Source organism: Trematomus bernacchii, unplaced genomic scaffold (genome assembly GCF_902827165.1).
Source record: "Trematomus bernacchii unplaced genomic scaffold, fTreBer1.1, whole genome shotgun sequence".
Taxonomy (NCBI): domain Eukaryota; kingdom Metazoa; phylum Chordata; class Actinopteri; order Perciformes; family Nototheniidae; genus Trematomus; species Trematomus bernacchii.
Window position 1 is genome coordinate 420,516 of NW_022987589.1, and position 126,985 is coordinate 547,500.

At 40.8% G+C, this 126,985-nt stretch overlaps 4 protein-coding genes, 1 long non-coding RNA gene, 1 pseudogene and 3 gene segments (V, D, J or C); 5 read left to right on the forward strand and 4 right to left on the reverse strand.

The window, feature by feature from the left end:
* Nucleotides 1-2,549: 2,549 nt before the first annotated feature.
* Nucleotides 2,550-93,560, reverse strand: LOC117481379. The segment is given in 6 exon segments: nt 2,550-3,102; nt 4,295-4,332; nt 63,953-63,961; nt 83,806-84,016; nt 93,069-93,158; nt 93,251-93,560. Coding segments are annotated over 6 exon segments (723 nt in total).
* On the forward strand, nt 4,933-87,217 carry LOC117481380. The segment is given in 6 exon segments: nt 4,933-5,045; nt 5,138-5,431; nt 55,580-55,591; nt 68,434-68,440; nt 84,909-84,946; nt 86,628-87,217. Coding segments are annotated over 6 exon segments (726 nt in total).
* LOC117481381 lies at nt 14,904-100,871 on the reverse strand. The segment is given in 4 exon segments: nt 14,904-15,494; nt 16,953-16,990; nt 100,129-100,447; nt 100,540-100,871. Coding segments are annotated over 4 exon segments (732 nt in total).
* On the forward strand, nt 27,600-42,819 carry slc1a8b (solute carrier family 1 member 8b). Its single transcript, XM_034129034.1, has 11 exons — nt 27,600-27,767; nt 29,618-29,697; nt 32,990-33,205; nt 35,138-35,180; nt 35,272-35,485; nt 36,960-37,059; nt 38,284-38,517; nt 40,724-40,918; nt 41,545-41,679; nt 42,090-42,243; nt 42,631-42,819. Exons 1-11 carry the CDS (start codon nt 27,600-27,602, stop codon nt 42,775-42,777), a joined length of 1,686 nt encoding a protein of 561 aa, XP_033984925.1. The 3' UTR covers nt 42,778-42,819.
* elavl1a (ELAV like RNA binding protein 1a) lies at nt 44,979-54,185 on the reverse strand. Of its 2 annotated transcripts, none has more exons than XM_034129046.1 (7): nt 54,025-54,185; nt 52,633-52,692; nt 51,129-51,321; nt 50,542-50,645; nt 49,863-50,016; nt 49,524-49,749; nt 44,979-46,484 (listed from the first exon to the last, which is right to left on the reverse strand). In XM_034129046.1, exons 2-7 carry the CDS (start codon nt 52,666-52,668, stop codon nt 46,160-46,162), a joined length of 1,038 nt encoding a protein of 345 aa, XP_033984937.1. In that variant the 5' UTR covers nt 52,669-52,692; nt 54,025-54,185; the 3' UTR covers nt 44,979-46,159. The 2 variants fall into 2 exon arrangements, with proteins under 2 accessions (XP_033984937.1, XP_033984936.1); XM_034129045.1 differs by having other exon boundaries at nt 49,854-50,016.
* On the reverse strand, nt 56,539-62,685 carry tspan37 (tetraspanin 37). The gene is made up of 7 exons (XM_034129050.1): nt 62,408-62,685; nt 60,235-60,426; nt 58,832-58,906; nt 58,620-58,718; nt 58,046-58,198; nt 57,866-57,949; nt 56,539-57,223 (listed from the first exon to the last, which is right to left on the reverse strand). Exons 1-7 carry the CDS (start codon nt 62,468-62,470, stop codon nt 57,146-57,148), a joined length of 744 nt encoding a protein of 247 aa, XP_033984941.1. The 5' UTR covers nt 62,471-62,685; the 3' UTR covers nt 56,539-57,145.
* A 148-nt stretch (nt 100,872-101,019) lies between the features above and the next one.
* LOC117481383 lies at nt 101,020-119,113 on the forward strand (annotated as a pseudogene).
* A 230-nt stretch (nt 119,114-119,343) lies between these two features.
* Nucleotides 119,344-120,841, forward strand: LOC117481391. 4 transcript variants are annotated; one of them, XR_004555773.1, is made up of 5 exons: nt 119,344-119,444; nt 119,491-119,547; nt 119,660-119,727; nt 119,910-120,011; nt 120,809-120,841. It is a non-coding gene; the product is annotated as an uncharacterized LOC117481391 (long non-coding RNA). The 4 variants fall into 4 exon arrangements; XR_004555772.1 differs by having other exon boundaries at nt 119,344-119,547; XR_004555770.1 differs by having other exon boundaries at nt 119,344-119,515; nt 119,571-119,727.
* A 4,187-nt stretch (nt 120,842-125,028) lies between these two features.
* The window catches only part of diras1b (DIRAS family, GTP-binding RAS-like 1b), a 20,667-nt gene continuing 18,710 nt past the window's right edge, over nt 125,029-126,985 (forward strand). Inside the window, exon 1 of the mRNA XM_034129052.1 lies at nt 125,029-125,236. The gene's annotated coding sequence lies outside the window, so the exon portion shown is untranslated. The remainder of the gene's footprint in view (nt 125,237-126,985) is intronic.

Genomic DNA, 126,985 nt, shown 5'->3' on the forward strand with positions numbered 1-126,985 from the left:
TCACATTTCTGATCAGTAACAACTGAACAAAAGGTTGACCTGGCAGTTCAATTTGGATACATCTCAAAACTTAAGAGTTTCTCATGTGAAGTTATTGACTTCAGTCTTCAACGCATGCTATTCCAAAAGTATTCATTTCAACCTGACTTGTTTTGGCTGCTTTCTGTAATCAGACCTTAAACCTTACTTGGGAGGATTTTATACATTTTCTTTTTGTGGAATATGTGCAATAATATGATCAGGGCAATGATGCATTTCAGATAGCAAGTATAACAATACAAATTAAGCATCACTGTCATTAGTCTTTTTCTAAAAGTTTAAATTAAGTAAATGTAGCAATACTTACGTTTTTAAAATAAAATGACCACCTTAACAAGTAAAGGTCCTTCAGTATTAGTATTGAAATACAGGGCTAAAATAGCCCATTTAAGAATCCATGTTGGCCTACTAAATTAAAAACATATTTAATGATTTATTCATTTAAATGTATTTAAGGCTGCAATAAAAGTACTAACTGAAGCTGTCACATAAATATAAAGAAGTATAAGTGTAATGATGGAAAATACATAAATACTCAAGTAAAATAGAATTACTGCAAAGCTGTACCCAAGTACGTCAAATGTTTTCATTTACATTCCACAAACTGAATGTTTGACCTAAATATCGCTCCATATCTTTAAACAGTGGTCTTAAGTTAGTGGAAGAAGTGGAAGAAGTATAACTACAAGATCTGAGTACTTCTTCCACCTCTGCTGCATGTTAGCCTACTAAATTAAAACATAAAATGTTTTATGATTGATTGATTTATATGTTGTATTTATCCAAGTCTGCAATACAAGTAACTAGTAACTTAAGCTGTCATATAAATATAATGAAGTAGAAGTATAACGTTGGGAAATTTATAAACTCAAGTACAATTTCGCAGTAATTCTATTTTACTTGTTTTTGAGCTGTATTCTGTAACCTTAATATTCCTCCATAGTCCATACATTTTTAACAATTATAAATATATATATTTTTGTGCAACTGTCTGACTCCGTAACCCTGCGTCTGTTGAACGCACCCCTGCGGTTTACGACGTGCTGACGTCAGACGTGTGAACAACAAACAGTTGTTGGACTTCAACAAGCTAGCGAATCAGATTCTGTGCATGATGTGAAAGATTCAAATGTCTTTACATACTCCTATTTCGACACAAGAGGGCAGCATTGTTGTTTTTTTATGCAGATGTAACACAGACAACTCTCAGAGAAGATTTGTTGGGCTTGATGCACAATTATCCAGTTTTTAAATAAGGTTATTGCTGTTTTTACAGCTGGTACTGGTAGTCTACATCCAGGGTGAGATACTGATTTGAGTCTACAGAGAGTGCATTAACCAGCCTTTACATACATAGGGTTAGTTTAGTTTAATGTTCAAACTATTCTTTATATAAAATAGTTTAAGTAGCTATATTTTATTTCTCTGTCTCTGAGCTGTAGTGGATTTGAAATAAATTCACTCTGAAGATGAGCTGGAGATGCATGAAGTGACTGCTGTATGGGAGCTAATGTGGGCCTCATATAGTCATACAAGAACCTCCCTCGTATGAAACAGCGTACAGAGTGCTGAGCTGTGACCTGACCTGAGATTCTGATACGCACCACCGGCACAAACGTACAGAAACTACATGAGCCCCAGTCAGAGGGGAAGTGAAACTCCAATGTTCCCCTTTCCTAATCCAGATGTTCAATTATATACATAGTCACTAAGAAAAAAATTGCTTAAATTAATTTATGAGGCAAAATACCTCAAATCTAGTGAGTGGCCCAGCCCTTTGTATGTTTTTCTCTATGTTCAAGGTTCAAGGTCAAGGTTCAAGGTTTTTATTTTGTCATACGAACATAGCTACAGTGTAGTTATGACGATGAAAATCTTAGGTCACAGGCTTCAGTCTGAAGTAAAGCGTCTTGCTGCAGCTGCAGAGGTGAAGAGACTGAGAGGAGGGAAACTGGTCCAGTGAACACAAGAGTCATCAAGCAGAACCACCATGAATCCAAATAAAGCTGACACTCTTCAGTTCTTGATGACTAAACTGAAGGTTATATTATTGTTCGGCATTGATATCAAAATACATTTAAACGTATCTCTACTAAAACCTGCATAACATACAGTAATCTCTGACACAGACCACTGCACGCTGAGTAGAGAGGAACTTCACCAAACACTAACTATTCACACTAATATGTTGAATTAAACAATGCTTGGAAATAAAGGACTCTACTCTTAGCCTGCAGAAAAATCTATGCCTGATATTATATTTGAGCCATCCTCTCAGCCTCACTAAAAATTAAGTTCACATTAGCATCAAATACGTAATCACAATAAAACTGTTTCATATAATTGTCTTCACTACCAAGTCACTTTCATTGACAATGTTATAGATAAGAAACTTAAATAATGTTCTAAACTAATCCAAAGATTTATATTGTTCTGCAGATAGAAGTGCAGTATGTTATAAAACCTTTTAATGTCTTACTACTTTAAATAAAACACCAAACACTTCATCATGTTATTTATCAGAGAAAGCTTTATTAGGAACATCCTGAATCATCAACATGACAGTTACTAAGCACACTCTCATCTCTGCTGAGCTTCACACATCACTCTCTGACTTGTTGCTGTCCAACACTTTACAGCAGTGTTGTTCTCGGCCACACAAAGCTTCACTTTCCTCTACAAACATTAAAACTCCTGATGATCAGAGCAGCATGTGTTCTCCTGGGCTCCAGCGGCCCCTCTAGCCCTCACACCGGCTCCTGCGGAGGGACTGGGTCTGGCCGTGGCCATGATGGAGGACCCTGCAGGAGTACAGCTCTCCTGACATCCAGCGCTCCTGGCTCAGGCTCAGGCTGCTGCTGCTGCTGTAGCGTCCGCTCTTCTCCTCCTCCGAGCTGCTCAGGACCCCCTCTGTCACCTCTGTGCCGTCCACCTCCCAGCTCACCACGGCTCCCTGAGGAGAGTAGCCGGTCAGCAGGCAGGCCAGTGTGAGCGAGCCCCCAGAGAGCTGCTCAGAGGAGTAGGGGGCCAGCAGAGAGACGGAGGGCCTGAGCATGGCGCCCGCTGCAGGGGAGAGAGACACAAGGAGCAGATTCACTTCCACTGAGGGACAGACGCTGTGAGACAGAGTCCATACAGGACACATTCAAACATTCAAAGGCTTTATTGTCATATGCACAGTAGCTGCAGTGAATCAGAACCAGAGTCAGAATACCTTCAGTGGTCCCACAGAGGGGACATTCACGCTGTTACAGCAGAAAAGAGCCAAAGACAGCTTCATGTTACGTAGAAGCATGCATACACAAGTATTCAAGTTAAACAAATATTTCATAAAAAAGTTACACAATTTACAAAATACACATCCTGTAACAGTTCTGAGGATTCAGCAGCCAGGTGTATAATGCACAGTTATTAACGGCATATATATATATATACATATTGCACATATTGCACATATTGCACATATTGCACATATTGCACATAGGCTATGTAGATAAGGCAATGAAAAGCCCAAGGCTCCTCCAACAATGCAACATACAAAGATGTAGGACATAAAACAATAAAACATAATTCTGGCATTTAAAATAATGAATGTTCTTCTTTGGCACTCATCAAAACTCCTTAAGAGTCACATGAAAGTATGCAACGTAATGAAGGTGTTAATGTAATGATCATTATATGAAAAGCTTTATCTCTGCTTTACAATGTTTCAGAATGAATAACTAATCTCTGCAATAATTGACTGTTAAGAAAAACAAAATGTAACATCTCATACAGTTGAAGACTTTGTCATCTGTTTGTTTCACTTCCTTTGAACTCTTTGAAACTAACGGACTGTGAACGCACCCTGCAGCGACTCTGAATGTACACAAATACACTTTCATTTCTTTTAACGGATCCTCAGCAGATTTGATAAGAAACACTTGTTAAATGTTCAAATATATTACAATTTGAAAGTAAATCACACTTAGATGTGATGACATCTGTTCTTTGGTCAATTGTGAGCTAAAAATGTGTTTATATCTTATTAAAAAAGAAAAGTAAAACGTACATATAATTCACCGTAACATCTTCTTCAATATTTAAATAAAACTAACCTCGCTTAATGTTTTTCAATTCTTCAGCCAAGCTTTATAGATGTAAAAAAACATCAACAAAATGTATAATATCCCAAATAATGTCTTGATTTATCATATTCTGATGCAAAAGTAAATGTAATGTTTTGTGTTAGAAAATACAAATCTCTGGTACTTACAGTCAACGATGAGTTTGGTTCCTCCACCAAAAGTGTACCACAGTGATACAAACTCATTAAGTGGCCGTACAAAAACCTCCTGCACTGTCAACAAGCATGTATCACTGAGAAAGCTCCCTGATCTCACTGATAACAGAGACAAATATACAGTTTTTAAATTAACAAAGCTTTTCTAAAGATATGGATTACATCTCTGGAAGAATAAATATGATTTATGTCATCTTTCACCACTTTTCTACACCTGGCAGAGAAACCATTACAGTCTTCTACACAACTAACTTTGTCAGTTTTATATTAGTTTCTACACGGTTAAATGAACATGAGGCTTTTAAATAATAGTTATTAACAAATGTATTTGAAACAGAACTGAAACATGTTATTTATCTACAGTGAATCTCTGTATGTATGTTAATGTCAGACAAACAGACATATCATACCAACCACAGTGGACACAAACTCAAATCCTCATCTCCACTCCTGATATAAATATGTTCTTCCATTCAGATGATAGACGGTGTAAATCCAGACAGCTTTCCTCCTGGTTTCGTGTCCCACGTTGCCTTCAGTGTGCTGAGAGCAGAGACATCATTTCCATAGAGAGGAGGCTTTGCATGGTCAGCTGATCCTCCAGTGAGAAGGTTTATAGTCCTGTGAGTTCAACACTGCAGGACTCACATCTGTCAGTCAGCAGAAAGCACCATGACTCTCATCACCATCCTCATCTGGACGCTGGCCTGCTGCTGTTTCACAGGTTCATTCACTCAGCAACATTTCAAACATCATGTGCTGCCTTTCCTCTCCTTTCTTTCTGCTGAGAAATCAATGATCTGTTTTTGTGTGCAGGATGCAGCGGTCAGGTGACTGTGACTCAGCCTGCAGTCCAGACGTCTGCTCCAGGATCCACCGTCACTCTCACCTGTAAAACAAGCACAGATGTTTTCACATGGAGTGATGGCAATCAGGGTATGTCCTGGTATCAACAGAAATCTGGACAGCCTCCAAAGCTCCTGATAAAACGTGTGAGCACACTTGAATCAGGAACAGAACCTCGGTTTAGTGGCAGTGGAAGCGGCTCTGACTTCTATATGACCATCACTGGACTGAAGGCTGAAGATGCAGCAGTTTATTACTGTCAGAGTGCCCACCTCATAAACAGTGCTTGGGTGTTCACACAGTGATTTGTAGTGGAACAAAAACCTCCCTCAGTCAGACTGCAGAGACTCTGAGCTGTTACAGCAGGAACCACCTGCAGCTGCTGAAGAGGAAGAGACTGACACAGCCCACTGAACTCAGAGCTGACAGGAACCCACCCAGCACTATTCACTTCTTATTCTTAAATATACATATGTTAATGGATTAATGAGATTAAACCCAGTCCAAAACACATTATATGTAAAAGCAGCATTATACACAAACCTTATTGTGATCTCTGCTTCCCCGAATTAAAACAACAAACGCTCTTTATCTTTTCCCCACATGTCTCCACTCGGTGTGCTTCACAGCAGGAGCATCTCTGGCCTCTCTGGAGTTATTATTTCATCATTATTATAAAGATCCTGGTTCAAAATGACAAAGATCAATCTAATGAAGTCTTTAAAATGTTAAACGGTGGCTGATTAAAACCCTCTTATTCACATCAATCAATGAACTTATCCATCAGTTAACCTCAAATTCACATCTTAGTTAAAAGCTTCAGGTTTTCTAACAACCAGTTTCATTGAAGTTTCCTGAAATGTTTTTTTGTTCCATTATTGAAACCCAAGACAGCAGGAACATCCAAGAGACGTTTAGTTTGAACATGATTTGACCCCTGACCCCCCCTGAGACCACCAGTGCAAAGCAGAGGCTTTAGGAATAGCAGACGTACATCACAATCAGAATCAAGTTTATTACCAGATACTTTGACACATACAAGGAATTAGCTTTGGTGTCTGGTGGTACGAACACAAACAATCTAAGAAAATAAGTTGCCATAGTAGGTACAAAATATAAAGATAATTAAAAGAAGTATTTACACCAAATATACATTTAAAAGACCTTAAAAGCTAATACACTAAAACACTTAGGACAATTAATATGTGACAATATATGGCAAACTACAGTGAATTGTATTTAAAGTGGAGGGCTGTGCAGACATGTGAGCAAACATGTGTGTAAAAGGCAGTCAGAGTTGAGCATGAACATGGCTCACAGAATTAAGAAAGGAAAAAGAACAAGGTGTTGTTCACATGATGTGCAATAATGTAACTCTGTGTGACTGGCGAAGCCACACACAGTCTACTATTCGACATACTTATTAGTGCGAATGCTGTTCAACTATTGTTCTTCAAATCTTTATTCTTCCACATCTTATTATTGTGCTTTCTTCCTGTAGTTCCTGCCTGTGTACATGACACAAGCTGCTCACAACCAATTGCCCCTTGGGGGATCAATACAGTTGTTGATTGATTGATTATTTCAACCAGATTTCACCGTCTAACTACTTCAGCATACTTTCAGCTACAGAGACCATTCACATATTAAAATGTCCAGCTCCTTCAGGACATGTGTGCTATGACTTTTCTTGTTTTCGACATTTATACTTTTAAAAATATATCGCTTTTAAACTTTTATTTTTACAATGTAACCCAATGGGAGTATCCTTCAAATCCTCTTTTACCTACACCGTGTTTAAAATGCTGCTCCTTCAGAATACTTTCAGCTACAGACTTCATTCCAACTTTGAAACGGTCACAAAACATTCAGCTATTACATTTGTATTCAGCTTTTTGATATCTTTTAGAGTTTCTCACTCATCAACGTTTAAGTGTTGGTAAATGTTCAGGCCGTTGTAGATGATATAATGGTTGTCTATGGGATGGACTCTTCAGGGCTAGAGAGTGTGACATCATCATTTAGAGTGTAGAGGGTGTGCAGCTGCCTGGTTTGGCACCCCCACTATAACTTTGTCAAGGGTGGTCGTACTCCCACCAAAATCACACTGGTGTTTGCTGACCCCCTCTAGTTTGTGCACACAAAAGCATTTTACTCTGGGCTCAGCATGTGAGAAACTAAAGAGGGGCTTCCACATGTGGCAGACCAGGTGTTGGTGCTGCCGGAGTTGGCGACCCCCACTATAACTTTGTCCTAGATAGTTGTACTGTCACCAAAATCACACCGGTGTTGGTTCTTTCCATCTTATCTGAGAAGGTTTTCCATCTTCTGTCTAATGTTATGTTGGTGTCTCGTTTCGGTCATAACGCCATTTGCTGGTTTCAGAGTTATCTAACCGACCGTACTCAATGCGTCAGGTTGGGTAGTACTGTCTCTGACCCTGTCACCTTGGAGAAGGGAGTTCCACAGGGCTCTATTTTGGGGCCCTTGCTATTTTTATTATATGTAAACAATATTTGTAATCAGATGCAATTTTCTACCTATCATATGTGTGCTGATGACACTATTTTATATTCATGTGCTCCTTCTCTGGATATGGCCGTTTCCAATTTAAAATCTGATTTTATAACGCTGCAGCATGCGCTTCTTGATTCTAAACTGCTATTGAACGGTAAGAAAATCAAAGCAATGCTTTTTGCTCCCAAGTCAGCGTCCTCTTGCCTCTCCATTGACACCCTTGCTGGCGTCTCTGTTGAGTTTGTCGATACATACAAATATCTGGGCTTTTGGTTGGACAGAAATCTAAACTTTAAACACCATATTGAAGTTTTAACTAAGAAATTGAAATTCACTCTTGGCTTCCTTTACAGACTTAAACGTTGTTTTTCAACTTCTTCCCGTAAAAGGTTGGACTCTGGCTTATTCCTGTCCCAGCTTGACTACGGTGATACAATCTATAGATTTGCCTGTCACACTGTTTTGGCCAAACTTGACCCACTCTACCATGCTGCACTGCGATACATATCAAATGCACTCTATAGGACTCATCATTGCAAACTGTATAGCCTAACTGGATGGTCCTCACTTAGTATGCGTAGGATGCAGCAATGTTTTTTATTATTGTATAAAGCCATTTTAGGTAAGCTTCCACTGTATATATGTGCCAGATTTGCTCCAGTTTGTGACTCTTATAACCTCAGATCCAGTGCCTGGATGCGGCAGGTTCCTGCCGTACGGACTGAGGCTGGAAAAAGGAGTCTTTTTTATTATGGTCCTTGGTCTTGGAATGACCTTCAATCAAGCCTCAAACTGATGGCACTTGTCCCTATAGCCTGTTTTAAATTGAAGTTGTCTGAGGTCCTTACCACCAGCTGCTCTTGCAGTAATAAGTAGTGTACCTTTCTTACTGTCCCAAATGTGCACAATGTAGTGACTGCTTCTTGTCTTTTGTTTACTTAGTTGTGTTCTCTGTATTTTATATGTCTGTGTTATGTGTAAGAACGTGTAACATTGCTGCCTTCTTGGTCAGGTCAGCATTGTAAATTAGATTCTGTCTCAATGTTTTCATCTGGTTGAATACAAATATGTTTTTTGCAAAACCATGGAAAGAGATGCACAATGCTACTTAGAGACACAATTACCAGAGAGAAAGGAGAAAATAGACGCAACAAGTCAAATCAAATCAAATCAAATCAAATCAAATCAAGTTTTATTTATAAAGCACATTTAAAGCGATTTTTGGTCGAGCCAAAGTGCTGTACATGTAATAAAAACACATTACTACAATCACAATAAAAGACAATAAATTACAACAGACATATAAAAAACACAGGGAAAAGTCATGAGTCGTGCTCCGCTCTGACTAGAAGGCCAGGGAGAAGAAGTGTGTCTTAAGAGTAGATTTAAAAACCCCTAGGGTCTGGGCCGACCTCACATGGAGGGGCAGAGTGTTCCAGAGCCTAGGGCCAGCTGCTGCGAAGGCTCGGTGCCCTCGGGTTTTGAGCCTGGTCTTGGGCACTATCAGCAGCAGCTGGTCAGCAGACCTTAAAGCTCTGGCTGGGGTGTAGCGCTGGAGGAGTTCAGCTATATAGGCCGGAGCCAGCCCATTTAGTGCTTTAAAAACAAATAAAAGGATTTAAAAATCAATTCGGAACCGAATTGGAAGCCAGTGTAGTGAGGCCAGAATTGGGGTGATGTGGTCACGCTTTTTGTGGCCAGTCAGAAGACGTGCAGCTGCGTTTTGGACTAGCTGCAGGCGTCTAATTGAGGCCTGGTCCATACCCACATACAGAGCGTTGCAGTAATCCAGTCTCGAGGTAACAAAGGCGTTAATAACCCTTTCTAAGTCATTAAAAGATAAAAACAACTTAGTCTTATTTAAAAAAAGCAGGATTTGACTACGGTGCTGACCTGCTTATCAAATTTAAAAGCGCTAGTGAAGGTCACTCCAAGGTTCATGACAGAGGGGAGGATATTTTTATTGAGAGAGACCAGAATATCAACCGGAGAGGCTGGGGGTTGGGGTCCAAAAAAGATGACCTCAGTCTTGCTCTCGTTGAGGTTGAGAAAGTTTTTGCTCAGCCAGGATTTTATCTCTGTTAAGCAGTCCATCAACTGCTGTAGTGAGTGTTTGACATTTGTTTTGAGAGGCAGATAGATCTGTACATCGTCGGCGTAGCAGTGGAAGGGAATATTGTGTTTTGTGAGAATTGAACCTAGGCAGTATGTACAGTAAAAAGAGGATGGGGCCCAGAATAGAGCCTTGGGGAACCCCACAGGTAAGAGGGGCTTTGGCAGAGGAGAACTGTCCACAAACAACTGCAAAATGATGAGAAAGAGGCATGACGCCACAAAGAAGTGCTAAATTACTTCATAAAGAGGCAAAACAACTACAAAGAGACACAGAAAGACTCTAGATTGTTATACAGGGCGACTGCAAAGCGATAAAGACTCACAAGAGAACTTTGCTCGGATAAAGAAGGGACTTTTATGTCACTGTATCTCAGATTCTGTGCATGATGTGAAAGATTCAAATGTCTCTACATACTCCTATTTCGACACAAGAGGGCAGAATTGTTGTTTTTCATGCAGATGTAACACAGACAACTCTCAGAGAAGATTTGTTGGGCTTGATGCACAATTATCCAGTTTTCAAATAAGGTTATTGCTGTTTTTACTGCTGGTACTGGTAGTCTACATCCAGGGTGAGATACTGATTTGAGCCTACAGAGAGTGCATTAACCAGCCTTTACATACATAGGGTTAGTTTAGTTTAATGTTCAAACTGTTCTTCATATAAAATAGTTTGCATTCAGTAGCTATGTTTTATTTCTCTGTCTCGGAGCTGTAGTTGATTTTAAATGAAAGTCACTCCCACCACCAAGAGCTGAAGATGCATGAAGTGACTGCTGTATGGGAGCTAATGTGGGCCTCATATAGTCATACAAGAACCTCCCTCGTATGAAACAGCGTACAGCAGTGTTGTAGTCAAGTCACCAATTCACGAGTCCAAGTCACTCTCGAGTCACCACTCTTCGAGTCCGAGTCCAAGTCCGAGTCACCAAGGGAGAGTCGTAGTCGAGTCCGAGTCCAAGTCCGAGTCACCCAAGGAGTGTCCGAGTCGAGTCCGAGTCCGAGTCATCATTACCTGTGTTCGAGTCCGAGTCCAAGTCCGAGTCGCCCAAGGAGTGTCCGAGTCGAGTCCGAGTCCGAGTCCAAGTCCGAGTCACCTAAGAAGAGTCCAAGTCAAGTCCGAGTCACAAGTCTTCATGTATTAATCTTCGTGGATATATGTGTTGAAATGTAGCTGCTCCTCTACATTGCTTTTATCCTGTCATGTTCAGTGTTGTAGTCAAGTCACCAATTTACGAGTCCAAGTCACTCTCGAGTCACCACTCTTCGAGTCCGAGTCCAAGTCCGAGTCACCAAGGGAGAGTCGTAGTCGAGTCCGAGTCCAAGTCCGAGTCACCCAAGGAATGTCCGAGTCGAGTCCGAGTCCGAGTCATCATTACCTGTGTTCGAGTCCGAGTCCAAGTCCGAGTCACCCAAGGAGTGTCCGAGTCAAGTCCGAGTCCGAGTCATCATTACCTGTGTTCGAGTCCGAGTCCAAGTCCGAGTCACCTAAGAAGAGTCCAAGTCAAGTCCGAGTCACAAGTCTTCATGTATTAATCTTCATGGATATATGTGTTGAAATGTAGCTGCTCCTCTACATTGCTTTTATCCTGTCATGTTATACTAATCTGTCTATTGAACTGCTGTGAAGCCAGTTTGGCTACAATTCTTGTAATAGGTGCTATACAAATATAAAGCTTATTACTAATATTAATATTATTATTATATATAAACTATGTTTAAAATGAGTTACCTTTTAGAGAAGTGATTATATTTGTATGCCAATATTTTCCTATGGTAAAGTTTTCGTTTTGCACTTTTATTTTGATAGTAATAAGATCGGGACTCTTATTTTGAAGGAACTTTTACCGGTTAAATCGGTTTACTGATAAAGATTTAGTCCCAGAAAGCACATGGCTACTTAGCATGCAAAATGACGTCATTCTGCATGTTAAGTAGCCATATGCTTTCGTGTTATCGGCTGAATCTTTATGTATTGATTAGATGACGTTACTCTGATGATAGTGTTCAAGACAGCCTATATGTCTGAACTCGATGTTTAGAGTAATGTGTTACGAAGCCTTCTCTTCAATATTGTTTCCACATAGAGCATTTTGCGCTGCTCTTTTCCAATGTGGAAGCAGAATGTGTGAAAGCATACAGCACGATGCGCGGTGTGTCTCTAGACATCTTTAGACTGGAATAGCGGGGCCCAGTACGTGAACTCGCCTCGCAGCCGGTGCACACGCCAGGATAGAGGACATCAGACTCCATAGAAAACTTGCTCGAGTCCGAGTCCGAGTCCAAGTCGGAGCGTCAATGTACAAGTAGAGTCCGAGTCATCATGGGGGGAAAAATTCACGAGTCCGAGTCCGAGTCCAAGTCAGCGTACGCGATAATTCACGAGTCCGAGTCCGAGTCCAAGTCATCGTGCGCGAGAATTCACGAGTCCGAGTCCGAGTCCAAGTCATCGTGCGCGAGAATTCACGAGTCCAAGTCCGAGTCGCGTCAATCAGTGCGGGAGTCCGAGTCGAGTCACGAGTCCCGAAAATCGGCACTCGAGTCCGACTCGAGTCCGAGTCCAGGACTCGAGTACTCCATCTCTGGTCATGTTATACTAATCTGTCTATTGAACTGCTGTGAAGCCAGTTTGGCTACAATTCTTGTAATAGGTGCTATACAAATATAAAGCTTATTACTAATATTAATATTATTATTATTATATATAAATAAACTATGTTTAAAATGAGTTACCTTTTAGAGAAGTGATTATATTTGTATGCCAATATTTTCCTATGGTAAAGTTTTCGTTTTGCACTTTTATTTTGATAGTAATAAGATCGGGACTCTTATTTTGAAGGAACTTTTACCGGTTAAATCGGTTTACTGATGAAGATTTAGCCCCAGAAAGCACATGGCTACTTAGCATGCAAAATGACGTCATTCTGCATGTTAAGTAGCCGTGTGCTTTCGTGTTATCGGCTGAATCTTTATTTATTGATTAGATCACGTTACTCTGATGATAGTGTTCAAGACAGCCTATATGTCTTAACTCGATGTTTAGAGTAATGTGTTACGGAGCCTTCTCTTCAATATTGTTTCCACATAGAGCATTTTGCGCTGCTCTTTTCCAATGTGGAAGCAGAATGTGTGAAAGCATACAGCAAGATGCGGGGTGTGTCTCTAGACATCTTTAGACTGGAATAGCGGGGCCCAGTACGTGAACTCGCCTCGCAGCCGGTGCACACGCCAGGATAGAGGACATCAGACTCCATAGAAAACTTGCTCGAGTCCGAGTCCGAGTCCAAGTCAGAGCGTCAATGTACAAGTCGAGTCCGAGTCATCGTGGGGGGAAAAATTCACGAGTCCGAGTCCGAGTCCAAGTCAGAGTACGCGATAATTCACGAGTCCGAGTCCGAGTCCAAGTCATCGTGTGCGAGAATTCACGAGTCCAAGTCCGAGTCGCGTCAATCAGTGCGCGAGTCCGAGTCGAGTCACGAGTCCCGAAAATCGGCACTCGAGTCCGACTCGAGTCCGAGTCCAGGACTCGAGTACTCCATCTCTGGCGTACAGAGTGCTGAGCTGTGACCTGACCTGAGGTTCTGATACGCACCACCGGCACAAACGTACAGAAACTACATGAGCCCCAGTCAGAGGGGAAGTGAAACTCTAATGTTCCCCTTTCCTAATCCAGATGTTCAATTATATACATAGTCACTAAGAACAAAAATTGCTTAAATTAATTTATGAGACAAAATACCTGAAATCTATTGAGTGGCCCAGCCCTTTGTATGTTTTTCTCTATGTTCAAGGTTCAAGGTCAAGGTTCAAGGTTTTTATTTTGTCATACGAACATAGCTACAGTGTAGTTATGACGATGACAATCTTAGGTCACAGGCTTCAGTCTGAAGTAAAGCGTCCTGCTGCAGCTGCAGAGGTGAAGAGACTGAGAGGAGGGAAACTGGTCCAGTGAACACAAGAGTCATCAAGCAGAACCTCCATGAATCCAAATAAAGCTGACACACACTCACAGACACTCTTCAATACCCTGTTTCAACTATATTATAGTCATTCAATTCAGTCTCTTTATGAGTGAGCTGGGAAAGTTAGATTCATGTTGAACTATAGCCACTGATATCAACATATATTTAACAGTAACTTTATGAATGGCTTTACAAAACAATTAACCCTCCTGTTGTCTTCGGGTCAAATCTGACCGATTTACTACTTTCATCAATCATAACTTTTTTGTTTTACATTCGATTGCATTAAGGCTTTATGATATCCTTCACAGTAGACATTTGAACATATAAAATGGCTGATCACCACTTTCATTGAATGTTGGATGAGTTAGTGAACTTTGTAACACCCATGGAAAAGGAATTAGTAACCATCCGGATCAGATAAAAAATACACCCACACACACACCCACCCACCCACACACACACACACACACACACACACACACACACACACACACACACACACACACAACACACACACACACACACACACACCCACACACACACACCCACCCACACCACACACACACACACCACACACACACACACACACACACACACACACACACACACACACACACACACACACACACACTAGATGTGTTTTCCCCCTTATGTGCCCATCCCCCCACATGGATCACACCTGGCACACGCAATACATGTTCAGTGTCTATTCTTTGTATATTAACTGCAGTTTTTCATGTATACCAGTAGTCTGATACAATATGTACAGTTTGAAAGGGTGTTAAATGAAATTTGGTGATGATTAATGGTTTTTGTGTTAATGTAATAGCAGTTAAAACAGGACCGGTCAAATTTGACCGCGAACACCAAAGTAAGGGGGGGGGGGGGGGGGGGGGAACGAAGACAATAGGAGGTTTAATAATATTAGCACGTTCCAAACATACGCAACACAATTTAAATAATTTGAAGTACTTCTTTAAAAAAAAAAAAAAATGTAAGCACACAATGTAGTAATTTACACTCCACTGTCCCACAGTCATTATACATGATATTAATATAATACGAGGTTTCATACTGAAGGTATTAATACATTTTTCTCACAATGAACATATGAATTAAAGAAATACAAAGACAGTGTCTCATTTTAATCAACATTTTTATTTAATGATGGTTTAAAGCTCACGCCACATTTGAGATGAATGATGAGTTTCTGTTGGAGTGAAACAAATGAAATCCAGTTGAATTGTGAGCTGATGAACAAACAGGAGAATATGCAGGAAGTGAGGATTAGAGAGCAGCACTAACAACTGAACAGAGACAGCAGCAACATGTGAGCAGAGGAGATGTGTGTCTTCATGAAGATCTCTACCAAAGAAGCTGCTTCCTCTCCAGACAGGAAGTGATGCTCTACTCCGAGCAGCGGGCAGGGTCCAGGCTTTGAGTGACAGGGCTCTGTCCACTCAGACTGGCCTCACAGCTCACTGAGCCCGCCCCCCTCCAGCGCTCTGCAGAGAGGCTCAGGGTGCTGCTCCAGCTGTAGCGGCCGTCGCTCCCCAGGACCTCCGGGCTGTGGGACCCCCCTGAGGAGCTGCTGCTGCCCCCCAGCTTCCAGCCCAGCCTCCAGGCGGAGGGGAAGCCCCCGCTGGCCAGACACACCACGGTGGCACTGCCCTGCTGCAGCTCCTCTCTGGAGGGGGGGAGGACGCTCAGGGTGGGCCGCTGCACACCCACTGGAGCAGGGAGGGAGGGGGGAGGCAAAGGAAGACATTAGAGTGAACACTTGATTATAAGGTCCTTTTTTGATGTTGTCATTTTGCTGCTGTCAAATCCTTGAGTCAGTACTTTACGATACCAGTCACCTCTGTGGAAACATTGGTATCACTGCCTTTTTTAATTTACATTTGAGTGTTGTACGTCTTTTAAAAATGGACCTTGAGTCTCTTCAATAAAGCTGATGATGATGATGAGGAAAAGTAACAAACTTGTGTTTTCTTTTAAAAGAACATCCATAACATTCATCTGTTTGCAACTTACACATTATTTATCTAATATATCATATTCCAATTACTTTTTATTGTATCTGTGTTATTGTGCTGCTCTGTGGGAGGAGCCTGTGACCTAAGATGTTCATTAACATATCTGCACTGTAGCTCTGTGGGAGGAGCCTGTGACCTAAGATGTTCATTAACATATCTACACTGTAGCTCTGTGGGAGGAGCCTGTGACCTAAGATGTTCATTAACATATCTGCACTGTAGCTCTGTGGGAGGAGCCTGTGACCTAAGATGTTCATTATCATATCTGCACTGTAGCTCTGTGGGAGGAGCCTGTGACCTAAGATGTTCATTAACATATCTGCCCTGTAGCTCTGTGGGAGGAGCCTGTGACCTAAGATGTTCACTAACATATCTAAACTGTAGCTCTGTACACATGACAATAAAAGCCTTGAATCCTTGAATCCTTATATTTCATCAAATAAAACAGAACAAGTTGTGCTGCTGTTACTCTCATAAATCACTCAGGATCAGACCCCCACATGATTCAAGTGTGAATGACTGACTTTGTGTAAAGTGAGCAAGCTAAAGATTCATTGATAATAATGATTGAATATCTTCATATGTGTGATGATGTTCTTTAAACTGACAGAGCTGAACGTCTCAAGTGAAAACAGTTCAAACATTTATCATCTGTCTCTTTCACTTCCTTTTCACTGCATGTCAAATCAATGAACCGTGAACACGACGACAAGCTGCATTCACTGATACAATCACAAGTTTAAGATGAATCCATATTTAACTTGAATTCAACAAAATAGTTGATAATTTAATAGACAATAGATAAATAATGTAAATATATACAATATTGTGAACTACAAATGTAAAACTGAATGTGGCGGAGACGTCAAGCTTTAACAAATCTTAATGAATAAAACAATTGAGTATAAAGTTGTTATGATAATAAAATATAATATAGAAAATAAACAAGTTATTTGCTTTAAAAAATGTATTTGTAAGAAACGAACAATTGATATAGAAGTCTGCAAAGGTTCCTTTCAGATTACAAGAGGAGCTTAATACAAACATATAAAAATGGAATCTAAAAAAATGTGAAGTTGAGTCTCATTTAATAATTAATGAAAGTTATATATTTGCTATAAGTTGTATAAAATTAAAATCTCTGGTACTTACAGTCAACGATGAGTTTGGTTCCTCCACCAAAAGTCCACCACAGTGATACAAACTCATTAAGTGGCCGTACAAAAACCTCCTGCACTGTCAACAAGCATGTATCACTGAGAAAGCTCCCTGATCTCACTGATAACAGAGACAAATATACCCTTTTTAAATCAACAAAGCTTTTCTAAAGATATGGATTACATCTCTGGAAGAATAAATATGATTTATGTCATTTTTCATCACTTTTCTACACCTGGCAGAGAAACCATTACAGTCTTCTACACAACTAACTTTGTCAGTTTTATATTAGTTTCTACACGGTTAAATGAACATGAGGCTTTTAAATAATAGTTATTAACAAATGTATTTGAAACAGAACTGAAACATGTTATTTATCTACAGTGAATCTCTGTATGTATGTTAATGTCAGACAAACAGACATATCATACCAACCACAGTGGACACAAACTCAAATCCTCATCTCCACTCCTGATATAAATATGTTCTTCCATTCAGATGATAGACGGTGTAAATCCAGACAGCTTTCCTCCTGGTTTCGTGTCCCACGTTGCCTTCAGTGTGCTGAGAGCAGAGAAATCATTTCCATAGAGAGGAGGCTTTGCATGGTCAGCTGATCCTCCAGTGAGAAGGTTTATAGTCCTGTGAGTTCAACACTGCAGGACTCACATCTGTCAGTCAGCAGAAAGCACCATGACTCTCATCACCATCCTCATCTGGACGCTGGCCTGCTGCTGTTTCACAGGTTCATTCACTCAGCAACATTTCAAACATCATGTGCTGCCTTTCCTCTCCTTTCTTTCTGCTGAGAAATCAATGATCTGTTTTTGTGTGCAGGATGCAGCGGTCAGGTGACTCAGCCTGCAGTCCAGACATCTGCTCCAGGATCCACCGTCACTCTCACCTGTAAAACAAGCACAGATGTTGATGCCGACTGCGGTGATAGTCTAAGTCAAATTTGTATGTTCTGGTATCAACAGAAATCTGGACAGCCTCCAAAGCTCCTGATAACATATGCGAGCACACGTGAATCAGGAACAGAACCTCGGTTTAGTGGCAGTGGAAGCGGCTCTGACTTCTCTATGACCATCACTGGACTGAAGGCTGTAGATGCAGCAGTTTATTACTGTGCAGATGTGTTCACACAGTGATTTGTAGTCGTACAAAAACCTCCCTCAGTCAGACTGCAGAGACTCTGAGCTGTTACAGCAGGAACCACCTGCAGCTGCTGAAGAGGAACAGACTGACACAGCCCACTGAACTCAGAGCTGACAGGAACCCACCCAGCACTATTCACTTCATATTCTTAAATATACATAATCTTAAAACTCATTGAGATTAAACCAGTTAAAAAAACACATTTGATGTAAAACCAGCATTACACACAAACCATATTATGATCTCTGCTTCTCTCTCCAAAGTATTATTTTTACTATTTACATTTTGGAGCAAGGCAGCTTTAGTTGTTCTCAGCTGTTGGTGCTCCATTATCTCGCTGACCTCAGATCAGAGTGATATGATCTCTGTCTCCATCAGTGTTGCAATTCCTAATTCAGAAAATCATGTTTTTGTATCTTCTTTCTTTATTTTGAAACCACCTACCCCACACCAATCACAATGTTGGTCTCATTACTGAGCCAAAAACAAATGAGCTTTTAACTCTCAAGCCATAGTATGCAGACGAGCTACTGACTGTTCTAGCATCCTTGCTACCAATTGACCGATCCCAAATGTTTTTTGTACATTTCAAGACAATTTCTCTTTTATGGCAGCCAAAAATAACCCAGAGACATTTGTCCACATGTCCCCAGAAGGAGGACTTTAAAGCAGGACCATCTCTGACCTCTCTGTCCTTATTCTCCTCTCATGAATATAACTCACTGAATACAAATGCCCTCCCTCCGTTAGTTGGTAGCTATCATTAAATACCCAAGAGGAAATCAATGTGAAATCATATTGAATCCTTTTTGATATTGTAATGTTTTTTATGAGGCGACAAATGAAGCCACACAAACTCCTTTGTTGCTCCCTCAGGCGGGGTTCAAACCCTGTTTCTTCATACTCCATCTTTGTCCTTCCCCGCCGGACCAAATGAACCAGAGAGACAAAAAAGGTGACACTGAAGATGCAGAAAGTGTATCTTCTTTAACCTGCAGAGAAATTAAGCATCAACATTTAAACAGATTTACTTAAGACCGGGTTCAAATCCCACCTGGACTGTGTTTCCCTTCAGCCAACCCACAGCAGACTGTTTCATAGTAGCTGTTTTTATTGTGAGAAATGAACTCAATCATGTTGTTCTGCAATGGGAGCATCCAAGAGACGTCGGACACAATTTGACCTCTGAAAATCAGCAAACAGTTTTTATTCCTCACACATTTTACATTTATATATTCAGTTTAATATTTAATATTCCATCTGTCACATACTTATATAATATAATACCTTGCTTTATATCTTGTTATTGTTCATTTGTTAATTCAACATTTTCTACTTTCTTGTTTATTTCTTGTCATTACATTTGTATTGTACAATGCCATGTCTTTGTATGCTGCTGCAACACAAACATTTCCCAACTTGGCATCAATAAAGTATTATCTTACCTTATCTCTCTCTTACATTTAAAAATTCAGCGTTAGAAGTTTAAACGTTCAAAGTTAAAAAATATGCCTCCTTTACCTCAAAATCTTTTGAATTGCATGAAGGACAATCTGCTCTCCGATTAGGCGCTCATTTAATAGCTAGAAAAGTCCTGTCGATCCCTTACTCTGGAAAATGGTAAGCATGAAATAATCATAATGATAAAGGCTCTGAGCGTCTGGAAATGGTTGGTTTAGGTCAACACAGTCTCACTCCCAACTCGTCCTGTATGTCAGGATCACTTGGCGTCACTTTCAAACGCTCTGGGAAGCCCTTTAGCGTCGACTTTCAACTATCAGGGTACTCCCATAGACTTGCATAGAGCTCCCTAAACGTTGGTAATAGACGACTTGAGATGGTGGAGAAATGCTCTCTGATAAACCAAGTGTCACTGCGTTTATCAACTTGTTTCTGACTCAATATCAAGCCACAATTATTGTTTTTACTTCTTTATTTTTAATTGTTTTATGTCCGTCTTTTTGCCGTCAGTGAAGAAGAGAGTCGGGGCTCAGAAAACTGAAATCTGTATTTTATTATCCTTTTTTATTCTATTCTAAACCACACACTTATTTACTCAACAATAAGCCACAATTATTCTTGTTTTTATTTATTTGTTTAATTGAATAATGACGGATCCTGGCCAAACGTCAATATTGTTTAGGTAACATTTTTAAAGAACCACATTCTTTCGACTTATTCATCATTTAGGCTACCAAATGTCATAAACAAGTGTACATAGAAATTTCAACAACAATGACGTCTTGGAAAAGTGTGTTGTCTCCGACCACCAGTCAACAACCTGAAAATGTGCAAAGACCACAGCACATGTTAGTCGTTTGTGCTTGTCACATGACACAGGTTTAGCGTTTAAATGTTATTTTTCGTGTACTCTGACCTTATTATATTTCACGTCTTCTCTCCTCTGTCTGTCTTTCTCTCTCTAGCACCCATTCCTGAAGCTGGCCAAGCCTCTGTCCAGCCTCACCCCGCTCATCCTGGCAGCCAAGGAGGCCATGAGGAGCAACCGCTAATTGTCTGCACGGACTTTAAGATGCCACTGACAGGGAAATCCTCCAGCCTCTCCTACTGGTCGACGCATGACGACCATCGGCAAACTGCTAGTGTTATAATTGTTTTTCAAAGGGTCACAAAATGCCTCTCCACTTTCTTCCAGTGTTTTCTTACCTTTGGTGCCTTGTTCTAAAGCTGCATAAAGCCATTATGTGTTTTCCATGTGCTGCAGCCAGAGTATGTTTATTTGGTGGGTTTTACTCTGGTTACTACAGTATGCAATCCAGAAATGTGGTTTCAATGTTGCAAAGGTTCAAGACTCTTTACATGCTAAGGGGTCATATTCATATACACTTGGAGTCCTCGGAGAAGACGCTTTAAAAAAGAGTTTTCTCAAAATAACAACCTGCTGCTGAGAGCTAAAGAAGAAACTGGGTATGGCCTTTTCCTATAAGACATATGGATTAATACATCCACTCGTTTCTCTACAGTGATTGGTTGACAGGTCTGTCAGTGAAAAAAATCAGGCAAAAACATTTCTATTTCTTCAGGGCTGCAGTCTAAACATCCTCAAATAGTGGCATGTTGTGCAAAGCATCGTCTGTTAGTGAGTGGGGCTTTTTCATTCTTGTGTTTTTGGCCCATCAGGTTATGACTTGTGAGCGAGATCTCGTGCTGATTTGACCTCTGAGTTTCTTGTTGGGGTCTTAAAATTTGCCGTTATTTTTTATTTCTTACGACTCAGAAAGTTTGGAGCTAGTTTAAGAATTAGTACTTTTTTTTTTTTAATAAGGAAATCATCATTAAAATGTAGTGTCATGTAAAGGTTTTTTAGGACAACACAAGATATGAAGAGTGGGAAATGTCCATGTGTGTGGAGAGATGGAACTTTTGCAACTGGTTTCTACGGTTGCTCTTTCTGCTGAGACACGTGCATCCAGACTGGGTCCAATAGTTTAAAAAAAAGAGGCATGGAAAGTGTGTAATGATACACTGGGCTGTACTGTGGCCCTCAGCATGGGACACTGTGGTCTTTGTGCAGAAGAGAAGCCATTATCAGTGTGTCCTCATATCTAATTTCAGTCAAATTAATCGATTTTCAAAGTAGTTTGACGTTCCGTTTTGTATAGGCAATATAAAAAACTGGCGTCTTTGGGTGTATCAACCCCAGAATATAATTAATTTAACTTCACACACTTCTGCTATCACACTCTTTGTGCAGGTTGTTCTACAAACTATGCAGAACACTGTAAAAACATTTCTATCGATGTGCTTGTCCTTAGCTGTGCCTTTACAATAGATGCCTTACACACATACTGTATCAGACTGTCTGAACGTGTTGAACTGGAGGTTGCTTCTTTGTTTTTTTTTGTATATTATGTATTGGTGATGTCCTGTATTTGTTAACAGCTTTTGAAAAGTATGTATTGTTTTATATTTGTAACTAACACAACAGAAGACCATTTTTTTTCCCCCCCTGAACATTAAAACTTTTGATAAGCCTGAGACAATCAAGCCAGACTTGAGTCGAGATGTATTAAGAACGTATTGTTTAACCGGCTTTGAGTACCACATGAGTCTTGGTTTATACCTCTGTTTCAACACGTTTAGGAAACATTTAGTGAACGTGCCTTTGTCAGATTCATCGTGAAACCCACTCGTATGGTACTTAACAGGTTGACACACAAACTGAGTACATTTAAATACTATGAACAGGCTGGGAAACACTGATATGTGGCTTTTTGACAAGAACACACATTCCAGTTGTATACATAAAATATGAATGATTGAAAAGTCTGAAATGAGTGTGTTGTTTTTAATCATAAAAACAACAACTTCTGGCATCAAATATCATCAATACATTATGTAAATTATTATTAAAGGTGGACTTAAATTGGTTTGTGTGGATTTCTGACCGGGCCAACTGGGTTTAGGGGCGACGACCACAGAATCAGACAATTGACTCAAATGCAACACTAGAAAACTCACACAAGCAGACACAGTATTTTGAAAGTATTACCTGTTGTCTAAACGCTGGTATAAAACTAGACTAAGACCGGGGGATAAGGAGCGACAGGTGAAACAATCACACAATGGAAACACACATGGGCAGGAATGAAAGAATCTACAATGAGACAAATATATACAAGAAATCACAGGAAACTGCAAACAGAGAAAGCATAACCTGAGACGATAAGAGGGCGTGACACGTTAAAGTGACCGTTAATAATTGTTGTTTGAAAGTCAATCAAACCACTACAATTGGATGCAAAATCCACTGTAGAACTAGCAGACACAAAATGAAATGTAGATACAACAACCTCACATTTATAAAGCCATGGAAAGAGATGCACGATGCAACTTAGAGACAAAATGACCAAAGAGAGAGAGGAGAAAATAGACGCAACAAGTCCACAAAGAAATGCAAAATGATGAGAAAGAGACATGACGCCACAAAGAAGTGCTACATTGAAAGTAGAGGCAAAACAACTACAAAGAGACACAGACAGACTCTAGATTGTTATACAGGGCGACTGCAAAGCGATAAAGACTCACAAGAGAACTTTGCTCCGATAAAGAAGGGACTTTTATGTCACTGTATCTCAGATTCTGTGCATGATGTGAAAGATTCAAATGTCTTTACATACTCCTATTTCGACACAAGAGGGAAGCATTGTTGTTTTTTCATGCAGATGTAACACAGACAAATCTCACCAAGTAAACTCTAAATCTTGCCAAGTATATTCGTCTAATTTCTAGTCAGAATATGACTTTACACTCGATATAAGACCTAATAACTGAAGAGGTAACAATGCAGTGAGAAATAGGCTCTTGTTTTTAGACAATGCATCTTCAAGATTCTTGAAAACATCTTATTTTTTTTCTCAAATGAAATGTTTTTTAAGCTGCTGTGGTTTTTGTAAAAGATCGTTCATCTTGTTTTAACAAATACATTTTACTTGATTTAAAAAAAAAAAACTAATTCTTATTGGAAAATCAACAACTAACATCAGACAACTGAAAACCTTTGAGCATTTCAGGCTTATATTGTAACACAACATTTACTGATCCTGGTAAGATATAGTTTAAAATAAGTTGTACCAGCTAATCACAAGATCTCCTTTATCTAAAAATCCCGTCTTATTTCAAGAAATCTAACCAAGCAAATGTTCACTTGTTCTATTTGCAGATTGTTTTCCTTATTACAAGTGAAAACAACTTGTTTTCAATATTATTTTACTTGATTTTGGATCAGCATCTTTTACAGTGCAGAGAAGATTTGTTGGGCTTGATGCACAATTATCCAGTTTTTAAATAAGGTTATTGCTGTTTTTACTGCTGGTACTGGTAGTCTACATCCAGGGTGAGATACTGATTTGAGTCTACAGAGAGTGCATCAACCAGCCTTTACATACATAGGGTTAGTTTAGTTTAATGTTCAAACTGTTCTTCATATAAAATAGTTTCAGTAGCTATGTTTTATTTCTCTGTCTCTGGGCTGTAGTGGATTTGAAATAAATTAACTCTGAAGATGAGCTGAAGATGCATGAAGTGACTGCTGTATGGGAGCTAATGTGGGCCTCATATAGTCATACAAGAACCTCCCTCGTATGAAACAGCGTACAGAGTGCTGAGCTGTGACCTGACCTGAGGTTCTGATACGCACCACCGGCACAAACGTACAGAAACTACATGAGCCCCAGTCAGAGGGGAAGTGAAACTCCAATGTTCCCCTTTCCTAATCCAGATGTTCAATTATATACATAGTCACTAAGAACAAAAAGGCCATCTCTGATGAGAGATGAATGTGAAACAGGATCTACAGTGTGACACGTGACTAGTACTGTGTTGCACATTTATTAACCAGGCAATACAATTAAATGCATAGATCAGGGGTGTCTTGTAGGAACATCAGCAGGAGAGACTCTTTAAAGTAGAGACACTACATACTGATATACACCTGAACATCAGCAGGAGAGGACTCTTTAAAGTAGAGACACTACATACTGATATACACCTGAACATCAGCAGGAGAGGACTCTTTAAAGTAGAGACACTACATACTGATATACACCTGAACATCAGCAGGAGAGGAGTCTTTAAAGTAGAGACACTACATACTGATATACACCTGAACATCAGCAGGAGAGGACTCTTTAAAGTAGAGACACTACATACTGATATACACCTGAACATCAGCAGGAGAGGACTCTTTAAAGTAGAGACACTACATACTATTTTGAAACCTGAAAATTAGCAGAACAGGACCTCTTTAACTGAACAACTGAACGCCCAAACTTTCCCGTAAATGAATCCGTTTCAGCAACCCCTCTGATATTGTCATTGTCTTTTGTATTATAAAAACAATTGACTATAGCCACTTTAATGATTTCTGTGTGGAACTATTGTTCAAGTCAAGGATTAATGTTATTGGATCAGTTTCAGGTGACGTAGGCAGACATTGTCTAAGAGAGAAATCTCCTGGATCTGTTCCCAGGTCAGCAGGAACGCTGTGCAGGCGCAGCTCGAACACAGATTTAACATGACATGCAAACAACACGCCAGAGGAGATAACAATGGCATGACATGATTTCTGTGAAATTATATCCCACAGTGTTATATCTTCCTTATTCTACGATTCCTATCTTTTACTGCCACTCATTAATACATCTGATTCCACCTTTTAGAGATTTGATTCTGCTGATATAAGAGCAAATATGTACCATGTTAGCGTGCCAGGAATTATTTGTCTCAGAGCAGTGCAAACATTTAAGGCTGCTTCTCTGGGCCAATAAGACATAACATGCCAATTAAGATGCCAAGCTCTGATATAAAGTTCCTCAGTGCACGCCCTGATCCCCGAGCATCCTAACGTCATAGTAAGATCAAAGTGGCAGCACATGTCCTGAACTTTAAGGAATGATGCTGGTGTCTTATCTCTGCCCTCTGGTAATCCTACCCGCACCGTGCAACTCCTCACTCATAGCAGCGAGTCAAACCCAACATTATTCTGTCCTTAGGAAGCATCAAGACATCAAAATGATAAGCTTTTATCTTGTTTTATATTCCTTATAAATATATTTTGTCTCGTGAGTAAGTGTATTCTAAAGATCCTTTCCATTGAAAACATGCTTTTGTCCCTAAAATGTCTGACCTATATGCTGACTTGGCACTTGGCATACTTAAAGGGGACCTATCATGCAAAATGCACTTTTGTACGTCTTTTCTACATGAATATGTGTCCCCGGTGTTCCAGGGAATTCACCAAGTGTCAGAAAACACAACCCTCTCTATTTTCCTCCATACCCAAATCTCTAAAAAAAGGGGCTGCCACGGATCTGATAAAAACTGATCCAGATTTGAACACGTTACTGACGTCTCAGAAGTGGCGCTACGGCTATTGGGCCAACTCTCCACCTATCAGGGGAATGTGGGGTTGGGCCACGGCCGGCCATTGCCGCTTGAAAGAGCTGGAGACGCTGTAGTACATATGCCAGGCCTGTAAGTGGCGCTGTAGTCTGCCACAAAAGCAGCGAAGAAGACTTGGTTACCATGGTTACCCTTCTGTTTATTCGCTGTGGCTTTCTTTCTCTCTCCCCGAGGCAAGCGTTTGCTCCCGCTGCTTTAATTCAATGCAATCCCTCCCCGTCGAGGCAAGCACTGTAATTCTCTCCGGTTAGTCCACCAGCAGATGACAAACACCCACCTCTCCGCCTCTTCCAAGGAACGAGGGGACCGTGCGGCAGAGTTTCAGTTTCAGTTTCTTTCGCCGGTCAAGATGTCCGTTAAAGTTTCAATCTTCCGGACAAAATTAGAAAAGTGCCGGTCAAAGGTCTTCTTTGTTATTTATTGAGCTTTAAAACAAATGAATAACGACTCTATATAATAAAACACGGAGGACGGAGATCTCTTTTTCTCCCCCTCTTCTGACTTGATCAGAGCGGCTCCCCTCTCCTGCAGGGGGGCGTGGTCAGCTGCAGCTCACAGAATCAGCCCCCTGTAAAAACAGGGCTGGAAAGAGCAAATGGAGCGAAATAAGGCATGGCTAAAATGCAGGATCTGTTTGGTATTTTGAAAAAAAAACTATATTTATATACTTTATATAGGTATGGCCCTACAATATATTGTTCAAATATAGCATGATAGGTCCACTTTAAGTTTGGCTCTAGAAAGGTGTTTTTCAATTCTGCTGATGCTTGAATTAAAGCCAATTGCATGAATGTGATTTTGCTGCACAACAGACTCCTAATCGAGTCGAAGTTAAGAGGCTGAATCTCTGCTGTTTTCTTTAATGAATCAAAAGTAAACTGCAGCAGGATATCACGTTAGCGTTTGGCGGGGCAGGGCCCAATTCACAATGTCTCATTATTAAGCTAGAAATAAAGAGAAATGCTTTTGGCTCATTTTCAGAGATTTTCCTTTTTAGGCGGGAATTCCATGTTTAAAAAAAAGCTGGTTCAACATTGCTACGTTTTTTCTTTTTCTTTCAGGCCTACATTAAAACATGCTTGGAGGTGTAATGAACCCAAAGCATACTTTTGTTGGTGGAAGTAAAAAAAAACATGTTAGGAAAAGTTTGTGTTGCTGTGCCCTTGTGTCCATTAATGCAAGTCACTGCTTAATGATTGGGGTGATTTGTAGGCTGGTAGTAATAACTCATAATGAGCTATAAGTGTGGAAGCTAAACAGTGCTGAGCCCATTGAATAAGCCTGCGTCGCAGTGGAGGAGCTTCTGTTGGCATGGGATAGGGATAATCCTTTTAGGCAAAGCTTCGCCACGAATGAGTCAGTTAACACTTCCTCTCTCAGTCTGGATGAGCTCCCCAGCGTGAGACAGGATCCACATTTGATCAGATCCCCCTGGTTGTCCTCCGCCTCAGATCCTGTGGGTTACATATTGATCGACCTCACTCCATCAGGGAATTCGGATACCTGCAGTCACTCAGGGTGGAGGCGAGGGCCTGCTGGGATACGGGCCGAGCCTGAAAGATGATGGAATGGTTGAAAAAGTTTCTGAAAGCAATGATTTCAGCTAAAGTCAGGGCGTATGTGAGGGACTACTGCAGGAGGAATGGCCTTCTGACCCTCTCTGTGTTCGCCGTAGTGACGGGCTGCGTGCTTGGATTTGTCCTCAGGACGTTTAACCTGTCCACACAGGTATGGATAAATAGATAAATAGAAATTAGGCGGTGGATCTCTCTGACTACCATTGCATATCATTACCGTGGTATAATATGGTGTGATGGTTGTATCACTCAACATTCAGGGTGTGAAGCAACAGCCAGTCTGCTCGGCTCACTTATCTTTTCAAAGCATGTTATGTAATAGTAGATTTAGATCAACATTGGTTCACCTGAGCACTTGTATTTGTGAAGTGTTGCAATATTTGTAGCTGTTTTTATCTTGGAGGTTTCTAAAATATACTGCACACCACCTGCTCAGCACCAGACAGGAAACAAAAGAATTTAAGAAACTAGCTGATAAACAAACCAGAACATTTAACAGACGTGAAAATATTCCCTCCGTTGGTGGTGGAGATCAAAACAGAGCTAAAAGAGAGTTAATATTGGACTTGAATTCATCATGCGGTGATCAAAAATAATTATTGTTGCTCAATAACTGTTTGATGTGTAAAGGGGCAGCACATTGCTTACAGTTTGCCAAATGATCTCAAAGGTGAATGTTGTATTTACAACTCATAATGGCCTCAAAAAACAGTCATGCCGCTTTAAAGACTGTTTGCTATTTGTATGGTAAAACTCTTTTAAAACTGTATTATGATTTCATTTCTCTCATCAGATCATGCAGAAATGTTTAAATGTCTGTTTCAAAGCTACATGTGATCGGAACATTGTGTTATGTAAGCTGATCTAAATGGAGGTAGCTTATGTGTTTTGGCGAAGACATGAATGATTAGTGTCCAGTCTGCTCGTCACTGTCACTGCGGGAGCTGGCAAAACACAGCATTGAATTATTCTGAGCAAAAGACAAATATGTGAAACACACACAACAAATTGTAACAAAGGAACAGCTGCTCTCATGTTATTAGGTATATTATTGAACCATTATTGAGCTTTTGAACAGATCTTAACATATGAGTTAAACTCCTGGGCCCAGTAGTTCAAAACCTTTCATCTCAATCAGATCCGATCAGATTTTGAAATCCCATTTTTTGTGATCCAGGATCAGACAACTTGGGACAGATTTTGTCCCAGTATTTCAAAGCAATTCAGGATAGGATCACCCTGATCCAGATTCAGACTTTTCAAGATGACTAGATCCTGAATATCAGTGCTTTAATCCTACCGATCTCCATCTGGTGGATATGAAAAATAATACAAGGAAGACCACGTTGCAGAGACATCTATTGTCCGCAATTACTTTTGAAAGGTGAGGACAGATGATGGACTTTTTTTTTTGTTGAAGATATGTTTTCTTTAATCTAAATTACATTTGTGATTGACAATCTTTGTTGTGATACTTTTATGAGCATAGACATTTATGTCATCAACATTTGGTTGAAAACAAAATAGACCACCACAAACGTGACCAAAAAATGAAAAATAAAATTGATTTGCCATGAAGGCTAAACATTGTGTATTATTTCAGTTAACAAACTTTGCCATCTTATTTATATTGAAACATATTTTAAAATAAATTGTACAGTACATTTTGCTCTGGTAATCCACCCCTCTGGTGGGATCAAGATAATCCAGTTTTTTGGGATCAAACTGATCCCAATCCTGTGTTGTCGGTTTGAACTACCCGTTTTGAAGATTTGATCCAGATTAAAGCTTGGATTTGTTTTCCTGATCGGATATCAAAGTGATCCTAATCCTGTTTTTTGGTTTTGAACTACCCAAAATCCAAATCTGATCCGATCAGATATAGGGATTAAAAGTTTTGAACTACTGGGCCCTGGTGATTGATTTCAATGTAAATTAAAGTGATATGGTCCTTGCTGTTTTAGAAATATGGTTTGCTACAGGTGATTCTCTCTCACACAGGCTAAGATCTACTTTTCCTTCCCCGGAGAACTCCTGATGAGGATGTTAAAGATGTTGATTCTGCCGCTCATCACCTCCAGGTAAGAAAAGTCCTCCCCTTTGTGTAAGTCCTCACTCAGGTCAAATATGACTGCAAACGGCTGCAGTGCATTCAAGGTGGTACGTTCAACTTGTCTAACCAATTGTGAAAATGCATTATAACGGCTAAACACTCTTTTTATTATTGCATCTGTAGAATAAAGTTAAACCACTTTCCATAAGTAATATTTTGAAATGTTCTAAACAGAAACGCTCAGGTTATATCTACACTTTATTATATGCATATTGTTTTGTTTAACAATAATTTGATTATTGATGTTTGTACCTGTAGTTCTGTTCTAAAAAAAAGAGATATATACAAGTATAACTGGAAAAGATCTCTGTTCAATTGAAATAAATAACATTTGTTTTAACATGAGAAATCCACATCTAAGCTGAACCTAAAAAGCGAAACCATGTTAAACAAAAACAACGAGTATCATTAAAGCATAAAAGAATATAGCACTATTAGCATAGCATAGTCTTTCAGTCCCGCCTCAAAACCCATCTCTTCAACTCTGGGTGTTTCTCAATGTCGAGTAAAGCTGCTCCAGAGCCACTATTTCAAGGATGCTACGTCATCGAGTGCCGCCGAAGTACTGTTCCAATCTCCAGCATACTTGGAAATCTACCGAGCCCGGCGTACTCCGTTTGGAGAAATATCGAGGCTGCACATGAGTAGACTCCGCGGTCTTAAAATCCCCACAATGCTTTGCGCACGGACCAATTTCCCCAAATCTGTGGTGGAAGATGTAAGGCGGGGCCTCTCATATGACACACACCTGCACACTTGCTAGCGTGTTCCACTTCCGAATGCCAGGAAGTATTCTTGCCTTGCTTCTGAAGCAAGATGCTCGGCAGACATGTGCTACCAAGCAAGCGCACTCGCGATTGAGAAACACCCAGGCCGTTTCTCAATCGCGAGGATGCTGGCTTGATAGCACACCCGAGCCGAGCATCTTGCTTCAGAAGCAAGGCAAGAATACTTCCTGGCATTCGGAAAACGAAGAGTGGAACAGGCTAGCAAGTGTGCAGGTGTGCGTCATATGAGAGGCCCCGCCTTACATCTTCCGCCACAGATTTGGGGAAATTGGTCCGTGCGCAAAGCATTGTGGGGATTTTAAGGACGCGAAGTCTACCCATGTGCAGCCTCGAAATTTCCCCCAAACCAAGGACGCGGCCTCGGTGGAATTCCAAGTATGCTCCGGACCGAACCCTGTGTCCCATTATAAAAAATAAAAAAAATTATTTACTGGCATTGATCCGGACCAGTGACCTTGTATAAAGTTCACAAGTGGACCTTTAATAAAAAGGTTTGAGTACCCCTGCTGTAAAGCATCTTTGAGTTGTAGAAAATTATTAACAACACAGTTGGCCCCTTTTCTCCGACTAAATAAGGGTTCACCAGGTGAAATCAGTTTATTGGAGGGTTTGCTGTATTCACCTCGCTATATTTTCGTTTCTTCGGGACTGTGCAGTAACGTTACGTGGTTATGAACTGGCCCCCGTGTTGCTTTTTTATCGAGGTTGGCGCCAAGAAACATCCGAATGCAACATAAAAAGACACAGCTAGAAAGCAGGTTCACTGCAGACTCTGCCACTCACTTCTAATAGGTGATAAGTGATGATAGAGAGGGATTATTTATTATAGTTTTTTAGGAAAATGTTACTCATCGTACCTTAAGAAAATATGCAAAATATCAAGTTTCAAGACTCATTACATTTTTACCAGCTGACAAATGTGTTTTGGTTGATCTCGCGCATCAACAAGAACCACACGTACATACAGTGACCACCTTGAGAGATACAAATCAAACCTTTGTGACCCTCCAACCAGCACATGTTTAATACTTTCAGTGATCAAATGTATTGATCATGTCATTTTCTATTGGAACGATAGACAGACAGATACAAACACACTCATCCATTCACTGTTTTTGAAATACTGAAGACAAACCGAATTCATACAACTCTATAAATTCATAGTTTTAAATTGAGTTAAAGTCCACCTATTATGCAAAATCCACTTCTCCATGTCTCTTCTACATCAACATGTGTCCCCTCTGTGGGGACACATGTTGATGTAGAAGAGACTCTGGAAGTTTCAGGAGAAAAGATTCTCTCTCTTTTTGTCCTGATCCATTTATATAAAAACCTGTCTGAAAATGAGCTGATCAGATTTTGTTATGATAGTCAAGAAAACTCTCCTGGTGAATTTTATTCAAATTCCAACAACATGTACCCCTCCCTCATCAACCTTCAAGTTTAGCCTCAGTAGGGTGGTCCTTAAAATTGAAAGTCGGAAAGTCTAAGCTCCAACCCCCAGAATTCATTCTAGAATGGCGCATTTCCACCGCAGGCCTCGCTCGACTTAGTATGGTTTTGTTAGGCCTTGTTAGGCCTTGTTAGGCCCAGCTCACTTTAATGCTGCGCTTCCATTACAGTTTAGGAACTGGGGTAGTATCTATAGTAACGCAGTGTAGGCGGAGCCGTGACGTCATCTTCAATGAGAACCCCAGAAAAACAACATCAGCCGTTAGCTGTTAGCACTCAGAGCTAACAGCTCCTCATATATGTTCAGAAACTAGACAAAAGTTAAACAAGTACACACCACAGACTGTCTGTGTCATGGCGAATACAGTCGCTGGTTTATTTATGTCTGTATAGGCCGTTGTTGTGAGTGTGGACGGAGCATATACTGCGTTAGCTTTGCCGATCTCCATTCAGAAAACATGCATTTTAAAAGGTTTTTCGCCTGCCGTCTGTCTGCAGACTTGTCAAAGCATTAATTCATGGTTTTTACTAACCGGTATCAGTATGTTGTTACTTCGGCATCATTTTGAAACGTGTATTACAATTAAATCACGGTCAAATATGTCCATCTTGTTGTAGTTGTAGCCCCCTTGCCAGCGATGCTCTCTCTAGTTTAGCATACTCAGCCCGACTCAGCCCTGTTTGTTGGCCCCGATAGAACCACGATTTTGTCGGGCCAGAAAAAAGGTGAAAAAGTGGCCCCGGGCCGGAACTAGGCATAGTGGAAACGCAACCAAAAACGGGCCCGGCACGACATGGCACGCTTAAACCGCACTCCGCGCCATGGTGGATATGCGCCATTAGTCAAGAAAAGGGGGTTGGAGCTTAGACTTTCCGACTTTCAATTTTAAGAACCACCCTAATTGTATATATCTGAGACCTATAATATATTGATGAAAAACAGTACAACAGGGGACCTTTAAGAGAAATAAGCGCTTCACAGTTTTATGTTAATAAGAGACATTCTGTTTTACTACCCAGTCTTATGTCCGGCCTGTCAGCCATGGACACCAAGGCCAGCGGTCGGCTGGGTTTCCTGACCATCACCTACTACCTGTGGACGACCTTCATCGCCGTCATCGTCGGCATCGTGCTGGTCCTCGTCATTCACCCAGGCACGGGCACAGAGAAAGATGGCCACCATTCACATTCAGGGCCTGTTATGACCTCTGCTGATGCTCTGCTGGACCTCATCAGGTAAAGATTTAAAGACAGAATAAATCTCTCTTTTTGACCAAGTGAACATTGTGCTGGAAATGCTGTCATTCGAAAACATTGACCTTACTTATGTGCCTTTAATCCACGATTCCCTACCCGCTCTACACGCTGCTCTGTACCTGACCTCTGACATGATTTAATATAGCTCTTCTATTAGGAACAACATTTTACAGGCATGTGAGGAAACCTGTGAGGCTGTATTTAGACACATCAAATGTTATGAGCTGAATGCTAACGTCAGCATGCTAACGTGCTCACAATGACAAGGTAACAGTGGTAACAAAAATAAACAAATCAGGCTTTCCTGGTAAACAGATGTCCTCCCATTTGTTGCGTGTTCCTAATCTGATTTCTGAAACATAGAGAACAGAGTGACATACTTGGGGTCTCTGCTATTTTTGGAGAAGATGTGAAGGCTGGAAACGTATTGCCCACCTTCACTTCATCCATTAGACGGAGATAATCCCCCTCTTGGTAAGGGGCTTTACAGGAAAATCCAGATTTTCCACTCCATCTTGTTAGTTTTGTCTTCCAGGATAAGGATTTGCGAAACCAGTACACACAAATTAAATCCAATACAGACCCAGTTCTGAGCCTTCGCTTCCTCACGAACAGGAAGCTCCCTAATCACAAAATATAAAAGGATCAGTTTCAAATCATGGTAGCTGAAAATAAAGCACTCGCAACAAAACAATGTGAAGCCAGAAATCATGAAATGGTCCCGAAATAAGCTATCTAAAAATGTGGTTTATTGGGACATTACGTTTAAATGAAAACAGAAGCAAATTCGAAATAAATTATAACAATTGATTACAGCAATCACTATCTGAATCTAGACCTTTTTGTGAAAATGGGGAGACTTCTCGACATTCAATTAATAAAGAAGGAAGAACAATGTCCTTGTGACACACGTGCAGTGTAACTCTTACGAGGCAGGTCGGCTAAAAATAGGGAGACACTTAATTGTGTTTATCTGTTAATCCAGCACTTGCTCAGAAGGTCCTCCTTGTGCCGTGTCACGCTGGACAGAGACTTCAGTCTGGCGTGTGTCCTCAGGCTTACTGCATGTCCATTCAAGTCAAAGGTCGACTAATACCTCCTTCTTAAACCTGAGTATTATTAGTGAGCTGTGGCTGGTGTGTATCTGATGCTCTAAGCCAAAGGTCAGGTGTACGTTTCAGTCCTCTTACGTCTTTGACAAGCTTTCTTCCTGGGTGTCATTGACGTATGCTGTTTTAATACATACTGCTCAGGATGCTGTCCCCATGTACCTTGCACCACGTGAAGGCTTTTGTGTTGTGTACATAAAATGATCCATGTAGAAAGGAAGGTCAGATTTACAAGGTTCAAGGTTCAAGGCTTTTACTAGTCATATGTACGGAGCTACAGTGTAGTTATGCTTAGGTCACAGGCTCCTCCTACAGTGCAACACAGATAATAGTGCAAGTAAATAACATAAAATAGAATATAATAGAAATAGTGCAGAATAGTCTATATACAGTAATTGGAATATTGATATATATGAGTTACAACCAGATGAATGTTATGGATGTTCTTTCAAAAGTTCAGGTGTGGGAGGAAACGGTCTCTGAGTCTATAAAAGGTTATTTCAGATGTCCTAGTATATTTGGTCATTATTTGAATGAAGCCTCCTTGTTTTAGCACAGTTGAATCGCTCTTAAAGCATTATGCTGTAAGTCAAACACTTCCTGTATCCATTTCAAATTAATAGCGGCCCTACAATTAATTCCTAACCATTGCTGTGGTGATATCTCAATCATATTCATTCAATTCATTATATATTTTTATTTAATAATAGTTTGTCAAATGAAATGAAGTATACACTAGCCATACTGTATATTCCCATACAGACATGACGTGATATATTTGTCTGTATATTATCTTTTATAGAAACATGATCCCGTCGAATCTCATTGAAGCCACTTTTCAGCAGGTGAGTGGAGGACAAGATACATTTTGAGTTGTACTTTAACATCAATGTCACATGTTAACAACCCTCTGTGGTTGTTTCATCCAAACTCCAGTACCGAACGGACCTGGTACCTATTGTACATAACTCGGATGTCAAAGAATCTCAGGCCAACTTTGTGTATGTCATGCCCGACTACCACAACCCTCAACTCGGACACCCGGTCTTTCTGGAGATCACGCCTGCGCCAGACCTCCAGTACAAAATCGTCCCGAGTACAAGCAAGGGCATGAACGTGCTGGGGATCGTCATCTTCTCCGCCACCATGGGTAAGACAATCACACAGCTGAGAATACCACAGAAAACATCTCAAAAACCTGATTTATTTAAAGGTGGGGTAGGTAAGTTTGAGAAACTGGCTCGAGATACACTTTTTGTTATATTCCATGGAATGCTCTTAACATCCTGATAGCAATGAATATCTAAAGTGCTTTGACAAAAAATCCATTAAAAAAATCTGTGGAAGCCGTAATACTGTAAAAAGCACGACCAATCATTTGAGCCGGCCCGGCTAAAATAACTGGATGGCCTACCTGCCTGTCAGCCTTCCATCTGTGCACAAACTTATCTCGTGCCCTCATTGGTCATGTGCGCGTTCGTGTGTGTTGGAGGAGGGGCTCTGTAAGGAAGTGGCAGATTTTTTCCGGTTGTGTATTTTCAAATTCTAGCGATCTCGAGCTGGTTTCTCCAAAATGACCTACCCCACCTTTAAGTAAAATCACAATGGTACTGTTTTTTTTTTAGGTCAAGCTCTTTAAAGAGTTTATAAAATGTAAGGAATGGCTTCAATGATGATTCATGAAGGCTTTATATATTGGTTATGAGCAGGGGCGGACTGGGACTACAAATACCGCTAGTAAATTGTCGACGGGAGGGTGGGGTGCTAGTGACTTATCGGACCAGCCCACATCGTCCGACCGGCCCACTTCAGTACCGGCCCCTGGTTATGAGTCATTATTGCATTCAGTAGCCTACAATATAAGCAATTGCAACTTTTGGTTAGGATTTGAAAACCCGTTTGGCTGTGGTTTACGACACATTTAGCTATTTCATTTTGATGGAAACAGGCTTATTATATTTGTACCCTTGCCAAGGTTTAAAGAGCACACGCACAGAGGTAATATTGACAAATGGCCCCGATATAATAATATTTTTCCAGATGCTATCTCAGTAACCTTTTGCTAATGTGGTCTGGGAAGTTGAAGTTTAAATAACTTTATATACATTGGTTGTGCAGTCCTTTTCGGAGGAAGAGGGTTAGTGCTGCTGTACGATCTGTATAGTTTTACTTTATTTTCTAATCAAAATACTATTTCTGTGAAATATTGGATACTTGTATTTCTTTGGGCACTCTGTTTTTTTGTTATTTCACATTTAATCTTTAAATGGAAAGTAATATCGGCTGTTTGGTTAATGAAGTGAAATAAAAAGGTACACAATTTCTCACTAAAAACTATAGGAGAATAAGTATAAAGCAGTCAATGTATTTATTATTTAATGTCAAATCTTAATCTGGAAGTAAGTATAAATTAACCAAAAATATTATTACTTAAGTCAGTTCAGTGCTGAAGAAGTAACTAACTTACATTTTCGATTGTCGGCATGATAACCAGCCAAAGTTGGTAATTTATCTGATCTATAAAGCATTTGTTCATAATTTATGAACCATTAATGATGTAGTTATAAACCCTTTTTAGGGGTAAATTGTAAGACAATGATACCACATGTGCTGTGTTGTCTCAGGTCTTCTGCTCGGGAAGATGGGAGAACGTGGAGCTCCGTTGGTCAACGTGTGCCAGTGCGTCAACGAGTGCGTCATGAAGATTATCAACGCTGCGATGTGGTACGTCTGTGTTCGTGTGTTCGTGTGTTCGTGTGTTCGTGTTCTCTCTCTCTCTCTCTCACACACACACAAACACACACATGTGTCGTGTAAATGTAAAGACAAACAGATTATGTCTAAAAATAAGTCTCACCGCAGCTCATGGAAGAGTGCTTCCTGCTTTTCACAGGAGCTGGAGGGTCCACTTTCTCCCATTCAGAGTATTAGCGAGCTGATACTGGAGGATAAGGCTCACGGTCAGTGAAAGGGTCTGATAGGGTCAGACACTATAAGTCACTATACATCTCCTTAATGGCCTGGTTTTGTGCACAGGGGAATTGGAAATAGGAGAAAAAGAGCATTCCCCCAAAATGTTGACTTGTCTTATTTGTGACATGATCATACATAATACGTGTCGCAAAGGCAGGATGTGTTAATCTTGAGGTTCTGCCATGGATGCTATTTGAGAAGTGGACGTAGCCACCGTTGATTCACCCATTGGTTTGTGAACAGAAGCTTTGAAAACTCAAATTTGGCATCTTGGCTTTTTGGAACCAGACGTGACACAATAGAGTGGAATAAATGACATGCAAACGCCAACATTATAAGGCTCCCGAGATACTAGAGTAACTTATATCAACCGAAAAAGCACTGTGAAAGGGTTAAAAACTAGAAACTAGAAAATACATAGCTTACTCTGTGTAAGCAACCTGTCAATCACAAGGCATGCCTAAAGCATATCTTGATTATCATCTATTTTAGTCTAAATAGGATCATAATTTAAAGAAAAGTATGTATTGAAGAGGACTTGAAACTGATCATTGAGGCCATAAACTTTTAAAAATGTTTTCTGAGGTAATAAGTGAGAAGTCAAATTTAGTTTTATACAATCAGACGCCTTTTTTGCAACCAGACGAATAGCCCCCTGCTTTGGCCTTCTGTAGCCTTTTTATTTAATTTGATAATATACAATCTTAATGTTGAAGTATAAAGAAACCAAAAATATAATAACGTGTAAGTGAGCACATTGCGGAAGTAAATGTATTAGCGATTGAGACCATAAACGTATTCAGTAAACTGCGGTAATTATTCAAGTGAGATGGCCTATCATTTCCTCATAGGCTTTTACACAATTGGACTTGTTTTGTGGAACTAGTGGAATAGCTCCTTGTTGCTCATTTAAAACAATGGACGTTTAATGCACTTCCACATTGCCTTCATAATTATAATCTCACCTTCTTGCAGGTACTTCCCCTTCGGCATCGTGTTCCTCGTGGCGGGGAAGATCCTGGACATGCAGGACCCGGCCCACCTGGGGGAGAAGCTGGGCATGTACTTCATCACGGTGCTCTCCGGTTTGTTCGTGCACGGCCTCATCCTGCTGCCTCTCTTCTACTTCTTCTTCACCCGAAAAAACCCCTTCGCCTACATCAGAGGGCTGCTGCAGGCTCTCGTCATTGCACTGGCCACGTCATCCAGGTAAGGTTGTTTTTCTTTCTTTTAAACAACATAGTTACAAGACACGCCATACCTTACACAAACTTACATACAAAATGGGAAAAACAGAGGCAAAGACAAGACAGGACATCATTTAATTTTTTTTTTTTTATTGAAATATATAATAAAAATAAAAGACATTAAATGAAATGAAATGAAAATAAAATAAAAACAAAAGCAATTGGGCAGTAGCAACATTATCCTAAAAAGTGTTCATAGTCACAGCAGTTTACTTTACTTTTCCTTTCAACCAGATCGCTCTCATGGATTCCCATTGTTATGTCTTAGCATGTTTGACACATTCCCTAACAGTTGAGTAAACGGGCCCCAAACCCTATCAAAGGGTAAGGTTGCTTAATAAATAGTACAAAATACGCACCATAAGTTCTGGTTGCTTACATGGTAACTTCACTAAGTCACGGATCGCTTCCCTGGTAATATTATGGGGGTCAAAAAACATCCATCTCTCCAAAACATATATGAGCAGTCCATTATTAGACAGGCACAAACAAAATGGTCTGATCCCATTCACAAACTCCACCCAGAATTCCAGCTCCTACCGTCTGGTGGAACGTTCAGGGTTCCCAAGATCAGGCTGAACCGCTATGAGCACTCATTCCTGCCTATGTCCTTTAAAGGTCCTCTATTATCCTGTTTTTCATCAATATATTACAGGTCTCAGATATATACAAGTCTCTGAAGTGTTTGGCTCCAAACACCAAACAGATCATTGCAGCATTACCCATAATCCCCTCTGTTTCAGCCCTGAAGTGCTGATTCTCTGTCTGTTACTTTAGATGAAAATAAGGAGCCCCTCCCCACGCCCCTCTGAGAGAGATTTGGTTACAAAGAACACAATGGTGCTCTAGGAGGAGATGCAGGTGATAAGGTGGTGGGGGGGGGTTACCTTGGTTGGTGATTGGCTAATGGCTACACAAGCCAAAACATCGTTATGACATCATAAAGTGTCCAAAATCTGATCAGCTCATTTTCAGACAGGTTTTTATAAAAATGGATCAGGACAAAAAGAGAGAGAATCTTTGTTCCTGAAACTTTCAGAATCTCTTTCCACAGAGGGGGGGACACATGTTGATGTAGAAGAGACATGAAGAAGAGGGGACACATGTTGATGTGGAAGAGACATGAAGAAGAGGGGACACATGTTGATGTAGAAGAGACATGAAGAAGAGGGGACACATGTTGATGTGGAAGAGACATGAAGAAGAGGGGACACATGTTGATGTAGAAGAGACATGAAGAAGAGGGGACACATGTTGATGTAGAAGAGACATGAAGAAGAGGGGACACATGTTGATGTAGAAGAGACATGAAGAAGAGGGGACACATGTTGATGTAGAAGAGACATGAAGAAGAGGGGACACATGTTGATGTAGAAGAGACATGAAGAAGAGGGGACACATGTTGATGTAGAAAAGACATGAAGAAGAGGGGACACATGTTGATGTAGAAGAGACATGAAGAAGAGGGGACACATGTTGATGTAGAAGAGACATGAAGAAGAGGGGACACATGTTGATGAAGAAGAGACATGAAGAAGAGGGGACACATGTTGATGTAGAAGAGACATGAAGAAGAGGGGACACATGTTGATGAAGAAGAGACATGAAGAAGAGGGGACACATGTTGATGAAGAAGAGACATGAAGAAGAGGGGACACATGTTGATGAAGAAGAGACATGAAGAAGAGGGGACACATGTTGATGTAGAAGAGACATGAAGAAGAGGGGACACATGTTGATGAAGAAGAGACATGAAGAAGAGGGGACACATGTTGATGAAGAAGAGACATGAAGAAGAGGGGACACATGTTGATGAAGAAGAGACATGAAGAAGAGGGGACACATGTTGATGTAGAAGAGACATGAAGAAGAGGGGACACATGTTGATGTAGAAGAGACATGAAGAAGAGGGGACACATGTTGATGTAGAAGAGACGTGAAAAAGTGGATTTTGCATAATAGGCAACCTTTAAATGTTGGCCATGAGGGTTGTGCAATAGGTCGACATTGTCAGTATGTGCGTCTGTGTATTGTGTTAGTGATGAGTGATGATATGTGTATATGTACATGTATGCTGAACTGCAGGATGGAGTCCAGAACAAATGTCCTTACGGGGATAATAAAGTATATCGTATGGTATCATATGGTATGTTTGTGATTCTCTGCAGCTCTGCCACATTGCCCATCACCATGAAGTGTCTCCTGGAGAACTGTGGCGTGGACCGGCAGATCGCTCGCTTCGTGCTGCCGGTGGGAGCCACCATCAACATGGACGGGACGGCGCTGTACGAGGCAGTGGCGGCCATCTTTATCGCTCAGGTCAATGAGTATGACTTGGACTTTGGCCAGCTGGTCACTATTAGGTGAGAAGAAACACTGAGCTCATTATCCTCCCATCGGTTGTGTCGAGAAAACTAATTAGATTTGAATCCCTTACACACAGTGCTGGAAGAAGTACTCAGATGCTTTACTAAAGTACAAATACCATGGTCTCAAAATACTCCACTAAAAGTAACTGATTTCAAAATGTTACTTAAGTAAAAGAACAAAAGTATAAAAAAGTTCTCATTCTGCACAAAGGCCCATTTGAGAATAATATAAAGTACAGAAGAGTACAGAGTACAGCATAATGATAAGCTAAATGTACTTCAAATATCAAAAGTAAAAGAACTCATTATGCAGAATGGATATTTTCACAGTATTATATTAGCATTGTTTTCATACATGTAAGTGCATTTTAGCAGTGTCGTTTGTCAATGTGGACTACATTTAGATACTAGATACTGCGTAGATAAGTAGTACAGTACTGCATTATACCACATCAGCATGTTTTTAAATGCACAAAGTAACTGTGAGTGTTAAAATAAATGTATAGGAGTAAAAAGTATAATATTCACCTCTGAATTGAAGTGGAGTAGAAGTACAAATAAAGTTGAGTGAATTGACTTCCCTTTACACCACTGCTTACACACTACTGTTGTCTCTTCAGTATCACGGCAACAGCAGCCAGTATCGGGGCGGCTGGGATACCTCAAGCCGGTCTGGTTACCATGGTGATTGTCTTGACCTCTGTGGGGTTGCCGCCTGCCGACATCTCGCTGATCGTGGCCATTGATTGGGTCCTGTGAGTACTAATGCAAACTGAATATAAACAGAGCACTAGAGGGTCTTAAAGTAGATTTTCTTAGTGGATCTTAGAACAGCAAACTTCCTTGAAATGTTTAAAAGCAAATTAAATCTTTTTAATATGGCTTTTAATTTGGGTTAACTTTCAATTGTCACTAGTATCATTGTCCATGTTTTACTGTATTTTTTCTGTTTTGCTTTTATTTTAACCTATTTTAATTTCTTGTCAGCTTTAATTCACGGGGATCACTAATTTAATATTATTTTAATATTGTTGTGTTCTGTAAAGCACTTTGGGCTGATTGGTGAATGAAAGGTGCTATACAAAGAAAGTTTATTATTATATTATTATTATTATTATTATGATTTTGGGACGATGTGCAAACTGTTGTTGTCTTTTGTTCTCAGTGATCGGTTCAGGACGATGATCAACGTTCTCGGCGATGCCTTAGCGGCGGGGATTATGTGTCATTTATGTAAGAAGGACTTTGAGAGAGCAGCTACTACTGTTGCTGTCCCTGATCCCACTCCTAATCCCAGCAATGGAGGCAGCTCCATCCGGGTAAGAGGAACATTTACATTAGTTTAGGTTAAAACAAGTGCTTGTGAAGATTTTAAACCTCAACTTGAAGATAAGATAAGAAGTACTTTATTGATCCCAATTTGGGAAATGTTTGCGTTGCAGCAGCATATTTATATATATTTCTGTATGTGGCCCTCGGTGAAAAAAGTTTAGACCCCCTGTCCTAGATGGACACCTGTAGAAAGCATACAAACAATGTCTGCACACTGAGTTTATCAGGACTTTGTGTGTGTTTGGCTTTTTCCTTTTAAACTGATTTAGTCAATATACCTTTTTTCATGTTGAAATTGTAAATAATATGTATTTAAAAATGTCTTTCGTCTACCATGTTAACTAACTGTATTGTCTGTGACTTTTTCTCCTCAGAGAGACACGATAATCTCCTTTGGTAATCAGAGCATGGCGATGTCTGACGCTCCTCTGCTCACACACCGCTGCGACTACGTGTACGATGTGGAGGGCGAGACGGTGCTGGAGAGACCGGTGGCCTGCTACAACCTCTGCCACGTCTGACACACGTTCACATCACGGACAGTCAGGGATACTGCCTTCTGAAGCACAAATTCACCTCTTTGGATCAAAGGAACTATCAACATCCTGGTCGGTTTCTCTTCTGAATGAAACCAACGTTTGAGTAATGAGGTGTCAGGGTTTAGCGGCTTTAATGGATTTTGCCTGTGCCATGCCGAAAACAAAAAGAAACTTTAGTATTTGATATAGTGTTTTTCCATTCAGTTTCAAAACGGAGGAAGTGTCACGTTTAAACTAAACCACTCCTAACGCACCAGTAGGCAGGATATTGGGTTGCAACAACATACATTTAATGGGTATTAGTGTCAGTAACAGTTAGACATTCACGGTAGGCCTGTCCTAATGAAGTTTGATCAAGGTTTTAAGTTGCCTTAACGTGAACTCAGTTTTGACAATAATTCTGAGAGCTCGAAAGAAAACAAAAACTGAGCAAAAGTTTGTCATTGAAGTGAACCTTTATGTTAGACATGGTATTTATAGATAGATTTTAAAGCAACATTAATGTAAAACAATATGTACATCGACCTAGAGAGATCAAGTGTTTTTTATACCAATGCTTTTAATTTTCTGTTTTTTTAATAAAACCGGAAGTACAAAACCATGTCATTCTCCACTTTCTTTCAAACGAATGTCTTAAGTTGTGTTCTTATGAGGTGAGGAGAAAGCAGCTATGACACCTTGTGAAATGCTGCAGAATGTGTACTCAGTGTTGATGGTAGTCGGTTAAAGTAAGAGACATGTCTCCCCCATCTGGTCTCAGAAGGTAATCACTGAGGGGTCATGCTGATGAGAAACAGGAAATACAACTAAAGTCCAACTGTGCATACTTTGGTCAAGAAAACCACTTACAACACATTTGAAATAAAGTTCTAGACAGACTTTTGTTTCAATTCTGAAAAGCCACCATGTTTTTATTGAAATGATCCAATGTTAGAAGACATTAAATGGACTTCAACTTAGTGCCCTTAAAACCAAGAAAACAAACAAATCCAGTCAAACAGTTGAATAAGTAACAAGTATGACCACATACGTTGTCAAATAAATATGTGCGCCTCCTCTGGTGTAAAATACACCATTCCCACTTATAAATTAAGGCGGATCGCAGTTTATTCAGACTGCCCCTACAACAAATGTACTTGCATGAATTATGCAATTCCAACTAAAACTGCTGAAAAAACTAAGCAGTAACAAACGTCAGTAGAAAAAAAGAAATTATAAAAAAAACGACGACAGTCCAAGACTACATCAACTTTCTATTAAGTGCTTTGAGCAAGTCACAAAATATTGCACAAAGTTAAGGATTGTGACACAAAAATAACATGAAATTAAAAAAAGCACTTTTAAGGAGTGAAATCTGAAGCTTGTTATGGGAATACTCTTCAGATGGTGCACACATTAAATTAAGTGTCAGGGGAATTATTCATGAAAAAGGGTTCAAGGTGAATCCTAAAATGTGTGAGCAGGTGTTCCCTAAAAATGATTTAGTGTATTGTAACCGTCACCAAGTGGTTCTAATGTTCACCTTGGGGTTTAAATGAAACACAATTACAGTACCAATGGAAACGGTTGAACATCCTTAAAGAACAAGACAAGCTAAAACCCAAGATCTACATTATTTAAAGAGGAGCTTTGATATGCAGATGACCTTACCTAAACGGATGATATAAGTGTTTCACACAGCGGGTAAACAAAGTGTAAAAGTTTCAAATGAACACTACACATACTGGACTATTGAAAGTGAAACTAGTTCTGTTGTGCATCAGTGGCATTCGGTATCTATTCCTCAAGCTAACCAATCAAATGTATCTTAATGTACATTTCCCCATTGACTTAGTCATGTCAGTGACTAGTTGTAGAACTCACTGAAATGCAAAAGGACAGCTTACAGTTACAGATCGTGTTATTATTATTCAGTGGTTTAAACGGCAATTTCTATCAAAGTTGCTTCATGAAATGTCTTTAGGACTTTCCTTCAAGTGTCTGTGTACAGGTAACATCATATTTTTTAGCAACTTACATTGGTCCATGTTTTTATAGGCCGTCTCGGAGGTGTCAAAGCCTCCCGAGGAAACACTTTCTGTAACAGCTTTTATCAAACACTGCAGATTTGGTACGAGAAAAATAATAGAAACAAAACTCAAACCAAATCTTTAAAAAAAAAAAAGAAAACAAACCAAACAAAACTTTCGGCAAAAAGAAATAAAATTTAATGGTTTATGTTCAAAGTGAAACTACCAAAACAAAAGAAAGGAAGAAAAAGAAATCAAAAAATGAGATAATTAACAAAAGGCCATTCATTTCGCTCCAAACTTGAGATGAGCACTGGCAAAAACAAGTTGGTAACAGATAAGAAAACGTTGCCTTTCGAACAAAAATAAAAATAAAAAAACGGCATACTGAGACAAAGTGATGTTGCTCTCCGTCAGATATACCATAGTACCTTCGAACGTCAACATAAGGTATATATCTACCTTAATCTGGTTTGTCTACAGTAAAGGGATCAAATCTCTCCCTGCCTTTGGTCCATCTTATTCTCATACTCATCGACTTGGGTTCATATTCAACAGGTTTCTCCTGAAATGCAACTTATAATGAAAAGACACTTTACACGGGGATAACAAAAACAGAAACATTTCCCTACAGAGTTAGTCGTGTTTTAAAACGGTTGGAGGATGAGCGAGAGTCCCGGATTAACATCAAAAAGACTGATATTCAAAGTAACCGAAAGCAGATAAGTTAAAAGTGCTTTGCTCTTAGATTGACTCGAGACGGTGAGCAGTGCTGTAGGTCTGAGTCTCCACTGGATGATCGTTTAAGGCTTCTAGCTCTACTTATGACGAGGATCCAGAACAGAGCACTGCTTTTCCAAAACAACCACTGGCAAGAAAAATGTCCGTCGCATTTTTTTTTTTTTTCATCCACTAACATGTCAACACTTTGAGAACAATGTGGGACCTTCCTTATTTTTTTTTGTGCAGTGCTCAGAACCATTTGCCGGCCTCCTTTATCTAGTCCCCACAGTTAAACATGCAACAGATACGGACAGTATTTTTAGATAATTTTCAAAAAGTTATCCGGGGGAATCATGGGATTTCACCCTCTCCACCCCCCCACTAAACATTAAAACTACCGAGTGTCTCTCAAGCCTCTAGCATGAGTATAAAAAGATGAGAAAAAAAAAAGCCTCAACACTCTTTTAGACAAGTACAAAGGTGCAGAAGAGTGAACATCTCGTTTAACTCTGAATACACTAAAAATCAAACAGATGTGCCAGACTTTGAAAATGCGTACTTCTGCTCTCTGCTATAACAGCCTGGCGCAGGTCTCCTCCATCTCTCCTCTACACCCGATTGTCCCGCTCTCTTTACTTGTGGCCCTTGCTGGTCTTAAAGGACACTTGCAGCATCTTGTCTCCGAGCCGGTAGCCGTTCAGGCTGGCGATGGCCATGGCCGCCTCCTCGTAGTTGGACATGGTGACGAAGCCGAAGCCCTTGCACTTGTTGGTGTTGAAGTCTCGGATCACCTTGACGTTGGTGACGGCGCCGAACGGGCCGAACATCTGCCAGAGGATGCTCTCGTCGGCGTCCTGGCCCAGGTTGTAGATGAAGATGCACCAGCCGGAGTTGGAGTTCCCGGGAACATTGGCGTTCCCCACGCCGCTCATGTGATCAACGCCCATCGGAGAAAACCTGGACAACAGGAGAGTTTAGAGGACTTGTGGATTCAACAATAACTCTGAACTCAAAGAGACTATTTTTTCCTAATAAAACTGTTTAATTATATAATGACCCGTTTATGTAAACAACATGGGCTCTCCTGCTATATGACAGGACTTGGCTGAAGTGTCTGCTAGTGTTAAAGGTCCCCTATTATACTGTTTTTCATCAATATATTATAGGTCTCAGATATATACAGAACATGTCTCTGAAGTGTTTGGCTCCAAACACCAAACAGATCATTGCAGCATTACCCATAATCCCCTCTGTTTCAGCCCTGTTTCCAAAGTGCTGATTCTCTGTCTGTTACTTTAGATGAAAATAAGGAGCCCCTCCCCACGCCCCTCTGAGAGAGATTTGGTTACAAAGAACACAATGGTGCTCTAGGAGGAGATTCAGGTGATAAGGTGGGGGGGGGTTACCTTGGTTGCTGATTGGCTAATGGTTACACAAGCCAACACATTGTTATGACATCATAAAGTGGCCAAAATCTGATCAACTCATTTTCAGACAGGTTTTTATATAAATGGATCAGGACAAAAAGAGAGAGAATCTTTGTTCCTGAAACTTTCAGAGTCTCTTTCCACAGAGGGGACACATGTTGATGAAGAAGAGACATGAAGAAGAGGGGACACATGTTGATGTAGAAGAGACATGAAGAAGAGGGGACACATGGTGATGTAGAAGAGACATGAAGAAGAGGGGACACATGGTGATGAAGAAGAGACATGAAGAGGAGGGGACACATATTGATGTAGAAGAGACATGAAGAAGAGGGGACACATGTTGATGTAGAAGAGACATGAAGAAGAGGGGACACATGGTGATGTAGAAGAGACATGAAGAAGAGGGGACACATGGTGATGAAGAAGAGACATGAAGAGGAGGGGACACATATTGATGTAGAAGAGACATGAAGAAGAGGGGACACATGTTGATGAAGAAGAGACATGAAGAAGAGGGGACACATGTTGATGTAGAAGAGACATGAAGAAGAGGGGACACATGTTGATGTAGAAGAGACATGAAGAAGAGGGGACACATGTTGATGTAGAAGAGACATGAAGAAGAGGGGACACATGTTGATGTAGAAGAGACATGAAGAAGAGGGGACACATGTTGATGTAGAAGAGACATGAAGAAGAGGGGACACATGTTGATGTAGAAGAGACATGAAGAAGAGGGGACACATGTTGATGTAGAAGAGACATGAAGAAGAGGGGACACATGGTGATGTAGAAGAGACATGAAGAAGAGGGGACACATGGTGATGTAGAAGAGACATGAAGAAGAGGGGACACATGTTGATGTAGAAGAGACATGAAGAAGAGGGGACACATGCTGATGTAGAAGAGACATGAAGAAGAGGGGACACATGTTGATGTAGAAGAGACATGAAGAAGAGGGGACACATGTTGATGAAGAAGAGACATGAAGAAGAGGGGACACATGTTGAAGAAGAGACATGAAGAAGAGGGGACACATGTTGATGTAGAAGAGACATGAAGAAGAGGGGACACATGTTGATGTAGAAGAGACATGAAGAAGAGGGGACACATGTTGATGTAGAAGAGACATGAAGAAGAGGGGACACATGTTGATGTAGAAGAGACATGAAGAAGAGGGGACACATGTTGATGAAGAAGAGACATGAAGAAGAGGGGACACATGTTGATGTAGAAGAGACATGAAGAAGAGGGGACACATGTTGATGTAGAAGAGACATGAAGAAGAGGGGACACATGTTGATGTAGAAGAGACATGAAGAAGAGGGGACACATGTTGATGTAGAAGAGACATGAAGAAGAGGGGACACATGTTGATGTAGAAGAGACATGAAGAAGAGGGGACACATGTTGATGTAGAAGAGACATGAAGAAGAGGGGACACATGTTGATGTAGAAGAGACATGAAGAAGAGGGGACACATGGTGATGTAGAAGAGACATGAAGAAGAGGGGACACATGGTGATGTAGAAGAGACATGAAGAAGAGGGGACACATGTTGATGTAGAAGAGACATGAAGAAGAGGGGACACATGCTGATGTAGAAGAGACATGAAGAAGAGGGGACACATGTTGATGTAGAAGAGACATGAAGAAGAGGGGACACATGTTGATGAAGAAGAGACATGAAGAAGAGGGGACACATGTTGAAGAAGAGACATGAAGAAGAGGGGACACATGTTGATGTAGAAGAGACATGAAGAAGAGGGGACACATGTTGATGTAGAAGAGACATGAAGAAGAGGGGACACATGTTGATGTAGAAGAGACATGAAGAAGAGGGGACACATGTTGATGAAGAAGAGACATGAAGAAGAGGGGACACATGTTGATGTAGAAGAGACATGAAGAAGAGGGGACACATGTTGATGTAGAAGAGACATGAAGAAGAGGGGACACATGTTGATGTAGAAGAGACATGAAGAAGAGGGGACACATGTTGATGTAGAAGAGACATGAAGAAGAGGGGACACATGTTGATGTAGAAGAGACATGAAGAAGAGGGGACACATGTTGATGTAGAAGAGACATGAAGAAGAGGGGACACATGTTGATGTAGAAGAGACATGAAGAAGAGGGGGACACACGTTGATGTAGAAGAGACATGAAGAAGAGGGGACACATGTTGATGTAGAAGAGACATGAAGAAGAGGGGACACATGTTGATGTAGAAGAGACATGAAGAAGAGGGGACACATGTTGATGTAGAAGAGACATGAAGAAGAGGGGACACATGTTGATGTAGAAGAGACATGAAGAAGAGGGGACACATGTTGATGTAGAAGAGACATGAAGAAGAGGGGACACATGTTGATGTAGAAGAGACATGAAGAAGAGGGGACACATGTTGATGTAGAAGAGACATGAAGAAGTGGATTTTGCATAATAGGTGACCTTTAAGCTATCATCAATTGCTCAGCTCATAAGGGTCTGAAATGAATAGAAAAACAGAGCAATGGCAGCCATCATGTACTGAGTGTATGCAAACATTAACAACTTCTCTCACCTGAAGCGCTGCGCCTGGTGGTGCACGGGCCCTCCGAAGCGCCGGGACTGGTTGTGGTAGAGCTGAGAGATGATCTGCGTGTTCTTCACCTGGTTTGGGTTGGCTGCAAACTTCACTGTGATTGGCTCAGCGGCTCCGGGTGGTTTTTGCCCATTCAGAGTTTTGACGGCTTCCTCTGCCTCCGCCCGCTTGTCAAACCGGATGAAAGCCACCCCGCGGGAAGCGCCTGGGAACAAGAGAGCGGGGCGGTGACTGTCTATTCTGACTGACAGCCAATCGAGGCGCTTTATGTTTACTGAGAAGAGTTGGAAAAGTAAGGAGTTTATTCACCTGTCGTACCTGTGGCCTGGTCCACAAGCACACGGGAGTTAATGATGTGTCCAAAGCGTGAAAACATGTCCTCCACGTCCTTCTGGGTCATGGCCTTCGGCAGGCCGCTGATGTACAGGTTGGCATCCTTTATGGTGTCAGAGCTGGGCCGTGCGTATGAAACCTAGCAACAGGAAGCAACAATTTCCAGATTAAAACGCTACTGTTACACATGAACAAAAACAAGTAACAAAAACAAACTAGTGAAGTACGATGATACACAAATCTAATAACATTTACATTTTAGCGATTTCTTGGGATTCACAGCAGCAATTATCTGTATTTTTTTTTTTTTTTTTTAAATGGACTTATTCAAGGTTTTTTCAAAACTATTCTAGTATAAAATAAAAAACTAAATACAATAATCTGTGCAGCGGTTTTAGGTATCTTCACTCTGAGCAAAACATGAAAAGCATAACAAAACATTACAGCAACAAAATGTGTTATTTTTAAAAGGAATACATTGAATTTGTCAGAAAGTGTCAAATAAAATAAAAACGTATCAGACATGTCGGGTAGGGCAGTAAGTGAGAATCACTTCCTCGCACTGACATGTTCTAGCTAGTTAGCGGACAGCACAGGAGCCACAGGAGTTACATGACATGACATCTTTGGTTTGAGAATTGTAGAACACCTTATTGCACGTTACCTTGATAGTTTTGGACTGTAGCCTTAGTCCGTTCAGTGTACTGATAGCTCTGTCTGCATCACTAGGGTTAAGATAGTTAACAAATCCGTACCCTAAACTGTGGCCTAGAGAAAAAAAAGGGAAAACAATAAAATAAAACAAAAAAAACGTTGTATAGTTTTAAAAAAAGTCTGCAAACAAATAAATATTTAAAAACAAAAACAAATCTTAACATTGCATGGTAGTTTAAACAAACAAAGAGACTGTCTACAGGACTGGTTGGAATAAATAAAACAAGCCTATGGTGGTAAAAAAAACTGAGAAAACTACTTCCCAACGCTAACAGAAAATAAATGTTTGGATTTTTTTAATATAAAAATTAGATAATAAAAAGCCAGGAGTCAGAAATCAGGCGTTCGGTGGATATCCTGCCAATAGTTTTGATTTAAAATTGAGTCATGGGCCAATATTTTCTGTGATAACGCTGAACCACCACTGCCATATTGAGAGGTTGTAACCATATCTATTTCCATTTAAAAAAACGAAAACTTGAGGTTAAGCGTCCCTCTGGTCTGTCACAGGTCTTATCACTTCAGAGAGTAGCATACCTGCGACTTTGTCTCGAATCAGCTTGGCGGACTCCACCTCTCCGATGCTGCTGAAGAGGCTCCGCAGCTCGTCCTGCGACATGCTCTGAGGCAGGTAGTTCACGATCAGGTTGGTCTTGGAGTCCTTCCCCTCGTCCCCTCCCATGTGCTCTTCGTAACCGTTCGACATGTCAAACGCCTCCTGCAGATCGGCCAGGAGGGGCGCAAAAAAAAACAGAACGAGGTAAGTACACAGGGTACGCAGAACTAGAGATGAAACCATTAGCTGGGAATTACTCGATGGTAAAACAAGTCGACAAATTGTCAAACTTTCACAGTACCCTGCTTTTAAACTGAGACGTACAGCAATCGTAATACATCGTTGCATTCTTTGTTGGTGGTGAAATAAAAAAAACACATTTATTTTAGTGCTTTCCTTTAAATACTTCACTTGCACTACACTATTCTATAAAACATTCATTAGTTTAATTTGCCAAATTCTCATGGTTCTTCTGAGTATTCCAGATTCAAATGCATTTTTTAGATGCGTTATAAAAACGTGTGTGTTATACAATTAGCAGACTTGTTTGAAGCATAGGATGTGTGTGTAACGCTATCAAGTGCGGTTGAGAGGGAGAGAGTATAAAGTCAGCAGTACTTTACAGCTGCAGTGTGTGCATCTCCCCGCTGTGACCAACTTGTCCTAAGCATTTTTGCGGTGGAAAACCGTGGATGCCGTGTAATTACAGTTTTTTTAACGCAGGAGAAAACCAAGGGTTGATGCTTTAAAGGCCACACAATGGTAACTAATGATATTACAAAGGCATGTGACAGGATCTCAGCTGCAAGTCTGCGGTTAACACTAAGCCTCCTTGAAGTTTAAACGAGGGAATGCTGTGCATACGTTTTACATTTGAAAGCTTACTTTTTAACCCCAGATGATCTCAGTCACATGTCAGTCTGCAGTCTAGTCTGATAACATGACTACATAATACTTTTTAAAAATTGCTTCTGCTGTCTGTTTTGCGGACACATTTGCTGGGATCTGAAATGGAATCGGGCCTGAAAAGGAAGCCCAGCTAGCGGTTAACCTGACAGAGGTCCATTCATGCAAGAGAAGGGCTGCGATTGTGTATTCTGGTGGGTTAGACACACCAGGCGGGAGGATGAATGAGAGTCCTGTAATAAACCAGTAAACATGGGCAAAGCTGGTGGGAGCTGGCCTGCCATTTCTCTTAATGTTATCTCATTTCAATGATCAGTCATTAGTTCCAGCAAACTAAAAAGAGATCACTGTTGACAGTCGAAACATCCTTCAGGACAGGACACAGTCCATTTTTCAGTGGGATGTGAAATGTTCACTGTTCTTTCCCTAAGCTAAATACTCCTTAAATGATCTGATTATTGAAAACGAATATCATAGTAATCAATATTGATTGATATTGATCAATATAAAAAAACAGTGGGATAACAGTGTTGGTCATATTGTCCAGTCCTAATGTCACATACTGCAGTGTATACTCACTTTCATGTACTTTATGTGTCCTCTACGAACTGCCATGAAGACACTTCACTGCTCCAGAGGCTAAAGACAAAATCAAACAACTCGATCAACGTGGAAGTGAGCAAAGTTGATGTTTTAAAATCACAACATTAAGTTCTACAAGGTTGTCAACTCTCGAGGGAGTGATTTACTGATTAATTAAAAGGGAGTAACAGTACTGCCTGCTTACATCGTTTCCTGGGTGTTGGAAGTGTACATGGAAGACACTTTTGTATTTTATGTACAACTAACTGTATCAAAACAATGTGTTAGATCTGTCCGCTCACATTGCAAAAGCAGGGTACATCCGCCTCTGTATTTGCTGTGTCCATTTGACCAGTTTTAGGGCTGTAATACATGACCACAGTGTGATCATGGTGAACATAAATGATGGGGACTTTACAAACTCTGATAATTGTGGAGAAAAGCAGACATGTTTGGATCTGCACAGTTAGAGCTCATTTTAAGGAGAATACAAAAGTAAATATAATTGGTCTCCAAGGAATCAACCATACTGATTTTATTAAGTCACTGGCCAGGCCAAATGGAAAATAGGTTTGCAAGCATTTGTGTTTCACATCCAGGGAAAGAGGCGTGTCAGGTTGAAGCTGTAGTATGAGGGTTTGTATGTCAAATAGTCTGCTAAGTATAGTGGAAATATCAGCTAATGTTTCACAACTTGACCTGCTTTTTTTTGAATGAGCAACCTTACTCTAGCATGACGTTGTGTAACCTGAGCATGGGCAGCAGCTGGAGCTGTCAGAAAACCGGATAATATTTCTCCATTGCTGCAAACGGGCGACATTTCCTTCACGTGAACGTCACAGCTTTGGCCATAATAACGACTGACACTACAAATACCAACCACGTGGCTTACGGATGTCTTCTGCATGCACAGAACACTTTTTGGTTGTGCATTTCTTATTATTTGTTACAGCTGAAGGGTCTTCTACTTGGAAACGTGCAGAGGCCTGATTAGCATTGGCAAGCTAACCAGCTGCACGCTCACTCCCTCCTCTGAGAAACATGTGTCCACTCAGGTTCGACAACAACACGAAACAATGTTACCATTTTACTAAATATATAGGAAACAGATAGCCTTAATGGGAGGTAAAGTGTATGTTTTTCGTGGCTGTGTCTAGCCGGTAAGCTAACGTAAAGCACCGTGGCCCTATTTTGGAGAACGCGGATGAATGCGCGTGTGTCCCCGCGCTTAAACCCCAGCGGCCTGCTGCTGCTAACAGGCCACGGAGGCTAACATTAGCTTAGCATCGGCCCTCAGAGCTGCATGCCACTCATTGGCATTTGACTCACAAAAACACAGCGAAATATAAAAAATACAGGTGCAAAACATGTATCAATATTTAGCATTACCAGCTTTTGGGGGTAATGTTGTTGTGTCTGCTCCTTTCTTCTATTTAGTCCTTTCCTTTGCGACGTTCACTTCCCTCCAAGTCAATATCACGTAGTGAAGAAGAAACGGAGGAAGAAACAGCAGCTACGTGACAAAGCCCACCACGCCCACTCACGTCCCGCCACGCCCCTGCAGAAGAAGCGTGGTCAACAACATCCATACTGTCAACAACATCCATACTGTCAACAACATCCATACTCTCAACAACATCCATACTGTCAACATCAATCAACATTCAAGGCTTTATTGTCATGTGCACAGACGCTACAGTGTAGATATGGCAATGAGAAACTTAAGTCCCAGGCTCCTCCAACAATGCAACATGAATATATATAGGAGATAAAACAAATACAACACAATAGTCCAAGAAATAACAGAATAGAAATAAAATAGTGCAAGAGATTGTTGTAAGATGTGCAAGTAAATACAAATAAAATTGAAATAGTGCAAGAAGAGTCTGTATACACATAAATGGAATATGATATAAAGAAAAATAAGTAGCACGATGCAAACAGATTCATGTTTATGGAGGCACTTTACAGAGCTAAATGAACAGAGAAGAGTTCACACATGGATAATACAATTAAAAATACAATTATATAAGTAACTGTTAATCACAACAACAAGGTAAAACGTTGATCAGTTGAATAAACATACATATTTGAGATAGGATTGTTATATTGTTGTAATAAGAAAAAATACACAGTTCATGGTTGTATTAGTATTGTCTTATTGATGTATTATATAAATGTATTCTCATAATTATCCTGCACAATAATCAAAACTCACCTTAACTTTTTCTATTGTTCTGTTTTTTTAATACATTTTGTAGTTCATGTTCAAAATGTATGTACATGTACATGTATAGATGTCGTAATTGGAAAAAGCTTTGGCAATACTGTATGTCATAATGGTCATGCCAATAAAGCTTTTTGAAATGATAGGATGCATATTTTCTTTTTAGTGGAAAACAAAAAAATCTATTAATCTTAAATAAGATCATTTAAATCACAAGGCTTCACTTGCAAAATAAAAGGTACATTTAGGTTACGAATCCCACCAAAACAGTGATATTAAATGTATTTCTTTCTTTTCATCCCACTGACTCTGGAAATCTATAGCAGGCGTTTAACAATGTTTTGCAACAGACTTAGTATAACATGAACATTTAATAAAATAGACTAACTTCAATGTATTCTTTACTGTAAAGACGAGTATGTATCTTAGATTATGTTCGCACCACCAGACACCAAAGCAAATTCCTTGTATGTCTAAACGTACCTGGCAATAAACTTGATTCTGATTCTGATGTTTAAAGGAGAGGTGTCATGGCCATTTCCACTGATCATAATTCCATTGTTGAGGTATACTAACATAGATTTATATTGTGCATTTTTCCAAGCTCACATTGGTTTCTCATACAGCATCTCTGTAAACTACGTGTATTCACTGAATTTCACTCTCTGCCTTTAACGGCTCGTTGTAGCTCCAATAGCTCCAGCCCCCACCCTCCCTGTGAGCACAGTGTGCTCTGATTGGTCGGGACGTTGTGAATCGCGCTGAGCTCCGTGGAGGTGTTGTTTCCTTGTTTAGGATACATAGCGAAACACAGCCAAACTCATCCTGAGCACACACAAACTCACATCCGAAGTAAAAACAATAAGTGTGGCTTGATATTGAGTAAGAAAAAGGTTGATAAACGCTGTGAGAATGGGTCTGCAGAGAGAATGGGTCTGCAGAGAGAATGGGTCTGCAGAGAGAATGGGTCTGCAGAGAGAATGGGTCTGCAGAGAGAATGGGTCTGCAGAGAGAATGGGTCTGCAGAGAGAATGGGTCTGCAGAGAGAATTTCGCCTCGATCCCAACTGTCTGTTATCAGCCTGCAGCCAGGGAGGAGAAATCAGCTGAGCTGCCTGCTCCCTGCACACAGATATGTGTGTGAGGAAGTCTGTGGATTGGTCAATTTGGACCAATCAGCGGGGGCTTAACGTAACGGCTCCGCGGACGTAACGTAACGGCTCCACGGATTGGTCCATTTCGTTCCAGGTACGGCTTGACATCATGCCGTCCCGGAAGAATCAAATGGACAATGACGTATCTCCAACGAGGCGTTTTGGGGAGGTATTTTCTGTGTTAGAGTTTTACTCGCTACAGGGTGTAATTTGAGGGTTTTGACTCTGCACACCGTTTACATGCATAACAACCTTCATAACACACAAGGGGACGGGGAATAACCGGAAAAGCATGACACCTCTCCTTTAAGGCAAGTCTGTGAATCTTGGTATCAATAGTTCTTTTCAAACTAAGGTAAACAGACTTGTAAAGCTCATATTATATAAATGATGTTCAACCAATACTTTAAGGTGATTTCTGTCGTCATCACACTCTTCAAATGAGCACATTTCTTGCCATGGAGGAGTTACAATTTAAATGTTTCTTTAAATATTGGATTTAATGAGATCCCAAGAAAAAAAATGATGTGAAAATATTTATTGAGACACTCAGATTTTAGAGAACAGTGTGCAGAACAAGACATGAAATGTGTGTCAAACAAATATTAGTATTCAGATAATAAAGTGTGATCCACAGCACTGTTCAAGCTAACCAAAGGTTCAGTTGATTTTCTCTTTAGAAATGAATCATGGCAATTAAAAACAGCAGCAGTCAAAAAGTGCTTAACCACCAACGATCATGAACCGTGGAAACAACAAAATGTTGCTTTATTATCCGATCCATTATGTCATTTATCATCATTCGTTCAACAAAGCTATACCGGAGTGTTTGAAAAAAATTCAGGCACAGGCAAAAAGGGTCCTGTCCTGAGCTAAAGTAATCTTTTTGGTTTCAGAAATATCCGACTTCATTACACAACAAATTAATTACTTTTATGTCACATGCTTTGTTGTGTCGTGGAGTAAAGCTGTGATAAGTGGTGTAGCAGAGGAGAGCTCATGCTTCTGCAGCTCAGGAAAAATCCTTTAAAATCACAATTCACAATAATTGGATGAGCATTCAAACACTAGACTATGACATAATGTAGTTTGATAGTTTTTGTGCAAAGTACAAAGCAGTAACGGTGACTTTAGTTTTTGCCTAGTATTCTATATTGCATGACGGTTTGGTCAGTCATCAGCTGTGCCATCGTCAGAAACAAAACAACCTGCATGATAGGAGAAAAGAAAACATGTTGATGCTCAGGTTAACAGCCAACTTAAACAATGCTCAACGATTAACTTCTTAAACCTAGCAGACACATTGTTGTCAATGGAATATTTAAATGCAACAGTAGAAGGACTGCAGTCAACTTCGGCTATGAAAACTGTGATGTCGATTAGTCAGAGACACAACCAGAACATATTTGTCAGGTTCATGAATAGTGAAAATAATCATTAGTTGTAGCCATGGCTCAGTATATGCTGTAAATGCTCGCAAACAACTATATAAGGCATGTTAATGTTAATTGGCGACTGTGGCTGTGAGGGAGCGCAGTCGTCTTTGAACCAGAAGGTTGTTGGTTGTATCCTTGGGCAAGATACTGAACCCTGAGTTGCTCCTGGTGACTGACGGTGTGTGAGTGTGTGTGAGTGTTAGCTTCCCTAAAGCAAGTGCATGAATGAGGTGTGAATGGGTGAATGACTCGCAGTATATAAAGCGCTTTGAGGGGTCGAAAAGACCTGATAAAGCACTTTATAAGTACAGTACATTTACCATAATGCTGTGTGATGTTTTTCAATCAGGGTGCATTCAATATCAAGTATATTCAGAATAAATAGGCGGAAAAAGGTAATGCAGTCTTTCTCACCTCCACGAAAAAAACAATCGGGGTGCCCCAGATGATGAATCTCAGCACAAACTGTAAACTCTTCTCTAGCTTCACCTGGCAGCCCTGAAATAGATACACATTTGAAAAGAGTGTCCAAAAGGGGTCCAATCAGAGTCAGACATTCCTGCTGGATTTTTCGGATGTTTTCTGAGGTTATACCTGTGAGTATAGCTGCCACGGTTGGTCCACAGCGCCATTGCAGGAGGTGAAAGTAGAGTTACAACAGCTGTGGGGAACCAAGAGTCCTCCAGTGCTGTTAAACCAGGAGGTTTCCAGCCAGTCCCTGTAGTCATGCACTCCACAGCACTGCAACTAATGGGAATCGGTCAACAAAACACCCCATCACTTCCAAAATAGACGAGTTATTGTGATGTGTTTAGTTTGGAAAAAAACATTTGTGATAGTTCAGTTTTTGGAAAGGAATTGAGATCGAGCAAATGAGGGCCAACTGTCATGGATGACTGGAGTTGAAGACACATGTCAATCAAGACAAATCCTTCCAACCGTACGCCTTTTAACACGGAATATTAATTTGAGTGAAGAATAACAACACGTTACCAAATTGCCATGGTAACACTGGGTTATTCCGATATTGCCACACGATAAAGATACAAGCTTCTGCATTTTAAAAGTAGATCAGTGGAGTGATACATCAATATTACACATTTTACACATGCTTGGGGTATTAGATGCTCACATATGTAGCAGCTAACATGAGTTTGACTGAACACACCTCTGCTTGTGTAGCATCCACAGCCTGAGAGTCAGGGTCCCGGCCGCTGCCTGTGTAGTTATGAAACACTCCACTGAGAGGAGTTAACTCTGACTCCAGCTAAACAAAAACAACAGAAGACACAGAAGAAAACATAAACATGCATTTTGCCAGAATTATCTGCAGTGTCATGAGAGAACAGCTGTTCAGTGCACATTGTGTAACTTTTATACCTTTGTAGAGTGAAAAAAAGCCAACGCTGAAGCCGTACTTTCCAGACAAAAGGCCAACACTAGCAGATAAACAAACTGGAGAAAAACTTTATTAGGTACAGTTGGAACACCGATGCACACATTCTCACACACACACACACACACACACACACACACACACACACACACACACACACACACACACACACACACACACACACACACACACACACACACACATACACACACACACACACACACACACACACACACACTGCTGCTACAGTTACTAGATGTGCACTGAAGCAGTCGTGCTGACATGATAGGAGCACTAAATTCTGAGATCTTACAGATATTTGATACTGATGGTTTTGACGATTCAATGCTTTGCTCAGTGCAGCGATGGAAGTGGTGTAGTGCAGTGGTTCCCAAACGGTGTGCCGCGGCACACTGGTGTGCCGTGAGGCAAGTCCGGGTGTGCCGTGGGATTTTGTGACAACCATACGTTGTTATTGCACTATACAACTACACAAAAATAATTATTTTTGTATTTACTATATCAGTACTTTGTATGCACTCATTTCATAATACAGAGGCAAACTCTATACCTAAAAACAATTCTTTAAAAAAAATCCTCACAGAACCCCATATTTCGCTGTTAACGCAGTTGCACAGGTGGGAATTATAAGACCGTGACACATCGAAGGCTGAAGGACAACATTAAAACAGAGAAACACGCAAGAGGGAAAATGGAGCGCTTTCTTGTGCGGAGCAAACCACCAACCACCAGCGCAGAGACTGCCGACAACCAGGGGTTAAATTGGGATTTGATATGTGGGGGGGCTCTGTGTGGAGGGGAGGGGGGGGGGTCGAGGATCTCATTATTAGACCTTGAGGTCTATACTGTATATGAGGCCCTAAAGGAACTGCTCCATTATCTGTATCAAATGCACACATTGATGCCACCAAATGACACAATACAAATAGAAAGTACTACAAATAAATTGGAATTAATTTATATCTTAAATTATTAATGTACACACAAAAATGTATACACATATCCAACCTTCAAATTGCTATTTTAAATCAAAATTGCTCTGCACACTTGCTAAAGAATATTTGTGTGGAAATCTCAGTTCATTTGTAGGGCTGCGAGATTATGGCCAAAAGTATGCTGTACATTTCACTGTAAACGATTGAATCATCACCAAATTTGGTGTTATTATGACCGATCATCACTCAGCTTTATGCACACACACACACACACACACACACACACACACACCCACACACCCACACACACACACACACACACACACACACACACACACACACACACACACACACACACACACACACACACACACACCACACACACACACACACACACACACACACACACACACACACACACACACACCTACCAGTCCCTGCAGACAGGTGGAATCTCTGATGCTCAGCCAGGAGCCGAGGCCCCCGCAGGCGAGTATCAACACGGCGCTGGCAAGAGCGAGGTAAGCGGGCAGGGGGATGTAGCTTTGAGAGAGAAATACGCTGCTCTGCTTGTACTTCATCAGCAGGTAGACCCCGCTCAGGCCCACCACAAACCCCACCACCTGGCGAAGGAACAGACACAATATTTCTACATACATTTGCTCTATATCAGGGGTGTCCGAACTTTTTTTACCGAGGGCCACATAGAGAAAAATATACGAAGGGCTGGGCCACTCACTAGAGGTATATTGCGTCATAAGTTCAGTTATAAGTTAGCAAAATCGATCAAATGTAGGTAAATGATGCTCGTGAGTGTTGGCAGCTCAGCCCTTAAAGGTCCCATGTCATGCTTTTCCAGTTATTACCCGTTCCCTTGTGTTATGAAGGTTTTTCTGCATGTAAACGGTCTGCAGAGTCACAAACCCTCAAAGTACACCCTGTAGCGAGTAAAACTCTAACACAGAAAATACCTGTCTATGCTGCCCCAGAACGCCTCGTTGGAGATTTCTCTTTTTCTTCCTGGGTACAGTGACGTGCCCATACCCAAATGGACCAATCCGTGGAGCCGTTACGTTACGTCCGCGGAGCCGTTACGTTACGTCCGCGGAGCCGTTACGTTAAGTCCGTGGATTGGTCCAAATGGACTTCCAGCGGACTTCCTCACACACACACACTCAATCTTTTCTCAGCTGCAGCTCCGCCGATTTCTCCTCCCTGAGACGGCGGGACGCGGCGAGGCTGTGAGTCGGTGTGTGAGCACACACAAAAACTCCCAGCCAGGCTGCGGGTTTGTGTGTGTGTGTTCGGGCTGGTTTCGGGCTGGGTTTCGCTGTGTCTTGCTGTCTCGCAGACGGCCACTGGGCTCATAGGGAGGGGGGGGGGGGGGGGGGGGGCAGGAGCTCCAACAAGCCGTTTAGGACAGAGAGTGAATACACATACTATACAGAGATGCTGTATGAGAAATGTGATTTTGGAAAATTGCACAATATAAATCTATTTTAGTATACCTCAACAATGGAATTACGATCAGTAGAAATGGCCATGACATGGGACCTTTAAAACAGAAGCCTCAGATTGATTATAATAAGGAGAAATAGGAAGGGTTATTTCAAGCTTGTTATGTAAATAAGTCATTGGGCTTTTTTCTTATCAACTAAGCTATGTTAGAAAATGTTTCCAACTTTAATTGACTGAATTTATTTGAAAAGTGGTCTTATTAACACATGAATACTACAGTGTAATATATTTTTGAATTCATATTTATGAAGTATAATATAAGACAAGCGCAAGTTTCATTTGTGGGCCATATTCCATTATAATTTTTGAATTTGCCGAGGCCGATTCAAAATGGTCCCCGGGCCGCATTTGGCCCCCTGGCCGTAGTTTGGACACCCCTGCTCTATATCAACACCTATACGCTCTCAAAGGTTAAAGAGAAATTAGATTTTTATACTGTATAAAGTATGTATGTGTACTTAGCTATTAAAGCTGATTATAAATGTAATAGAATATTTATAGTCTCTTAAAACATCTCATAGTTCTGCATAATACATTAGCCAAAAGGAAAGTAAAACAGAAAGAGGGAAATTGTAAAACTTAAAACTCTCCTTAAAAATAACTCATTTACCAAAAACACAGTTAGTCAGCACATAGCCTTATTGAATTATTACAATATGACTGAGTAACATGTCAAGAAGGAAATGAAAACAATATGGAAATTATAAAAACAGAGAACATAAACATAGCCGAAAATACACTTCCAGTTATGTAATGGAGTAGTGGCCTAAAGTAGTTTATAAAAAATAGGTGTTTAAGGTCAAATGAAAATAAATGAGTACATACACACTCCTACTTATTTCCTGTAAACACACGTAAACACACACACACACACACACACACACACACACACACACACACACACACACACACACACACACACACACACTGTTGTGTCATCTGAGTCTTATTTAAACACAGAGGAGACTTCTCTTTGCTTTATCCCAAACATACGTAAATAACTTCAGTAATAATTGCGTCAAGCTGATATATAATAATTGGCAATATGTATCGACAGGAAACACAAACGAGTCTTACTGTACATACCCAGAAAAGTTGGCACGTCAGCTGGAGTATTGTTTTTAACGCGTTTTTTTTCTGGTCGCTCATTTTCAGACTTTTAAGGAGAGAAGTGACTGCGCATTATCCGACACAACATGCAACAGTTGCAGTTACAGAAAATACAATCAGTCATGAAGAGGGGGAGGGGTAGGTGCACGTGATTTTCTTGTTTCAAAGATCAACTTCCCCAAAGAACGATTTAATACGACAGCTCTGCTTTTTTTAATTTCCTGCTACTGTATGCGCGGTTTGCATATCCTGCTTTGAGGCAAGCTTTTGAATGCATGCAACAGAGTGGTTATTTACAAGGGTGTTGCTACTTTTGATCAGCACTGCCCTCTTGTGGATTTAAGCGAAATAACTACCAAAAAAGAGGGCCACAAACATTACAACACAAGAACATGGCCTTTAATCAGAGATCTTGTACTTGAGTAAAAGTAGAAGTACTCAGATCTTGTACTTGAGTAAAAGTAGAAATACTCAGATATTGTAAATAAGTAAAAGTAGAAATACCAGAGTGTAGGAATACTCTGTTACAAGAACAAGTCCTGCATTCAAAATGTTCCTCAAGTAAAAGTAGAAAAGTATTCTCATCAAAATATAGTGAAAGTAGCGACAGTAAAAGTAGTCATTGTGCAGATTGGTCCATTTCAGAATAATATATATGATATGTTTTATAATGATTGATCATGAAAGTGTTATCAAAGCTGGTAAAGGTGCAGCTCGTTTGAATGACTTTGTATACTGCAGGGTAGCTTGTGAATTTACTCCAGGTGGAACTAAAGTCTGATTTAACACTTGATTATATTTCACATCATTCATCCAGATCTGTGAAGTAACTAAAGCTATTAAATACATGTAGTGGAGTACACCATATACCTCTGAATTGTAGTGGAGTAGAAGTACAACGTAGCAAAAAATTGAAATACTCAAGTGAAGTACACGTATCTCAAAAGTGTACTTAAATGCAGTACTTTAGTAAATGTACTAAGTTAATTCCAACCCCTGCCTTTAATATTGAAAGTATTACATTCCTATGTACCTATGTGAAAGTCTATAAGTTTCTAGTGCTTAATGTTATTTACAATGATATTAGTTTTTAAGTGATGATTTAACTGGTCATGCCAATTTAACTACTTTATTTTTTGATCTATTATTTTATAATCATGTGTGAGGTCAAACATATATAAGTTATGTATAATATAGTGGATGTAGAAGCAATACTTTTGTACAGTGCTTTTCAAAAGGATCCATAACAATACACATCATTGGGAGTTTCAGCATTATGCAATTTCTATTCCATTAGATTGTAGAAGTCTTAGGAAGGTTTATAACCAGAAAACAAGTCATTGTGCTGATTGTTTTAGTGCCAATGTGTTTTAGTGCTTAGTTCCTGTCAGCTCTGAGTTCAGTGGGCTGTGTCAGTCTCTTCCTCTTCAGCAGCTGCAGGTGGTTCCTGCTGTAACAGCTCAGAGTCTCTGCAGTCTGACTGAGGGAGGTTTTTGTACCACGACAAATCACTGTGTGAACACTGGGCCAGAGTGAACACTTTTACAGTAATAAACTGCTGCATCTTCAGCCTTCAGTCCAGTGATGGTCAGAGAGAAGTCAGAGCCGCCTCCACTGCCACTAAACCGATCTCCTGAATGAACGATGCTCACATGTCTAATCAGGAGCTTTGGAGGCTGTCCAGATTTCTGTTGATACCAGAACATACATTCACCATCCCCACAACCTCCAACATTGCTGCTTGTTTTACAGGTGAGAGTGACGGTGGATCCTGGAGCAGACGTCTGGACTGCAGGCTGAGTCACAGTCACCTGACCGCTGCATCCTACACACAAAAACAGATCATTGATTTCTCAGCAGAAAGAAAGGAGAGGAAAGGCAGCACATGATGTTTGAAATGTTGCTGAGTGAATGAACCTGTGAAACAGCAGCAGGCCAGCGTCCAGATGAGGATGGTGATGAGAGTCATGGTGCTTTCTGCTGACTGACAGATGTGAGTCCTGCAGTGTTGAACTCACAGGACTATAAACCTTCTCACTGGAGGATCAGCTGACCATGCAAAGCCTCCTCTCTATGGAAATGATTTCTCTGCTCTCAGCACACTGAAGGCAACGTGGGACACGAAACCAGGAGGAAAGCTGTCTGGATTTACACCGTCTATCATCTGAATGGAAGAACATATTTATATCAGGAGTGGAGATGAGGATTTGAGTTTGTGTCCACTGTGGTTGGTATGATATGTCTGTTTGTCTGACATTAACATACATACAGAGATTCACTGTAGATAAATAACATGTTTCAGTTCTGTTTCAAATACATTTGTTAATAACTATTATTTAAAAGCCTCGTGTTCATTTAACCGTGTAGAAACTAATATAAAACTGACAAAGTTAGTTGTGTAGAAGACTGTAATGGTTTCTCTGCCAGGTGTAGAAAAGTGATGAAAAATGACATAAATCATATTTATTCTTCCAGAGATGTAATCCATATCTTTAGAAAAGCTTTGTTAATTTAAAAACTGTATATTTGTCTCTGTTATCAGTGAGATCAGGGAGCTTTCTCAGTGATACATGCTTGTTGACAGTGCAGGAGGTTTTTGTACGGCCACTTAATGAGTTTGTATCACTGTGGTACACTTTTGGTGGAGGAACCAAACTCATCGTTGACTGTAAGTACCAGAGATTTGTATTTTATACAACTTATAGCAAATATATAACTTTCATTAATTATTAAATGAGACTCAACTTCACATTTTTTTAGATTCCATTTTTATATTTTTGTATTAAGCTCCTCTTGTAATCTGAAAGGAACCTTTGCAGACTTCTATATTAATTGTTCGTTTCTTACAAATACATTTTTTAAAGCAAATAACTTGTTTATTTTCTATATTATATTTTATTATCATAACAACTTTATACTCAATTGTTTTATTCATTAAGATTTGTTAAAGCTTGACGTCTCCGCCACATTCAGTTTTACATTTGTAGTTCACAATATTGTATATATTTACATTATTTATCTATTGTCTATTAAATTATCAACTATTTTGTTGAATTCAAGTTAAATATGGATTCATCTTAAACTTGTGATTGTATCAGTGAATGCAGCTTGTCGTCGTGTTCACGGTTCATTGATTTGACATGCAGTGAAAAGGAAGTGAAAGAGACAGATGATAAATGTTTGAACTGTTTTCACTTGAGACGTTCAGCTCTGTCAGTTTAAAGAACATCATCACACATATGAAGATATTCAATCATTATTATCAATGAATCTTTAGCTTGCTCACTTTACACAAAGTCAGTCATTCACACTTGAATCATGTGGGGGTCTGATCCTGAGTGATTTATGAGAGTAACAGCAGCACAACTTATTCTGTTTCATTTGATGAGATATAAGGATTCAAGGATTCAAGGCTTGTATTGTCATGTGTACATAGCTACAGTTCAGATATGTTAATGAACATCTTAGGTCACAGGCTCCTCCCACAGAGCTACAGTGCAGATATGTTAATGAACATCTTAGGTCACAGGCTCCTCCCACAGAGCTACAGTGCAGATATGTTAGTGAACATCTTTGGTCACAGGCTCCTCCCACAGAGCTACAGTGCAGATATGTGAATGAACATCTTAGGTCACAGGCTCCTCCCACAGAGCAGCACAATAACACAGATACAATAAAAAGTAATTGGAATATGATATATTAGATAAATAATGTGTAAGTTGCAAACAGATGAATGTTATGGATGTTCTTTTAAAAGAAAACACAAGTGTGTTACTTTTCCTTATCATCATCATCATCATCAGCTTTATTGAAGAGACTCAAGGTCCATTTTTAAAAGACGTACAACACTCAAATGTAAATTAAAAAAGGCAGTGATACCAATGTTTCCACAGAGGTGACTGGTATCGTAAAGTACTGACTCAAGAATTTGACAGCAGCAAAATGACAACATCAAAAAAGGACCTTATAATCAAGTGTTCACTCTAATGTCTTCCTTTGCCTCCCCCCTCCCTCCCTGCTCCAGTGGGTGTGCAGCGGCCCACCATGAGCGTCCTCCCCCCCTCCAGAGAGGAGCTGCAGCAGGGCAGTGCCACCGTGGTGTGTCTGGCCAGCGGGGGCTTCCCCTCCGCCTGGAGGCTGGGCTGGAAGCTGGGGGGCAGCAGCAGCTCCTCAGGGGGGTCCCACAGCCCGGAGGTCCTGGGGAGCGACGGCCGCTACAGCTGGAGCAGCACCCTGAGCCTCTCTGCAGAGCGCTGGAGGGGGGCGGGCTCAGTGAGCTGTGAGGCCAGTCTGAGTGGACAGAGCCCTGTCACTCAAAGCCTGGACCCTGCCCGCTGCTCGGAGTAGAGCATCACTTCCTGTCTGGAGAGGAAGCAGCTTCTTTGGTAGAGATCTTCATGAAGACACACATCTCCTCTGCTCACATGTTGCTGCTGTCTCTGTTCAGTTGTTAGTGCTGCTCTCTAATCCTCACTTCCTGCATATTCTCCTGTTTGTTCATCAGCTCACAATTCAACTGGATTTCATTTGTTTCACTCCAACAGAAATCATTAAATAAAAATGTTGATTAAAATGAGACACTGTCTTTGTATTTCTTTAGTTCATATGTTCATTGGGAGAAAGATGTATTAATACCTTCAGTATTAAACTGTGTATTATATTAATATCATTTATAATGACTGTGGGACAGTGGAATGGAAATTACTACATTTTGTGTTTACACGATTTAAATTGTGTTGCGTGTGGTTGGAACGTGCTAATAGTAATAATTGTTTTGTACAGCCATTCATAAAGTTAGTGTTAAATATATGTTGATATCAGTGGCTATAGTTCAACATGAATCTAACTTTCCCAGCTCACTCATAAAGAGACTGGATTGAATGACTATAATATAGTTGAAACAGGGTATTGAAGAGTGTCTGTGAGTGTGTGTCAGCTTTATTTGGATTCATGGTGGTTCTGCTTGATGACTCTTGTGTTCACTGGACCAGTTTCCCTCCTCTCAGTCTCTTCACCTCTGCAGCTGCAGCAGGACGCTTTACTTCAGACTGAAGCCTGTGACCTAAGCTTTTCATCGTCATAACTACACTGTAGCTATGTTCGTATGACAAAATAAAAACCTTGAACCTTGACCTTGAACCTTGAACATAGAGAAAAACATACAAAGGGCTGGGCCACTCACTAGATTTGAGGTATTTTGCCTCATAAATTAATTTAAGCAATTTTGTTCTTAGTGACTATGTATATAATTGAACATCTGGATTAGGAAAGGGGAACATTTGAGTTTCACTTCCCCTCTGACTGGGGCTCATGTAGTCTCTGTACGTTTGTGCCGGTGGTGCGTATCAGAACCTCAGGTCAGGTCACAGCTCAGCACTCTGTACGCTGTTTCATACGAGGGAGGTTCTTGTATGACTATATGAGGCCCACATTAGCTCCCATACAGCAGTCACTTCATGCATCTCCAGCTCATCTTCAGAGTGACTTTCATTTCAAATCCACTACAGCTCAGAGACAGAGAAATAAAACATAGCTACTGAATGCAAACTATTTTATATGAAGAACAGTTTGAACATTAAACTAAACTAACCCTATGTATGTAAAGGCTGGTTAATGCACTGTCTGTAGACTCAAATCAGTATCTCACCCTGGATGTAGACTACCAGTACCAGCAGTAAAAACAGCAATAACCTTATTTAAAAACTGGATAATTGTGCATCAAGCCCAACAAATCTTCTCTGAGAGTTGTCTGTGTTACATCTGCATGAAAAAAACAACAATGCTGCCCTCTTGTGTCGAAATAGGAGTATGTAAAGACATTTGAATCTTTCACATCATGCACAGAATCTGAGATACAGTGACATAAAAGTCTCTTCTTTATCGGAGCAAAGTTCTCTTGTGAGTCTTTATCGCTTTGCAGTCGCCCTGTATAACAATCTAGAGTCTTTCTGTGTCTCTTTGTAGTTGTTTTGCCTCTTTATGAAGTAATTTAGCACTTCTTTGTGGCGTCATGCCTCTTTCTCATCATTTTGCAGTTCTTTGTGGACAGTTCTCCTCTGCCAAAGCCCCTCTTACCTGTGGGGTTCCCCAAGGCTCTATTCTGGGCCCCATCCTCTTTTTACTGTACATACTGCCTAGGTTCAATTCTCACAAAACACAATATTCCCTTCCACTGCTACGCCGACGATGTACAGATCTATCTGCCTCTCAAAGCAAATGTCAAACACTCACTACAGCAGTTGATGGACTGCTTAGCAGAGATAAAATCCTGGCTGAGCAAAAACTTTCTCAACCTCAACGAGAGCAAGACTGAGGTCATCTTTTTTGGACCCCAACCTCCAGCCTTGATATTCTGGGCTCTCTCAATAAAAACATCCTCCCCTCTGTCATGAACCTTGGAGTGACCTTCACTAGCGCTTTTAAATTTGATAAGCAGGTCAGCACCGTAGTCAAATCCTGCTTTTTTTAAATAAGACTAAGTCGTTTTTATCTTTTAATGACTGAGAAAGGGTTATTAACGCCTTTGTTACCTCGAGACTGGATTACTGCAACGCTCTGTATGTGGGTATGGACCAGGCATCAATTAGACGCCTGCAGCTAGTCCAAAACGCAGCTGCACGTTTGCTGACTGGCCACAAAAAGCGTGACCACATCGCCCCAATTCTGGCCTCACTACACTGGCTTCCAATTCGGTTCCGAATTGATTTTAAAATCCTTTTATTTGTTTTTAAAGCCCTAAACGGGCTGGCTCCGGCCTATATAGCTGAACTCCTCCAGCGCTACACCCCAGCCTGAGCCTTAAGGTCTGCTGACCAGCTGCTGCTGATAGTGCCCAAGACCAGGCTCAAAACCTGAGGGCACCGAGCCTTCGCAGCAGCTGGCCCTAGGCTCTGGAACACTCTGCCCCTCCATGTGAGGTCGGCCCAGACCCTAGGGGTTTTTAAATCTACTCTTAAGACACACTTCTTCTCCCTGGCCTTCTAGTCAGAGCGGAGCACGACTCATGACTTTTCCCTGTGTTTTTTATATGTCTGTTGTAATTTATTGTCATTTATTGTGATTGTAGTAATGTGTTTTTATTACATGTACAGCACTTTGGCTCGACCAAAAATCGCTTTTAAATGTGCTTTATAAATAAAACTTGATTTGATTTGATTTGATTTGACTTGTTGCGTCTATTTTCTCCTTTCTCTCTGGTAATTGTGTCTCTAAGTAGCATTTTGCATCTCTTTCCATGGTTTTGCAAAAAACATATTTGTATTCAACCAGATGAAAACATTGAGACAGAATCTCATTTACAATGCTGACCTGGCCAAGAAGGCAGCAACGTTACACGTTCTTACACATAACACAGACATGTAAAATACAGAGAACACAACTAAGTAAACAAAAGACAAGAAGCAGTCACTACATTGTGCACATTTGGGACAGTAAGAAAGGTGCACTACTTATTACTGCAAGAGCAGCTGGTGGTAAGGACCTCAGACAACTTCAATTTAAAACAGGCTATAGGGACAAGTGCCATCAGTTTGATGCTTGATTGAAGGTCTTTCCAAGACCAAGGACCATAATAAAAAAGACTCCTTTTTCCAGCCTCAGTCCGTACGGCAGGAACCTGGAACTGTATCCAGGCACTGGATCTGAGGTTGTAAGAGTCACAAACTGGAGCAAATCTGGCACATATATACAGTGGAAGCTTACCTAAAATGGCTTTATACATTAATAAAAAACATTGCTGCATCCCACGCATACTAAGTGAGGACCATCCAGTTAGGCTATACAGTGTGCAATGATGAGTCCTATAGAGTGCATTTGATATGTATCGCAGTGCAGCATGGTAGAGTGGGTGAAGTTTGGCCAAAACAGTGGGACAGGCAAATCTATAGATTGTATCACCGTAGTCAAGCTGGGACAGGAATAAGCCAGAGACCAACCTTTTACGGGAAGAAGTTGAAAAATAACGTTTAAGTCTGTAAAGGAAGCCAAGAGTGAATTTAAATGTCTTAGTTAAAACTTCAATATGGTCTTTAAAGTTTAGATTTCTGTCCCACCAAAAGCCCAGATATTTGTACGTATCGACAAACTCAACAGAGACGCCAGCAAGGGTGTCAATGGAGAGGCAAGAGGACACTGACTTGGGAGCAAAAAGCATCGCTTTGGTTTTCTTACCGTTCAATAGCAGTTTAGAATCAAGAAGCGCATGCTGCAGCGTGATAAAATCAGATTTTAAATTGGAAACGGCCATATCCAGAGAAGGAGCACATGAGTATAAAATAGTGTCATCAGCATACATATGATAGGTAGAAAATTGCATCTGATTACAAATGTTGTTTACATATAATAAAAAGAGCAAGGGCCCCAAAACAGAGCCCTGTGGAACTCCCTTCTCCAAGGTGACAAGGTCAGAGACAGTACTACCCAACCTGACGCATTGAGTACGGTCGGTTAGATAACTCTGAAACCAGCAAATGGCGTTATGACCGAAATGAGACACCAACATAACATTAGACAGAAGATGGAAAACCTTCTCAGATAAGATGGAAAGAACCAACACCGGTGTGATTTTGGTGACAGTACAACTATCTTGGTCAAAGTTATAGTGGGGGTGCCAACTCCGGCAGCACAAACACCTCGTCTGCCACATGTGGAAGCCCCTCTTTAGTTTCTCACCTGCTGAGCCGAGAGTAAAATGCTTTAGTGTGCACAAACTAGAGGGGGACAGCAAACACCAGTGTGATTTTGGTGACAGTACGGCCACCCTTGACAAAGTTATAGTGGGGGTGCCAAACCAGGCAGCTGCACCACCCTACACTCTAAGTGATGATGTCACACTCTCTAGCCCTGAAGAGTCCATCCCATAGACAAACATTATATCATCTAAAACGGCCTGAACATTTACCAACACTTAAACGTTGATGAGTGAGAAACTCTAAAAGATATCAAAAAGCTGAATACAAATGTAATAGCTGAATGTTTTGTGACCGTTTCAAAGTTGGAATGAAGTCTGTAGCTGAAAGTATTCTGAAGGAGCAGCATTTTAAACACGGTGTAGGTAAAAGAGGATTTGAAGGATACTCCCATTGGGTTACATTGTACAAATAAAAGTTTAAAAAGCGGTATTTTTTAAAAAGTATAAATGTCAAAAACAAGAAAAGTCATAGCTCACATGTCCTGAAGGAGCTGGACATTTTAATATTTGAATGGTCTCTGTAGCTGAAAGTATGCTGAAGTAGTTAGACGGTGAAATCTGGTTGAAATAATCAATCAACAACTGTATTGATCCCCCAAGGGGCAATTGGTTGTGAGCAGCTTGTGTCATGTACACAGGCAGGAACTACAGGAAGAAAGCACAATAATAAGATGTGGAAGAATAAAGATTTGAAGAACAATAGTTGAAGAGCATTCGCACTAATAAGTATGTTGAATAGTAGACTGTGTGTGGCTTCGCCAGTCACACAGAGTTACATTATTGCACATCATGTGAACAACATCTTGTTCTTTCTTCTTTCTTAATTCTGAGAGCCATGTTCATGCTCAACTCTGACTGCATTTTACACATGTTTGCACACATGTGTGCACTATCAAGCCCAAGTACGGGCACGAGCAAATATAGGACTCAAGAGCACAACCAGGCAAAAAGGTCTTTAGTCAGGCGTTTAATCCAAAAGGCAAATACAGGCAAAGGTCCAAAAATGTAAAGACTGGAAGGAACGAAAAACAACCAACAAGTTGGCGGAAAACTACTAAAGAAGCAACAACAAAAAACAACCAACTAGGTTGGTAAACATGCTAAGCAGCTAGAACAATAGCTTACGTCAGGAGAGTAACATGGAGCACTTGCTGCTATACAGACAAGACGAACTGGCACTTACCAAGGAAACAGCACAGACTAAATACACAGGTGATGAGTAATGATTAGGGGCAGCTGAGGCTCATTGAGGCCAGGCAGGTGATTAACAGGGAAGGAAAAACACACAGGTGAGGGAGTGAGGCGATCAGCCAGGGCCAGGATGTGACAGTACCCCCCCCCTCAACGACCGGCACCGGACGGTCCAGGCTCGTCTGGATGATGCCTTTGGAAATCCCGGATGAGGTCTGGGTCGACAATGTTCTTTGAAGATACCCATTCCCTCTCCTCAGGACCATAGCCCTCCCAATCCACCAGATACTGGCGTCCACGACCCCGCCGGCGAACTGCCAAGAGCCGCTTGACAGAATAAACTGGCCCTCCATCGATGAACCGGGGGGGCGGTGGGGGTCTGGAGGCAGGGACCAGAGGACTCTCTTTGACCGGCTTGATCCGAGCCACATGGAAAGTTGGGTGCGACCTCATGGACCTGGGAAGCTTGAGTCTCACAGCAACAGGATTAATAATCTTTGAGACAGGGAAGGGACCGACAAAGCGAGGAGCCAACTTACGGGACTCGACTCGAAGAGGAAGGTCCCGAGTGGAGAGCCATACTCTCTGGCCGTCACGATAGGTGGGAACAGGGATCCGTGTGCGGTCTGCTGCCCTCTTGTACCGAGCAGATGTCCTAAGCAGCACTTGTCTAGCCCCATTCCAGATGCGACGGCACCTCCGAATCAATGCCAAGGCAGAAGGAACCCTGACCTCTCCCTCCAGGGACGGAAACAGGGGCGGTTGGTAGCCATAAGCACACTGAAATGGGGAAAGACCAGTAGAAGAGCAAGGCAATGTGTTGTGCGCATACTCAACCCAGATGAGATTCTTACTCCAAGTAGTGGGGTTCTGAGAGACGAGACAACGCAGGCCGGTCTCTAACTCCTGGTTGAGCCGCTCGGTCTGTCCGTTGGACTGAGGATGATGGCCGGAGGAGAGGCTAACGGTGGCACCCAGGAGAGCACAGAACTCCTTCCAAAACTTGGAGACGAACTGGAGACCCCGATCCGACACAACATCTTTAGGGAAGCCATGTAACCGGAAAACATTGGACAGGACAACCTCCGCCGTTTCCTTGGCAGAGGGTAACTTGGGCAGAGGAACAAAGTGCACCAACTTTGAGAATCTGTCGACAATGGTCAAAATGGTTGTGTTACCTTGGGACATGGGAAGACCTGTAACAAAGTCCAGAGAAACGTCCGACCAAGGGCGAGTAGGTACAGGAAGGGGACGTAGGAGACCAGGGGAAGGCCGACGAGAAACCTTGTTCCGAGCACACACCGGGCAGGCAGCAACATACTCCCCCACCTCCCTCTCCATCTTGGGCCACCAGAAGCGTTGCTTGACCACAAACATGGTCCGTTTGATCCCCGGATGGCAGGAGAGAGAGGACGCATGAGCCCAGTGGATGACCTGAGAGCGAAGAGGAGAGGGCACAAACAACCTGTTCTGAGGGCAACCACTCGGGCCTGGGTTACCAACATTTGCTTCTCTGACCTTCTCCTCAATAGCCCAGGTAACAGCACCCACCATACATGAGGGAGGCAGGATGGTAGTGGGGGGAGAAGGGTCAGAGCCCGTATCAAAGAGACGAGAAAGAGCATCAGGCTTAGTGTTTTTAGAACCAGGACGATAAGACAGTGAAAAGTTGAACCGATTAAAAAAGAGAGCCCACCTGGCTTGACGAGGGTTGAGTCTCTTCGCTGTGCACAGGTACTCCAGGTTCTTGTGATCCAGGTTCTAACCAGTGACCAGTGACGCCACTGCTCCAGTGCCACCTTAACAGCCAACAGCTCCCGATTCCCCACATCGTAATTCCTCTCAGCAGGGGAAAGCTTCCGGGAGAGGAAAGCACATGGGTGAATCTTGTTGTCCTCTCTGGAGCGCTGGGAGAGCACAGCACCAACCCCCACGTCTGAAGCGTCCACCTCTACCATAAACTGCAGATGTGGGTCTGGGAGGATCAGTATAGGGGCTGTGGTGAAGGCTTTCTTGAGCCTCTGGAAGGCCTGGTCCGACTGAGAGGTCCACTGAAACCTTGTGTTTGGGGAGGTTAGTACATGCAATGGAGCAGCAACAGTGCTAAAGTTTCTTATGAATCGCCTATAGAAGTTGGCGAACCCTAAAAACCGCTGCACTTGTTTGCGGTTTACAGGGACAGGCCATTCAGAGACATCATTAACCTTAGCCGGATCCATCAAAACATTGCCCACTGACACAATAAAGCCCAAAAATGAAACAGTGGAAACATCAAACTCACACTTCTCGGCCTTGACAAAGAGGTGGTAGTCCAGGAGACGCTGTAGGACGCGGCGTACATGATCTCTGTGGGTTGTTTCGTCAGGGGAGAAGATGAGGATATCATCCAGGTACACGAAAACAAAGATGTTAAGCATGTCTCGAAGTACATCATTGATCAAAGTCTGAAACACAGCTGGGGCATTTGTGAGGCCACTTGGGGTGTTAAAGGCAGTTTTCCATTCATCCCCTTCCCTTATTCTCACCAGATGATAAGCATTTCTAAGATCTAACTTGGTAAAGATCTTAGCACCTTGTAACTGGTCGAAAGCTGATGACATAAGAGGAAGGGGGTACCTGTTCTTGATGGTAATGTCGTTCAAACCACGATAGTCAATGCAGGGGCGAAGTGACTTGTCCTTCTTTGCCACAAAGAAAAATCTGGCTCCAGCGGGAGAGGAAGAGGGTCGAATTAATCCAGTGGCTAGTGAAGACTCCACATATTCCTTCATCGCCCGTGTCTCTGGAGCAGATAGGGAATAAAGACGACCCCTGGGTGGTGAAGAGCCTGGTAACAAGTCTATAGCACAATCGTACACCCGATGAGGGGGCAGCGAGGTGGCTCTGGCCTTGTTAAAAACCTCCTTAAGGTCATGGTAACACTGAGGGACCTTGGAAATGTCAGGGAAATCAGGATCTGAAATGTCTTGAATTACAGGGACAGCTGGAGGGGCAGCCATGGAACATTTGGACGGAAAACAGGTACTTAAACATCCCTTACACCAAGCAATAATCTTGCCAGTGGACCAGTCTATGTGGGAGTTATGTAGGGTAAGCCAGGGGTACCCCAAAATGATTGGGTGTTCGGGGGAACGAAAAACATGAAAGACGAGAAGCTCAGTGTGACCGTCCAGGAAACTTAGCTGAAGAGGTTGGGTGTGGCGAGTTACCCTACAGAGAAGACGGCCATCCAAGGCACTTGCTTCCATTGGTCTTGGAAGAGGGAAAGTCTCAAGGTTCAGCTTCTTAGCCAACTCAAGGTCTATAAAACTGGCATCTGAGCCAGAGTCTACCAAAACAGGATGCCTGAGAACCACAGAAGACGAAGAAAGAGTGACATTTGGGAGACAACGTGAGGGACTAACATTAAGTGTTGTGCAGCTCACCAGTGCCCTCTTCTTTACTGGCGAGCCAGACCTTTTAGCAGGCGACAGTTGGCGATTGAGTGTCCCCGTTCACCACAGTAGAAGCACCTGCCCTCCCGCAGGCGGCGCTGTCGCTCTTCAGGGGTCAGCTTGGTCCTGCCGAGCTGCATGGGCTCCTCCGGAACAGCAGGGGGCGACAGAGGCGCTGTAGACGGAAGCCAGGGCCTGGGGTGATTCCATGAGGACGAAGAGCTGGGCGAAGACTGCCTCTTGTGGGAGAAACAGGGGATCGCAGTGTCTCTCTCTCGCTCCCTCTCTATCAGTCGCTGGTCAATCTTAATAGTCAATGAAATTAGGGAGTCCAAATCAGCTGGAAGCTCAAGAGGAGCTAACTGATCCTTTAAAGTGCCGGACAATCCATAAAGGAAAGCATCAAACAATGCTGATTGGTTCCAGTCTCTGTCCGCTGCCAGGGTACGGAACTTTATAGCATAGTCAGAAACCCTCTGCTTACCCTGGCGCAATCCAACGAGTGCTCTGGCTGCCTCCCGCCCAGGTGGGATGTGCAGGAAGATCTTGGTGAAGGTCTCAGAGAAGAGACTGAGGGAGTCAAACGGGAGACCTTCGCACCCACTCTGCCATCGCCCAAGCCTCAGCTCGGCCAGAAAGGTGGGAGATAATGTATGCCACCCTTGAGCGCTCAGACGGGTAGCATGCAGCCTGGAGCTCAAAGTGGAGGCCGCATTGAGCCAGGAAAGCCCGACAATCACCGGAATCCCCAGAAAACCGCTCTGGTCGGGAGAGGTGAGGAGACAGGGTCGGAGTTGGAGACTGGACTGGAGTAGGATCCACTGGGGAAACAGACAATGGGGGAGCTGGAGGACTTGACTGGAGGAATAGTTTTGGGATATTTTCGACCAAATAACAGACTTGCCCACCAAAAGACGACAAAACTGACTCCTGTCTCTCGGCCATCAACTTTAAGTCCTGGCGAAGCCCGGTAAGTTCCTCCTCTTGGTGGAAAATCCTCCTCCCTTGACTCTGAAGAGCAGCCCGCACAGAATCCTGGTCGGCTGAGTCCATGCTGGCCAGTTCGTACTATCAAGCCCAAGTACGGGCACAAGCAAAAATAGGACTCAAGAGCACAACCAGGCAAAAAGGTCTTTAGTCAGGCGTTTAATCCAAAAGGCAAATACAGGCAAAGGTCCAAAAATGTAAAGACTGGAAGGAACGAAAAACAACCAACAAGTTGGCGGAAAACTACTAAAGAAGCAACAACAAAAAACAACCAACTAGGTTGGTAAACATGCTAAGCAGCTAGAACAATAGCTTACGTCAGGAGAGTAACATGGAGCACTTGCTGCTATACAGACAAGACGAACTGGCACTTACCAAGGAAACAGCACAGACTAAATACACAGGTGATGAGTAATGATTAGGGGCAGCTGAGGCTTCTTCTTCTTCTTCTCTTCGTTTTTTGGCGGATTGCAAACAACTTAAAAGGTGCATACCGCCACCTACTGTACATGAGTATGAATCATCATATCATACCAACTCTTTAACCTATGATCTAATCAAAATAAATAAATAAATCAACAAAAAACAAAAAACAAAACATGAAATAAATAAAACAAAAATAAAAATCTATGTTCTTTCTTGACCTAATGTTAAATTCTTTTTCCTACCCCAGTTTCACTCAAGAATGTAAACAGTGCCTTTCTGGTAGCTCTTACTCCCTCTCCTTTTGTTCCCAAAATACCAACCACACTCCATTCCCTCTCTGCCTCTAAAACTTTAGCCTTTAGTTTTTCTCTTTCCGCTTTATATATGTCACAATGTATCAAGATATGTTCTACATCTTCTTTTACTCCACAGTTCCCACACTTGTCACTGTCACTTTTCCCCATGACATACAGAGTACCATTCAATGCTGTGTGATTTATTCTGAGTCTAGCGATCGTGATTTCCTCCCTTCTGTTTCTTTCTTTATAAATATGAATTGTAATTGTCTTTTGTACTTTGTGATACTCTTTGCCTTTCTGGTCTTTCTCCCACCTTTTCTGCCAGATCTCCATCCCTTTCTTCTTAATTACTGCTTTTCCTTCTCCTTTTCCAAGTTGAACTGGTAATGTTATTTCCTTTTGTAGTGCACTTTTTGCTAATTTATCAGCACACTCGTTCCCTTTCACCCCCTCATGAGCAGGCACCCAGCAGAACTGCAGATCTATGCCGCCTCTGTGCAGTCTTAACAGGCTATGATTCAGTTCTATGAGAATGTCTTCTCTGGCAGTTGTTGTTGATTGTATGCTTTGTAATATGGACAATGAATCTGTGCACATCACCACCCTATCTGGTCTGACCTCTTCAACCCACTGTAATCCTATTATTACTGCCAGCATTTCTGCTGTGTTCACTGATAATTGATCAGACGCTCTTTTTGCAATAGATATTTTAAATTCTGGGATGTATATACCAATTCCAACACACTCTTCCTTGTTCTTAGAACCATCTGTGTAAATTTGTAGGCAATTGTAATACTTTTCATTCAGATACATACTTGTTTTAATTCCCACTTCATTTACTTGCCACTCTTTTTTCCTTTCTACAATACTCATATCTATTTTAGCTTCTGGGAAAAGCCATGGGGGAACACTGCTAAATGGGGTTGCTTTAGCAAACGTGATATTGTCCACTCCATATGCCCTCGTTCTCTCCTTACTCGTCCAGCCAAACCCACGTCCCTGGAATTTTGCATATTCCCAGCAATCCTGTAATATTCTGTTTGAAATATTTCCTTCTCCACTTCCTTGTAGCCTGACCCAGTATGACAGAGCAAGTTTCTCTCTTCTGATCTCCAGAGGTGTCTCTCCTGCTTCTATCAGAACTGCATTGATAGGGGATGACTTTATCGCTCCAATACACAACCGCAATGCTTTATATTGTATTCTATCAATTTTTAAAAGCGATGTTTTTGCTGCTGCTCCATACACTATACAACCATAGTCTATTGTGGACCTCATAATTGATCTGTAAATGTCTATTAATGCTTGTTTGTCTGCGCCCCAGTTGCATCCAGCTACAGCTCGCAATACATTTAATACTTTTTTGCATTTTGTTTCCACTTGTTTAATATGCATTTTCCATGTATATTTGCTATCAAACCACAGTCCTAGGTATTTGAACTCATTCACCTTTGTCATTGGACGATCATATAGTGTTAGCTGTTGGCCATCAATCTTGCGTTTGTTTGTGAATACCATGTAGCATGACTTGCTTTCTGACATTTTGAATCCCCAGTTATATGACCACCTCTCCACTTGTTTAATCGCTCTAGCTATATTCTCCATTACGTATGGGGCATTTCTTCCCCTCATCCAAATAGCCCCATCATCTGCGTATAGAGCCGATTGAATGCATGTGTCTAAACATGTAAATATATCATTGATCATGATGTTAAATAATATTGGACTGACTGCACTCCCTTGGGGGATACCATTTTCTATTTCAAAATAGTTGGAAATATCTGCTCCAACCTTTACTCTAAATGTCCTGTCTGTTAAAAAGGCCCTTACCCAATTGTACATTCTCCCTCCAATACCCATTCTACTCAATTTGATCAGTAACCCATCCCTCCACATACAGTCATACGCCTTTTCAATGTCAAAGTACACTATTGCCATTATCTCTTTCATTTTCAATGTTTTTTCCACATCATTACTCACTCTTACTAAAGCATCTATTGTGGACCGCCCTTTACGAAATCCGCTCTGAAAACTACTCAGCAGCCCTTTCTGCTCCAGTACATGTGAGAGCCTACGGACAATGATCTTTTCCATCCATTTACATAGGTGTGATGTAAGAGCTATTGGTCTGTAGTTACTAGGGTTAGCTGTATCTTTCCCTGGCTTATTGAATGGTAGCACGACTGCTGTTTTCCACAAACTTGGCATATCTCCTTCTCTCCAGATTTTATTGAAAAGACTCAGCACCATTGTCATAGTTTCCATAGGCAACTGTCTAAACATAGCATAACATAGCTGGTCTTGTCCTGGGGCTGTATAACCTGTACCTTGTAAGGCTATTTTGAGTTCTGACATTGTAAATTCCACATCAAGAGCTGACCTATTATCCTGTCTCTTCTCCTTCACGTTTTCATTCTCTGCTAGTAACTGCTGTTTTTGCTGCCTATGAATATCACTGAGATGTTCCCCGCTATGTACTGCTGCAAGTGTCCTTCCTAACATGTCTGCCTTCTCTTTATCTGTCACTGCCAGCCTCTCCCCATCAACCAAAGCTGGAATTTTAATGGATTTCCTTTTCCCACTCATCCGCTTAAACATGGACCAGACATCACCTAATTTTACTCCTCTGCCAATGGTAGAACAAAATTCTCTCCATGTTCTTTTTTTTGTGTATTTGATTGTCCTTCGAGCAGCTGCCCTTTTCCTTTGAAACTCTATAACATTATTTTGTGTCATGTTTTTCTTTAATTCTCTAAATGCATTATTTCGCTCTTTAATAGCCCTGCTGCATTCCTCATTCCACCATGGCACCACTTTCTTCCTACCCTTGGTTGTTGTTTTGGGTATACTGTTCTCTGCTGCATTTAGAATATGTTGCGTTATTTGGCTTGTAATGACCTCTATGCTTCCCTCTGATGTTAGCAGGTGTACCGACTCCTCACACCATATCCTAAATTTCCCCCAATCAGCTTTAGCAAAGCACCACCTGGTTATTGCACCTCCTTCCTGTATATATACATTAGTATTCATTTTAGTAAGCACTGGATAATGGTCACTTCCTACTGTGGATTTATTCAAAACAAACCATTCGCATGTATGAACCAAACAGTTTGACACTAATGTCAGATCCAGGCATGATACTTTCCCCCTGTGTACATCTACTCTTGTGCCATGTCCATCATTAAGGCATACTAGTGTTCTTTCCTCCAGCATTTCTTCCACTATATTTCCGTTACTGTCTGTATGGTTGCTGCCCCATAGACTGTTGTGTGCATTGAAATCACCACACCAAACTTCCTTCCTATGTTTATTGCCTGCTATTTCTTTAAATATATCAGTGGTTAGATTTTTACATGGGTTGTATAAATTGATTATCCTAATGTTATCTTGTTTCCTAGGGTTGCAGATTTCCACTATAATACACTCTATATCATCAGGAGATTGCACCTCCCTATATGCCACACCATCTTTGAGAAACGTGGCACACCCTCCACCATTTTGATTATTATCTCTATCATGCCTTATACAGCTAAATCCTGGAATGACAAAGTCTAATTGAGGTCGTAACCAGGTTTCTTGCACACATATTACCTCAGGGACTACCTCTAGATCATATATATATTTCTTGAATTCTTGACCATTAGCTATGAGGCTTCTTGCGTTCCACTGTAGTATGTGCAGCACCATGATTAAGGATCTAACACTCATCCTGATTTTCATTTTCCCCAGCTCCATGTATAGTTAGCATTGCATGTATCTGATCTGCTTTAATATCTTTCATGTCAAGGAATTTTCCAGCTGCCTCCACAATGGCTTTGATTCTATCACTTTTCTTTTTTAACTGCAATGCAACATTTACAGTATGGCATATAAATACCACAAAATTCACCTTTTTCACTCCTAAAACATCATCATCCTCTTTACTCTTGGTGGCGCTGTGGGGTTGGATTTGAAGATTACTTTTTGGTGTGTTCCTGACATGTTGTATTGTAATGCTCTGCTCCATTCCACTAGGGGTCTTATTGATTGTTACTGTTCCCCTTACTTTCTTTATTGCTTCTGCGTATGAAACTTTGTTTGTAATCTTAACTCTCTGCACCTCTCTGGCCTCTCTCTGCACTTCACAACCTCCAAACGCAGCACTGTGATCTCCTCCGCAGTTACAACATTTAACCTTTGCATCCTTTTCACATTTTCCATACTCATGTTTTCCTCCGCATCTCGCACACCTTAGCTGTCCTTTACACTGCTGCGCTGTGTGCCCCATTCGTTGACATGCGTAGCACCTGAGAGGTTTGGGGATGTACTCCCTAACCATGAAGTTCAAATATCCCATTTGTACTGCCTTAGGTAAGATTCTCTCAAACTGAATGAGAACTGATAATGTTTCTTTGAGTGTACCATCCCGTTTGCTTTTAAGCCTTGTGACTTCCACTATTTTGCCTCCTTTTAATTCACTTTTCACATCTTCCATTGACATGTCCAATGGTACTCCTGAGATTACTCCTCTCAGTTTCGCCATTGCTCCTGGAACATGCGCCTTCATTTTCTCCCCATTCAGTGAGTTCATTCCCAGAATCTTTTCCTGCTGCTGTTTGTTATTGGCATGTATCAATACCCGCTTATTGTTCATGAATTTAGCAAATTTAATTTTTCCAATCTCTTTTTCAATTGCTTTGGTAAGTTTAATCGGGTGGTAATGCCCACCATCCTGATTGAATTCTATTACCACTTTCCACTCGTGTTCTATTTCTTTATTCAACATTGCTTGACTGTCATTTTGACTGACTCTTGATTTTTTGTTTTGCTTAGCCTCGTCTGCTTCACCCGACCAATCCGACCAACTTCGAGCTCTTACTGAACTATCTCTGTCTCTCAAAGATCTTTTCTTCTTCGCAGCTTTGGCTATCATCCATTCCATATTGTGTCTTTGGCTACCATCTGAGCTGGTTGACATGATGAAACACTCAATGTACAGTTTATGCAAATCCGCCAAAATAACAGTCCAATGCTACCGTTTCTGTATGTATCCGAATTTCCGATTCTCTGTGAACTTTCTGCCACGCGTCTCCAACTTCACTTCCTTCTTCCGGCCGATCCCGGAACAGTCTTCATCTTCGTCTCTCATCGGCAGCTGAGGCTCATTGAGGCCAGGCAGGTGATTAACAGGGAAGGAAAAACACACAGGTGAGGGAGTGAGGCGATCAGCCAGGGCCAGGATGTGACATGCACAGCCCTCCACTTTAAATACAATTCACTGTAGTTTGCTATATTACATTACATTGTGTTTTATTTTTATTTTTTATATATATCTGTTGTAATTTATTGTCTTTTATTGTGATTGCAGTAATGTGTTTTTATTACATGTACAGCACTTTGGCTCGACCAAAAATCGCTTTTAAATGTGCTTTATAAATAAAACTTGATTTGATTTGATTTGATACATTACATTACATGTTACTTTTATCCAAAGCGACTTACATACTCAATACTGACAATCACCATATGAACATATATTGTGATATATTATTTGTCCTAAGTGTTGTTTAGATTGTTTGTGTTCGTACCACCAGACACCAAAGCTAATTCCTTGTATGTGTCAAAGTATCTGGTAATAAACTTGATTCTGATCGTGATGTACGTCTGCTAGTCCTAAAGCCTCTGCTTTGCACTGGTGGTCTCAGGGGGGGTCAGGGGTCAAATCACGTTCAAACTCAACGTCTCTTGGATGTTCCTGCTGTTTTGGGTTTCAATAATGGAACAAAAAAACATTTCAGGAAACTTCAATCAAACTGTTTGTTAGAAAACCTGAAGTTTTTAACTAAGATGTGAATTTGAGGTTAACTGATGGATAAGTTCATTGATTGATGTAAATAAGAGGGTTTTAATCAGCCACCGTTTAACATTTGAAAGACTTCATTAGATTGATCTTTGTCATTTTGAACCAGGATCTTTATAATAATGATGAAATAATAACTCCAGAGAGGCCAGGGATGCTCCTGCTGTGAAGCACACCGAGTGGAGACATGTGGGGAAAAGATAAAGAGTGTTTGTTGTTTTAATTCGGGGAAGCAGAGATCACAATAAGGTTTGTGTATAATGCTGCTTTTACATATAATGTGTTTTGGACTGGGTTTAATCTCATTAATCCATTAACATATGTATATTTAAGAATAAGAAGTGAATAGTGCTGGGTGGGTTCCTGTCAGCTCTGAGTTCAGTGGGCTGTGTCAGTCTCTTCCTCTTCAGCAGCTGCAGGTGGTTCCTGCTGTAACAGCTCAGAGTCTCTGCAGTCTGACTGAGGGAGGTTTTTGTACCACGACAAATCACTGTGTGAACACGTTACCTCTGTGGTAACTCTGACAGTAATAAACTGCTGCATCTTCAGCCTTCAGTCCAGTGATGGTCATAGAGAAGTCAGAGCCGCTTCCACTGCCACTAAACCGAGGTTCTGTTCCTGATTCACGTGTGCTCGCTAGTTTTATCAGGAGCTTTGGAGGCTGTCCAGATTTCTGTTGATACCAGAGCATATATTGACCATTGCCATCTGCGTAAACATCTGTGCTGGTTTTACAGGTGAGAGTGACGGTGGATCCTGGAGCAGAGTTCTCGACTGCAGGCTGAGTCACAGTCACCTGACCGCTGCATCCTGCACACAAAAACAGATCATTGATTTCTCAGCAGAAAGAAAGGAGAGGAAAGGCAGCACATGATGTTTGAAATGTTGCTGAGTGAATGAACCTGTGAAACAGCAGCAGGCCAGCGTCCAGATGAGGATGGTGATGAGAGTCATGGTGCTTTCTGCTGACTGACAGATGTGAGTCCTGCAGTGTTGAACTCACAGGACTATAAACCTTCTCACTGGAGGATCAGCTGACCATGCAAAGCCTCCTCTCTATGGAAATGATGTCTCTGCTCTCAGCACACTGAAGGCAACGTGGGACACGAAACCAGGAGGAAAGCTGTCTGGATTTACACCGTCTATCATCTGAATGGAAGAACATATTTATATCAGGAGTGGAGATGAGGATTTGAGTTTGTGTCCACTGTGGTTGGTATGATATGTCTGTTTGTCTGACATTAACATACATACAGAGATTCACTGTAGATAAATAACATGTTTCAGTTCTGTTTCAAATACATTCGTTAATAACTATTATTTAAAAGCCTCATGTTCATTTAACCAGAGACTAACATAAAACTGACAAAGTTAGTTGTGTAGCAGACTGTAATGGTTTCTCTGCCAGGTGTAGAAAAGTGATGAAAAATGACATAAATCATATTTATTCTTCCAGAGATGTAATCCATATCTTTAGAAAAGCTTTGTTAATTTAAAAACTGTATATTTGTCTCTGTTATCAGTGAGATCAGGGAGCTTTCTCAGTGGATACATGCTTGTTCACAGTGCAGGAGGTTTTTGTACGGCCACTTAATGAGTTTGTATCACTGTGGTGGACTTTTGGTGGAGGAACCAAACTCATCATTGACTGTAAGTACCAGAGATTTGTATTTTATACAACTTATAGCAAATATATAACTTTCATTAATTATTAAATGAGACTCAACTTCAAACATTTTTAGATTCCATTTTTATATTTTTGTATTAAGCTCATCTTGTAATCTGAAAGGAACCTTTGCAGACTTCTATTTTAATTGTTAGTTTCTTACAAATACATTTTTTAAAGCAAATAACTTGTTTATTTTCTATATTATATTTTATTATCATAACAACTTTATACTCAATTTTTTATTTATTAAGATTTGTTAAAGCGTGACGTCTCCGCCACATTCAGTTTTACATTTGTAGTTCACAATATTGTATTTATTTACATTATTTATCTATTGTCTATTAAAATATCAACTATTTTGTTGAATTCAAGTTAAATATGGATTCATTTTAAACTTGTGATTGTATCAGTGAATGCAGCTTGTCGTCGTGTTCACGGTTCATTGATTTGACATGCAGTGAAAAGGAAGTGAAAGAGACAGATGATAAATGTTTGAACTGTTTTCACTTGAGACGTTCAGCTCTGTCAGTTTAAAGAACATCATCACACATATGAAGATATTCAATCATTATTATCAATGAATCTTTAGCTTGCTCACTTTACACAAAGTCAGTCATTCACACTTGAATCATGTGGGGGTCTGATCCTGAGTGATTTATGAGAGTAACAGCAGCACAACTTGTTCTGTTTTATTTGATGAAATACAAGGATTCAAGGATTCAAGGCTTTTATTGTCATTTGTACAGAGCTACAGTTCAGATATGTGAGTGAACATCTTAGGTCACAGGCTCCTCCCACAGAGCTACAGTGCAGATATGTTAATGAACATCTTAGGTCACAGGCTCCTCCCACAGAGCTACAGTGCAGATATGTTAGTGAACATCTTAGGTCACAGGCTCCTCCCACAGAGCTACTGTGCAGATATGTTAATGAACATCTTAGGTCACAGGCTCCTCCCACAGAGCTACAGTGCAGATATGTGAATGAACATCTTAGGTCACAGGCTCCTCCCACAGAGCTACAGTGCAGATATGTTAATGAACATCTTAGGTCACAGGCTCCTCCCACAGAGCTACAGTGCAGATATGTTAATGAACATCTTAGGTCACAGGCTCCTCCCACAGAGCTACAGTGCAGATATGTGAGTAAACATCTTAGGTCACAGGCTCCTCCCACAGAGCTACAGTGCAGATATGATAATGAACATCTTAGGTCACAGGCTCCTCCCACAGAGCAACACAATAACACAGATACAATAGTGCAAGGAGAGTCTATATACAAGTAATTGGAATATGATATATGAGATAAATGATGTGTAAGTTGCAAACAGATGAATGTTATGGATGTTCTTTTAAAAGAAAACACAAGTTTGTTACTTTTCCTCATCATCATCATCATCATCATCATCATCATCATCATCATCATCATCATCATCATCAGCTTTATTGAAGAGACTCAAGGTCCATTTTTAAAAGACATACAACACTCAAATGTAAATTAAAAAAGGCAGTGATACCAATGTTTCCACAGAGGTGACTGGTATCGTAAAGTACTGACTCAAGGATTTGACAGCAGCAAAATGACAACATCAAAAAAGGACCTTATAATCAAGTGTTCACTCTAATGTCTTCCTTTGCCTCCCCCCCTCCCTCCCTGCTCCAGTGGGTGTGCAGCGGCCCACCCTGAGCGTCCTCCCCCCCTCCAGAGAGGAGCTGCAGCAGGGCAGTGCCACCGTGGTGTGTCTGGCCAGCGGGGGCTTCCCCTCGGCCTGGAGGCTGGACTGGAAGCTGGGGGGCAGCAGCAGCTCCTCAGGGGGGTCCCACAGCCCGGAGGTCCTGGGGAGCGACGGCTGCTACAGCTGGAGCAGCACCCTGAGCCTCTCTGCAGAGCGCTGGAGGGGGGCGGGCTCAGTGAGCTGTGAGGCCAGTCTGAGTGGACAGAGCCCTGTCACTCAAAGCCTGGACCCTGCCCGCTGCTCGGAGTAGAGCATCACTTCCTGTCTGGAGAGGAAGCAGCTTCTTTGGTAGAGATCTTCATGAAGACACACATCTCCTCTGCTCACATGTTGCTGCTGTCTCTGTTCAGTTGTTAGTGCTGCTCTCTAATCCTCACTTCCTGCATATTCTCCTGTTTGTTCATCAGCTCACAATTCAACTGGATTTCATTTGTTTCACTCCAACAGAAACTCATCATTCATCTCAATGTGGCGTGAGCTTTAAACCATCATTAAATAAAAATGTTGATTAAAATGAGACACTGTCTTTGTATTTCTTTAATTCATATGTTCATTGTGAGAAAGATGTATGAATACCTTCAGTATGAAACCTCGTATTATATTAATATCATTTATAATGACTGTGGGACAGTGGAGTGTAAATTACTACATTGTGTGTTTACACGATTTAAATTGTGTTGCGTGTGTTTGGAACGTGCTAATAGTAATAATTGTTTTGTACAGCCATTCATAAAGTTAGTGTTAAATATATGTTGATATCAGTGGCTATAGTTCAACATGAATCTAACTTTCCCAGCTCCCTCATAAAGAGACTGAATTGAATGACTATAATATAGTTGAAACAGGGTATTGAAGAGTGTCTGTGAGTGTGTGTCAGCTTTATTTGGATTCATGGTGGTTCTGCTTGATGACTCTTGTGTTCACTGGACCAGTTTCCCTCCTCTCAGTCTCTTCACCTCTGCAGCTGCAGCAGGACGCTTTACTTCAGACTGAAGCCTGTGACCTAAGATTTTCATCGTCATAACTACACTGTAGCTATGTTCGTATGACAAAATAAAAATCTTGAACCTTGAACATAGAGAAAAACATACAAAGGGCTGGGCCACTCACTAGATTTGAGGTATTTTGCCTCATACATTAATTATAAATTAGCAAAATCAATCAAATGTAAGTAAATCATGCTTGTTACTTGAATATGATTTAAGAAAGCTCACAGCTCTTAATAGGGTTTCGTTTATTTTGTTATGTGTTGGCATCTCATCCCTTAAAACAGAAGCCTCAGATTGCTTAAGATAAGGGGAAATATGAAGTATATATTTCAAGCTTTTTATGCAAATAAGTTATTGGGCTTTTTTTTATCAACTAAGATTTGTTAGAAAATGTTTTCAACTTAAATTGACTGAATTTATTTGAAAAGTGGGCTTATTAATACATGAATACTAATGTGTAATATATGTCAACATATATATTTAAGAAGTATAATATAAGACAAGCTGAAGTTTCAGGTGTGGGCAATATTCCATTATACTTTTAGAATTGGCTTAGGGTCAATTCAAATGTACAAGACACCCCTGATCTATGCATTTTAATGTATTGCCGGGTTAATAAATGTGCAACACAGTACTAGTCACATAGTGTCACACTGTAGATCCTGTTTCACATTCATCTCTCATCAGAGATGGCCTTTTTGTTCTTAGTGACTATGTATATAATTGAACATCTGGATTAGGAAAGGGGAACATTGGAGTTTCACTTCCCCTCTGACTGGGGCTCATGTAGTTTCTGTACGTTTGTGCCGGTGGTGCGTATCAGAACCTCAGGTCAGGTCACAGCTCAGCACTCTGTACGCTGTTTCATACGAGGGAGGTTCTTGTATGACTATATGAGGCCCACATTAGCTCCCATACAGCAGTCACTTCATGCATCTTCAGCGTTAATTTATTTCAAATCCACTACAGCCCAGAGACAGAGAAATAAAATATAGCTACTTAATATAAAATATTTTATATGAAGAACAGTTTGAACATTAAACTAAACTAACCCTATGTATGTAAAGGCTGGTTAATGAACTCTCTGTAGACTCAAATCAGTATATCACCCTGGATGTAGACTACCAGTACCAGCTGTAAAAACAGCAATAACCTTATTTACAAACTGGATAATTGTGCATCAAGCCCAACAAATCTTCTCTGAGAGTTGTCTGTGTTACATCTGCATAAAAACAACAATGCTGCCCTCTTGTGTCGAAATAGGAGTATGTAGAGACATTTGAATCTTTCACATCATGCACAGAATCTGAGATACAGTGACATAAAAGTCCCTTCTTTATCGGAGCAAAGTTCTCTTGTGAGTCTTTATCACTTTGCAGTCGCCCTGTTTAACAATCTAGAGTGTGTATGTGTCTCTTTGTAGTTGTTTTGCCTCTTTATGAAGTAATTTAGCACTTCTTTGTGGCGTCATGCCTCTTTCTCATCATTTTGCATTTCTTTGTGGACTTGTTGCGTCTATTTTCTCCTCTCTCTCTTTGGTCATTTTGTCTCTAAGTTGCATCGTGCATCTCTTTCCATGGCTTTATAAAAAATGTTTTACATTTATTTAACCAGATGAAAACATTGAGACAAAATCTCATTTACAATGCTGACCTGGCCAAGAAGGCAGCAACGTTACACGTTCTTACACATAACACAGACATATAAAATACAGAGAACACAACTAAGTAAACAAAAGACGAAAAGCAGTCACTACATTGAGCACATTTGGGACAGTAAGAAAGGTGCACTACTTATTACTGCAAGAGCAGCTGGTGGTAAGGACCTCAGACAACTTCAATTTAAAACAGGCTATAGGGACAAGAGCCATCAGTTTGATGCTTGATTGAAGGTCATTCCAAGACCAAGGACCATAATAAAAAAGACTCCTTTTTCCAGCCTCAGTCCGTACGGCAGGAACCTGGAACTGTATCCAGGCACTGGATCTGAGGTAAGAGTCACAAACTGGAGCAAATCTGGCTCATATACAGTGGAAGCTTACCTAAAATGGCTTTATAATAATAAAAAACATTGCTGCATCCCACGCATACTAAGTGAGGACCATCCAGTTAGGCTATACAGTGTGCAATGATGAGTCCTATAGGGTGCATTTGATATGTATCGCAGTGCAGCATGGTAGAGTGGGTCAAGTTTGGCCAAAACAGTGGGACAGGCAAATCTATAGATTGTATCACCGTAGTCAAGCTGGGACAGGAATAAGCCAGAGACCAACCTTTTACGGGAAGAAGTTGAAAAACAACGTTTAAGTCTGTAAAGGAAGCCAAGAGTGAATTTCAATGTCTTAGTTAAAATTTCAATATGGTGTTTAAAGTTTAGATTTCTGTCCAACCAAAAACCCAGATATTTGTACGTATCGACAAACTCAACAGAGACGCCAGCAAGGGTGTCAATGGAGAGGCAAGAGGACACTGACTTGGGAGCAAAAAGCATTGCTTTGGTTTTCTTACCGTTCAATAGCAGTTTAGAATCAAGAAGCGCATGCTGCAGCGTGATAAAATCAGATTTTAAATTGGAAACGGCCACATCCAGAGAAGGAGCACATGAGTATACAATCGTGTCATCAGCATACATATTATAGGTAGAAAATTGCATCTGATTACAAATATTGTTTACATATAATAAAAAGAGCAAGGGCCCCAAAACAGAGCCCTGTGGAACTCCCTTCTCCAAGGTGACAGGGTCAGAGACAGTACTACCCAACCTGACGCATTGAGTACGGTCGGTTAGATAACTCTGAAACCAGCAAATGGCGTTATGACCGAAACGAGACACCAACATAACATTAGACAGAAGATGAAAAACCTTCTCAGATAAGATGGAAAGAACCAACACCGGTGTGATTTTGGTGACAGTACAACTATCTAGGACAAAGTTATAGTGGGGGTGCCAACTCCGGCAGCACCAACACCTGGTCTGCCACATGTGGAAGCCCCTCTTTAGTTTCTCACCTGCTGAGCCGAGAGTAAAATGCTTTAGTGTGCACAAACTAGAGGGGGACAACAAACACCAGTGTGATTTTGGTGGGAGTATGACCACCCTTGACAAAGTTATAGTGGGGGTGCCAAACCAGGCAGTTGCACCACCCTACACTCTAAGTGATGATGTCACGCCCTGAAGAGTCCATCCCATAGACAACCATTATATCATCTAAAACGGCCTGAAAACTCTAAAAGATATCAAAAAGCTGAATACAAATGTAATAGCTGAATGTTTTGTGACCGTTTCAAAGTTGGAATGAAGTCTGTAGCTGAAAGTATTCTGAAGGAGCAGCATTTAAACACGGTGTAGGTAAAAGAGGATTTGAAGGATACTCCCATTGGGTTACATTGTACAAATATAAGTTTAAAAAGCGGTATATTTTTAAAAAGTATAAATGTCAAAAACAAGAAAAGTCATAGCACACATGTCCTGAAGGAGATGGACATTTTAATATGTGAATGGTCTCTGTAGCTGAAAGTATGCTGAAGTAGTTAGACGGCGAAATCTGGTTGAAATAATCAATCAATCAACAACTGTATTGATCCCCCAAGGGGCAATTGGTTGTGAGCAGCTTGTGTCATGTACACAGGCAGGAACTACAGGAAGAAAGCACAATAATAAGATGTGGAAGAATAAAGATTTGAAGAACAATAGTTGAACAGCATTCGCACTAATAAGTATGTTGAATAGTAGACTGTGTGTGGCTTCGCCAGTCACACAGAGTTACATTATTGCACATCGTGTGAACAACATCTTGTTCTTTTTCCTTTCTTAATTCTGAGAGCCATGTTCATGCTCAACTCTGACTGCATTTTACACATGTTTGCACACATGTCTGCACAGCCCTCCACTTTAAATATAATTCACTGTAGTTTGCCATATTACATTACATTACATTGCATGTTACTTGTTAGATGCTTTTATCCAAAGCGACTTACATACTCAATACTGACAATCACCATATGAACATATATTGTCATATATTATTTGTCCTAAGTGTTGTTTAGATTGTTTGTGTTCGTACCACCAGACACCAAAGCAAATTCCTTGTATGTGTCAAAGTATCTGGTAATAAACTTGATTCTGATCCTGATGTACGTCTGCTATTCCTAAAGCCTCTGCTTTGCACTGGTGGTCTCAGGGGGGGTCAGGGGTCAAATCATGTTCAAACTAAACGTCTCTTGGATGTTCCTGCTGTTTTAGAAAACCTGAAGTTTTTAACTAAGATGTGAATTTGAGGTTAACTGATGGATAAGTTCATTGATTGATGTGAATAAGAGGGTTTTAATCAGCCACCGTTTAACATTTGAAAGACTTCATTAGATTGATCTTTGTCATTTTGAACCAGGATCTTTATAATAATGATGAAATAATAACTCCAGAGAGGCCAGAGATGCTCCTGCTGTGAAGCACACCGAGTGGAGACATGTGGGGAAAAGATAAAGAGCGTTTGTTGTTTTAATTCGGGGAAGCAGAGATCACAATAAGGTTTGTGTATAATGCTGCTTTTACATATAATGTGTTTTGGACTGGGTTTAATCTCATTAATCCATTAACATATGTATATTTAAGAATAAGAAGTGAATAGTGCTGGGTGGATTCCTGTCAGCTCTGAGTTCAGTGGGCTGAGATTGGTGTGGGGTAGGTGGTTTCAAAATAAAGAAAGAAGATACAAAAACATGATCTTCTGAATTAGGAATTGCAACACTGATGGAGACAGAGATCATATCACTCTGATCTGAGGTCAGGGAGATAATGGAGCACCAACAGCTGAGAACAACTAAAGCTGCCTTGCTCCAAAATGTAAATAGTAAAAATAATACTTTGGAGAGAGAAGCAGAGATCATAATATGGTTTGTGTGTAATGCTGGTTTTACATCAAATGTGTTTTTTTAACTAGTTTAATCTCAATGAGTAGTAAGATTATGTATATTTAAGAATATGAAGTGAATAGTGCTGGGTGGGTTCCTGTCAGCTCTGAGTTCAGTGGGCTGTGTCAGTCTCTTCCTCTTCAGCAGCTGCAGGTGGTTCCTGCTGTAACAGCTCAGAGTCTCTGCAGTCTGACTGAGGGAGGTTTTTGTACGACTACAAATCACTGTGTGAACACCCAAGCACTGTTTATGTTGTGAATACTCTGACAGTAATAAACTGCTGCATCTTCAGCCTTCAGTCCAGTGATGGTCATAGAGAACTCAGAGCCGCTTCCACTGCCACTAAACCGAGGTTCTGTTCCTGAATGAACAATGCTCACTTGTTTTATTAAGAGCGTTGGAGGCTTTCCAGATTTCTGTTGATACCAGGACATACATTCACGACTACTACCGCAGTTGGTATAAACTTTGCTGCTGGTTTTACAGGTGAGAGTGACGGTGGATCCTGGAGCAGATGTCTGGACTGCAGGCTGAGTCACAGTCACCTGACCGCTGCATCCTGCACACAAAAACAGATCATTGATTTCTCAGCAGAAAGAAAGGAGAGGAAAGGCAGCACATGATGTTTGAAATGTTGCAGAGTGAATGAACCTGTGAAACAGCAGCAGGCCAGCGTCCAGATGAGGATGGTGATGAGAGTCATGGTGCTTTCTGCTGACTGACAGATGTGAGTCCTGCAGTGTTGAACTCACAGGACTATAAACCTTCTCACTGGAGGATCAGCTGACCATGCAAAGCCTCCTCTCTATGGAAATGATGTCTCTGCTCTCAGCACACTGAAGGCAACGTGGGACACGAAACCAGGAGGAAAGCTGTCTGGATTTACACCGTCTATCATCTGAATGGAAGAACATATTTATATCAGGAGTGGAGATGAGGATTTGAGTTTGTGTCCACTGTGGTTGGTATGATATGTCTGTTTGTCTGACATTAACATACATACAGAGATTCACTGTAGATAAATAACATGTTTCAGTTCTGTTTCAAATACATTTGTTAATAACTATTATTTAAAAGCCTCATGTTCATTTAACCAGAGACTAATATAAAACTGACAAAGTTAGTTGTGTAGCAGACTGTAATGGTTTCTCTGCCAGGTGTAGAAAAGTGATGAAAAATGACATAAATCATATTTATTCTTCCAGAGATGTAATCCATATCTTTAGAAAAGCTTTGTTAATTTAAAAACTGTATATTTGTCTCTGTTATCAGTGAGATCAGGGAGCTTTCTCAGTGGATACATGCTTGTTGACAGTGCAGGAGGTTTTTGTACGGCCACTTAATGAGTTTGTATCACTGTGGTGGCCTTTTGGTGGAGGAACCAAACTCATCTTTCACTGTAAGTACCAGAGATTTGTATTTTCTAACACAAAACATTACATTTACTTTTGCATCAGAATATGATAAATCAAGACATTATTTTGGATAATATTTATTATGTTGATATTTTTTTACATCTATAAAGCTTGGCTGAAGAATTGAAAAACATTAAGCGAAGTTAGTTTTATTTAAATATTAAAGAAGATGTTACGGTGAATTATATGTACGTTTTACTTTTCTTTTTTAATAAGATATAAACACATTTTTAGCTCACAATTGACCAAAGAACAGCTGCTATGTCATCACATCTAAGTGTGATTTACTTTCAAATTGTAATATATTTGAACATTTAACAAGTGTTTCTTATCAAATCTGCTGAGGATCCGTTAAAACTAATGAAAGTGTATTTGTGTACATTCAGAGTCGCTGCAGGGTGCGTTCACAGTCCGTTAGTTTCAAAGAGTTCAAAGGAAGTGAAACAAACAGATGACAAAGTCTTCAACTGTATGAGATGTTGCATTTTGTTTTTCTTAACAGTCAATTATTGCAGAGATTAGTTATTCATTCTGAAACATTGTAAAGCAGAGATAAAGCTTTTCATATAATGATCATTACATTAACACCTTCATTACGTTGCACACTTTCATGTCACTCTTAAGGAGTTTTGATGAGTGCCAAAGAAGAACATTCATTATTTTAAATGCCAGAATTATGTTTTATTGTTTTATGTCCTACATCTTTGTATGTTGCATTGTTGGAGGAGCCTTGGGCTTTTCATTGCCTTATCTACATTGCCTATGTGCAATATGTGCAATATGTGCAATATGTGCAATATGTATATATATATATATATATATATATATATATATATATATGCCGTTAATAACTGTGCATTATATACCTGGCTGCTGAATCCTCAGAACTGTTACAGGATGTGTATTTTGTAAATTGTGTAACTTTTTTATGAAATATTTGTTTAACTTGAATACTTGTGTATGCATGCTTCTACGTAACATGAAGCTGTCTTTGGCTCTTTTCTGCTGTAACAGCGTGAATGTCCCCTCTGTGGGACCACTGAAGGTATTCTGACTCTGGTTCTGATTCACTGCAGCTACTGTGCATATGACAATAAAGCCTTTGAATGTTTGAATGTGTCCTGTATGGACTCTGTCTCACAGCGTCTGTCCCTCAGTGGAAGTGAATCTGCTCCTTGTGTCTCTCTCCCCTGCAGCGGGCGCCATGCTCAGGCCCTCCGTCTCTCTGCTGGCCCCCTCCTCCTCTGAGCAGCTCTCTGGGGGCTCGCTCACACTGGCCTGCCTGCTGACCGGCTACTCTCCTCAGGGAGCCGTGGTGAGCTGGGAGGTGGACGGCACAGAGGTGACAGAGGGGGTCCTGAGCAGCTCGGAGGAGGAGAAGAGCGGACGCTACAGCAGCAGCAGCAGCCTGAGCCTGAGCCAGGAGCGCTGGATGTCAGGAGAGCTGTACTCCTGCAGGGTCCTCCATCATGGCCACGGCCAGACCCAGTCCCTCCGCAGGAGCCGGTGTGAGGGCTAGAGGGGCCGCTGGAGCCCAGGAGAACACATGCTGCTCTGATCATCAGGAGTTTTAATGTTTGTAGAGGAAAGTGAAGCTTTGTGTGGCCGAGAACAACACTGCTGTAAAGTGTTGGACAGCAACAAGTCAGAGAGTGATGTGTGAAGCTCAGCAGAGATGAGAGTGTGCTTAGTAACTGTCATGTTGATGATTCAGGATGTTCCTAATAAAGCTTTCTCTGATAAATAACATGATGAAGTGTTTGGTGTTTTATTTAAAGTAGTAAGACATTAAAAGGTTTTATAACATACTGCACTTCTATCTGCAGAACAATATACAGCTTTGGATTAGTTTAGAACATTATTTAAGTTTCTTATCTATAACATTGTCAATGAAAGTGACTTGGTAGTGAAGACAATTATATGAAACAGTTTTATTGTGATTACGTATTTGATGCTAATGTGAACTTAATTTTTAGTGAGGCTGAGAGGATGGCTCAAATATAATATCAGGCATAGATTTTTCTGCAGGCTAAGAGTAGATTCCTTTATTTCCAAGCATTGTTTAATTCAACATATTAGTGTGAATAGTTAGTGTTTGGTGAAGTTCCTCTCTACTCAGCGTGCAGTGGTCTGTGTCAGAGATTACTGTATGTTATGCAGGTTTTAGTAGAGATACGTTTAAATGTATTTTGATATCAATGCCGAACAATAATCTAACCTTCAGTTTAGTCATCAAGAACTGAAGAGTGTCAGCTTTATTTGGGTTCATGGTGGTTCTGCTTGATGACTCTTGTGTTCACTGGACCAGTTTCCCTCCTCTCAGTCTCTTCACCTCTGCAGCTGCAGCAGGACGCTTTACTTCAGACTGAAGGAGCTTTTTGCACGGCTCTAAATCACTGTGTGAACACGCCACCACCATGAGCACCCAGACAATAGTAATCTCCTGCATCACCATCCTTAACGTTACTGATGGTTAAAGTGTACTGAGTACCAGTTCTAGTACCACTGAATAGGCTCAGTTCCAGAGAACCTAGTTGATGATGAGTATATAAGAAGTTTAGGAGCCTGTCCAGGTTTCTGAAGATACCAACTGAGATCAGGACCAATATCTGAGCTCCCTGTAGCGCTGATGGTCACAGTCCCTCCAGGACTAACAGACTTGGATGTGTCAGTCTGAGTCAGGAACTTGTTGGCAGAAGACTCTGAAATGTGAAGTGAAATGTTAGATAACCAACAACATGGAGCAGCAGTTTAAATTATAATAGAAAGAGTTATAGACAAAGCACATTGGATGCAAACATGAAAAGAAAAGACACACATTGTACCACACATACATTACTCCTATCATTTCAGATGATACATTTTCAAAGTCTCTCACCCTGACACCGAAAGCCCAACATGACAAGCAAAGTTACTGACAACATGATCTCCAGTTTTCAGGATGAGTGCAGGAACACGGTTCAGACTCTACGTGACACAAGACCTTAAAACTGTGAGGAGCAGTGAAGCATTACAATCATGACCTTTCACACGTCAAGCAGACACCTGTCCTTGAGAAACAGAGAGAGAGAGGAGGTGGAGGAAGTAGAGGCTACATCTCCCTGTGGACTCATGGAGAACATGTAGAAACTTTCTGTTCCTCAACTCTCTGCTGTTTCCGTCTGTTCAGTTTACCAAAGGCCTCTGTGCTTAATAACATACATATAAGAGATATACTTTATTGTCCCGCAGGCTGCCCTCTGCTGGCTGTCCACGTTCAAAACAACTTCATATTGATGTGAATCAATCTGTTCTCCACCTTGAGCTCTTTTCATGATCCCTTCCTTGGTGCAGGGACCTGGAGCTAAACGCTCTCAATCAGCCCCACCGGCCCCCATCACTCTGTGGGACTCCTAGTCCAGTGGTTCCCAACCTTTTTCAGTCAGGCCCCCAGTGGGTAATTGGAAATATTTTCGAGACCCCCCTAACCCCGTTCCCACCGAGATTGGTAGAATGAATTGTATATAGTTGTACAAACATTACATTTTCTCTGCTAATAATAACAAGACAAAAAGATCCAACTATAATTGTATATTATATTATGGATTGAACATGAACAAAAGTGCTTGTTTTGGCAGATGATCCTGTGCCACTGTGAAATAATGAGGCCGAATTGAAACAATTACAAATACTGCTTATCGATACGGTTCTTTAACAGTATTATCACAGTATAATAACAGGTTATTTTTGTTATTTCCTAGGGGAAAAACTAAACAAATTGGAAACAGAATTAACATTGATTTATTTGATGTATAGTGTGGATTATGGGCTGCTCACACACATAACATACCTGCAGTGGTGTTAGTAACTAAGTAGATTCACTCAAGTACTGTACTTATATTGAGGTACTTCAGTATTTCCACTTTTGCTTCTTTGTACTTCTGCTCCTCTACAGTTCAGAGGTAAATGGTGTACTTTTACTCCACTACATTTATTTAACACCTTAAGTTACTTTACAGATCTGGATTAATGATGTGAAATATAATCAACTCTTAAATCAGACTTTAGTTACACCTGTAGTAAATTCACAAGCTGCCTAACCCTGCAGTATACTACTTTTACTTGATCTGAGTACTTCTCCCACCTTACACGTAATCGGGGCAACAGAACTCCGAGTTAAGGACGTTTTTTACCAAAACGTTGATGATTGAGAAACTCTAAAAGATATCAAAAAGCTGAATACAAATGTAATAGCTGAATGTTTTGTGACCGTTTCAAAGTTGGAATGAAGTCTGTAGCTGAAAGTATTCTGAAGGAGCAGCATTTTAAACACGGTGTAGGTAAACGAGGATTTGAAGGATACTCCCATTGGGTTACATTGTAAAAATAAAAGTTTAAAAAGCGGTATATTTTAAAAAGTATAAATGTCAAAAACATGAAAAGTCATAGCACACATGTCCTGAAGGAGCTGGACATTTTAATATGTGAATGGTCTCTGTAGCTGAAAGTATGCTGAAGTAGTTAGATGACGAAATCTGGTTGAAATAATCAATCAATCAACAACTGTATTGATCCCCCAAGGGGCAATTGGTTGTGAGCAGCTTATGTCATGTACACAGGCAGGAACTACAGGAAGAAAGCACAATAATAAGGTGTGGAAGAATAAAGATTTGAAGAACAATAGTTGAACAGCATTCGCACTAATAAGTATGTTGAATAGTAGACTGTGTGTGGCTTCGCCAGTCACACAGAGTTACATTATTGCACATCATGTGAACAACATCTTGTTCTTTTTCCTTTCTTAATTCTGAGAGCCATGTTCATGCTCAACTCTGACTGCATTTTACACATGTTTGCACACATGCCTGCACAGCCCTCCACTTTAAATATAATTCACTGTAGTTTGCCATATTACATTACATTACATTGCATGTTACTTGTTAGATGCTTTTATCCAAAGCGACTTACATACTCAATACTGACAATCACCATATGAACATATATTGTGATATATTATTTGTCCTAAGTGTTGTTTAGATTGTTTGTGTTCGTACCACCAGACACCAAAGCAAATTCCTTGTATGTGTCAAAGTATCTGGTAATAAACTTGATTCTGATCCTGATGTACGTCTGCTATTCCTAAAGCCTCTGCTTTGCACTGGTGGTCTCGGGGGGGGTCAGGGGTCAAATCATGTTCAAACTAAACGTCTCTTGGATGTTCCTGCTGTTTTAGAAAACCTGAAGTTTTTAACTAAGATGTGAATTTGAGGTTAACTGATGGATAAGTTCATTGATTGATGTGAATAAGAGGGTTTTAATCAGCCACCGTTTAACATTTTAAAGACTTCATTAGATTGATCTTTGTCATTTTTAACCAGGATCTTTATAATAATGATGAAATAATAACTCCAGAGAGGCCAGAGATGCTCCTGCTGTGAAGCACACCGAGTGGAGACATGTGGGGAAAAGATAAAGAGCGTTTGTTGTTTTAATTCGGGGAAGCAGAGATCACAATAAGGTTTGTGTATAATGCTGCTTTTACATATAATGTGTTTTGGACTGGGTTTAATCTCATTAATCCATTAACATATGTATATTTAAGAATAAGAAGTGAATAGTGCTGGGTGGGTTCCTGTCAGCTCTGAGTTCAGTGGGCTGAGATTGGTGTGGGGTAGGTGGTTTCAAAATAAAGAAAGAAGATACAAAAACATGATCTTCTGAATTAGGAATTGCAACACTGATGGAGACAGAGATCATATCACTCTGATCTGAGGTCAGGGAGATAATGGAGCACCAACAGCTGAGAACAACTAAAGCTGCCTTGCTCCAAAATGTAAATAGTAAAAATAATACTTTGGAGAGAGAAGCAGAGATCATAATATGGTTTGTGTGTAATGCTGGTTTTACATCAAATGTGTTTTTTTAACTAGTTTAATCTCAATGAGTAGTAAGATTATGTATATTTAAGAATATGAAGTGAATAGTGCTGGGTGGGTTCCTGTCAGCTCTGAGTTCAGTGGGCTGTGTCAGTCTCTTCCTCTTCAGCAGCTGCAGGTGGTTCCTGCTGTAACAGCTCAGAGTCTCTGCAGTCTGACTGAGGGAGGTTTTTGTACCACGACAAATCACTGTGTGAACAGATTAACACTGTTTATGATGTGGCGACTCTGACAGTAATAAACTGCTGCATCTTCAGCCTTCAGTCCAGTGATGGTCATATAGAAGTCAGAGCCGCCTCCACTGCCACTAAACCGAGGTTCTGTTCCTGATTCACGTGTGCTCACATATTTAATCAGGAGCTTTGGAGGCTGTCCAGATTTCTGTTGATACCAGAACATATATTCACTAGACCCCGGAAATGCAACATTTCTGCTTGTTTTACAGGTGAGAGTGACGGTGGATCCTGGAGCAGACGTCTGGACTGCAGGCTGAGTCACAGTCACCTGACCGCTGCATCCTGCACACAAAAACAGATCATTGATTTCTCAGCAGAAAGAAAGGAGAGGAAAGGCAGCACATGATGTTTGAAATGTTGCTGAGTGAATGAACCTGTGAAACAGCAGCAGGCCAGCGTCCAGATGAGGATGGTGATGAGAGTCATGGTGCTTTCTGCTGACTGACAGATGTGAGTCCTGCAGTGTTGAACTCACAGGACTATAAACCTTCTCACTGGAGGATCAGCTGACCATGCAAAGCCTCCTCTCTATGGAAATGATTTCTCTGCTCTCAGCACACTGAAGGCAACGTGGGACACGAAACCAGGAGGAAAGCTGTCTGGATTTACACCGTCTATCATCTGAATGGAAGAACATATTTATATCAGGAGTGGAGATGAGGATTTGAGTTTGTGTCCACTGTGGTTGGTATGATATGTCTGTTTGTCCGACATTAACATACACAGAGATTTCATGAAAACTGTGAGGAGCAGTGAAGCATTAAAATCATGCAAAATAACATTTAAGAAACGCAAACAGACACCTGTCCTTGTGAAACAGAGAGAGAGAGGAGGTGGAGTACGTAGAGGCTACATCTCCCTGTGGACTTATGAAGAACAGGTAACTTTCTGTTCCTCAACTCTCTGCTGTTTCTGTCCATGCAAAGTTTCCGACGGACATTTGTTCTGTTAATAGATGAAGGCTGCCCTCTGCTGGCTATCCAGGTTACGAACAACTTCATATTGACATGAAATGAATCTGCACATGTCCCTTAGCTCTTTTCATGATCATGTACGTCACTCTGTTAGTCCTAATCAGAGGTGGGAAGTAGTGGAGTACAAATACTTCGTTACTTTACTTAAGTACATTTTTCTGGTATCAGTACTTTACTCCACTACTTATTTTTCTGACGACTTTTTACTTTTACTTCTTACATTTTTAACACAAATACCTGTAGCCTACTTTCTACTTCTTACATTTCCAAACAGGCTGGTTCCTTTAGTTTGAATGTGTGTTTGGTGGCGTGATCATTATTATTTAGAGTCATTGCGTGCCTATTGATTTGAACACGATCCGTGTATCCATCATTTCCTGGTCTTCTCTAAAGAAGAGGGACCAATGAAAACGTTGTCATGTTGCCGTTGTTCAGCATGGAAACATTCATTAGCTAACAATGACATTATTGTTCTATTAATATAAAGGGAGGTCAGTTACTCTGCTAGTTATGGGTACTTTTTACTAGTACATTTCAAAGCCCATACTTCTTTGCTTTACTTGAGTAAAGAAGTTTACTTAGTACTTCTACTTTTGCCAGAGTATTTTTTAACACGAGTAGGCCTGTACTTCTACTTGAGTAAAGGATGTGTGTACTTTTGCCATCTCTGGTCCTAATGCCTCTGCTTTGACACCTGTGTACTCAGGGGAGGTCAGGGGTCAAATCATGTTCAAACTAAACGTCTCTTGGATGTTCCTGGTGCAGATCAAATTAAGTGTCCCCTACGGTTGCCCAATTTGTAAGAAAACCTGACAAACTACACTTTTATCATATAAATTCACAAATGAATATTGATGTGCTATTACACTTCAGTATAACAAGTAATTATAGTTAGCTCCACCTTTACAGCTGCACATTTAAAATGATGCACATGGTATTAGATCTCTTATTAAAATCCATGATAAATTGGCTTGTGTACTTTAAGTTTATACGGTACTTCTTCCCATAAAATCCCATGAAATGTACCAAATAGTATTTTAAACAATTGCTGTAACAGGGTCCTCTTGGATTCCCGTTTGACAGATAAACTATGATTAAGATTATTTTGACTTAATACTAATATTTCTGATACTATTTTGACTTAGTATGTCATTATTTTTTAGATACTAAGTCATTATTTGGAAATAGTTACTTATAAAATGACTTAAAGATCCTCTTTTGTTTTTGTCTCAGTGACGGAAATAGTCTTCCATTCAAAAATAATGAATAACTAAGTCAAATATTGACAACATTTCTCATTATTTTGAAGTGCCAAATCAGTATTTTAAGTAGTTTCTCCTACTGCATCCTCTTATTTTCCTCTCTGTGGCAGAAATAGGTATGGGCATCCATAATAGGGAGGCCAAATCAGAAATGGGAGAAAGTTACTTAGTATACTGACTTACAGGATGTGTCTTTTCCCTCTCTATATGGCAGAAATGGGCCTCTAGTCTCAGCAAACCTTTTCCTTTTTTCCTTTATTTATTCAAGAACATAAGTGAACATCATGTTTTATTAATACAAACAAGTTGAAATCAGGGGTAGACATATAAAGTATTACAAATAAAACATACAATAAATAAAGGAAACATTTAGTTTCACATATCAGATTAAATATTCATTAATAATGTTTTTAACATTGCTACCACAATGTTTTAATTATTGGTCATACATTGTGAGCCCGTTTCTAGCACACAGTAAACCGTTGTTTAATCACCTGCTGCAGTCAAACTCATCAGAGCTCTGTGATTGGGTCAGCGGGCGTCAGTCAGACTCCTCCCCCTCTGCCACCGCAACTCAGCAGAGTCAGCAGCCAGCCATCCAGCGGCAAGTTTTCGGGCAATTCACCCACTCAAGGTTGGTAAAATAACCCCTCGTTTTCAATCACAAATCAACCATCGACTCGTATAACATTTGCTGTGTGTCTGTGCTGTTTGTGTCAGGAAAAAGCCCGAAAATGAGTCAGTTTAAGGAGCGCTTCGTGACTCTGCTCCATGAGAAGAACTTTGTGACAGACCAGTTGGCGACGTTGGAAGAAAAAACGGGAGTGAAAAGAGAGTATATCGCCGTGGGTAAGTTAAAGTCTCAAAAAGAAAGCCAAACTCAACCAGTCAGTTTTTTTGTTTGTACTTCCAAAGAAAGTAAATACCGAACTTGCTTAGGGGCTCCACGTCCCCCTCCATAACTAGCTAGTTACTCTCCATGTTGAGCAAACAACCAAGCTAGTTGAGCTAATGTTTTGCCACTTTATTGATTTGCCATTAAAACTGAAACCGGTTTTGGCCACACTGTTTGGTACTTTTCAGTGTGATTTTCATATCCTGTGGCACTGTTAGCTGGCTCATTGTCAGAGGTGGTACATTTACTCAAGTACTGTACAATTTTGAGATACTTTACTTGAGTATTTCCATGTTATGCTACTTTGTTCTTCTACCCCACTTCTATACAGAGGTACATAGTGTACTTTTACTCCACTACATTTCTCTTGAAGCTTTAGTTACTTCACAGATTTGGATGAATGATGTGAAATGTAATCAACTCTTAAATCAGACTTTAGTTCCACCTGGAGTAAATCCACAAGCTACCCTGCAGTATACAAAGTCATTAAAACTAGCTGCACCTTTACCAGCTTTGAGAACACTTTCATGATCAATCATTATAAAAACATATGTTATATTATTCTGAAATGGACCAATCTGCACAATTGACTACTTGTACTTTTGGTACTTTAAGTATATTTTGATGATAATACTTTTATACTTTTACTTGAGCAACATTTTGAATGCAGGACTTTTACTGTAACAGAGTATTCCTACACTCTGGTACTTCTACTTTTACTCAAGTACAAGATCTTAGTAGTTCTCCCGCCTCTGCTTTTCAGTGTGGTTTTTCATATCCTCTGGCACTGTTAGCTGGCTCATTTTATTGCCCTTCTCATGCTCGAATACCAAAGTTCATCCAGCTCAGACATTACAAGATTAGAGTTTGTATAATCCTCTTTACACATCCCTATTTCAGTGTATTGCTGTTGAAATTAACAGCTTGTAATATCTCACCAGCAGCTGGTCCCAGGGGTATTTTTATCACGTCCTGAAATATCCAGTGCAATGCAAAGATGGCAGGACATTCTAGCATGACTGGTTTTCATCTGCAGTCTGCTCTTAGTTAGTTTTAACTAAACTCTGTTGACAATAGAATTAAATACCAGGCCAAACACTTAGCATACAATGCCACATGATAACAGGAAGCATGAGAGCCAGGGTGACCTACATTCAAACCACTAAACACAGCATAGATAGATTTTAGAGCAAAATGGCGACCGTTCATTTAAATGTGCTGCTTTTCCCTGTTTTACATCATTCTAAATTGAACTTTGTTGTGTTGGTTGTACAAATTAGGAAATAGTGATGGAAATGTGTTGCTATTGCCATTTGAAAACCATTTGATTATAAAAGTAATCATAAGTTTGAGAAATATTTTTAAACTACTGCTCGCATATTTTTGGGGTTTCTCTACTGCATGTTTTTGATGCTTATCGGTCAATACTGATGTTTCAGAGATAAGCTAATATGAGTCGATATGTTACTCCTGCCTTACTGAATATGACTGTTCAGTTGGTGTCCCAGGGTGTCCGCGGGATCTTAAAAAGTATTAAAAGTTGATCAATCAATTTAGCGGAAATGAAGGCTATTAAAAAGTATTAAACGGCATTTTCCAAGGTATTACATTTTGTAGCTTGTTTTCAATAAGTATATGAATTGTCCAAAGAGGTTGTATTCTACAGTCTGCCTGAATGTAATCATTGTGTAGGTGTGTAGTGTGATTCTGTGTAGTTTATTTATGGCATCCCGTTGGATTTGACGTCATCTGAACAGGACAGCGCACGCTCACTGCTTGATAGCGCGCGAAGGTCCGTTTACGCCGGTTGCTAAACAACATCGTTATGGGGAAATGCAAGTTTGCGTCCAAATGGTTGGAAGATAAGGAGGAAGGACAATCAATACTGTATATAGTCAATGTGAGGTAAAGTGTGTCGCCAAGGTAACCGGTTAAAACTCCAAGTGGCGATGAGGTCTTCAAATGTATGGAAAGGGTCTTAAAAAGGTCTTAAAAGGTTTTACATTTGACTTCAGGATTCCTGTGTCCGTTTAAAGCTCAGTCAGATCTGCATTTAAATACTTCCATGTTTTGTATCTCACGCACACACATCACCAAACTGGCTTTTAAAACAAATACTGCAGATTGTTTTGCAAAATATCACTCAACTCGACTGTAAGGTAGGAGCAGACAGAGCGGCTAAATTACACTTCGAGCAGTACTATTTGCAGTACTAACTTATTAGCTTGTTAGACATTTCATAATTTGGCCATTGTAGTCGAATGTGTCCTCTAATAATGGATTACATACAGGAATGTGTTATGTTTCCTGTTGCCTCACTGTAATGTTATGTTGCACTTTGCCTTGATCGAGGCATGTCAGTCGAACAGAGTGACAAAGCATTGTCCCTTAAACCGTCCACTGATTAGCTCAGAAACGTCTCGAGTTCATGCTGTCTCTTGGGACACTCTGAAGTGAGAGGACTAATGTGCTCACTCCAGTGGAGATGTCTCATATGCAGCCAAACTCATGGAGTGAGTTTTGTCATCTGCAAAAAGCTACAGTGTAGTTGTTGGCATTACACATCTTAAAGGTCCCCTATTATACTGTTTTTCATCAATATATTACAGGTCTCAGATATATACAAAACATGTCTCTGAAGTGTTTGGCTCCAAACACCAAACAGATCATTGCAGCATCCCATAATCCCCTCTGTTTCAGCCCTGTTTCCAAAGTGCTGATTCTCTGTCTGTTACTTTAGATGAAAATAAGGAGCCCCTCCCCACGCCCCTCAGAGAGATATGTGGTTACAAAGAACACAATGGTGCTCTAGGAGGAGATTCAGGTGATAAGGGGGGGTGGGGGGTTACCTTGGTTGCTGATTGGCTAATGGTTACACAAGCCAACACATCGTTATGACATCATAAAGTGGCCAAAATCTGATCAGCTCATTTTCAGACAGGTTTTTATAGAAATGGATCAGGACAAAAAGAGAGAGAATCTTTGTTCCTGAAACTTTCAGAGTCTCTTTACACAGAGGGGACACATGTTGATGAAGAAGAGACATGAAGAAGAGGGGACACATGTTGATGTAGAAGAGACATGAAGAAGAGGGGACACATGTTGATGTAGAAGAGACATGAAGACGAGGGGACACATGTTGATGTAGAAGAGACATGAAGAAGAGGGGACACATGTTGATGTAGAAGAGACATGAAGAAGAGGGGACACATGTTGATGTAGAAGAGACATGAAGAAGAGGGGACACATGTTGATGTAGAAGAGACATGAAGAAGAGGGGACACATGTTGATGTAGAAGAGACATGAAGACGAGGGGACACATGTTGATGTAGAAGAGACATGAAGAAGAGGGGACACATGTTGATGTAGAAGAGACATGAAGAAGAGGGGACACATGTTGATGTAGAAGACATGAAGAAGAGGGGACACATGTTGATGTAGAAGAGACATGAAGAAGAGGGGACACATGTTGATGTAGAAGAGACATGAAGAAGAGGGGACACATGTTGATGTAGAAGAGACATGAAGAAGAGGGGACACATGTTGATGTAGAAGAGACATGAAGAAAGAGGGGACACATGTTGATGTAGAGGAGACATGAAGAAAGAGGGGACACATGTTGATTGTAGAGGAAAGAGAAATGTAAGAGACATGAAGAAGAGGGACACGTGTTGATGTAGAAGAGACATGAAGAAGAGGGGACCACATGTTGATGTAGAGGAGACATGAAGAAGAGGGGGACACATGTTGATGTAGAAGAGACATGAAGAAGAGGGGACACATGTTGATGAAGAAGAGACATGAAGAAGAGGGGACACATGTTGATGTAGAAGAGACATGAAGAAGAGGGGGACACATGTGATGAAGAAGAGACATGAAGAAGAGGGGACACATGTTGATGTAGAAGAGACATGAAGAAGAGGGGACACATGTTGATGAAGAAGAGGGGACACGTGTTGATGTAGAAGAGACATGAAGAAGAGGGGACACATGTTGATGTAGAAAGAAACACTGAAGAAGAAGGACAGGGGGGACACATGTTGATGTAGAAGAGACATGAAGAAGAGGGGACACATGTTGATGTAGAAGAGACATGAAGAAGAGGGGGACACATGTTGATGTAGAAGAGACATGAAGAAGAGGGGACACATGTGATGTAGAAGAGACATGAAGAAGAGGGGACACATGTTGATGTAGAGGAGACATGAAGAAGAGGGGACACATGTTGATGTAGAAGAGACATGAAGAAGAGGGGACACATGTTGATGTAGAAGAGACATGAAGAAGAGGGGACACATGTTGATGTAGAAGAGACATGAAGAAGAGGGGGACACATGTTGATGTAGAAGAGACATGAAGAAGAGGGGACACATGTTGATTGTAGAAGAGACATGAAGAAGAGGGGGACACGTGTTGATGTAGAAGAGACATGAAGAAGAGGGGACACATGTTGATGTAGAAGAGACATGAAGAAGAGGGGGACACGTGTTGATGTAGAAAACACATGAAAGAAGTGGATTTTGCATAATAGGTGACCTTTAAGTCCCAGTTTCCCCTAAACAGTGCAAACAAAGATAGATACTTCTATGCAGTACATGAAGGGAAAAATACATAACATGTGCAATAAATTAGTTCAAATTTACATAACGGTTTGCAAGTACTGTAAAATGCAGGAATATGCCGGAAAAGTTTAATTAAGATAAAACAGAATGTAAAATAAATACGGCACAGTGGATGAAAGTATATTCTAGTAATGTACTGTAAATACAAATATGTTGATTATAGACAGATGTATTTGGTATAAACATAAGTGTGACTCAGTCTAATGATCTCTGAGACCTTGTTTGTTAGCTTCAAGTTCAAAGCCGATTTCAACCCCTCACCCGCTGTACTTCTAACAATGGGGTTTTATGTGATGATTTGATGCTAAGAGGAACTGGACTTTAGGCCGAATTACAGCTCCTGCAGCTATCAAGGCTGTACAATCTAGGTCAGGTCACATGGCAGCATTGTTCTTTTTCTTTGTGCAGTACAGTACAGGAGTTGGAGAGTCTCATGGACTCCTGATAGCAGTTTTTCATCATTCATAACTATGTACATATTTACAGGGTTCCCGCGGGGTCTTAAAAAGTCTTACATTTGATAATCAGAATTTAAGGCTTTAAAAAGTCTTAAATATGATCAAAAAGAAAGGTCTTAATTATGATTTAGAAGGTCTTAAAATGATCGTATTTGAAAGGTAGGCTACTTCTGTGTTGCGATCACGTCTAAATGTGTTTTGGGGGAATGTCCGGGCTGCAAAGTAACCAGTACGGTAAGAGCCCTTCAGTTCCCCCCAACAATTTGTATTGAAATAGATCAACATGGAACCACTAACAACAACATCGGGGGACCTCCGGGCGACGTTTGGGTCTACGTCAACTTTAAAAGCGGAGGTGCGGTGGACGCTAAATACCGTAGATAAAACACCAATCCTACAACAGCAAAGAATGAAAGATTGTAGCCAAGGCAGCAGCAGCTCAGAAGATAGCTCTTGTCACACACACACACACACACATACGCACACACAACACACACACACACAATGTTTACATTACTTCAGGGGACATTACATTGAGCTTACATGCATTTCCGGAGACTTATCCTAACCTTACCAAGTCTTCACCCTAAAATGAATGATTCCCCTTATGGGGACCTCCATTTTGGTCCCCATAAGGCAAGCCAGTCCCCCACACGTGACTGTGTAAACAGATGTTGGTCCACACACAAGGATTAGTAATGCTAGGTCACACACACACACCAACAGAGACACACACACCAGAGTTCCCGTTAGTAATATTTTGTTGCCGGTCAACATGTCCGTTAAAGTTGAAATCTTCCGGACAAAAGTAGAAAAGTGCCGGTCAAAGGTCTTCTTTGTTATTTATTGAGCTTTAAAACAAATTGATATGATTCGATATTAAACAAACTAATATAGTAGATTAACTACATTATTCAAAAGTGTACAGTAATTTTATAAACACGGGATATAATAAACGGAGCGCTCTCTCCTTCTCCTGACAAGCCCGTCAGTATCATGCAGCTCGCGGATCCAGTAATGAGTGACCCCGAAGTAAAACTAAAACATATCTATAACTATGTTAGGTAGTTTGATGAGGTAATTAAAATAGCTACGTTGTGATATTCTAACCTGAAGGTGTGTTGCTCCGCTCACCGCTGCAGGGATCATGCAGAGCTGCGTGTCGACTCGTCAGCAGCATCAGCCGATCTCTCTCTCCCGTCAATTAGACTTCACTCGCGTTTATGTCCATATCGATCAGATCCAGCTAGTTCTAGCTAATGATATGACTAACCTGCTTATTAAAAGACACCTAAACAATAAGTGTCGCTATGGCAACCGGGTTGAGGCCACAAAGTATAGCGCAGCATTAGCATTTGTTTTACATGCCCACCGGAACCCCGAGGCATTACCAACAGATCAACGCACAATCAACCCATACAGGACATCTCTTTCTCCACATTAAGTGTTAGACATTAGAATTGACTATTCTTGTCTGTCACATACTCTTTTGTCTGTCACATAAGTGGCGCAACTGATGCGGTATTGCGCTAAGGGGAAATTATTTTGACCGGACATTTTGACCGGAGAGATTTAGATTTGCCGGTCTTCAGCATATTTTACCGGTCATAGTCCGGTAATTACCGGCTAACGGGAACTCTGACACACACACACTTTTTGTCTAACACGCCAACACAGTTCTGTGTGCTGTTATGTTCAGTCATCGTTCTTATGTTGAACGTGAATACATTTACTTTGTAAGTAATTATGGGACGTATTTCTTCTTTCATAGCAATTTTCCTTCATACCTTCTTGCCGTGAAATAGGTCTTAAATTCTATTCAAAGTGGTCTTAAAAAGGTCTTAAAAAGTCTTACATTTGAGTTGGTGAAACCTGCAGGAACCCTGTATTTAAAGAAGTCCGTTGTATACTTCCCTATACAAAGCGTTGCTGTGCAGAGTATCTCTTCTGTCTCTCTGGGGTCTTCCCTCTCAACCAGTTCCTCCTGTTCTCCCCTCATTAGAGATTGATAAGCAGACTGGAATTGCATGGACATTTGTTGATGAGCTGGAACAAGCAAATGAGATGTAAAGAGCAGCCGATGATGAGAGCGGTATCAAAGGCCTTAAGTGCTCTCAAGACTGTGTGACTTTATTATGCCTCTGGGATTCCTCATGGTTGAATTGTATATCAGCAGATGAGTTTTGCATACATTTGAATGATATATGGGTAGACGTCATTCCTCTTGTCTTGTTTTCCTCATGATAAATCAAGTGTAATGGAAGGAGGGCCTAAAATGGCTGCAGTGTATTTGCTTTGAAGTCAGTGCCTCGCTGCCAGCTAACCAACAAGCTGTTTGAGCTTTAGGGGGATTAAGCTTGCAGCCAAACTTGCTTTTGTTAACAGTAGTCAAATCACACAGGCTGACATCCTGGAAAACATTTTGGTAAGTTTGTATGTCCTGTAAAGTAAAACATCCGATATACAAAATGCCACTTTATTAGACAACACTGTACAATGTATAGCGCTGCCTTTTTTATGAAGTGTATAATCCTTTGTTTTTGTTCAATTGGTGTTATAAGTGTAAACGCACTCTTGTGTATTATTAAGGTAATAAAGTAAGTTAGAAGCTGGTGTTTAGTACATCACTGCGTTACATTGAGGTGTGGTTTCTAAAAAATGTCCCTCACCGTGTTCACAAATGTATAATTTAACTAACACCTCTATGATGGCGTCTACAAGCCTTAAACTAGGACTGGATTAGTGTTCATCGTAGATTATTTGCTTGGGTTATAACATGTACGAAAATTGTGAAAATAGCCCCTTTTCAAGAGCCTAAGGTGACATCTTTCAGCCGACCACAATCCCAATCTCCAAATATACTCAGTTTACTCTCATATTTGGTAAAGAAAAGCATTACATCTTCATATCTTTGAAGCTGGAGCATTGTCTAATGAAAAATGTGATTGCAGATGAATTGACGATCAATCAATCAACCTGGCATTCCAACTTTCAGCTCGGTACAGCACAGCAGCAATAATACAAATGTGAAGAAGTGGAAAACAACTGGCCTTTGTGGAATGTCTCTCTCACGTGTTTAAGGTCAATATGCCAAGCTGTTTCACATGACTGTGTGAACTTATCAACGGTATTCAAAGTCAACTGTTCCCTGACTGCATTTGAATATCAGTGTTTGTCTTGTGTTAGTGCTCCTCCTAATCCTGGTGCTGTGCAGTCCTGACATCCTGCTATTAGGCACACTTTGTTGGCGTGTTTGTAAAGTAACTGGATACCCCCCCCCCCCCCCTCTCTCTCGTCTTCTCCCCCCTGCAGGTGCTCTGAGTTTGGTCGGGCTGTATCTGCTGTTTGGATTTGGAGCCTCACTGCTCTGCAACCTGATTGGATTCGCCTATCCAGCATATTTCCGTATGTATAATAATAATAATAATAATAATAATAATATGTTATTATAGCACTTTCACAGAAATAGAATTCACAAGTAAGAACAAAGTTACAATTAAGACCACAGAAACATGAATGGGGCGAAGCCTGCGAGCTAGTTCAGGCAGTCAACTCGAGCACCAATGATACATTAACACGTGACGCACCTCGTCCCTCTACAACCAACCCAAACACATTCTCCTAAACTGCCGCTCTATTGAAGCTGCCAGGTCTCTGCCCTCGCTCATGCTGCTGCTGCCACTGCTGTGTTCACTTGCTATTGCTACGTTCATGTTCATGCTGCTGTGTTTCATGTTGCTGCTGCTTGCCTGCCCCCCCACCACCCCCAGCTTCCACCCCAGCTTCCACCCCCAGCTTCCCTCCCAAGCTTCCACCCCAAGCTTCCACCCCCAGCTCCTCCCCAGCTTCCACCCCAGCCTTCCACCCCAGCTTCCACCCAGGCTCCACCCCAGCTTCCACCCCAGCTTCAACCCCAGATCTTCCACCCCAGATCTCCACCCCAGCTTCCACCCCAGCTTCCTACCCAGCTTTCCTCCCCAGCTCCTCCCAGCTCCACCCCAGCTTCCACAGCCAGCTTCACCCCAGCTTCCACCCCAGCTTCCACCTCATCTTCCACCCCCAGCTTCCACCCCAGCTTCCACCCCACCTTCCACACCCAACCTTCCACCCCAGCTTCCACCCCAGCTTCCACCCCAGCTTCCACCCCAGCTTCCACCTGTAGGCTGGGGATAGTTATCTAATCATCACTCAATGTTCTTTGTACATCTGTGGAGTGATGAGGCCGAGCCTAGACGCCAAACTCAAGCTACATGCTGCTTCTAATAATGCAGATTAAGAAACACGTGAGTTCGTCTGACTGAAATACAATAACCACATGAGGCAGAAATGTAAGGTCAACATTAAAGCAAAACACAGACCACGTTGGAGTCCTGAAAGGAACAAACATAAGAACAGGACACATTCACACACAATTTCAAATAGAAATAAAAGCAGTGTAAAAAGATAGTTCTTCAGTGTTTTTATTAAAAGCTTTCTACAGAGACCTTCATGAGCGATGGAAGGATGGAGAAGTCACATATATATTCCGGTGCTTTCCACGCAGGGCTCTATATGTAATTGTTAATTTGTCAATTCAACATTTCCACTTTCTTGTTTATTTCTTGTCTTTTCATTTGTATTGTACAATGCCATGTCTTTTGGATGCTGCTGCAACACACAAATGTTACCAAACTGGGATCAATAAAGTTCTCTCTTATCTTATCTTAATAACCAGAACCTTAAAATCCATTCTAAAACGAGTTGGGAGCCGATGTAAGGATATGAAGTTAGGCTTATTTTAGGAAATGGGAAAACAACACAATATATAGACAGATAATTTATTTAGAACATGCAATGTAAGCAGGTATGTCTAATAACAAAAAGTGACCTTACCTCCACTGCAAGTAGGATCACTTTGTGTTAATGAAACATCTGAATGGAATGGAGCCTTTGTTAATTATTAAATCTCATTTATCACACCTATGTTTCTCCTTGGCGAATCATACGGCCCTTAAAAAGTCACATTCTATCCTTTTTAATATTACAATTACATGGATTTCTAAACTACTAACAATGTTTCTTTTACACTAGTGTGAATAATGTTCTTCACTTTTAATTGGTGTCTCTGATGTTCTAGAAAAGTTAAAAGATTATGATATGAAAAACAGTTCTACTTTTGTTTTGACACTTTGATACACTGTAAAACGTACTGGTCACTGTAATCATTAATCCTCCCCTTAAGGGCCATAAAGGGCTCTCTTCCTACTGATCCTTAGTGCACATCTCTAACTCTTAACTGCAGCTCAGTCATAAAGGCACTCTCCGCAACACAATCACTTGAGACTTTTGAACTCAATCGACTGGCATTTTTGGAAACTCCCCACACAATTTGGCTCAGCCTGCGTTCTGATGCCTTATTTTAGCTTTAGCTGAACTTCAGAATGAATTTTGCACAGACTTCGAAAACAGTGACTTTTTTTTTACCCACCAAAACATGGAGTTAGGAAGGGATACATTGAGCTCTGTAAGAAATGGCCAATAAGTCATTTAAAGTGGACCTATCATGGTATATTTAAATAATATAGTGTAGGGCCATACCTATATAAGGTATATTTATACGTTTCTGTTTTCAAAATACCAAACAGATTCATGCATTTTAGCCACTGCCTCATTTCGCTCAATTTGCACTTTTTTTTTAGCTCTGCTTTTGCAAGGGCAGATTCTGTGAGAACAGCACCATCTACAGGCCTGGCATATGTACTACAGCGTCTCCAGCGCTTTCGAACGGCAATGGCCGTGGCTGTCTCCTCCTGATTGGTGGAGTTGGCCCAATAGCCGTTTAGCGCCACCGTCCTGACGTCAGGACAGTGTTCAAATCTGGATCAGTTTTTATCAGATGCGTTGCAGCCCCTTTTTTTAGAGATTTGGGTATGGAGGAAATAGAGAGGGTTGTGTTTTCTTGACACTTGGTGAGTTCCCTGGAACACCGGGGACACATATCATGTATAAAAAACATACAAAAGTGCATTTTGCATGATAGGGTCCCCTTTAATGTACATCTTGGTATTGTATTCAGAGACACTTATGGCGCATTTCCACTACACGGTCGGCCTCGGCCCACACTCGGTACGGCTCGGTACGGCTCGGTACGGCTTGGCCGCGTTGGGCCTTAACAGGGCCGACTCACTTCATGCTGCGCTTCCATTACAGTTTAGGAACTGGGGAGTTACTATAGTAACGCAGTGTAGGCGGAGCCGTGACGTCATCTTCAATGAGAAATCCAGAAACACAACACAGCCGTTAGCTGTGAGCACTCAGAGCTCACAGCTCCTTATATATGTTCAGAAACTCGACAAAAGTTAAACAAGTACAAACCACAGACTGCCTGTGTCATGGTGAATACAGTCGCTGCTGTATTTATGTCTGTATAGGCCGTTGTTGTGAGTGTGGACGGTCGGGGCATATACTGCGTTAGCTTAGCCAATCTCCATCTAGAAAAACACGAATTTAAAAGGTTTTTCGCCTGCCGTCTGTCTGCAGACTTGACAAAGCATTAATTCATGGTTTTTACTAACCGGTATCAGTATGTTGTTACTTCGGCATCATTTTGAAACGTGTATTACAATTAAATCACGGTCAAATATGTCCATCTTGTTGTAGTTCTAGCCCTCTTGCCAGCGCTCCTCTCTCTAGTTTAGCATACTCAGCCCGACTCAGCCCTGTTTGTTGGCCCCGATAGAACCACAATTTTCTAGGGCCAGAAAAGAGGGGAAAAAGTGGCCCCTAGCCGTGCCGCGCCGGAACGAGGCCTAGTGGAAGCACAACCAAAAAAGGGGACGGCACGACACGGCACGCTTAAAGCGAGCTACGCGCTGCAATGGAAATGCGCCCATTAGTGCAGCCCCACAAGAACCTATCCCTTAAGGTGGGGTAGGTAATTCACTTCAGAAACACTTGTTATATTCCATGGAATGCTCTTAACATCCCGATAGCAATGAATATATTAAATGCTTTGACAATAAATACATAAAATATATCATCTGTGGAAGCCGTAGTACTGTAAAAAGCACGACCAATCATCTGAGCCGGCCCGGCTAAAGTAACTGATGGCCTACCTGCCTGTCAGCCTTCCATCTGTGCACAAACTTATCTCGTGCCCTCATTGGTCATGTGTGCGTTCGTGTGTGTTGGAGGAGGGGCTCTGTGAGGAAGTCTGAAGGAAGGGGCAGATTTTTTTTCGGCTGCGTACTTTCAAATTCTAGCGCACTCCAGCTGGTTTCTCCATTCTTACCTACCCTACCTTTAAGTGCTGCTTAAACATACCATGTTTTCTTTTATATTTTGCAAACGAACCTGAAGGCTGCATACAACAAGATAAGATAGAACTTATTGATCCCAATCTGAGACATTTTTGTGTTGCAGCAGCATAAAAAAAAGACATGGCCAATAACAAGAAAGTAGAAAATATACATGTTGAATTTACAAAGAACAATAACAAGATATAAAGCAAGGTGTATATATTATATATATACATAAGTATGTGACGGATGGAAAAATGTGATTTGGTGAGTTAAATGTTTCGAAAACCTAGCATGTTGAGTATAAATTCTACCACATCATAAAAATATATTAAATATATTAAATGTATTAGGGTTTCCAGTGTTTGCAGTATGTCGTTTGTTAACACTCATCAATCTGTGTCGTCCTGTCAGCATCAAGGCCACTTGAGAGCAATGTGAAGGAGGACGACACGCAGTGGCTGACCCTACTGGGTGGTTGTATTGGAGTCTTCAGCATCGCCGAGGCCTTCTCCGGACATCTTCCTCTTCTGTTTCCCTTCTACTACGCCAGCAAGGTCGGCTCCTGTCCTTTTAAAATACGTTTTAAACTTTTGTGTATGGGTCGATATTTGACACCTTATTTATTGAGCAAACGTTCCTTTTCTTTGCCACCCTGTATACGTCTGTTTTAACCGTGAAGTAGGGCTGTGCGATTATGGCAAAAATCATAATCACGATTATTTTGATCAATAATTGATATCACGATTATTAAATACGATTATTCATTGACTTTGAAAACATCCATTTATTGAACTTTTAAATACAAATAATAATTTGAACAGTATCTTTTTAACTGTTGATTTCCCTGAGCGTATAATTCAACTGAAAAACCAATACAAAAATAAATGATACATTTAAATAAATAATATCAAAATAATAAATACCAATAAACAAGATCAACAAATATTTTGGAGCGCACTTCAACAAGCTACTAAACATATATAAATATGATAAATACAAATAAATTAGATCAAATATGTTGCAGTGCACTGTCACAAACCTAGCAAAGCAAAATAATCGTTTTTTTTTCGATTATTGTTGTTTTTGTAATTGTGGCAGGCCAAAATCGTAATTGCGATTTAAAATACGATTAACTGCACAGCCCTCCCGTGAAGCCAAAGTTCACAATATGTTGAATCCAGTCCATGGGAGGGTTTATGGAATCGGAACACCAACAGCGCACTCTAGTGGACAATGTGTGTAAGTCACAATGAGGAAGGAAGACCTTCAGACAGCTGATGATATCTGTGTTTCACAGCCCATGACTTAAACACGCTTGAACCCACTTCTGCATATTTTGTATGTTCAAAGGGACAAAGTGAGTCCAACAAAAAAGTCTGTACGCAGATTCTACAAGACTTTTTTGTGGTAGACACTATTGTCCCTCAATGCAAAATAACATTCAACACTTGAAGTAGATCAGCATATTTGATAAAGGTGATGTACTTACACACTTATTGGGGTTGTACCCACATTGATTCAATGCACTTAGTTTGGGTTGCTTCTGATCAAAATGCCTACATTGCAAATCAAGAACAGTTCATTGTGAACGGTGGCACTATGTACTTTAGTATTTTATTCAAATATAACATGCTGCTGTCTCTGTAGACTAGCCTGCTTGCCACTATGAATATTGGTTTGTATATCTACATACAGTTCATTGGGAAATATGAATCCCCACCAGTTGCAGTAGTCATTTTGTTCTCAATATAATATAATTATCATGATCGCTAATATTTCGTTTAATGGTTTGGTTTTAATGAATATTATATTCCTGGAAAAAGAGATGAATAAACAGTGCCTTATAGTGATGGTTCATTTCCACTGGCCTGCAATGTAACACAAGTGTCACAGAAATGTTAACACTTTTTATTTAATGCAACATTTTTCGACAAATTGTAAAAAAGAAAATAACTGCAGATTAATTAGAAATGAAAGTAATAGTCTGGGTATTTTTTCAATTCATAAATTAATCAGTTGACCTTTTTAAAAAGGTCAGAAAACGGTGAAATATTCTCAAACAAGGCACCCAGACCAACAGTCTAAATGCCAAAAGCAGTCAGATTATTATCGCAGAAGATAACGAACCAGACATGTGTCACTCACTTCAGACAGGAAGTGATATCTAAGATCTGCCCTCTGCTTCCTCCTCAGTGTCTGTTCCTGATTTGGTGCATGGCTCCGGTGACGTGGAACGGCTCCGACATGTTGTACAAGCGTGTGGTCCGGCCATTTTTCCTGAAGCACCCAGGCCGCCATGGACACTATGGTCAGCGATCTGAGCGCCAAGGCTAAGGACATAACTGAGTCGGTGACAAAGGAGGGTGAGATCTCAGTGTACATGCAAGTAGAGCCACATACTATATCAACTGCTATAGAGTGGAGCAGTGATGACGTATTTTTGTAGGCCGACCCGGGAAGTAAGCTGGGTTCAATGGACAACAAAGCAACGGGATTTCTCCATAGGATTTTTGGAATATTGTAAAAAAATAAGATCTGTGGAAAACCAACCTGTTTGATAAATGCACGTTTTGTTCAGCCGGATAATCTCCACGTGTCTACCCTACTTTTTTTAAATGTTCGAATCATAAATCTATCAATAGACAAAATACGTCATCCCCGATAACACACAAACCCCCGCTATCCCCCCTTAGATTTACACTGTGGAAGTAAACCCTTAAATACAAAATACAGCAACGTTCTTTTCTCTGTTTGTCCCACCAGCTGTTAACCGGGCGCTCAACCATGAAAAGGACCAGTGAGAAACACGGGACGGCTGTGTGTTTGCACGTGGTGTGTGTGTGTGTGTGTGTGTGTGTGTTGGGTAATTGAAAGAGTGACTAAGTGAGAGTATGTGTGGGTTTGTTGTTTTCTGCTTCTGTCTTGTCCTCTCTTCCATTTCCGTGACGAGTGAGGCTGAACCCCGGCGTCACGTGGTGAACTGAAGCTTAACTCTCGTGAAACAAATCAAAGCTTGTCTGTGCGTCACCATCAGTTTACTGCCATCGGTACTGCCAAGACAATCTGAAAAACTGTGACCTTTGTATGTGACATTAATTTCTTTGTTTGACATACCGTGTTGATGGCAGACATTACGTTTGTGTGCCTGTAAGCTCTCAGCAGTCAATGTTATGTTATTGTGTCTCTGGAAGCCATTTGTGGCAGAAAACATTACGGTTACAAAGCAGGTTGTTTCTTAATTATTTTAACAAAGATTTGTAACATTGTTAATCAAAACTGGAACTTGTCATTAATGTGTTCTTGCTCTCTAAAGCTCTACTCCTTTATTTGCTAATAAGCGTTTAAAGTCTGCGTGAGCTAATGGGAGGTTTTAAATCTTAACTTACGCCTTTGATATGTCTTAATTTATCTTCTCACTATGATGAAATAATAAAACTGGAATCTTAATGAACTAAACAAGTGTCTGCCTGTCTTATCTTTAAACGTTCAGATGTGTTTCTCTTTCTTCAGGGGTCCTCTCCAGTAGGAAGTGGGCTTTGATTTGGACCAAATTACAATATTTACGCGCCAGTGATTTCTGTAATTGTTTTTTCATATTTCTGTTAACTCAGAAATTGTATTCCTCGATCCATAACCTCGGCTTTGATCATAGTTCATTTTGCATAAACACAATTCTCTTATTAAGGTGTGTTTGAAGGAGTATTTAAGGTGTGTTTGAGGTTTGTTTGAAGGAGTATTTAAGGTGTATGTGAGGTTTGTTTGAAGGAGTATTTAAGGTGTATGTAAGGTGTGTTTGAAGGAGTATTTAAGGTGTGTTTGAAGGAGTATTTAAGGTTTGTTTGAAGGAGTATTTAAGGTGTATGTAAGGTTTGTTTGAAGGAGTATTTAAGGTGTGTTTGAAGGAGTATTTAAGGTATGTGAGGTTTGTTTGAAGGAGTATTTAAGGTGTATGTAAGGTGTGTTTGAAGGAGTATTTAAGGTGTGTTTGAAGGAGTATTTAAGGTGTATGTAAGGTTTGTTTGAAGGAGTATTTAAGGTGTATGTAAGGTGTGTTTGAAGGAGTATTTAAGGTGTGTTTGAAGGAGTATTTAAGGTTTGTTTGAAGGAGTATTTAAGGTGTGTTTGAAGGAGTATTTAAGGTGTATGTAAGGTGTGTTTGAAGGAGTATTTAAGGTGTATGTGAGGTGTGTTTGAAGGAGTATTTAAGGTGTGTTTGAAGGAGTATTTAAGGTGTGTTTGAGGAGTATTTAAGGTGTATGTAAGGTTTGTTTGAAGGAGTATTTAAGGTGTATGTAAGGTGTGTTTGAAGGAGTATTTAAGGTGTATGTGAGGTTTGTTTGAAGGAGTATTTAAGGTGTGTTGAAGGAGTATTTAAGGTGTGTTTGAAGGAGTATTTAAGGTGTGTTGAGGAGTATTTAAGGTGTGTTTGAAGGAGTATTTAAGGTGTATGTAAGGTGTGTTTGAAGGAGTATTTAAGTTGTATTCAAGGTGTGATTGAAGAAGTATTTAAGGTGTGTTTGAAGAAGTATTTAAGTTGTGTTTTGAAGGAGTATTTAAGTTGTGTTTGAAGGAGTATTTAAGTTGTATTTAAGGTGTGTTTGAAGAAGTATTTAAGGTGTGTTTGAAGAAGTATTTAAGTTGTGTTTGAAGGAGTATTTAAGTTGTGTTTGAAGGAGTATTTAAGGTGTATGTGAGGTGTGTTTGAAGGAGTATTTAAGGTGTGTTGAAGGAGTATTTAAGGTGTATGTGAGGTGTGTTTGAAGAAGTATTTAAGTTGTGTTTGAAGGAGTATTTAAGTTGTGTTTGAAGGAGTATTTAAGTTGTATTCAAGGTGTGTTTGAAGGAGTATTTAAGTTGTTTTTGAAGGAGTATTTAAGGTGTATGTGAGGTGTGTTTGAAGGAGTATTTAAGGTGTGTTTGAAGGAGTATTTAAGGTGTGTTTGAAGGAGTATTTAAGGTGTATGTGAGGTGTGTTTGAAGGAGTATTTAAGGTGTGTTTGAAGGAGTATTTAAGGTGTATGTGAGGTGTGTTTGAAGGAGTATTTAAGGTTTGTTTGAAGGAGTATTTAAGGTTTGTTTGAAGGAGTATTTAAGGTGTATGTGAGGTGTGTTTGAAGGAGTATTTAAGGTGTGTTTGAAGGAGTATTTAAGGTGTATGTGAGGTTTGTTTGAAGGAGTATTTAAGGTGTGTTTGAAGGAGTATTTAAGGTGTATGTAAGGTGTGTTTGAAGGAGTATTTAAGGTGTATGTAAGGTGTGTTTGAAGGAGTATTTCATGAACTTGTATCTTCTGTATTTATAAATGGTTTCCAAATATCTTGCGATGTGTGTCAACGTTCACTTACCCTATTCTAAATTGTGGCAAATCCTCTTAAGTATTACAAAAAACGTTTGGTACCTTTTCATCAAGCATTTCTCAAACGCATAACACCAAAGTGTATTCGCCTAAATATGCAGTTATTGCTGGATGTAGATAATTGAACTCTAAATATTACATATTTGGTGGAAAGATACAATTGCCATGACCCTCTCCCATCCTTCGTATCCACTCGATCTCTTGACCCGTCGTCCTCAAGTATTTACTGGCATGCAGACGGCCTGACCACCCGAGCTGTAATTTGTCTGTGGCTGTGTGTTCACGCTTGAGGGGCCCTGAATAGGAGCTCCTTTGTGTTTGCGCGCTGGATGTAATGCATGGGAAATGGTGGATGGAGTCATTGTTATGGCCACACACCGCCACGGGGGAATGAAGGCACCCATCTGGAAATGGCTTCTGTGGAGATGCGTCTGCTGGGTGTTTGTTGTGTGTCCCCTCAGCCAGCGGTGGGCGACAGGTCATCGATTCAACACAAATTGGACACAGAAACCCAATGATTGCATTGTGCTGCTGATCCAACGCCTTGTGTTGAGTGTGGGGCCTGTAATGGCATCGGACAATATCTGAAGAGCTGATGAGAAGAGGACAAAGAAGAAAAATAAGTCAATGTATGAAAGCATGTTTTATACACAGATAGTTTTTAGATAGCTTTTTGTAATTACACGCTTCTTTTCAGCCACATTACGGCTGTTAGGATGGCACACTGACACTTCTGACACTTCTGACACATACAGTACATTCACACTTTCCAGATGATGAACCCTACTGACTTTGGTGACTTTTCCTAAGAGGCATCATCTGGTGTACTTTTGTCTTAGTGTTATTTTTTTGAATACTTGTTTTTTTCCCGCCTCAGATTAGCTTACTCTTAAATCCTACTTGGCAAATGTAGGCATAGAAATCAAAGATATTTGTAAATATTACATATGCTATACAGGTCATTGTCAATGTTAGCATCCCGATGTTAGCATTTAGCTCAAAGAACCACTGAAGACTCGTGTTTTGTGATGTTTGTGGAAGAATATTAGATTAGAATATCATTTTTTATGCCTGATTAGAGTTTGATGGTAGGGATGCACGAGGCTATTTTGAAGTAGTTTTCTTACCTAGTGAATGCGCACATATGGAAAAGCATGATATTCTGTCTCTGCATCTGACATAAATATATGTTAATTTCACTACAGGAGGGATTTGATGTTATCTGCTTATCAATTGCCAAAAATAAGTTGTAATTTATCGGCTATAATGATCCTGTCTCACTATTTGATATTGCCTTTATCGTTGGTTGTGTGTTCTTCTTAAGTTAAGACAATAAGACGTACTGCAGGTCAAATCTAATGAACCTGAGAAGGTACAGTAAGAGGACGTTATTTCTGAAAATAGCTGTAGACTCTTAAAGGTCACCTATTATGCAAAATCCACTTCTTCATGTCTCTTCTACATCAACATGTGTCCCCTCTTCTTCATGTCTCTTCTACATCAACATGTGTCCCCTCTTCTTCATGTCTCTTCTACATCAACATGTGTCCCCTCTTCTTCATGTCTCTTCTACATCAACATGTGTCCCCTCTTCTTCATGTCTCTTCTACATCAACATGTGTCCCCTCTTCTTCATGTCTCTTCTACATCAACATGTGTCCCCTCTTCTTCATGTCTCTTCTACATCAACATGTGTCCCCTCTTCTTCATGTCTCTTCTTCATCAACATGTGTCCCCTCTTCTTCATGTCTCTTCTACATCAACATGTGTCCCCTCTTCTTCATGTCTCTTCTACATCAACATGTGTCCCCTCTTCTTCATGTCTCTTCTTCATCAACATGTGTCCCCTCTTCTTCATGTCTCTTCTACATCAACATGTGTCCCCTCTTTTTCATGTCTCTTCTACATCAACATGTGTCCCCTCTTCTTCATGTCTCTTCTTCATCAACATGTGTCCCCTCTTCTTCATGTCTCTTCTACATCAACATGTGTCCCCTCTTCTTCATGTCTCTTCTACATCAACATGTGTCCCCTCTTCTTCATGTCTCTTCTTCATCAACATGTGTCCCCTCTTCTTCATGTCTCTTCTACATCAACATGTGTCCCCTCTTCTTCATGTCTCTTCTACATCAACATGTGTCCCCTCTTCTTCATGTCTCTTCTACATCAACATGTGTCCCCTCTTCTTCATGTCTCTTCTACATCAACATGTGTCCCCTCTTCTTCATGTCTCTTCTTCATCAACATGTGTCCCCTCTGTGGAAAGAGATTCTGAAAGTTTCAGGAACAAAGATTCTCTCTCTTTTTGTCCTGATCCATTTTTATAAAAACCTGTCTGAAAATGAGCTGATCAGATTTTGGCCACTTTATGTCATAACGATGTTTTGTCTTGTGTAACCATTAGCCAATCAGCATCCAAGGTAACCCCCCCCCCCCCCCACCTTATCACCTGAATTTCCTCCTAGAGCACCATTGTGTTCTTTTTAACCAAATGTCTCTCAGAGGGGCGTGGGGAGGGGCTCCTTATTTTCATCTAAAGTAACAGACAGAGAATCAGCACTTTGGAAACAGGGCTGAAACAGAGGGGATTATGGGTAATGCTGCAATGATCTGTTTGGTGTTTGGAGCCAAACACTTCAGAGACATGTTTTGTATATATCTGAGACCTATAATATATTGATGAAAAACAGTATAATGTGGGACCTTTAAAACTATATCTCCTATTCTTGCATGATCTTTTCTCCTGCTCATTATCTCATTCCCAACTGACCCAATGCTTCTTGGTATCCCCACTGTCTGCCTCTCTCCTGCAGCTCCCAGGCTCACAGACAGAGGGCGACAGAGGCCATGGTGCATGGAGAGAGGGTGAGTCATACAGTGAGACCGTCACGTACAGACAACAGAACCAGGCCCGGTCTGACTCCATCACAGGTCTTTATTTGCACCAGAGCTAGGCTTCCTCGAGGCTTCCTCACTCTTGTTTGAGGTTTTAAATGAAGTTATTGTAACGTTTTCATTCCTGCCGCGAATTATTTTGTGCGTGCTGATACTGGGCTGATATACTTCCTGGTTTATCGACTCTGCAATCCCTTCTATCCGCCCATTACATGTAATCTTGCTGTGTTATTATGGCTGTATTATCAGTATGTGCACGTGCAGCTATACTCTACTCATGTCTCTCTCTCTCTCTCTGTGTGTGTGTGTGTGTGTGGTGCTGAAACACAATCAGGTCGCTGTCCGTGGTGCTGATCAGACAACAAGAGATGTGATTTATTTGTTCCCTTTAATTTATATTTAGTTATAAGATTAAAAGCCCTATAGCTCACTTCATATAACCTTTCTTATATAACTGATTGCAATGCATCTAATTTGGTATTTCGACTTTCCTTAGACACCTCTGCTTGATTGATGCAGTTATATTTCTGATTTGATTTATGTATTATTTGTTATTTTTAAACCCGAAGGCCTACTTGAGGTCTGTTTGCCTATATTGCCTATAGGGTATTCATGGTAGAAACAAAAATGTAAGATTGTTAGTCAAATGCCTGAATCTAACTTGTACATTTAACTTGTTTATTTTGCATGTCACATTTGCAAATCTGCCTTAGCCTGGTTATATCTCATAGGTACTTGGCTGTGGCTAAAACGTCGACATTTGGAAATGAAATGGATTGACTGTGCTGTGTATGTCATCCATTGGGCTGCTTCAATGTGATTTGTTTTCCTGGGGGACCATCATTTTTTACTTCCAGGTTTATGTTATATTTCACAAAAGATTGAGGCTCGTCATAATCATTATTAGGATTATGGGGGGGGGGGCTTGTGCAGGCTCTTAAATATGAATGAATTTCTTTGATTATTTTTAACGTTGGTATAATTCAAACATTCCCACAGTTGCACTTACGTATTTGTTATTTCTAAATAGGAGGAAGTCTGTTTTAAATATGTTTTTTTGCTGGCATCCAACCAGTAGGAAGTGTATAAACTGAAAGAAAATCCAGTGTGGACAGAAAAGGGAGAGGGCATAGCACCTCCCACGTCCTATATGCGAGAGATCGAGAGAGAGGCAGAGAGAGAGAGAGAGTCTGCTGTGGTGGTGTTTGGAAATCGGACGACATGAGCTCTACATGAACCGTGTAAAATGCTTTAAGACGCTTTCGGCGTTTGTCTTACATCCGTCTGAACCGAGGACGAGCCTGAAGCGGAGCTCTACTTCACGACCAGGTATGGAGAGATGCTGCTCGGCACCACATCCCTACATGGAGGGTAGATGTTGGTATTCAGTGGCGTAACCGCGGTCCTTCTGCTGGCTGCTGGGCGCACACGATCCCTGCTGCTCCATCCGGGGACAGAACATTTCATTTCCATTATGCATCAGATTGATTTAAACGCATGCACACCGGCTGCTAACACGCAACACATTTGGTGTTTGATAACCTCTATCGTGTGCATTGTATGTAGCCTTATGCCCGCACAGCCATATTGGCAGTCAGCAGGAAAGAGAGGGGGTGAGATGTGAGGGTGTTGTTGGGATTATTGCTTTGAAGAGTAAAGGGAGGGGAGGGGGAGGGGGGGGCTTTCGCTGCGACTGCGAAATGATGGCACCGTTGCGAGATGGCGATCCTCTGGTATTTATGAATGAACCCAGTATGGTGGTCTGTAATGGCGTTGCGGAACCAATCTGGTCCTCCGACGCCAAGCCCTCTCCTCCTCGCTGCCACCCCTTATAATGCACGTCAACATTAGACTATACAGTAATAATAATGACGCCAGCGTGACGCAGAAAGCCCGGTTTCTGTGGCAAATGTCAGGCTAATCCTCCATCTGTGTTTCTCCTCCATGCCTGACGTGCTGTTTTATGCGCATCTCATGGAGAGCAGAGCCGTCATGACATGGAAAAGGAGTTGTGCATCATTCAGGCCTTGTGTGTGTGTGTGTGTGTGTGTGGTGTGTGTGTGTGGTGTGTGTGTGTGGTGTGTGTGTGGTGTGTGTGTGTGTGTGTGTGTGTGTGTGTGTGTGTGTGTGTGTGTGTGTGTGTGTGGTGTGTGTGTGTGTGTGTGTGTGTGTGTGTTAAAGCATGCATGTGTTGGTCGAGGTTGATAAGTGGTAGTGTGTGTGTGTGTGGGGGGGGGGGGGTGTCAGTGTCCTGCCAGCCTGTCGATTTGTTTGTCTGTCTTGAATGGCTACTGTTTGGTTGCGTAAGAACACTTCTGCTGCTCAGGCCTAACACAGAAATGACTCAATACTAGGGCAAACATCCTGATGATGTTGGAGATGAGTGGGTGAAGATTATTCTAGTGTTGTGTTTATTTATTTATGTTTCATTTCCAAGCTCTGGCTCCTTAAACCACACACAAAGCTGTGGGAGATAACCGTGGTCGATGTAGCTAGATGTTGGACTCGGTTATGGACGTCACTCATGGTTTGCTCAAGACAGGAGATAAATGCAAAAGCAAACCCCCCCCCCCCCCCCCCCCCCCCAATTCTGTGATTTACATGATAAGGCCCACCAAGAGATGGGGATGTGAGAGACTGGATTCAGAGAGTTTTTGTGGCTTCAGAGTATTAAAAAACGTTATTTATTGGTATGGTTTGGGTGTAGTTTCTGAGACAATTATTACGTTTTTAAAATGTCTACAAACTTAATGAATTAACCCTTCATGCATACACTATATGAGAGGTTTTCCCTTGAGTGAAAATCCATCCAACATACTTTCAGCAACTGTTAAGCCATTGTCTTTATTTTCTATTATGTAAAGTAACAATTTGGTTTATTCTACTGTATAGCACTCATTGAGAACAACAATTAAAACCTGCTGTATAAGAACCAAAGACACAATTATAAAACACCAACATCAAAGGAAAAGAAGAACAATTTAGTCTCAAAAAGCAAATGAGGAAAATATCAGATGACAGAAAATGGAAACAAATTCTAATTATGTAACATTATGTAATATCTTTCTTAACAATATG

Bases quoted from the DNA above. Each gene is read 5' to 3' on its own strand.
- tspan37 (XM_034129050.1), bottom strand. From the start codon at position 62,470: ATGAGCGACCAGAAAAAAAACGCGTTAAAAACAATACTCCAGCTGACG. The intron at 58,199-58,619 runs GTGTGTTCAGTC...GATTCCCATTAG, and splicing joins TGGATGCTACACAAGCAGAG to TTGCAGTGCTGTGGAGTGCA. The intron at 57,224-57,865 runs GTGAGAAAGACT...CCTATCATGCAG, and splicing joins CGATTGTTTTTTTCGTGGAG to GTTGTTTTGTTTCTGACGAT.
- elavl1a (XM_034129045.1), bottom strand. From the start codon at position 52,668: ATGGCAGTTCGTAGAGGACACATAAAGTACATGAAA. The intron at 50,017-50,541 runs GTAACGTGCAAT...TCCTGTTGCTAG, and splicing joins TACAGTCCAAAACTATCAAG to GTTTCATACGCACGGCCCAG. The intron at 46,485-49,523 runs GTGAGAGAAGTT...CCTGTTGTCCAG, and splicing joins CACCAGGCGCAGCGCTTCAG to GTTTTCTCCGATGGGCGTTG.
- slc1a8b (XM_034129034.1), top strand. From the start codon at position 27,600: ATGATGGAATGGTTGAAAAAGTTTCTGAAAGCAATGATTTCAGCTAAA. The intron at 35,181-35,271 runs GTGAGTGGAGGA...TCCAAACTCCAG, and splicing joins TTGAAGCCACTTTTCAGCAG to TACCGAACGGACCTGGTACC. The intron at 41,680-42,089 runs GTGAGTACTAAT...TTTTGTTCTCAG, and splicing joins GTGGCCATTGATTGGGTCCT to TGATCGGTTCAGGACGATGA.